At 48.5% G+C, this 119,928-nt stretch overlaps 1 protein-coding gene across 2 annotated transcripts; it reads left to right on the forward strand.

The window, feature by feature from the left end:
* Positions 1-777: 777 nt before the first annotated feature.
* Positions 778-76,338, forward strand: LOC101937411 (BTB/POZ domain-containing protein KCTD16-like). 2 transcript variants are annotated; one of them, XM_024111706.3, is made up of 5 exons: positions 778-2,901; positions 22,480-22,536; positions 48,350-48,475; positions 66,795-66,896; positions 72,716-76,338. In XM_024111706.3, exons 1-5 carry the CDS (start codon positions 2,856-2,858, stop codon positions 73,231-73,233), a joined length of 849 nt encoding a protein of 282 aa, XP_023967474.2. In that variant the 5' UTR covers positions 778-2,855; the 3' UTR covers positions 73,234-76,338. The 2 variants fall into 2 exon arrangements, with proteins under 2 accessions (XP_023967474.2, XP_065412460.1); XM_065556388.1 differs by lacking the exon at positions 778-2,901 and adding an exon at positions 20,691-22,208.
* The last annotated feature ends 43,590 nt before the right edge of the window (positions 76,339-119,928 follow it).

Below are 119,928 nucleotides of genomic sequence, written 5' to 3' on the forward strand. Positions count from 1 at the left end.
CCGGGGAGCTCACAAGCCACCCAGACAAAGGAAGGGTTAGTGTCCCCTTGTGCCGGTGTAGAACTGAGGCCCAGAGAGATTAAATCACGGGAAGGCTGAAGCAGAGCCAGGATTCATAGAGGTGGATATAAGGCAGAAGGGACCAGTAGATCATGCAGCGGGACCTCTTCTATAGTTGAGGAGGCCACCACCACAACCCAGCACCGGCCCCTGAAATCAAACCACAGAAAGGAGACCAGCCCCAGGAGACCAGACTGTTCTGTGCCACAGGCAGAGCAAAGGAGGGACTGAGAGATACCAGTGCCTGAGACCCCTGCAAGGCATGGAAAAAATGAAGTGAGAGAGACCCAAATAATCCTGGCAAGTTACTCACACCCCACACTGCAGAGGAAGGTGAAAACTCCCAAAGTTACTGCCAATCTGCCCTGGGGGGAAACTCCTTCTGGGCCCCCCACATGGCATGTGAGCAAGAACGAGGCAACCAAGCACCTGAGACAATAGTAGGTGCAATGCAGAGGCCTGGCCTGCCTCGTCCAATATCCCATCTCCAGCTGTAGTTATCCCTGGTGCTTCAAATTAAGGAGATTTTTCCAAAAGACCCTCTCAGAATACATTGGGGGTGGGCAAAATCCCTTCCTGACCCCCTGCAGGTGGCTGGCTGAAGCCCTGAAGCATGAACTTTAGGAACATAACACTTAAATGGGAAGTAAGCCCACCATCACAAGCAGCCCCCTCATACAATTGACTCCGTGTTCTGGGTCTCAGTCCAAAGGCGTCCTTCATGATGAAGGGACCTAGCATGGGTGGAGGGGCATAGGGACTCTAAGATACATGCCCTGGTCCATAACAGAGTCTATCACTCTAGATACTTCTGCGGCTCTCATTAGGGTAGTGTCTGGGCACCTCACAGTCAGTCCTGGACGTTCTCACAACTGCCTGATGAGGGAGGGAAGGATGGTCCTATTTACAGATGTGGGAACTGAAGCCCATAGTCAATTCAATGACCCGGCCAAGGTCACGTGTGACATTTGTGGCTGAGATGGGAATTGAACCCAGCTTCCCTGCATCCTAGCCCAATGGATGGGCCTCGTTATAATGCAGAGGGCTGGAGTCAAGCCTGCCAGGGAGTGGATGGCAGCACTGGCAGCTTCAGCAGAAGTTTGTGCCATGTGACAGCTCCTCTCTGCTCTGCTGAGGGACCACCCAGCCTAGCTTCTACCCTTCAGCTTCCCCCTCCAGGCAGCTGTAGGCCTTGGTTCCTATGCTGGTTATGCTGGGACAGCGCTGGGCGCCTGTGGCTGATTTATTCCTTTGCAAAGTCGGTTCATTCCTCCTCCTTGCCAGGTATTTGTCTGCGTCTGTTCCAAGGTAAACCTTGGGAACTGGCGGTCTGTTCTGCATCAACAAAACTTGGCCACGGCGGGGTCAGAGAGAGTTCAGCTGCAGCCTGACTTGCTTTCCCAACCGTATTTCCCAGACAATGTTGCGCACCAGGAAATAAATCTACACGAGCAGAGTTATTGCCAGCAGCAGGGCCGGGGAGCTCTGGGTCCAGTCCAGAGCAATACTGCGCCCTCTGCAAAACAGCCTCTCTGTCTCTGCCCCCAGCACAGTGACATTCTCGTGGGAGGAGACATTCTTATCAATGGTGGCACTGAACCTGGTCTGAGATTGGAGGGAGGGACTTATCCATTTATCAGAAGGATTTAAAGGGCTCAGACAGCCACTAAGATAACATCTGTACCCTGTGTTTTAACCTTTGGAAAACACAATGAGCCCTGTTGTCTCTGGCTTCTGCGTTCCAGACAGCAATCATGAAATTGCAGGTTGTCATTCTTGTTGGCCAGGAAGGTTTATTTTGAGAGAAGCCAAGTGTTCCAAGAAGGCACAATCCAAGAAAGCTGCTTTTCCTAGCAGGTTTCAGTGCTAGCTGAGCCCTTTGTAATCTGATGGCCTGAGTGCAAAGGTTGTCACAGATGGAATGGATTTTGTGGGTCTGCATATAATCCCCAGGAGACTGGTCACACATTGCAATGCTGACTGCTGACCTCCATGCCATTGGGAGTCTCTGTTTAGAGACAGAGTCCTGCGGGGTGGGTGGTTGCAGGTGAGGACTAAGGGGTATCAGCAGAGCCTGGTAGTGGAAAAGCAGAGGGCTGCACATCAGGACAAGGTGTACTGGCAGAGCTTTGGGGGCCCAGCACAGGAGAGCAGGGAGGAGATGCTGCAGAAGCGGCCCTAGCCATTTTGCTGGCCAGGGCAGAAAATGTTTCTCCCATCCCACCCATCCCAAGTGGCCAAGGAGCAGGGGAGCCAAGTGGCACAGCAGGTTGGCACCCAGGGTGACCACCCTGCTTGCCTGTCCCCTAGAACGAGCCCCCGGGTGCTGTGACTGAGGACTGAGCAGTGCCAGGTTTACAATGGCACCAGTGGCTCCATGGAGCTGAGCCCATGCTCAGAAGGGGCCCTGGCCTGCTCTGCTTGCACTGTGCCCCAAGACTCTGCTGGCTCCCCCCGCCCACCACTTGCTCCTCTCAGCCTGCCCACCAGCTGGCCGAGGGCTCCTCTCAACCCCCTGGCCGGACCCCAATGCACCTCCACCTCCGCCTCTGGGCAGTCTCTACTTCCCACCACCTGTGGGGCCCCACCTGTCTCCCCGGAGCTGTGCCACCTGGGATTGGTGCAGAAGCCTGGCCAGTCTCAGCCAGGTGTGTGGGTGGGGCAACAATGTGGAGGGCTTGGCTGGACCCCTCTAGGCAAGTGCGTCTTGAGGGACCCCAGCCAGGGCATGTCCTGGCCTGGCTGATCACGCCACTCCCGAGGGACTGGAGCGATTCCTGACCCTGGGACCAGCCATGGCTGCGCGGCCGGCTCAGCCCGGCAGACACAGTCACCTCCCAGGTGAGTGCGGCTGGGAAGCAGGGCTTAGGAGAGTATGGGGCGGGGGGTGCTGGGCTGTGAGGGGGCAGGGAAGATCAGTGTGTGTTGGGGCACTAGGGAGTGGGGGTTCTGTGTGGGGTGCTGGGCAGTTGTGGTGAGGCTTTGGGTAGGGGTGGTGGTGTGTAGGGTACTGTGCATTTGTGGGTGGGTCTGGGGGGACACTGGGAATAGTGGGTCCAGGGGGCCTTTGGGTGTTGGGCAGGGGAGGCTGTGTGGTGTGGCATGGACCTGCCCCCAAGGGGAAGGGGCATGCTGGCAGCACAGGGCCGGGCAGGCCACTGTGTGTCTGGCAACTGCCAGTTTGTAAATAGTGCCCTCGCACTGGGTGGAGCGATGCTTCCCTTGCTATGCCATGCCCTGTTGCTTCTGGCTGGCCCCTCGGTCCGGGGACTGACCTGCCTGCACCATGCTCCATTGCCTACATGGGGGCCCACAAATATGTTTGGCGCCAGGCCCACAAAAGGTTAATCTGGCCCTAGGACTGAGGGGTATGGGCAGAGCTGTATTGGAAGCCTGGTAGTGGAGTAGTAGTGCGGGCTGACCTCAGGATGAGGAGCATTGTGGAACACCAGGCAATGTTGTAGGTTAGTACTGAAGTGCATTGGCAGAGCTGTCTGAGGTCCTAGGAGCGAAATGATAGATGTTGGAGGATGCAGATAAGACCTGAGGTGCATTCACAGTTCTGCCAACCCTGAGTGTTCAAAATCGCAAGTCAGCTCCCCCAAAATACAAGATTGGCTTAAAAATCATGAGTTTTCAAAAGATATATTGGGTATGTTTTCTTTGCCTTCCGATTCTGAGCTTTGAAATTTACTGGGGTCATATTTTCATGCCTTTCTCTGAAACCTTGAGAGCTAGAAACTTCCTTATTTTTCAGAAGGAAAGCTGAGATTCCCTATCTATTCCCATGACTCCAGCAGCTGGGGATTTAAACACCAATTATTGCAAGATTCACAATAAAATCATGAGAGCTGGGGTTGTATGTGGCTGCTGATACTGGCTTCTCAGGGTATGCTGAAAGCCGGGACTATCATGAATTGGCAGAGCTGTGTGGGGGAGGCAGCTTGCATCCTTTGGCCCTGGCCCCTGCTGCTTGTCTGCATCACCTCGCTGGTTTGTGGCTCAGATCTAGATAAGGAGGTTAAAGGACAGAAGTGCCTGCCAAAGTGATGTTTCAGTTTCTGGAATCCACTCATCATGTGTGAGAATGGGAGTAACAAAGGAGAGCTGTTGGTCGGGACCCAATCTGGGAGGTGGAAGGTTTTGCTCTGGATCAGTGCTAGATAAATGTATATTTTTGGAAGGGAAATGTCAAAGGGAAGTGAGTTCTGATGGCAGCTAGACACGAATCAGAAAAGGGGAAGAGGACAAGGTTACGTCAGTGGTGAAAGGATACAGCGATCAGAGGGGCTGGGTGCTCAGAAGTTTCTCTATCCTGCTCAGTCTACCTCTTATGAAAAGCTCCGCTGTTTCTTTCTCACCCCTGTAATTCCTGTTGCTCCTAACACAACAGCCTTTTGTCCTATGCCCTGTACGACTCCCCGTCTTGTCTGATCAGTCCATGAGGGGGCTTAGCTTGGAAATCCTAGGAGAGAACGCTCAACCAAACCACACCTGCAACTGCGCACAGATGGAGAAATCTGAAGGCAGATCTGATTTGATAACTCTTCTGTGGGCCTCAGAAGGATACAGTGGTGTTAAATTGCACACAGCTGGTGATGGATATCTATGTAGGGTCTGTTTAACTGGACAAGAATTGTGCCCCCTTAAAACAGGCAGGGGTTAAACAGGGACCACCCCCTCCTGCTTGGTTAACTTTGCTTCATCTCTTTCCCTTGGGGTGGCACTTATATCTCAGCAGGAGGGAGTTAGTTTGCAGAGCTCCAAGGTGCGCCAGGCCCTGGAACTGGGGAGCCCTGCTGGTGTCCGTATTGATATTGCCAGCATTACTGAATAAATGGTGCTGCACGGCCCACGGCCCCCTCTTTCTGCAATGCATCACGCCAGGGTTTTTTTTGCTTAGGGTGATGTTTTCCATTCATCTTTCCTCTTTGTCAGACAGTCTGCGGTTTTCATGGCAGTGGGTCGGGAGGGAGGGAGGAAAGGGGAGAGAGAACTGCTGAAGTTGGCAGGGAGCCCTCCTGTTCTGCGGCGCTATGTGAAAAATGCCCTTTTGGCTCAGCAAGGCCTGGCTGGGCCTTTCCTGTCTCCGAGGAAACGGACGTGGCTGACTGTGGGTGCTCCGTCCCTAAGCGGGGGAGGGGGGGGACAATAGGAATCGTAGTAGTTACCTCCCTTTCTAAAGCACTTTCAGATCTGCTGCTGAAAAGCACAATATGAGAGCTAGGTTTTATTACAGAGTCCTTTCCAAAATGTCCCAAGGAAAAGCTTTCATATGGAGGCAACTTTCCCCCTCCATTTGTATTTCCAGTGCTGCTAACTCTCATGACTTAATGATGAGACTGGTACTATCTGTTGTATTTCTGAAAGTCCCAGCTCCTGGAGTCATGTGAATTCATGCAAAACTTAGCTTTCTTTTTGTTTTGTTTTTCTAATGTATGTTTCTAACCCTCGTGGTCCTGGATAAAAGCTTAGAAATGTGACTCCAGTGTGACCTAAAAGGTAAAAAAAAAAAAAAAATGACAAGCAATTAAATAAAAGGAACCCAAATGGGGTGTGTATTTAAATCTCAAGATTCTTAAGCCAGTCCTGTGACTTTTGAATTCTTGGGGTTGGCAATACTTTATTTTTAAAAACTTACGCTTATTTAGCTCTGGATTTGCCATCCTGAGCTTTCCCCTTTTTATTCCCAGAACGGAGCCCAGGGAGCGTGCAATGTATAGGAATTGGGAAGTATCCCTTTAAATAGTTTGGGAGCCCTTTAGTGGGCCTCACTGTGTGTTCTATTGCAGAAGTCTCCAGAGCCAAACAGAGCAACAGTGTGCATATGGGGCTAGGCCATGTGTGTTTGTCTGCTGCTAAACACAGGCTGTTTAGGGCATGGGGTTCTCCAGAGCTTGGAGCCCACCAGGCGTGTAGATCAACAGCCCTTCCCAGGCTGCTTCAGCCAGGCGAGGCAATAAGGCTCCCTGAGTGATGAGCTAACCCAGTGGTGAGTGTGTTACAGGTCCCCCTCTGTGCTGATCCACAGAGGATATGAGTTGTTGCAGTGCCAGTTCTGGCACTAATTCACACTGTAGCAGTTCATGTGGTGGTGCCCACTCCAATCCCACAGTGCCAGCCCAAAGGGTGGCAGCAGCGGCTGTATGAATCAATCGGAGGGCGAGAGAGAACCTCAAAGTTATTTTGTGTCCAGCAGCCTCCTTAAAGAATTCCTTTTATATTCATTGCAGCCAATCCCCATCCCATGTGCACCATGAGGGACACTGCAACACCATCAGGGTAGCAGGGCCTGGAGAGTCTATGGGGCAAGTGGGGGCGGGAGGGCAGGAGAAGGGCCTAAAGAATTCTCTGCACCTCCTTCGACTGCCCCATGTCTGTCTCTTGCTAGTTTGGTGTCACTAGCCCTTCCTGTAACTAACTGATGCTGATCAGTGCAAACCGTCTCAGTTTCCTGTAACGTGCCTGTGACAGGTCCCCCCGGGGTGCAACCTGGAACTGGGGTACCACTGAGCCCTCTGACCCACCAGCCTGGGCTCCTTCTCACACGTGCTGCTGTGACAAGTTGCAAAGCCCTCCAACCTTGCACTTTCACCAGCATTCACACAGGTAGGGACACACCCAGCTGCAGTCACATGAAGGCTTTCTAACTGCCAGCCTCCCAGCCTAGGACCCCAGAGCAGTACTGTCCTGCCTGGTGAAAATTTGGCCAGTATATGGGTTTAACACCTGGTCCTCCTCTCCCTCAATGTGAAGAGGACCATGTACACTTGTGGTAACCAAGCTGAGATTTTCCCCAGGGACCATAGGCAAAGGCACACTGTTTTGGATTAAAACATAAAATAAATTTATTAACTAGAAAGGGATAGATTTTAAGTAATAGCAAACAGCGCAAAGTAGATTACCTTTTAAAAAACAAAACCACAAACTGAGTTTAACATACTAGATAGGCAGGATATGAATTAGCAAATTCTCACCCTGAGTGATAAACAGGCTGGCAGATTCTTAAGGCACAAGCTGCCTTGGCTTTGCAGCTTGGATTTCTCAGATTTTCATACACAGGCTAGAAATCTCTTTGGCCTGGGACCATCACTTTCCCCCAGTTCAGTCTTTGTTCCTCAGGTGTCTCCAGGTGTGTTGTTGTAGGGAGAATGAGGTACCCACATGATGTCATTTTCCCCCTTTTATATCTTCTTCCCACTTGCTGGAAAGCTCTTTTGCTGTGACCTGGGTCAAACAGTTCCCATTGTGTAGTGCTATCTCTGAAAGGTTTCTGTTGTACACAGTTCCTGGGGTAATCCTTGTGCTTGTCTGCATTTCCTCAATAAGCCACTAACATTGTTTGGCCTTTTTACTGTTGTATCTGAAAGGCTGCTTGTGGGTGTTTTTCAGCCTCATAACATGTTTCAATAACACATACATAGCCAAACTTCATAACTTCACATACAATGAAAGCACATACAATCCAACCAGATATTAATGTCTAGCAGATCAAGACTTTTAAAATGATACCTCACAAGGCATACTTTGTACAAAACATATCCTAATTACATGACAGTAGTGAATATTGGGGTGCCAGGGTGTCACAGTGCCCACCCGTGTTTGCTTGCCCACAATGAGGTTTTACACATTCCACGTAGCCTGACTGGTGCAGGAGATTCCCAATGAGGTGTGGGGCTATCCCTGCCTAGGACTTCAGTCCTACCCCAGCATAGCAATCAGAAGTTGCTCCCACCCAGCACCAGGTGGGAAGGTCAGTCAGGGCCTCCGTCCAGCACTCAGGAAGTCGCTACTCCGAAAAGAGGCCATGGATGGAGGCTCTCGAGGAAGCAGCAGGCACAGATTCTAAATGGGGAAAACAGATTCGTAAACTGTCTACCTCTCCTGGTGTGGAGCAGGATGACCCTGACCCAGCACAATAAAGGGCCAGGGAGCAGGACAAGGGAGGGGCAGGATGGTACGGGAGTTTGCAAGGCGCCCCCAGCTAAGCATCTCCCTGCTTCTCTCCATGCTGATGGGTTATGTGGCACAGGGGTGTGGAGCCAGGGGGCAGAGCTGTGTGGGGAGCTGCTGTCTGGCGCGTTCTCCTCTCAGGGCTGTGGAACTAATAACTCCTGCTGCCCTGAGCAGCAGTAACTCCCGCTTGCTTGGCTGTGGGAAACAAAGAGGTGTGTGCTGGGGAGGATTGCTTAGCAAGCTCTCAGTGAGCAGCAGCACAGCACCTCTGCTGGGCAGTGCAGAGGCTGAGGGAGGACCTTGCAGACAGCCACCATGGCCTTCCCTGTGTGTCCCCACCCATCTCAGTCCAGTGCCTCAAAGCCTGGTCTCTGCACAGCTGTTAGTGCAGAGGGACAGTGGTTCCCCATGTGGCCTATTTGGAGCACACAGGGGAACAGGATGCCCTGCCTGGGCACAGAGGCTGAATTACCTCCCTAAGGCAGAGTCCCGCCAGGGCATGGCTCATGTTCACTGGCAGGGCAACTTGTGCTGTATGTGTCTCCTGAGTCCGTCAGCTTGGCACCTTATCCAGCACACAGAGTTAACTCCCCTTAAAAAGTGATTCAGTTCCTTCCTCCCCACAAATAACCTCAGTCTGGCTCCAGGCAGCTCCAGGATGGGAGCAGGCTCCAGCCTGCTGCCTGGGGAAGGTGTTTCTTGTAGCTTGATGTGCTATTCCCCGGGTGGTTCCACAAGGCCTGGGCTCCCTGCCAGTCTGCTGACAGCCAAATTGAATTACACCGGGTAGGATGTAAAGCAGGGCTAAATTTATACATTAAATGCTGAAGTTACACAAAGGCCCTGTCGGAAAGGTTCAGCTCCCCAGGGCAAGTCATGCAGAAGGATCTGCAGCATCCCTCCTCCCTGCCCCTGAAGGCTTGGAGTCTTCCCTATATGATACTTAAAACTGAAAGCCAGCCGGGCCTGTGGTTTGGAGCTATTCAGACACCTGCCGCATCATTTTGCAGGGATATTTTAAAAACTGAGGTCAGGAACTAACCACACCAGGCCCCACCCAGTTTGAGTGCATGAGCCACCCCCATGACTGTTTTGGATGCTCCCTAGCACAATATGTGGAATTGCTGATCTTATTGAACAGGAGGCATTTGTTAAACAAAACAACCTCGGCTACAGACTCAGGGCATGTCTCCACTGCAGCAGCTGTGCTGGTATAGCCCAGGCGCTTCCCACCTTGTCAGCAGGAGGTTTTTCCATTAATGTAGTTAATCTATCTCGCTGAGAGGCAGTAACTAGGTTGATCTAATTGTGAAGTGCAGACCAGGCATTATAGAAGTTTCCACATCATTTGGGTCCCCCCTTTGTCTCTCTTGTTGACCAGAGACCATGCCATGCATGGAATGCTACACTGAACAGGGAGACAGCTAGGACTAGATCTGCAAAGGGGAGTTAGGCTGAGCCTTTGAAGGTCTAACTTTAGGCACACTGCTGCCTAGTGGAATCCACAGCCCCGAGGTATTGTGCCAGAGAGAGGGTAAGAGTGACTTTCTAGTTAGTGGTTCGGGCATCCCCTTGGGCTGTGGCAAAGTCAGGTTTGAGTCCCCGCTCCCATATATTTAAGTAATTTTTACAAAGCGGAACAGCTTCACCAGGAGATTGAGAGTAACCCACTCTGGACTGTCCCTACAGCTTAGTGGTGAAGGCACTTAGCTAGGAGATCTGGGATCAGATCCCTGCTCCACATGAGGCAGAGTGTGGATTTGAACCAAGTCTTGCACCTGGCATGTGAGTGCGCTACTCACCATCCTACTGGATACAAGGGAAGACTCACCATCACCTCCGCTGTCTCAGCTCTTGCCATGTTCCACCCTCACAGCGTGTGCTCTGCCAGCGACACCCTTTCTCTGTCCTTGCCTCAGCACTGCTCCTCACCACGGCTTTCTCACCACCCAGTCCTCAGTCCAGTCCCCTTTAAAGCCTGGCTTCTTTGTGGTGCCCACTGGAAGTGAATTAATAGTGCTACAAAAAGTAATGCCAAGCTCCTCCCTCCTCAGGGTCTTGCACTGTGTCCTGCCTTTTTAGACTCCTTGGGGCTGGGCCAGGCCTGCGTTGTATTTTGTCAAGCCCTGGTCTGCATATAATAATTCTTACTCCTGCTCACATGGAAAGTCAGCCCTTGTGCTGGGCTTCTGTGAGAACAAGTCAAGGTAAAACTGCATTCAGTCTTAGGACAACCTTTCCTGCAGACATGGTTGCAGGCTGAGAGCAGATCTGGACTGATCAGGGGTTCTGCCCCATGCTGTATTTTTTTCAAGGCTGTTTTTAATTTTCTCTGTCTATTTTTCTTTGGAGCAGCATATAGATTCCAAAGACTGGGGCAAATTCTGCTGTAAGATAGACAGAGGATCTGCCTGTCCCCATGTCCCTCTATCTGTCCAACATCATCTATCCAGAATTTGGGCCTTTGAGTCAAAGGAACAAATTCAGCAATGGCACTAGAGAGTGCGATTACAACTCCTCTCAAATGAAGGTGTGCCAGTCTACACCTGGGTTGAATTTGAGCCACACTAAAAAACATAAAGTACCTCTGGGAAGTGAAGCTTTGCTTCAAGGGAAGGCGAAGGGTCAGTCCTGTGTAGGGTATTTGTAGGGGACAAACACATAGAGGCAGAAAAGTGACCCAGTGGGGTATTGGGAGCAATGGGAAAAGCCCTCCATCCTGACCTTCAGCAGCTCCCTGACCCACCAGCTGGAATGTTATAGTGGATTAGGCTGAGATCACCATGCTCATTTCACATGTGATCTAGTCCTAATATTAAATCAGGTCTGCACAAGTGAAAGGTTGACAGCAATATCCCTCCCGGCACTATTCCAGACATCAGTCCCAGGCTGTTATTTCATCACAGGTTGGGCCATGGACATGAACCCGTCAGCCTGCCCCTCTTCCACCTTCCAGAGGCTTGGGAAATCCAGCAGAGCCATGTTTGGATGATTAATATAATTTTATATCTGATTTGATACAAAATCCTGGGACGCTTTTAAAAAATAGAATAAAATCAAAACGGAGCCATTATTTAAATAATCCGTGGCTGAGAGCTCGGTGGCGGGGGATAGACGATTTAAAGGGATTGGACTCCTGCGCTGAAGCCTGCCGGACTGCAATTTTCTGATTAATTCTTCCACAAATAATGGGCAAAACATCCTGCCCCTGATCCTGCTGTCCCTGATGCTGGCTCCATGTGGGTGGAACGCCACTGACTGCAGTGGAGTTGCTGCCCATCTACACCAGGGTGGAGGAGAATCAGACCCTTGGGGTTTAACCAAATTGAGATTATCCTTCCATTGTAATTAAGGAGAAGCATATACTCAGCAGACAGAGTTCAGGCTGATGGGACAGCTCTTTAATTCCCAAGGGCTTTTGGCCAGGGGAGAGTTTCCCTTGAAGCTTCCCGCCACATCAAAGGCTTCTATGCCAGGTTTTCCTATTCTCTGGCTAAGCGGTGCTAGGCGTGGCCCCTTCCAGCCAGTAGGGGGCATTAGAGAGTGACGTGAGCATTGTCAGCACTTTCCCTGCCTGCTCATGCACGGAGTATGTTGTGTTGCCACCAAACTTGTGATCAGCCTGTGACTTTCGGAAAATGTATATCAAATGCAAATTTTCTGCCTTTCATAAACAGCTCTTAGAGCATGAGGAGCACAAGAACAAACTTACTGGTGAGCAGTGGCAGATTAGCCACTGGGCCAATGGGGGTCCGTGCCCAGGCGCCCCAGCCAATTGAGGGGCCCTGGAAAAATGGGCACCTCCATGCACTGACCCCATTTCCCCACTTGCTCTGGCCCAGGGACCAACAAAATCGTAATCCCGCCACTGCTGGTGAGGACTGTGTGCAATAGAAACTGTTGCTCTGTTTCACCCCATCATTCCCTTGCAAGTATTGGAAATAGGCTCTTTATTACATCCCCACCACCCTGTCTGTTCTGTGTACCTAGTACAACAAAATTCATGGCCATCTACAACTTCCCATTTGTCACCATTCTGCATACCACAGTCACTAAGAACATCACAGCAACAATGTGTGTGTGTGGGAGGGGGGGGACACTGATCTTCCTGCTCCAAAACACACATGCCTACCTTCTGAGCTAAAGGAGAATCTCCATTCACACTCATTATAGGCCCTAGGACACACAGTCAAATGCTTGATCCTCCAGCAGGGAATGGGATTGGTCAGTTCCATTCTTGTGGAAAGTCCCACTGAGTCCTTGGAGGGATGTCCATAAACCCTCATCAAATAAAATAGGCTTTTTAAAAATCGATCTTGCAGTGAATGTTTGATAGTGAAATTCTGCTATGTGAAGTCATCAATCTGTGTGAGAAATTCCTACTGAAGAGGTGGGGATAATAATAATTTAATCACTGCTCAGATGACATAACACACACTCTCGCAATGTATCTCCCGCTTCTTCCTCCACCCCCCAGACTGCTCATGATCTAATTAATGCTCCTCTTTGATAAGATGAACTCACCACTGAACATCCCTTGTAATTAAATTACATGTGAGTTATGTTAAAGGTGAACTGAAAAGCTTTCCAGCAAAATGAATAAACAAATAGAGATTAAGAGTCGCAGCCTATCCAGAAATGATACACAGGGAGGGAGACCTAAAACTGCAAATAATGACATTAGCAAACAAAATAGGAAGGAACATAGGATTTGTGAAACAGGAACAGACAAATGGCCCGTCTAGTCTAGTATCCTGTCTCTGACAGTGGCCAATACCAGATGCTTTGGAGAAAGATGCGAGAAAGCCCTACAAAATAACTGACAATTTTGCAATAAGGGGCCTGTGGGGAGAGTTCTATCTACTCCCAGGCAGTTAGTGATTGGCTAGTGTCCCAAAGCACCCTTAGAAAATGTTATCCTATCTAATGTAATTCTAGGTATTGGGCCAGATGCTCAGCTGGTGTGAATCAGTGAAGCTCCATGGAGCTAGACGGAATTACACAAGTGGCAGAGCTGGCCCTCTCTTAGTACTAGTTATACAAATGTCTACTCTTTTGTTGAATTCTACTGGGCTTGCTGCCTTGTGTCAGTGAGTTCCACAGGTTAACTGTGCCTTGTATATGGGATTTCCTTTAGCCATTTGAAATGTGTTGCCTTTCAGTTTCACTGAATATCCCCTTGCTTGTGTATTAAGAAAGAAGGTAAATAGGAGCCCCCACATTTTTTAACTACTGCGGAAAAGTTAGATGAGGCTGTCCAGGCCTCTTTAAGAGGAAGCAGGCCCAGCCCAACTGTGCCTAGTTGATTTTCTGCAATGGGGACTGAAGAGAAGACACCTGGCCTACCTAAAGGGTCAGGCAGTGGTTGGGAAAGAGAGGTGGGAAGGGGCGGCTGGGATTTGGGGGAAGATCTTGAGAGACAGTGATCTAGCTGTTGGAGTTTTCCCAGGGAGCAGTAGTGGAGAGCTGCTGGGGGAAGAGAGCTGGGAAAGCTCCAGGCCAGGAGGGCAGTGCGGGGAAGTTTGCCCACTGGTTTCTCTGAGCCCAGAAAGAAGGAAGGTTTGAGGGAATAGTCATGAGCTGGGGGCAGAACCCAGGAGGGACTAAGAGCTTAAGCCCCGGGTGGGTGGGCCTTGGTTATTTTGCATCTTCATTAAGCCAGCGTGGGTGGATGATGTTTATTCTGTGCTTTTTGTTTGGGCTATGAGGTCAGCTGGGGGCCACCAGAGAGTAACCTGCAAACCTGCCCGCTCTGATTGAAGAGGGAGTCTGAAGAAGAGCCTGGTTTTGATATTATGGTGATGGGCAACACCTGGTGACTTTGGGAGCATTTATGATAATAAATTAGCTGGCAGCAATGGCATTATTGACCTAAAAATTCGAGGGACCATGCTGAGGCTGGGATGCCTGCGAGGTCACCTCTAGTCATGAGGGGCACTGCAATTTTAAAATCAAGATGGGATGTTTTGGTAAAAGATCTGCTCTAGGAATTATTGTGGGGAAGTTCTCTGGCTGCACAGGAGGTCAGACTAGTTGATTATAATGGTCCCCTCTGGCCTTGAAATCTACGAATATATAAAGAGATAGGTATTATTAGATGTCTTTTAACTCTCTCTTTAATTATTGTTTCAATTAACGTACTAGACACAGTATAAGGCTTAGTGATTTCCCAGATCACCCCTAGCAAAGAGATACATGACACTTTTTGCTCTCAAGTACTCTCCGTATAGAGCCTAATTTTCATTGCATATTTTTGTTAGCAGTTCAGCCTCTTCTTTGGGACTCATCTCAGAAGGGACTTACAGTGACCTTCAACCCCTCCCAAAGCTGAAGTTATCTGTCCCAGCTCTGACTAGCCCTGAACTGCATGGGCCAGTTCACCGCAGAAACAACGTATACTCCAAATGCATAGCTTTGTATGTAATCAAAGGATCAAAGACCTTCTCAGCTGCAGTGTGGCAGCCATGATGGGCCTAGTGAGAAAGGTGGAAGAACCCGATGGAGTATTTGGTGATATTGGACTTTTGAAAGGAGATCCAGTATAAATAACCTTAAGAATCAATGCGGAACCAGACTGTGTATGTACATCTCTCAGGATTCCTGTCCCATTACTTCATAGAGTGGAAACTGAGTTAAAGAAAATGAAGTGGATTGGCATAATTGAGAAAATCTCTGAGACAGCAGCATGGTGGGCCTCAATGGTACCAGTTATAAAGAAAAATGGAAAAATATGAATCTCTGTGGATCTTAAGATTTAATGAAGCAGTCGCAAGATAAAAATATATCCTCCCAACAATGGATGACTTCCTCCCCAAAGTAGGAGGAGCTACAGTATTCTCCAAGCTGGATGCTCTGAGCAGATTCTGGAAAAAATTCCTTTAGCCAAAGTAAGTGCTAAACTGACTATATTTATCACACTCTTTGGGAGATTTTGCTTTCAAAGATCATCTTTTGGGATTCCCAGTGCTCCTGAAAGTTTCCAAAGAAAGATGGCAAATCTGCTAACAAACACAAATGGAGTTGTAGGTTTTCATGGATGATATCGATCTTTGATGGATATTGATCTTTGGAACACAACAAAACCCTCAGCGAAGTCCTAAGCCTAATCAGTCGGTCTGGACTGAAGCGAAACAAGGAAAAATGCATTTTCCGTCTACCCCAAATTGAGTTTCTGAGACAGACAATAAACAAAGATGGAATCCATTCTAGCTCTGAGAAAGTAAAAGCAATTAGAGAATTGAATGCACCAACTAATGTACCAGAACTGAGACATATACTAGGGATGGTAAATTACCTTAGTTGATATCTACAAGGCCTTTCTACAGTGACAAAACCACTGAATGAACTGTTAAAGTCCAACACATAGTCACACACACAGACACAGAAAAACAACATGCACAGATTGAAAAGGAGTGCCCGGTGAGCATATAGGCGTCTGAGAACTTTTATAGATATCTTTGTGAACTGGATTCATTTACACGGATAAAAGACCATAAACTGCTTGTAACCTTCATCAACAGAAAAGACTTGGATCCAACACCACTGAGATACCAACGTCTATTGCAAAGGTTAATGCAATTTAACCCAATTGCTCAGTATGTTCCTGGGAAAAAATCAGTTAGAAGCTGTCGCTCTGTCATGGAGCACAGCATCGCACTCAACTTCCCATGAGCCTGAAGATGATGTAAAGGCATATGTGGATGCTGTGGACACATACAGAAAAAAGACTGCTCCAGCTACAAAAAGCAACCTCAACAGACACGGAACTTCAGGAGGTTCTAAGTTACATTGGCCCAAGTATCTAAAGGACACTAAGGAAGTGACAAGAGACTACTTTGCAGTGCATGGACAATTAAGCAAGTCAAATGGACTCGTGATTAAAGTCATTACATCATAATTCCGAATGAAATGAGAGAAGAAACCCTAAACCACAACCATGAAGGGCATCAAGGAGTAACTAAATGCTGTGAAAAGCAACAGAGAGTCCTGTGGCACCTTTAAGACTAACAGATGTATTGGAGCATAAACTTTCGTGGGTGAATACCCACTTTGTCAGACGCATGTAATGGAAATTTCCAGAGGCAGGTATAAATATGCAGGCAAGAATCAATGGGTCAACCAGTCAGTGTGGTGGCCGGACATCAGCAAGGTCATAAAGTATCTGCATGTGAATATTGCAGAACTAACAGACCAACACAACATAAAGTACCTTTAATAACAACACCTCTACCAGGCAGACCTTGGACGAGACTAGCTGCACATTTGATGCGAATTCAGAGGACATCATTATCTGGTGGTTGTGGACTATTTTTCCAGGTATATAGAAATAGTGATCTTGAAAGATGTCACTTGTGCAGTGTTACTGAAAAGCTGAAGTGCATTTTTGCTTACTTTGGTATTCCAAAACAACTGTTAATGGTCAATGGACCACAATTCACTGCATCAGAATTTAAGTCCTTCCAAATGAAATATGATTTTGATTTTATTACTAGCAGCCTACATTACCCACAAGCGAATGGAGAGGCTGAGAGAGCTCTATGGACACCCAAGAAAATCCTACAGCAAGAAGATCAATTCCTTGCTCTTCTGAGTTACAGATCAACACCAATAGCAGCTAGGATATAGTCCAGCACAACTCCTGAGGAGGAGACAACTCAGAACTACTGATCCAACTTTGGAAAAGAACCTATTTCCAAGTGGCCAGACATGAAGAGAGTAGCCAAAATGGATAAAAGGGCTAAAAAAAGCTTATGAAAATTTTTGCAACAGATGTCAATCAGAGAATTAACCGGTCTCAAACCTGGTCATCGTATTCACGTCAAATTGGCTAGAGAAAATGGATGGACAACTCCAGCGGTCATAAAGAAAAATAATTTTATGCCCAGATCATATGTGATTGAGACCGACAATGAAGAGCTCAACAGAAACTGTCGACATCTACAGTTTGTTCCTCAGAAAGAACAATCAACCGAGCAAATTCCAGAGTTGGTGAATGAAGAACAAGAAGACTCAAGAATTCCAACCCAACTACAGCCAGTTGATACAACTAATGGAGAGCCAGATGACCAAGTTGTTATACGTTCGGGTCGTGTAATTAGAAAATCAGTACGATTCAGAGACACTTGGCAGACTGATCTGTACTGAACTTCAAAGACCCTGTGATAGTGTAACTATTGTAAATGGCAGGAATGTAGAACTTAAAGGGGCAGTGTAATGGAATGTTAAACTGTAATATACTGATGGCACTGTGTGTAAAATACCTGCTTTAAACAAACCTCAGCCATGCCTGGCAGAGCCTTGAAGGATCTTACGATGAATACATCAGGTGGTGTAAGCAAGCTCTGTTGCCAGTACAGATCTGGTACAGGAACAGGACCCTTTCTTCTGGGGCGGAATTCTGCAATTCACCCACTCTCAGACCAGGACCTGGGTCACAGCCCCCTGGATACCAACCGTGACTAATTCACCAGGTCCATGTGGGTTTCCCTTTGGGAGTTTGTGACAGCAGCTGATTAAAATGATTCAAAACCAACTACTTCCGAACAAAGCAGCATTTATTCTTTCATCCAACGGTACAAAGCATGCAGGGCCAAAGTATAAAACAAAAAGTCCTACGTGCATATTTGCTTATTTAACCTTAACCTCTGTGTCCATAGCTCAGGCAGGCCTGGATTGTTATTTTCCATCTCTGAATTGGGCACACTGCTGCCTGCAGCCTGATCCCTCTCTAGGAGTATGGTTTCCCAGGCTGTCAGCTTTTTCACTGCCGCGTCCTCTGTAGCCTCTCCTAGTTCACCCAAACCCTTTCCCTCTTGTATGCGCTTTTATCCTAGGCTTAGCACTGGGACAGGTAACCCATCCTAACCCGGATGGAGCCATATTGGTAGTTTCTCCCTTCACTGCTATCTGAACTCCTCTGAAGCTTTGTTTAGTCTGCAGAAGAGAAGAATGAGGGGGGATCTGATAGCTGCTTTCAACTACCTGAAGGGGGGTTTCAAAAAGGATGGATCTAGACTGTTCTCAGTGGTAGCAGATGACAGAACAAGGAGTAATGGTCTCAAGTTGCAGTTGGGGTGGTTTAGGTTGGATATTAGGAAAAACTTTTTCACTAGGAGGGTGGTGAAGCACTGGAATGGGTTACCTAGGGAGGTGGTGGAATCTCCTTCCTTAGAGGTTTTTAAGGTCAGGATTGACAAAGCCCTGGCTGGGATGATTTCGTTGGGAATTGGTCCTGCTTTGAGCAGGGGATTGGACTAGATGACCTTCTGAGGTCCCTTCCAACCCTGATATTCTATGATTCTATGATTTGTCCTTGAGGATGTCACTGTACTTCCTTTTTTGCCTCTTTCTATAACAACCCGTTCTTGTCCCCCCCTTGATTTAATTCTATGCATTCAGATAGGCAGGGAAACTGAGTCACGCAGACTATTCATAAAAAAATAGACATTGTCCCACTTTGTCACGACCATGTCGTGCACTTGTGGGACCCAGACTTCAGTGGAGACTCCATCAACCTCAGTGAAGATGCACTGACAGAAAACTGTTAAAACCTAGCAGAGAATGAGGCCCGTGGACTCTTCCAACACATATGGCCGGATCCTTGGCTGGTGTAGTTTGAAGGAGACCCACTCAGTTCAGTGGTGTCAAGTATCAGGGGGTAGCCATGCCACCACTTTAGCCATGGCACTTTAAGGTGCCACCAGACTCCTTGTTGTTTCAGTTCAGTGGAGACATGCTGGTTTACCCCAGCTGGGAATCTGGTCCATGCTATCTAAATAGTTGTGAGAACATGGATTATGTTTCAGAGGTTTTGTTTGAAACATGGATTAGTGACCAGATGGGTTGTAGCAGCCAGAGCCCGTTGTATAAATACATATGAAGGGAGGGCTTTGAAAGGACTAATATTTAGCTTTTCGGCTAAGACAGATTGGCTGCTCTGGGAATATCTATGTAGGGAAGTTTGTCCAACATTATATTTGAAGGAAATTATTGCTAGTGCCAGGCACTAAATTAACAGCCCTGGAGACAGAGTTCATCCAACAAAAGGATAGTGCCAGTAGCAGGCCAGGCTTCCCTCAGAGTGTCCTTGCCAATGTCCTCAGCCCTGCCCTGGAGGCTCTGAGAGGAGGTCAACTTCTGGGGCCTAATCACCTCTCAGCCTCTCTGCTGACACCGGCACAAGGGGCCCAGCTGTGCCAACAGCTTTTGTGGCACTGATACTAGTTCACTAGACAAGGTGCAGGAAACACGCTGCAGCTTCGGTGCGGTCTCATTTGGTAGAGGGGCACACCTGTAATTGGTCAATTCAATCTGGAGTTCAGGAGTGCTCCTAAATTTGTTGTTGATGCTGAGCGCTCTCATAGCCTTACACACAGAGGTGGCTATCTACCGCCTCCAGTTGGCTAGGAGACTCTCCTCCTGGTGAATGATGGTCTGGCCTTGGTTACACACATCTCTCGAGTGGATTGCAGCAACGCTCTCTACCTGGGCATGAAGCTACGAGCCTTTAGGGACCTTCATCTAGTTGAGAATGCTGCAGTGCACCTCAGCCACGCTGGCTAATGCAGGCCCATCAGCCGTGTCCTCAGTGCTCTACACTGGCTTCCCAGAGAATGCTGGGTCAAGGCCTCAATCCTTATCTTTAAGGCACTTTGTGGCCTGAACCAAACTTGGTTCGCTGCTTCTTCAGGGTAAGCCCCTGGGAGGCCACGAGACTCTTTGTTTACTGTAGTGTCCACAGGTACGGCCGCTTGCAGATTAGCCTGCACTGCTTCACGTAGCCCCCATTGGCTGGGAACGGCAAACTGCGACCACTGGGAGCTGCGAGCAGCTCTACCTGTGGACACGCGGGTAAACAAAGTGTCTTGCGGCCCACCAGGGGCTTACCCTGAACAAGCCATGAACCAAGTTTGGGAACCCCTGGCCTAGGGTACCTAGAAGATTGCTTGCAGCTCTGGGATGAGGATTGCGGTCGATGGCTCCCCACCTCAGGTGCAATAGAACTCTACCACAAGGGTAAAGTTCACCTGTGCAGGAGATGGAGCTTTCCCAAGGCCCGTCTGACACCTTGGAATGAACTCCTCCAGGAACTAAGGGCTACCACAAATCTTACCACCTTCAGTTCCAGGGGCAAGGTATGCATCTTTGACCTGCCTAGGCTAACAAACACAGAACAGAGTGGATATTTAAAACACAAATCGAGAAAAACACCTTTCAAAACAAACCATTCCACTGAACACACAATTCTTCCCCCTGGGGTGAGGATGTGAGAGAATGAACCACTCATGAGTGGGGTTAGCAACATCACTTAATGTATGACCAGAAGGCACTGAGATACAGCAGTGATGGTGGCAAGATAAGAGCTTCTATAGAATAGAAATGTTCTGAGTCCCCACAGCCCTTTCTGTGGGCCATTATATGGCAGGGGTACTGGAACAATTTGTATAGTGGGGGTGCTGTGAGCCATTGAACCAAACAGTAAATTCTGTATATAATGGAAACCACTGGAGCACCCCTAGCTCCAGCCCCTATGTCAGATGGTGACTTCAGACACCACCAACCCAAGCCAGATCTGAACAGGTGAAAGGCCCCCAATTTCCTCACCAGTCTTCGAAGGTATCTAGTCCCCCTGTTCACCAAGGGCACTTTGTGGATGAATTCTCCTGGTGATACATGGTGCTGCTGCTGGCGAAGTTACTCTTCAACTGTCATTATATCATGACAGATATAATTGGTTGGGGTTTTTTCAGTGAGTCCCTCACCCATCATGGATTGGAGTCACCTGTCAGGTCTCATTACCACTTGTGAGTGTTAAACTCGGAATGAGAGAGAACCGGGGTCTGCAGAGGAGGTCATAGGTCATTCTGGCTCTGTCTGGTTCTTGAGTGAGGTGAGCCCAAGCAAAACCCTACAGACAAACATTCAAAGCTGGACTCAAACAGGGTGGTCTAGTTCTATCTCCACGGCTAGACAAATTTCACCCCCTCCTGAACCATACCAAAGTGTCTCAGTTACAGACATGACATCATGGGAACAAACTCTAATTGGCTGATCATACAGCCAAATGTATTTGTTATAAACAATTCCGCCAGCTCTGCCTCACAGATAACATGTTTACAGTAACAGCAGGTAGCTGGAGCTTGCCATGTTTCTCCATCCCTAACAGTGGAAAAAAAATCCTCTCCTAATGCTCTTAGAACTACAGGAGACTAAGACTGCTGTGCAAAGGGCCATTCATGTGGATACACTGAAACAGTAGCACCTTCTCTGGGCTCTCCCTGTTAGAAGTGCTGCTTGTGAAGGAGGTAACTGCAGGAGTAGATGAGTCAGAAGAAAATGGTATTGTGCCATGAATCAAGTGGTAGGCTTTGTAATTTAGATGCCTGAGCTACTCACAGATATGTACTCAATGGGCTTACTGGGCCTCAAGCTGTCACTGAGTCTAGTTGGTCCTGGTGATGTATTTAAGCTATGGAACCATTGCTTTTGTTTTCTCTGTACTGCACCGTTAAATTTCTAAGACCTTTGCTTGTGTGCATGGCTGTAGCCATTTTATCTTGGGAGTGGCTGCAGACGGTTAGAGGGGAGACACAGACAGTATGTGCATGCTCTCTCTCTCTCTCTCTCATGGAGACTTTGCTTTTGTTCTTTCTTGTTGTCCTCTTCCTTAACCTATAATGAAAGCCATTTCAGATGGGAAGTGAAGGGTTTCTCTGGGTGTATGGGAAGAACATAACAGGGTTGGTGAAGCTGTGGCACAAGGGAACAGTCAAGGGAACCCATGTGACACTGCTTTCCCAGGAGAATTGAGCCTTGCAAAAGAACTTACCTTTGGCTCGTGCATAAAGGCATTTCCCTGTAGGGCAATAACACTTTTAGTCAATACGAACTATAACCTTCCTCATTACCGTCCTCCTTCTCAGTTCATTTGCATACTGCAATCCCATTGGTTACAATTAAGTCAGCTACAAATTAAGTTAGATCTGTGGCACACAGTCAAGCAAAGTCATTATCTAAAGACACCAACTAAAAGTCCATTAACTCAAGCCTTGAAAATCAGTATTTGGAAGGGGTCCATGGACATCACTTTAACTACAGTGCTGAGATAGGTCTGAGCTGCAGAATTCCAATCTGTATCCATGGGGGTCCTTGGTTTGTGCTTCCCTACTGAAACGGCCTGAATACTCCTGGAGGTGAGCATATTCCAGAGAGATTATCAGAGATGTTTCAAAAGAAGGCCATGGTTCTTGAAACATAAAACATGGCTGACTCTGCTGCAAGTTCATGGGAAAATATTGTCTCTGAAAATGATTTTTAATGGGATGGGATCATTGTGGAATTGTTGGGGTTTTACCTAATCTGAGCCAAATTTGGGAGCCTGTACAAAGAGATGTTACAACCAGAGCTGTAGAGTGATGCTGGTGGCAACTCAGAGCAACACATTCTTTTTGCTTCTTCCTCTAGGTCCTGGAGCCCGAGGACAAGGCTCCAGGCAGGTTTCTGGACACTTCAGCTTCCCAGGTAAGGTGCAACATAAAGGACTGGTATTGTTCTGGGGGGAAGATATTGGAGGGGGGTGAAGGGTTAGCTATGGTATGGAGAGGGCTTGGGATGTAGATTTGGGTTTTTGTTGTTAATTTCATGTAGATGAAAGGCTATGGCTGGAGACCAAGTTCCTCTGGGTCTCTACATGGCAGGTACAGTGTGAGTGGCAGCAGTGTAAGCTTCCCTAGCCGTGTTCCTCATTGTCATATTCTGATGAGGGGGCTGGAAAAAGAGGGTCAGGTTCCAAGCAGGACCTAGTTTGGTGTGACACCTGGACCTGGAGCTCAGGAATGCAAGCTCCTGGACAAACATAGGCCTCTGAGCATGGAACCCTGGCCTCTCAGTATGAGGAATAAAGATCTCTCTCCTGCAACTCTACCTGCCACATCCCTTATTGCTAACTAAGCAAACCTGGACTGCACTTGGCAAGACCTTCTCTGGGAGTATGAGAGGGATTCTCCATCTCACTCACTGAGGATCATTCATTCCTTGGCCTCTTTGCTTAGACTGTCAACAAGAGAGTAACTTGGTTGCAGTTGTGCTGGTGATGTTTGTTCAGCTGTCCTCTGTGGCCTGGGTGTGAGAGTGTAATCCTGGCTCCATTGAAGTCAAGGAGAGTCTTACCATGGACTCCAGAGAGGTCAGAATTTCACCCAGAGAGTTTATGGGCATGCAGGGGTGTGTGGACGTGAGGGCAGGGATTCCTGATGCTTCTATCACCTGCTAGACAGTCTGAGGTGTCTCCTCCAGTCGGGACAAGTGGGGTTGGTAGTTCTGATGTGTAGAAACATAAGCCATGGGCTACGCCAGGGATGGGCAAACTATGGCCAACGGGCCGAATTGGGCCCACGAGCCGATTTAAGCCAGCCCGCAAGCCACACGATGTAGCTCGGCCCTGCTCTGGCGCTCCTGCCGGGGTGCTAGGTCGGGGGCCGCACCAGCGGCTCGGCCCCACTCCGTTGCTCTGGCTGGGGCTCTGGGTTGGGGGCCGCACCAGCAGCTCGGCCCCGCTCCGGCTGGGGCACTGGGGTCAGGACTGCACCAAGCGACTCAGCCCTGTTCCGGCACTCCACCATGCAGCTCGGCCCCACTCCAGCCAGGGCACTGGATCAGGACTGCACCATGCAGCTCAGCCCCGCTCCGGCGCTCCAGCTGGGGCACAGGGTCGGGGCCGCACCACACTTGAGGTAAGTGCTGCTTGGCACCTTGCACCCCTGAGCCTCTCCCCACGCCCCAGCTCCAGCCCTGATCCCCCTCCTGCTCCCCAAACCCCTTGATCCCAGCCCAGAGCACCCTCCTGCACCCGAAACCTCTCATCCCTAGCCCCACCCCAGAGCCCGCACCCCCAGCCAGAACCTGCACTCCTTCCCCCAGCCCATCTCCAGCCCTGATCCCCCTCTCACCCTCCAAACCCCTCGGTCCCAGCCCAGAGCACCTTCTTGCACTCCAAACTCCTCATCCCCAGCCCTACCCCAGAGCCCACACCCCTCCGGCACCCCAACCCCAATTTTGTGAATATTCATGGCCCGCCATACAATTTCTATTTCCCGATGTAGCCCTCAGGCCAAAAAGTTTGCCCACTCCCTGGGCTAGACTGAGACCATCTCACTTGTTCTACCTGTAAAACGGACTGGGTATGAGCTCCACTCTCCAGATAGGAAAGTTGAAAGATTTAACCAGAGATGGGTCAGAGCTGCAAAACTGCTATGTGGCTCCAGTCATTGAACTCACTTCCCCACTAAAGTTTGGAAGTTGGGTTTTGTCTCAGCCCTGAAGCTTGTCTGAGTCTGAGAGGGACTCAGGGTACAGGCAGGTGGCACTGGGGTGACAGGCTGACATGGTACACTGGAGACTGTTTTGATTGCTTCTTGATTAGCATAGTTAGGAAAGGAAGGTTAGCTACCGTATGGTAGCATGCAAGAGCTCTTGCCTCTCAGATGGGTACTCTAGCGATGCTCAGAGTACTGTATGTTATGGATAGGTGGTAGATTTCCCCAGTAGGAATTGCCAACATCTCTGCTAAGGAGGGTCCCAGGTGCTCTGTGATCTCCAGGAAGGGTGGGGATCTCAGTCACATGGGGGTGCCCCGATTAGTCTCATTTCAGCACTCCCAGGCGAAGTGAACACAGCCAAAGGATTTTGATTGCAGGGATTTTACCTGCATTTGAGCCTGGAAGAGAATGCAATGCAGATTTGTCCTCTCTGGGTCTGGGTTTGTGGTGAACACAGCATCCTGGAGCCATGAGGATGACGACTGTGTCATGGCAAGAGGGGTCTCGGTCAGACCAGTTACTGTGCTGGAGATGTCTTGAAAAATTTCCATGACTCCAAAACTTAGGTGGGGCTTGCTGGCTGCTAGCCAGGCCAGCTAGAGAATTAGAGACAGCTGAAGAGCAGCATTCTTGCTTGGTCTTTAAAAGATGAGAGGGGAACACAAAGAGCATATGCATGATTATATCTATGACTGGAAGCACTGGCTAATGGCCTGGAATCTGTTTTGAATTAGCTTGTCTCCCACTTGGCAGCATCCCAGCACCCTGGCATGACTCGCCCCCCAAGGCTGGGCTCAGGCAGTGCTTGGCTCCCGTTACAAAGAGCAGTCTCTGTCAAGCCCTTCACTGCAAGATCTCTACCACTTCAGGAGTGACCAACCCCAAGTTCCCAGGCACTCACAGCAGATGCTGGGTTCCAAGAACTGAAAAAAGATGGAAAAAAGATACATCCATTGTCTGGAAGGGAGGCTGTCCGGCGCTGGACCTGATGTGGTCAGGCTTTACCTGGTCCAAAATCTACTGTCAATCTGCAGTCCAGGTTTCAGACGCTGAATAAGAATGGGGAGAAAGACAGAGAAAATGAGTGGGAGGATAGTCTGATGGTGAAGGCCGTGCCCTAGGACTCAGGATATCTGCCTTCAATTCTTGGCTATGCTACAGCTGTTCCACGTGACCTTGGGCAAGTCCTTTCATCTCTCAGAACCCAGTGCCCAAATGGGATAATAATGCTTCCTTTATGTGTTTCGACTGAGCTAGGGCCTGTCTCCTCCTCTGTACAGTGTTAGCACAATGGGGCCCTGATCTCGATTTGGGGCCTCGAGGCACTGCTGAAATAAAAATGAAGTGTTCTATTTGTCCAGACGGAGCAAATATTTAAGAGCCAGATCCTCAGCTGGTGTAAACTGACAGAGCTCTGGTGACTCCAGTGATTTCAACAGAGTGCTGCCAATTTACACCAGTGGAGAATCTGGACCTTGAATCTTTAATGAAGAAGAGGCCAGCTGAAAACGTGGCTCATTGTAATAGAACATCTGAAGAGGGGGATGGCCTGTACTAAACAATACCCGAGCACAAGGGAGAACTAGTTATAAAGTGTCGCCCATGCACCATCCAGGCCCTGCAGCAAAAGGTACATTTTTCTAACTACCTCTTTGAAAATGAGACAAGAAGCACCAGTCAACTCAGAGGGGGTGCAGAGGAGACAACTAGAGAAGCACAGTCCAGTGGACGGGGAATGATATTACAAATAAAAAAAGCTGGGTTCTGTCCCTGACTCCGGCCTGCTGTATGATAAATGGCCCCTCCTTGCCTCAGTTACCCCTTCTGCAAAGTGGGGATCATATTACTGACCTGCCTTTGTTGAGTGCTGTAAGATATATGTAGGAAAGGGCCATTATGAGAGCTAAGTATAATTATCTTGCTTACACTGCTTTACCGGACTTGCTCCTCATTTACACTGGTACCGGTCAGACCAGAATTGGGTCCATTGAAATTTTAAGTAAGCACAATTGTTTGGTACCCAGGGACACAGCATCTGGGAGTCCTACCTAAACACAAACATATTGGTTACAAATTGTTAGCATCCTTGTTTCCCATTACAGATCCCTGGCCAAACCCACACACTGAGCCCTGGATCTCATCAAACCCACTGGCATTTGATGGGCCCTCCACTGAAAATGCTGTCAGGGAGGTCTAATTCCCACAGCTAGCAGCAGGAGTGACCCAGCAGCTCTTAACATCCTGAGCACAGGAGGCAAAAGGGCAGCCCATGAATTATGAAGACACTAACTAGCATTTTACAGTTCCAAGGCCATCACTCCCAATCAAGTAGTAAATTGGATTTGATCTACAGTCCACATGTAGGTTGCACACAAGGCATTGATTAAAGAGGGAAAGCTGGGCTGCAGAGCCTCTGCGAGGCTCCCTAATGGCGCTGAAATCGCTGTCATTAATGCACAAAATTGCTTACGTGTCTATAGCACCTTTCATCCCAAGACACGAGCGAGCAGGGGTGGTCTTGTGGTTGAGGTCCCTTGCCTGGGACACAGGAGATGTGGCTTGAATTCCTAACTCTACCATGACTCGCTCTGTGACATGGGCAAGCTGCAGTGGCCCAGATCCTGAAACCACTGGTAGTTAGGTGCCTGAATACCATTGAGGACCTGAGCCTAGGAGCTGGATTTTCCAGAAGATCTCCATACCCAGAAAGTCCCCTTTAGAACAATGAGTAAATCAGCACAGCTGCATTAACAGAGGTGTCCTCTGTGCACCAGTGAGTTTCGCTCCACTGTGTATGTTAGAATTGTGCTCAGGTGTACATTACAGTGACTGCAGATTTGCGCACACAGCCATGGTAACTCTGAGCAAGCTAAGGTGTAGGGAGTAACACAGAAAGTGCAGCATACCCTGGGTGGCAAGAGAAACACGTGGAGAGCACTGGGACTTCAGTGGAGCAAAGGGAGGGCAGTTCCAACAAAGCAAGGCAGATGGTATGCCAGTCTCCTCCATAGATGTGGGAACTAGGGGAACTGCAGCACCCCCAGTTTTTGTGCAGGGTCCCAGCCCTGCACCCTGGGGTCCACTACGGCCCCACATATGGAGTCCTGGCTGCCACCGGACCCACGCCCAGGGCTCCGCTCTCGGGATCTGAGCTGTCAGAGTGCCTCCGTTTCCTACCACCATATTAGCAAGGAACCCGTGAAAGTTACAACATGTGTCACAGTTCAGTCTCTTGCATATTTTGTTTCCCCTCAGAGTTAGCAAGATATGCTATTCTGGTCAGGTAAGAAATACTATGAGAATAGTAGCTTCTCTTGCAAGGCAAATCTGAACAAATCTGAACAAATCTGGCCAGTGAGCTCCCCACTTCCAAACTTTCTCCTACCCCCCTGCAATGCAGGCTGGGGCATTCAGGCTGACTAATTGGATGGCACAAAGAATGTGCCAAGAACTGCCCTGTGCAATGTGGTGGTAGGGAACTTGGGGGGGGGGGGGGGGGGGGCACTAGTGCATAAAGGTTTCCTGTTAAATTCAGAGACAGTGGAACCTACAAGATGACTTATACAGGGTTTAGACGAGGGGCCTCGATTATTCTCTCTCTATTTGTTGTGCTTTAAGAGCTTTCTTTTCAACATATATGGAAAGTGGAAGTGTCTTACAGCTATAAACCTGCTCCCCATAACATGCAAGTTGTCTGGTGATTTTGGAAAAAGGACTTTTCCTCTCAAAAGCTGAAGCGGCAGCTCAGTCCTGGACCTGCATGCGGGGACTTGGCTGCCACCGGAACCGTGCCCAGGGCTCTGTTCCTGGCCCCGCGCGCGGGGTCCCAGCTGCAAGACCCGCACCTGGGGCACTGCTCCCGCCCTCAGCTGTGGTCTCAGCCTCAGCCCCCTTACCGCTGTCTGCATCCCCCCTGCTCCCAGATCCAGCTCTGGGGAGACGGGGCACAGACAGGGGTAAAGGGGGTGTGAGGTAAAAAGTTTGGGGTCCACTGGCTTTCAGCAGCCCCACTATAAAAATTGTTCCAGCACCAGCATCTCCTCTGAACCTGGCCTTGCAAAAGGAGGAACATTTTCCAGAGGTGAAACCTGTACGAGGAGCCGGTTTGGAGTTGCCCATCAAGCCATTTCCTCCAGGTTGATTTCTAATGGCAATTAAGCCCAACTTTCTCTCTCTCTCTCCGTTTATATGGCCCTTTGTCATCCAGATATCTGATCGCCTCCCAGCCATTAGCAACTTTACCCACACAGTCCCCTCAGGGAAGTGGGCAAGCATGAGCCTCATTTTACAGATAGGAAACTGAGGCCGGGATCTATTAAGTAGAGCTGATCAAAGAAGGTTCAGCAAAGCAGTATTCTGTGGGAATTCTGACAATGCTGAAATAGCTCATTAAGATTATTATATATCATGTACTACAAAATAAAAGACACCGACCCGAAAAGGAAATTTGGGGGGGATTTTCAGAGAATTAAGAAGTGTTTGGTTTTTGTTCCAATCCAAAACTCAGAATCCTTTGACAACCGGAACTTCCACCCTCCACTCAGCTCTGATATGAAGAGAATTCCCTGAGGTCACACAGGGAATCTGGAGCAGAGCAAGAAACTGAACTCAGATTTCCTGCCTCCCATTCCGGTGTCTTAGCTACAAGACCACCCATGTCACAACCGTGGTAGCCTCTCCCATGAATGCATTTGGTCAGGGAAGCAAGTTCAGCCAGCTGGATTTGGGAGGAGGGTCACTGCGTTTCGTCCTCTTCCGTGTTGGTCAAGATCCAGTATCACAATGTGACACCGGAATCACAGTGGACTTGTACTATCGCAATGTTCCTTCACGGTCATTGTCACGTTAGGACGGCATGTCCCAGCTTCAGTCATTTGGTAGGATCATCTAAACATCCCCTGGCACGGCTGGGATGGCAGGACGCAGTCAACTGACCTTATCGACTAAATTCTGCTGTGGCTCTCAGACAGGGCTGCCTCTCAATCCCAGTTACCTGCAGCAGACACTGAATTATTAACCTGACATCTCTGCTGAAATTGGGGGGAGGGAGGAAGAGAGAGGGAGCTGTAGGAAAGATCTCCTGTAAGGCCGTGTCTCCTCCCTCTTCCCCAAAGTGTGCAAAACCTCTATTACAGATTCAGTAATAGCAAGGCCCCTGCCTAGCACTCAGTAGGTCAGTACAGCCTCGGCAGGGACCTCTCCTTTCCTTCCCTCTCCAATCCTATTAGTATTAGAGAGTGGATAGAGCTATAACAGGAAAAAAGCCTATCTCGGAGCAGCACAGCTGACGGCTTGCCTTTTAAATCTTTAATAAGCATTAGCTTTAGCAGCAGCTCCGATATGCTGAGGAATGGCATAGGAGTGGAAGCCTAACTGGTGTGCCTCGCTGTTTAGCTGCTGAGAATGGATCGGGGCCAGGTTGCTGGATGTGTGAACAGTAGATGGGAAAGCTCAGTTACTCTCACAGGTGTTTAGGGGGGCTGAGCACAGTATTTCTGCATGGCCGGCAGCTACAATTCCATTTAAACCCTTCCCTTCACGTATCAGCCATGATCTGAATTCATGGGCCGCGTTTCCCTTCCAGAGCTGACATCACTGCTGTTGCTTTCCGCTGCGCCCCTTGCATGCCTTCTGAGATCATTGCCATCCACCCAGGAAACATAATGACATGACCTCAGGGCAATAAAAAGAGGAACCGATTTGCAAAGCTGTTGTTTGGAGATTAATTTTCTAGGGGGTAACCACCCCATTCAATTCCCGTAAGAGTTAGCTGGGGTGCAGTGATATTACCTAGCCATTTAATGTTTCATTCTATTCTGGATTTGGGACCTCAAACAGTTTAGTTTGCATGCTTGAAATTTATAATGACCCTTTTCATTTGAAACGGAGATTGAGGAACAGATGGTGGCTATGCAAACATTACCAGCCTGCATGGGTGATCAGTGACGTGGGAGGCATAAGAGCCATGTTTATGGCTTAGGGAGGAGTTCGTAGACAGAGCAAATTAGATTAATTAAAATAGACTCTAAAAGCGTTGCTCTTTGCACCCAGTGTCACTGGCAATAGCTGCTGAGCAAACTTGTACTCTGCTGCCCTCTAATGGATGGATTATTTTATTCCTGCCCATGTCTATACTGGCTCCTACAGGTTGAGCTGGTTGTGGGCACGGCTTAGTCGTCTGCACGCCATACTTGTGATATCCATGCTTCTTACATCTAGAAGTCCTAACTGACTCAGTCCTTTGCCTTTTGGAGACAGAGCATTCAGTCCCATCCCATCCGTTCTGTTTGCATTTGTGTCTAGCTGGTGCAGATGAGTGTGGAGGATTCCTTGATGTGTCTCCTAAGAGATTTCTGACATTCTTGACCAAACCCATCCCTTCCTCTCCTAGAGCAGGGCTGGCTGCAGTTCAAGGCATGTTCTTAAAGCGCTTTTCCATAAAAGGGGCAAGATTCTAATATAGGGCCATTTCCCAAGAACATGCAACTCCCATTGACTTCCATTAGAGAGGGCAAGTGCTCGGGACTGCTCATAGCTGCTAATTAGCTGCTATGTTAGCTCACCAAGTGGAAGTCTGTTGGACTGGAACTCAAGATCATCATGAGTCCTATTCTCGATGGACCATATACAGGTGGCATTGAGTGACAGTGAAGTCTATGTGTGGATGTGGCCGTAGGTCATTACAGGATGAGGGTCAGCAGCTGGTTTGAACTCTTGTGGACCCCAGGTATCTGTACTGAGGATGAGCAGTATGCATGTGTGTGTGTGTGTAGGGGGGTGGTGTATGCGCTAGAGCCCTCAGATGGCTGGAATATTTCAGGATCACTCATGTGGTCAAGAGTTCCCTCTATTGGCTGAGTTAAAGGGACCACTTACTTCCTTCAGATGTTTTGGAGCCAAAGATCATGATCATTGTCCTCCCACTGAGGCTGCATGTGTACGGGTCAACTGATGGCTTTTGGAATCTGTATATAGGCAGCCGTGGATTGCTCACACAGCATGCCTCTCTGTGGGGGAAACAGGTCAGATGTGGGGGGGAGTGGTGGTTCAGTTCCAAGCTCCACCCACAAAATTTGCTCTTCCCAAAGTGCGCATCACCAGAGTGAAACACCCACTCACAGTAGATTGTGCAGATGTTCTAAACATGATTGTGCTGCTCCCTGAGCTCCAATGAGTTCTTGAGCTTGGCTCCCCTCAGTAGGGTTTGAATATGCCCATGGGCTTGGCTAGGTGCTTGCGGGGGGGGAATTAGTGGCAGCATCCTCCAGTCATCACCGAAATGAGCCGTCACTTGCATTCATTGTGCTGATCGGTGACCTCCATCTCATGAGCAGTGACACAGTTAACAGTGCTGACATCTGCGCTGTCGTCACTGGGCACACGGGTTAACACTAGAGGGGATTGGAAATCAGAATTTTTCAACCATCTCTAATCACAGCTCAAGTGACTCCTTTAGTCCGAAGAGCAATGTAATGCTTTTGGTGCTGAATAGTCCAGATTCCATCCCTGCCGACACCCAGGATGTCCTTATCTATGCAGCCCTTATTCCTTCCGCTTAGCCCTTGCTTGGGCAAATCTTCTGTTTAGAGCAGATCAAAGGTTTGTTGTCAAGACCTTTCTTATGATGGATTTTTGTTCAAAAGGAAATTTTTTCTGGAAATTTTCACTTTGGCCAGAATTTTCTATTTTTCATTTTAAAAAATGGAAACCAAAACTGGGAAATGTTTAGTTCAAATTTTCATTTTGGTGTAAAATTTGTCATTTTTCACCCTTGATTTTCAGTACTGTGTTCCACTGTGTACTACATTAACTTGCGTCGGAGTAGAAAGGTTATTTTACCTCTGTATTTGGCACTTGTGTGACCGCTGCTGGAATCCCGTGTCCAGTTCTGATGCCCACAAGTCAAGGGGGGTGTTGATAAATTAGAGAGGTGTCAGAGAAGAGCCACAAGTATGATTAAAGGATTAGAAAACATGTCTTATAGTGATAGACGCAAGGAGCGCCATCTATTTAGCTTAACAAAGAGAAGGTTAAGGGGGGACTTGATCATAGTCTAGACTCTATAGGTACCAACATGGGGAGCAAATATTTAATAATGGGCTCTTCAGTCTTGCAGAGAAAGGTATAACATGATCCAAAGGCTGGAAGTTGAAGCTAGATAAATTCAGGCTGGAAATAAGGCATATATTTTTAACAGTGAGAGTAGTTAATCATTGGAACAATTCACCAAGAGTCGTGGTGGATTCTCCATCAGTGACAAGTTTTACATCAAGATGGGATGTTTTTCTAAAAGCTCTGCCCTAGGAATTACTGTGGGGCAGTTCTCTGGCCTGTGTTATACAGGAGGTCACACTAGATGATCACAATGCTCCTTCTGGCCTTAAAATCTGTGAATCATGCACTAGGGAGATTCTAGTGTGCAGCACATTGGTACACGTTAGAATTCACACCCCTCCAATGAGCATTGCCGCACCATGTAGACCAGCTCTTAATGACCTGTCCAAGGTCTTCTCTGGCAAAGCCAACAACTCCGATCTCCTGAGTTACAGTCTGACTTCTTAACCATCAGATCATTTTTCCATCTGTCTGCCCACTAACTCACTAGGCTGCTGACTCTGGGTGGGGAAGTGGGGAGCACTTTGGGTGAAAGAGAGATGTTGTGGAAAACTACATCCCATTCTGTCCTACAATGCGTACGCAGCACGGATCACTTCTCCCCATGGCAACTTATTGAGTACTGGCTGTGCAGAATGCTCTCTTCAACACCACTTCACCTCATCAGCAAACAGCCAGAGCCTGAGACTCCAGATTTCTTCAGTAATTGAGTCTTAATTTGCTGTTGACAGAAGTATTTTTTTTTTTTGGCCAATTATCTGGAAAGGGGAAGTGAAGGGAGCTCCGAAGAGACCTGATGAATGGTGTTGGCACTCACAGGACATTTCTGCTGCAGACGATGGGGTGGGGAGGTGTCATTCAGAGCCCAAGCTGTGTACATTGAGCAGCGAAGTGATCTGTTTCACACCTGATGGCTTATATTCCAAGCATATCATTTCCTTTGCTACCCTCATAGCCCAGGTCTTGTGAACATGCCCCACACCAAAAAAGGGCTATATAACCCTCTGTGTTACAAAGAAGCAGGCATAGGAGGGCTGCCCATAGGGGTTCTTTTCAGAAAGCTGGGTTGATAATTTTAAGCAGCGTTCCCTTAATTACATTACTTGAGCCGGTACTGTGCAGGCCTCTGAAAGGTTTCAATATCCTTTTTTGATAGTGGTGGGGAGATAGTTCAGCTGTTGATGGTGTATTGAGTGGAGCTGGTTGGAAATTTTCCAATTAAATGTTTTTCTATCAGAAAATGCCATTTTGTGGAAATCAAAACTTTCTGCGGGAACATGTTGATTTTGGTAAAACATCATTTAGGAAAACAAATCAAAACCAAGCATGTCAGTGAGGTCATTTCAACCTCATCAGGAGGGGAATGCTTTTATTATTTTGTTTGTTTGTTTCAAAACTGCATTGGGGTTCAAAGTTTATTTCATATTATAAATATATTTAATTCAAGATAAAATCAACAAAACCAAATCCAGAATGGATCGTTTCCATTTTATCAAAACAAAAAGTTTTGGTAGACACAAAATAATTTTTTTGTGTGGGAAATTATGGAATTTGGGGTTTTCATTTTGATTTGGAACAAAAATAAAGGTCAATGAGCCCGGAATTTCCCACAAAATGGAAATTCTGGTTCCTGCCTGGCTCAGTCTCACAGGTTTGAATAGATATCCAGAGACTATGGACAAAGAAGGTTGGCAAGCTGTCTAATGTTGGGTATGATAGCAAACCAATGCCATCAAAATGTATCTCATGGGGGAAGAGTGATTTCGGAATTGGGGTAGCCAGGAGGTAGCTCCCCCTTGTAAAGAGGTCACATTCTACAAGCAAGGGAAAGATGGAGAACAGGACTATAGAGCGTTGCCCCCAAAATTCAGGAAAAGTGTGACAGACCTGACTCATGCTCCATCAGCAGATCAGTAGCATCATGGGAGGGGAGTGGATTCCCCAGGGAAGCTTAGGCAGGAATGGGGAGGAACTCCAGCCAGGAGAGATCAAAGGGGTGGAAAGGTCCAGCGGCTCCCATAGACCTCACATCTCCCGCTCTGCAGGCAGCGGGCACCAATGGCCCAGAGAGAGTCTCCTTTCCCGAGGGGAGTTTGTTTGTGGAGTTGTAAGAAGGTGCTGCTTAGCGTTGTTCAGGCCGCTAGTAATCTTCTGAGTGCTCCACAGCTGACAATGGCATCAATTGTCTCTCCAGTTCTGTCAGCCCCCTTGAGGACAGGCTGTCTAGAGCCTGACAGTGACATATCACACCTGCAATGACTTTGCCAACTGACAGCTGCAGCAGTGCCCCCGGGGAATGTATCCCCTTTAGACCTTGATGGGGGGGGCGGGGCATCGGCAGTGAAGGGGGATGTCCCTCTGCAGGGCTGGTGCAAGGATATTTTGCGCCCTAGGTGAAACTTCCACCTTGCGCCTCCCCCCCCCTCGCCCCAGAGCTTCGCTTATTATAAACTTTCAAAAATGAATACTGCATAATGTGGCATTGTTCATTAGAATTAATACATGTTCGGCTTGAAAATTTATTAATTTCATTATTTAGTCTACATATTTAATGAAAATAAATGGCCTTGGGTCCCCTGCACATGGCTAGAGCCCCTCCTGCCCCCCGCCTCCCATGGATCTGGAAAGGGCTGTTTTGGGAATCAGAGCACAGAGCCGGGAGTTGGGATCTGGCTTCTGTTCTCCACCCTGGTACCAACTCACTGGATGACTTCAGGCAAGTTACTTCCCCGTTTTGGACTTTCCATCAATAACAATACAAACAATCAGGAGAATGATGAGGGGCAGTTGGCCCAATTCTGGGAGTGGGGAGGATATGGCCCTTATGTGGTCACTCAACTTCTACCTAGTAATGTTACTGGTGCATCTGGTGTCATTCAGTAGGAGAACAAAAATCTCTTGGGTGCTGCAGCCTGCCCAGGGTTCAGCTGCACTTAACCTGAGTTGCTGGCACACTTGCAGTGGTTGTGCACCACACAACTGGTCACCCATGTTACATAAAAATCTGGCTCTGACAGTGTCGTAATTAGACTTAACAGTTACTGCCGCATTTCCTAGAGCTGTTGTCCCAGGCTGGCTGCAGACTCAGGCAGACAGAACTGTGTCGGCTAGACACCCATCTCCTTTGGAAGATTTTCCTTGTAGTCATAAGGGCTAGAGACAGCCGTGTTTCTTCACTGAAAACTTACAGTGTGCTGCCCCTGAATCCCAGATGAATGCTTTTTGTGGGCAGGTGCAGAGCTCAGGGCTTGAAGGCCTCTGGTCTAATGGTCTGAGCCAGCGCAGAATTAGGAGCCTTGATCTCCTGTGTTCAAAGCAGGACTCCGACAATGATTCCCTGGGTGACCTTGGGCAAGTCACATCCCTGTTCTCTGCCTCAGTTTTCCAAAAAATGGTGCTCTATTTACCTGCTCCACAGGGCTGCAGGGATGGGTGGAGATGAAGCCTTGGAAGGTGGCACGTGCTGAGGCTGGTTACACTTTTGCAGCTTTTTAGCCCTGTATCCTCTGGCACGGCCATGATCCACCCCCGCAGGTGGACCGGTGGCCACGGTCTCCTCTTCCTTTCTCCCACCCCCGCCCCTCCTTCCACCGCTGCATTGCTGTCAGTACGGCCAGCTGCAGGTGGGCTGATGTCACCTGCTCTGATCTGCAGCCAGCAGCCCTTTGGCAGCAGCCGCTGCTGTGGCAGGGGGTCCGGGACTGTCAGAGTCGGAGGGAGCAGGCTAGGGAGCGATGCGGCAGCCTAGGGAGCGATGCAGCAGCCTGGGGGCTGGGGAAGAGGCGACTCCGGGCTGGCAGGGGGGCGCGGGCAGGCAGTGATGTGGGGCCTGGCAGCGGGGCTGCGGTTGCAAAGGACGCCCACAGAGGTAGGTGCTAACGTGGCTGTGAGAGGCCCGTCCCCCCGCCGGGAGCAATAGTGTAAAAAAAAATTTGGGGCACTGCTTTTTGGTGCCCCCAAATCTTGGCGCCCTAGGCGGCCACCTAGTTTGCCTAGTGGGTACACCAGCCCTGTCCCTGTGCCCAATCCACTCCAGCATGTCTTTGTGCTCCCAACACTTTTCCCTCAGATGTCAGCTTTATCATATTCACATCCCCTTGTTTTTCTGGAGGGCTCTTTTCTGCTGCAGGGCAGCCCTCCCTAAAGCATCCTCTCTCATCCTCCCCAGTGCATTCTGGGTAATCCCTCTGCCAGCTTTGAAGTTCTAGATAGCGGTATTTGGTATTTATCACTCTCTGTTAAGGTTCCCCTGACCTCACCGTGAACCAGCTGGACGAGGCAATGGGACATTCATGGGCTCTACTTTGATGTGGGGAAAGAAGCCTCTCTAAAATGTAACTTTTCCAGAGGAAATAATATTCTCTTCTGCCCATGACATAGTTCTGATAGGGCCAAGAATGACACCCTTTATGCTGTCTGTGGGCTATGGCTGTGGTCAGTGATTTCCTAAACAGAATAATCTCTGCCTGTGCTCTAATCCAGTGGCTCTCAACCCTATTTGATAGGGCCCCCCTTCTTTGTGTCTGTAGTCATTTACGCTCCCCCCCAAGTATAGATACCGCCACCCAGCTCTGAAGGCAGAGCAGAGAGCAGCAGCTGCTAGCCGGGTGCCCAGCTCTGAAGGCAGAGCAGAGAGCAGCAGCTGCTAGCCAGGTGCCCAGCTCTAAAGGCAGCGCCACTACCAGCAGCAGCACAGAAGTAAAGGTGGCAATGTGAAAAGTGATATTCATCAATATCACTTTTCACAACAGACTTAGCGCCCCATTGCCACTCTTACTTCTGCACTGCTGCTGCTGGGGGAGGGAGGAGAGCCTGAGCCTGGGCAGCCTCCCAGCAAGGGAATGAGGGCGTGGGGGGGAAGGAAAGCCCAGGTGGCGGGGCTTCAGCTGTCCCCTTCAGCCCTGCCTCCCGGGTGTGCACGGCCCTTCTATACGAGCCCCAGCCACCCTGGGCTGACAGCCAGAGGTCTTCAAAAAAAAGAAAAAAGCAAACAGCTCACGCCTCCCTTGACAGATTCCCGTGCCCAGGGCCGGCTCTAGGTTTTTTGCTGCCCCAAGCAAAAAAAAAATTGGCTGCCCCCCCTCCCTCCCCCATTGCACCCTCCTGCCGCCCCAGCCCTGGGTCACTGGTAACTCGCTCCCAGGGCGGGTCATTCAGCAGGAATTTTGGATGTGCACAGAACACAATCAGGATTGGTTCCCATATGGTTACAGAACTACATTAAAGTGGAACAATTTTCAACTTGTGTGATAAAAGGATATCTGGATGCATATTATAAGACTGTCCTCCATAAATGAGGAAAAGTTGAGGTGCCTTTATTATTCTTTTGTTCCATTCTTTGTTTCTATGGGGAATTTGCCAATGCAATAACACTGTCTTCCTTTTAAACAAATAAAACAAAAATTAAAATAATAATAATAATAAAAAAAAAGCAATGGCTGTTGAAAATAGCAATTCCAGTCCTAATAACCACTGGGAAGCATTTCTTGCTCAATTTATTCTACTTTTTCTACAGCAAGTTACAGTGGATCAGTATATTTGATTTGGGAGAAATGAAGTAACAGCTGCCCAAATTGAGCTTGAGCACTCCTGAATTTTGAGGGTGTTCAAATCTGGAAGGCAGGTGCTGGATTCCCTTTCTGAATATTAGCTAAATATGGAAAAGAAAAGTCAATTTCTGCTTCCATGGCTCAGAAGTGTAAATCCTCCTACATGCCTGGTACTGTATCTAAAACTGCTCAGTCTAGTAGAGCCTCCCCTCCCTTACTTTTCATTTTAAATTCTAGTGGGATCCACGTACCTGCCTTGCTAGGCTGGGGCGGCAGGAGATGCGGGTGGGGGGAGAGCCCAGGGCTGGGGCAGCAGGAGGTGCGGGTGGGGGCCAGAGCTGGGGCGGCAGGGGGTGCGGGTGGGGGCCAGGGCTGGGGTGGCAGGAGATTTGGGTGGGAGGAGAGCCCAGGGCTGGGGCGGTGTATCACCACAAAGTGCTCTCGCTCCCGTTTCGCTACTTTGGGTGTACTGAGCATGCTCAGTCGAACTGAGCATGCCCAGTAACCTTCGTTGTAGCCACTGCCCTCTCTCTGCCCTTACTTCTGCTAACGATTTGCTGCCTCCTCTTTGGGGGTGTTTAAAAGGATTAAGGGGGGCAAATCGCAGCGGGGGGCTGTCAGGGTCTGAGCAGGGGGCAGAATTTTACTGGCCTGGGGGGTTCAAGCTACTGTAGCTAGCAGCAGAAGAGGGGCTGAAGGGCAAAAATCGGTGGTGGGGGGTGAGAGCCGGGGTTAAGCCGGGGGGGGGGGGAGACACTGCCAGACCCCGTGCGGGTACAAAACCCCCGTTTAGGGAGGGGGGGGGAACAGTGACCCCGTGGCATGAGCCACACACTGTGCTCGCTAATCTAGGGGTGTGGGGGGGGCAGAGGCTGTTTTTGTTGTTCTCTAGGGTTACCATTCGTCCGGATTCCCCCGGACATGTCCGGCTTTTTCAGGTTAAAAATAGCGTCCGGGGGGAATTTGTCAATGTCCGGACTTCCCCTCCCCCCCCCCCCCCCCCATGCAGAGCGTGCGCGCGCGCGGCTAACAGGGCAGCCGGTGCTCCAAAAGCCAGAGCCAGAGCTGCACTTCCCCGCTCCTCCCTCCTGAAACTTGACACCACTCCCCTCCTCCCCCGCCCGCCCGCCCTGCACTCACAGATCACCGGCCGTTCGCCTGGAGCTCAGAGCATGCTTCCCCCCCGCTGTGTTTACTGCAGCACAGTAAGGGGGCCGGGGGCCAGAGAAGCGGCAGGGAGGTTCGGGGGGTGGTGGTAATCAAGAGACAGGGAGCAGGGGGGAGGGTTGGATGGGTCAGGAGTTCGGGGGGGGGCTGTCTGGGGGTTGGGGGTGTAAGGTTTTGGCTAGTCAGGGTACAGGTGGGGGGGGTCTCAGGGGACAGTTAGGGGACAAGGAGCGGGGGGGGGTGTTTGGGAGTTCTGGGTGGGGCTGTCTGGGGGTTGGGGGTGTAAGGTTTTGGGCAGTCAGGGTACAGGTGGGGGGGTCTCAGGAGGGGGCAGTTAGGGGACAAGGAACAGGGAGGCTTAGGTAGGGGCTGGGGTTCTGGAGGGCAGTTAGGAGCAGGGGTCCCAGGAGGGGGCAGTCAGGGGACAAGGAGCGGGGGGGGGGGGGTCCGGGAGTTCGGGGCAGACTTTCTGGGGGAGAGTGGATAAGGTTTTGGGCAGTCAGGGTACAGGTAGGAGGTAGGGTCCTGGGGGGCAGTTGGGGGGGTCTTAGGAAGGGGCAGTTAGGGGATAAGGAGCAGGGAGGCTTAGGTAGGAGGTGGGGTTCTGGAGGGCAGTTAGGAGCAGGGGTCCCAGGAGGGGGCAGTCAGGGGACAGGGAGCAGAGGGGTTTAGATGGGTCAGGAGTTCTGGGGGGGGCTGTCAGGGGGTGGGGGTGTGGATAAGGGTTGGGGCAGTCAGGGGACAGGTAGGGGGTAGGGTCCTAGGGCGCCAGTTAGGATGTGGGGAAGGTCTCAGGAGGGGGCAGTCAGGGGACAAGAGGCAGGGAGGCTTAGGGAGGGGGTGGAGTCCTGGGGGGCAGTCAGGGGACAAGGAGTGGGGGGGAGGGTTGGGGGTTCTGAGGGGGCAGGAAGTGGGAGGGAGTGGAAGGGGCAGGGGCGGGGCTAGGACAGGATGGGGGCGGGGCTAGGACAGGGGCGGGGCTAGGGCGGGGCTCCTCCCGTCCTCTTTTTTGATTGTTGAAATATGGTAACCCTATTGTTCTCACAGGGACGCTGCATGTCAGTCTCGGAGCAGGGGGCGGGTTCCTGGGACTGGGGTCTTAAAGGCACAGGCCTCCAATTCCTAGCCTGTCAAAGCTTAATCAACGCAGCTCCTCTCTATCCTATACAAGTGTTGCAGGGCCAGGGCCGCCCAGACGGGGGGGCCAAGTGGGGCAATTTTCCGCAGGGGCCCCCACGAATATGTCGGAGGCTGCCCCCGCCTCCGTCTTCCCCCGGTGTCTCAGCGTGCCGCGTCCGGGAGCGGCCCTGGCGCACTGCAGCGCCGTGGCTCCAACGCTGTCCGGGGCCGCTCCTGGTCGCAGCACGCTGAGGCTCCAGGAGTGGGGGTAAGCGCCATGGTAAGGGGTGGGGCACCCCCCCGACCCCATCCTAACCATCACCATCACCCAGCAACAGCCCATTATGGAATTGCAAATGTATACATACCATTAAAGCATTTAATGTTTTAAATAATGTATTTAGTGTATTTTCAAATTATTACAAATTAATTTTTGAATGTATGTCACTGGTTATTTTTTACATTTCCAAATACATGTTACTATAGTATTGCAACTGTTTTTATGGAAGGGGCCCCCAAAATTGCTTTGACCCAGGCCCCCTGAATCCTCTGGGCAGCCCTGTACATAGCTACGTTACTGATCCAGCCAGGAGACTGAATGCGGTGAAATATTGTACAGACACCCCCGCCCTCCAACTCTGCCTCTCACATTTTGAATATGTAAAAGTGTCTTCTATCAGTTTCTATGCCTATATGAAATCACTGCAGTTCATTTCTCTTATATAACGTGCTGAGTTGCTAACTCCCTCCCAGAGCCCACATGTCTGCACCCCCTCCTGTACCCCAATCCCATGCCCCAGGTCAGAGCCTGCACCCCTCACTCAAACTACCTATAGCCTGCAACCCTCCTGCACCCCAACTCCATCCCAGAGCCTGCACCCCAAAAAGGGATGGATTAACTTTTTGTGGGCCTGGTGCTAAACATATTTGTGGTCCCCCAGGGGGGAAATGGGGACATGGGGCATGGGGGGCAGAGTCCTCAGAGCGACGGGCTGGCCGGGGGCAATGGGAGATGGGTCATGGCACGGCAGGAACAATCCTGCTCCACCCAGCCCAGTACAATGGCACTGTTTACAAAGCGGGAGCTGCCAGACGCACACTGGCCAGCCCGGCCCTGTGCTCCCATCATGCTTCTTCCCCTTTGGGGCGGGCCCATGACCCCAAGGGTGATACCAGAGTGGCCCCTTTGGTCGATCTGCTTCCTCCTGGCTAATGTGACAAATTGATCTATTGTACGATTGAGGCGCGCTGTTTCACGTATTTGTGTGTGAGTCCGTGAAAAGGGAGGTAAGCTTTGGGGGTACGGAGCATGCCCCTGAGCCCAAGGTGAGACCAGAGTGGCCCCTTTCATCGATCTGCTTCCTCCTGGCTAGCATGCCCCTGAGCCGAAGGTCATACCAGAGTGGCCCCTTTCATTTTTTCCACTGGCTTCCGCCTTCCTTATTTCCAATGACTTGTCTGCTCATGCACCTATCACTGGTCCATGGGGTTGCGAATCAGGAGGGATGGGGTTTGTGGTCAAAAACACTCACGGTCTGCTTCCTCCTGGCTAATGTGCCAAATTGATCTATTGGTCAATTGAGGCGCACTGTTTCATGTTTTTGTGTGTGAATACGTGAAAAGACCCCCACAAACCCCCAGGCCCAGTGCCCTCCCACAGACCACTCCGAACCCCCCTCCAGATCCTCTCACTGCCCAGTGCCCCCTAGCTGTAGACCCCCCACAGCCCTCCGACAACTGCACAGTGCCCTGCCCCTCCCCGCCCAGAGCCCCCCCACAGATTCCCTCACTGCCCAGTGCCCCCCACCGCCCCACTGCCACAACTGCACAGTGCCCCACCCAGACCCCTGCACACTTCCCAGTGCCCCAACACACACAGATCTCATAGACTCATAGACTCTAAGGTCAGAAGGGACCATTATGATCATCTAGTCTGACCTCCCGCATGATGCAGGCCACAAAAGCTGACCCACCCACTCCTGGAATAATTCTCTCCCTTGACTCAGCTGTTGAAGTCCCCAAATCATGATTTAAAGACTTCAAATCGCTGAGAATCCTCCAGCAAGCGACCCCTGCCCCATGCTGCGGAGGAAGGCGAAAAATCTCCCCACCCCCCACTGCACAGCACCCCCCCAGACCCACTAGAGACCTACTCTCCCACACCCTAACCCCCAGCCACAATACCCGGCCCTGATGGGAGGTGACTGTGTCTGCCAGGCTGAGCCGGCAGCGCAGCCAGAGCTTGTCCTGGGGCAGGATAACTCCGGCCCTTGGGGGTCCAATCAGCCAGGCTGGAGCAGGAGCAGGGCCTACCCGGGCCAGGCTCCCTCAGGACCCACATGCCTGGCAGGACCCAGCTGAGCCTCCCACACTGTCCCCCTCCCCCAGCCGTCCTCTGGGACTGGCTGAGACTGGCCCAGCCTCTGCACCAATCCCAGGTGGCTCTTTCCCTGGGGAGGCAGGTGGGACCCCACAGGTCCCAGGCAGTGGAGACAGCTCAGAGCTGGAGCAGTGCTGGGGAGTGGGGCATATCCCTGGGACATGACTCCTGAGATCCCACCCACAGCCATTGGCCCCGTGGCCAGCAGCCCTGCCGAGCCCACATGGTGGCCCCCAGCTGCTGGGTGATGAGCCCCCTACAGCAGCGGCATAGCCAGGTTCTAACATCAGGGATTTCTTGTATTATGTATAGTGAGTGTATTATATAAAAAACAGGTAGTAGGGTTTACAATGTTCTAACAAGAGATTATGCTATTATCATTATCCAGTCAACTTGCACACCACTATTTTGAATTAGTGATAATTCACAGAGAGAGAAAGAAGAAAGCTGAATTTAGAGAATAATTATTAAACAGATTCTTGGTTATTCACTCCAATCCATAGCACACAGCACCATAAACCCAGTAGAATCTGGCCAAGAGAATATTCACCTCAAATTGTCATCTGCTACACTCCCCACCCCCCCTCCGGCCCATTCCCAGTAACCACTATTCAGCAGGTCCGCCCAGAGGGGGGGGGCAAGTGGGGCAATTTACCCCAGGCCCGGAGTTTGTCGGAGACTCCCCACACTTCCGTCTTCCCCCATCCCATCCCCCGGCGTCCTGGATGTGGCACGCTGAGGCTCCAGTAGAGGGGGTAAGCGGCATGGTAAGGGAGGGGCCGGACAACCCCCTGACCCCATCCCCCCACAGCCATGACCCCCAGCTCCAAGCCCAGCCCCTCTGAGCCGGACACCCCCCTGACCCCATCTCCCCACATCCCTGAGCCCAGCCCCTGTGAGCCGGGCGCCCCCCAACCCAGAGCCCAGCTCCCCCCCGGAGCCCTGGGCAAGCAGCACCTCCCCCAGGCAGCGACAGCCCATTTGCACCAACCATCACCATCACCCAGCGAGAGCCCATTATGTAACTGCAAATGTCTACATCCCATTAAAGCATTTAATGTTTTCAAATGTTGGAATCAGTGTATTTTCAAATTATTACAAATTAATTTTTGAATGTATTTCACTGGTTATTTTTTACATTTCCAAATACATGTTACTAGAGTATTGCAACTTTTTTTTATGGAAGGGGCCCCAAAAATTGCTTTGTATATGATGCAAATTGGAAGAGTAAAGTCAAAAAAATCCCTTTTCACGGATTCACACACAAAAAAGTGAAACAGCATGCCTCAATCATGCAATAGATCAATTTGGCACATTAGCCAGGAGGAAGCAGACCGGGAGTGTTTTCCACCACAACCCCATCCCTCCCGTTTTGCAACCATCCCCCAGAGGAAGCAGAGTGTGAGTGTTTTCCACCACAAACCCCATCCCTCCCGTTTCGCAACCATCCCCCCAGAGGAAGCAGACCGGGAGTGTTTTCCACCACAACCCCATCCCTCCCGTTTCGCAACCATCCCCCAGAGGAAGCAGACCGGGAGTGTTTTCCACCACAACCCCATCCCTCCCGTTTCACAACCATCCCCCCAGAGGAAGCAGATTGGGAGTGTTTTCCACCACAACCCCATCCCTCCCGTTTTGCAACCATCCCCCAGAGGAAGCAGACCGGGAGTGTTTTCGACCACAAACCCCATCCCTCCCGTTTTGCAACCATCCCTGGACCAGTGACAGGTGCATGAGCGCCCAGTCATTGGAACTAAGCAAGGAGAAGCCAGTGGAAAAAATGAAAAGGGTCTCACCTTGGGCTCAGGGGCATGCTCCGTTCCCCCAAACCTTACCTCCCTTTTCACGGATTCACACACAAAAAAGTGAAACAGTATGCCTCAATCATGCAATAGATCAATTTGGCACATTAGCCAGGAGGAAGCAGACCGGGAGTGTTTTCCACCACAACCCCATCTCTCCCGTTTTGCAACCATCCCCCAGAGGAAGCAGACCGGGAGTGTTTTCCACCACAACCCCATCCCTCCCGTTTTGCAACCATCCCTGGACCAGTGACAGGTGCATGAGCAGCCCAGTTCTTGGAACTAAGCAAGGAGAAGCCAGTGGAAAAAATGAAAAGGGGCCACTGTGGTCTCACCTTGGGCTCAGGGGCACGCTCTATACCTACAAACCCTACCTCCCCTTTCACGAATGCAATGAAAGCGGCCACTCCGGTCAGGAAGCAGATCGGGATCGTTTTTGACCACATACCCCATCCCCTCCTGATTCGCAACCCCATGGACAGGCGGTAGCAATTTAACAAACAGTTTACCAAACTGCTACGCTGCGTGGCAGAAACCGCTCCCAGTAGCAAAAGGGGAGGGCAGCACTTTGTGCTGATACAGCGGCAGGAGGTGCAGGTGGGGGCCAGAGCTGGGGCAGCAGGGGGTGTGGGCGGGGGAGAGTCCAGCACTGGGGCAACACAGGGGTGCGGGGGGAGCCCAGGGCCGGGGTGGGGGGCGGCAAAAAACCTAGAGGTGGCTCTGTCCCTACCATTTACAACAAGCTGCATCATGAGGTTTCAGTTTCACACTCCTTTCCCCTCCCTTTCCTGTTAATTGCGGCCAAGGGAATGCTAGGAAATGTAGTTCTTTCCCTGCTCCAGGGCTGGCTCTATAGGCAGGGAGCTAACCAAGGAACTACAGCTCCCAGGGCTCCCTGTTGGTTCTCGGCTCCCATGCTGGAGTCTTGCGCCCCTGCAAATTTGCCGCCCCAAGCAGCTGCTTGCTTTGCTGGTGCCTAGAGCCGGCCCTGCCCGTGCCTCCCTTGGGAGGCCTGCCCCATCATTTGAGAACCGCTGCTCTAGTCACAAAGGCCCAGCTTGTGCCACCTTAACTCACATGGGACCAGATTTGACCTCAGTTAAACTGGTGTAAATCAAGAGCGACTTCACTGCAGTTAGAAGAACAGGAGTACTTGTGGCACCTTAGAGACTAACAAATTTATTAGAGCATAAGCTTTCGTGGACTACAGCCCACTTCGTACGAGTTTTTTCATGAGGTTGATGGATTTCCACTCCATACGGCTAAATGCAGTGCCTTGCATAATGACAGGTTTCAGAGTAGCAGCCGTGTTAGTCTGTATCCGCAAAAAGAAGAACAGGAGTACTTGTGGCACCTTAGAGACTAACAAATTTATTAGAGCATAAGCTTTCGTGGACTCTGAAACCGTTCACTGCAGTTGTTCTTGATTGTCCCCAGTGTAACTGGTCAGGATCTGGGCCGTAGAGTAGTACCTTATTGCTCAAGTAGTCATATTGGGCCTGATTCTCCTCTGTTTTTACACTGGCATCATGCCAATGATTCCAGTAGAGTTATTCATGATTTACCTCCATGTGAGAAGATAATCAGGGCTACAGATGTCAACGAGTTACCCAGGTGTGAGGTGCTACTCAAGGCAAATAAGGGTGCCGCTCGCTGGCCCCAAAGGAAAAGGCTATAGGACCCAGTTCCCCACTATCTTGCCCTTTGTGATGCGCTGTGCAAAGTGAGTGCATTTGTGGGAACATTTTACACTCTCTCTTAGCACAAAGGGCCTGGCATTGGGCTCACGTGGCTGGAAAAGTGAAAAGCCACATTTTAAGTATATATAAAGATTAAGGTGCTTTTCTTGGCTAGATGTTAGCCAGAGAGGAAAAGAATTCTCTTTTGGCCAACAAACTTAACGCCACGGTGTTGAAAGTGAGAGACCGGAGACATTAGCACCCTTTGTTGTCTAATTTGTAAATAGTCATGTTGGTCTGTTGTTCGCGCCCAATATTGTAAAGCTTGACCCTTGGGGTCGTATGTGTAACTTGTTAACCCTGGAAATGTAAGGGGAAGAAGAAAAGGGAAAGATAAGGAGCAAACTGGTATTTGCAGTGCATTGCCTCACTTGTTTAGCGTGCTGAGCAATAATGTAAGAGAGCTGACAAAGACCTTAAACCTAAAACAAGATCAAAATGGGAAATTAAAACAGCAAGTGGGCAACTGGAATAGCCCTCTTGCCTACAGTGTGCAAGAAACTAAGGGAAGACTAGGAGATTGTCAGGAGAGATGCAGCCAGCAAGAGGGAGGAAAATTAGGCTAGCAAAGACAAGCTAAATAGCTTAGAAAATGAGTTGCCCAAAACCAGTGCAGAAAAAAATAACAATTGCTGAGTAATTTGCATGTGTGTGTGTGTGTGTGTGTGTGTGTGTGTGTGTGTGTGAGAGAGAGAGAGAGAGAGAGAATATGCAAAGATGAGCATGTAGGAGAAAAAATGTGTGCATATGTCTGTCTGTCTGTCTGTCCATCACCCCTCTTAATTGATACCAAGCCGCACCCTCCACACCACATACCCCGCCTCTATACCAGAGTAGCCCAGAGGTGGAACTCAGTAGTCCATTCTCCAGTGAGAGTGTGTCAGTGTCACACCCCTGGGAGCGCATGCTGCTGGGGAGCAGCCCTCAAAGGGTGAAATAATCTCACATAAAGCACAAAGCGATCAATGGAAATAAAACAGCCTGGACTTGGTTCAGCCCTAAGATCCAGAGGGGGCATTTACTGTTACTGTTGGTTTACGTATCTTGTTACAAATACCACAGTGTGGAAAATGAACTGTCTGAATGGTTTTACTGGTCCTGTATGGGTAGGGGAGTGGTTAGAGTTTGGCCATTATGTTATATCGATCCTGTTAAAAAGGAAGTATCTATTTAGCTACCTCTTTACAGTATGCAAGGTGGTTTCTAGAAGGGAGAGAAGTGGGTGGAGTGGAGAAAGACTGATTTGCTACTTGTATTCTATGATACACAATTGCACAGAGCTTCTCTGCTTGTGCCAGTATATTTTGGGGCCAGACCAAATCTTGAGACTGGAGATAGGAAGGGAGAGAGAGCAGACAAATAGGGCTGGTTGGAAAATTTTTGTAGAAAGAATTTTCTGTCAGAAAATGCCCATTTCAACAAAACTGAAATGTTTTGTGAAATTGCATCAATTCTGATGAAATTTCATTTAAAAAAACCCAGAAAATAGTTTGAACATGTCCCATTTTGAAATTTTCTGATGAAAAATTTAGATTTTTCATTTTGAAATTACTTTTTATTTGGACATTTACTTTATTTGATGTGTTTTAGAGGGTTGGAATCAAAAAGTGTTTTGAATTTATTGAAATGAAATGTTTGGATTGACTCAAAGTGACTTTTTTTTCATTCTTTCATTTTATGAAAAAATTCAAAATTTTGGCTCTTTGTCCCAAATCGGGATAAAAGGATTTTGAAATCTTGACATTTTTCACAGGATGGGAGAGTCTGTTTCTGGACCAGCTCTATGGACAAAGGAAGAGCGGGAAACAGAAAGAAAGAGACAGATCTCTTTAAACTGAAAGAAAATTGTAATGCTCTCCCTGACTGTAGAGTGTATGCTGGGAAATCCTGTGGTGTGATCTTTATGTACTGCCCAGCGGAAGGTACCTTCATGTGGGGAAGATGCAGATTAACAGGCTTGGAATGTATTGGAGGAGAAGCAGCATCTGATGTTGTCTGTATCCAGATGGGCAGCATGACCTTTAGAATGAGAGAGGTTTCATAAGATGGTCCCTGCACTCCTGCTATATATGGCCCTTGCCGTCTCTTCAAGTTTTCTGGTCAGGAATCTCACCTTAATCACTGTCTTTGGGTTGGGGCTTTTTAGGTAGCTCCTGCCTCAGCATGGCTGCTCCCCCACCTGCAGAACTCGAGCAGAGCCTTAACGACCATCTCTCCTCTTCTTTTGAGCCCACGCTGGACCTCAAGGCAGACAAAGCTACATTACTTCCAGGTGAGAACATTTGCTAGTTGGGTCCCACATGCCATGCGGGGTGGGCAAATGGGGTCAAATGCAGGCTCTTTGCAGCATCTCAGGGTCTCGTTGCCACAAGCAGAACAATTAATTCACTTGGCATCACATTGGCCGCCTTGCTTAGCAGCACCACTGACACAGACCTGGGTTTTATACATCATGCAATTAGCAGGTAGGAATATGATTATTCCTGTTGTGACAGTACTTAAAAGCCTTAACCAGAGTCAGGGCTCTGCTGTGCTAGATGCTGTACAAATCTATAGCTCTTGCCTCCAAGCTCAAAGCCTATTGAGCTGAGGCGGAGAGAGGAAGTAGAACTGTTTCCATTTTATAGGTGAGGAGCTGCAGCACGGAGCGATTAAAGGGCAAGTTTTTAAAGGGATTTAGGTGCCTAAATTCCCAGCCCTAAGTCACAGGGGGTCTGGTGCGCTGGGAATTGAACCCAGCTGTTGTAAGTTCTAGTCCAAACTCTTAACCAAGAGATCATCCTTCTGTCCCATGATGGTCTAAGATTCCAGAGGACTCTTACTGAGCTAAGAGTGTCACTTCATCAGGTCCAAATCCCAACATTGTTACTCAGCAAAACTCCCATGGACCTTCTAGTGAGAGCTTTGCTCGAATAAAGGATGACTAAGAGGTGAGTCAGTCAGACTCTGTGGTCTTTTTCCTCTATCACCCCACAGGCGGTAACAGCGAGAAAGCCACAAAGCCCTTCTGGCTCCAGCACTCCAATGAGAGGAAAACTTTTACCATAAAAGGTTCCCTTTCCCACTGCCAACAGCATGGATTCATGTACAATACACTCTGTTAAGCCTTTCACTAGTGCTGGCTGATGCACCCTTTGAGTGATGGTGGATTTTAGCTGTGGTATATGAAGCACTTATGTTGCACTTCAGGGAAGATGTAACTGACCAAAGTTCAGCTCGGGAGTTGTAGTTTTCCAGTCCATGTCTGACGTGTTGTACAGCACTCAAGTGATTAATAGAACATCTTCGATGTCCCTTGGCTCCAGAGTTTTCCAAACAGCATAAAAAAAATTTTTAGGGAGGCTCTGGACACATCAATAGCTGAGGAGTTGTCTACACAGGGGACTTAGTAAGAAATAAGCTAGGCTGTGTATTTAAACACACTAACTACTCTGCACTAACTCCCTATGTGGACACTCCTGCTGCTCACTAAAAGCACCCTCTGGTGGTTTAGCTTAATGCACTTCTAAAGTGCATAGTAAGTGTCCACCTGGGGAGGTAATGAAGCGTAGCTAATGCATACTAGCTACTCCGGGCTACTTCCCCATGTAGACAAACCCTGAAAGAACCCTGATCCAGATTCTCAGCTGATGTAAATTGGCATAAAAGCTGTTGCCTTCAATGGAGCTACCCTGATTTATACCACTTGATGTCCTACCCCTGTGCCCAGTAGGTCAGGTCAGTTACGTGACCTAGTTTAGTTGCCCACAGATATCATATAGTGACCACACTTATTTCCTGTTCTATGTGTAGGGGAGCTATGAGGTCTCTCACATGGTCATTACATATTAACTAATGCTAAATACTGATCTTGTAATGGCAACCACTGTATTTTAAAATTGATAACTGTAGATGGAGAATAACATCTGGATTCTAAGGGTGAAAGCCTGACTCCATTGTAGTCAATGGAAGAACTTCTATGTACTATATATGGACCAGGATTTCACTCTAAATATCTAATTCTATATCTAATATCTGTATGTATATAATTGTTGTAATATAGCTCTCTCTAGAATATATCTAGATCTCCATCTAGATTCTCTCCCTCTAATCTCCTTCTCTCTATCTATTGAAATATATCTATATCTATTCGTAGATATTTAAAATATATCAATACCCCTCTATATGTTTAAATTTAATCATACTATTCCTGATTTAAAATGGCAAATCTGAAACCAAGTTTAGATTTTTGTAAAAACCAAGCATTTAAAAACTATAAGAACAACCCAAATACTTGTATTTTAGCTCATTCCAATGTAAGAAGTTTATCTTTTTAAAAAACAAACATTACTGTCTACTGTTTGCACTCTCCATTTTGCAGCATTGTGCTAGTACAGCACTTGAAAGTGAAATTGACTTGAAACTGGCTATAATAAAACATGAAACTGACCAGTCTTATTTTCAGTATTCAGACTGAGAGAGAAGGGGGAGGGGGAAGAGGCAGGCAGCAAAACTGGATAAAGGTAAATGAGTTAAAAAAAATCTTTTTAAGAAATCTAAGGCATTATTTGTAACAGAAAGAAGGATTTTTTAGAAAAATGTGTGATTTTTAACCTGTCAGTTAAAATAGACAGTATTTATATAGAACCTACACCAAACCAACATGTATTTCTATTAAGTAGTTCCATGCCTGGCAGCCTCCAGTATAATTTTCTCTATTAGAAGCTGAATCTTTTCTTTATGATTGTGGTTCAGGCCCTATTCAGTTTCCTCTGAGTGTGATGACGTGTGATCTTCTCTTTTCACACTTATGAACACATCTGATACCATCTGGACAGAAACAACAATCCCACTTAAACCTGTGGTCCTCTTTCCAGAACTCCTGTGTCCATCACTGCTCAGGGTGAGGCGATTCCCCCGTCCTGATGACTCGCTACCACTATAGAATTTTTGGTGTATTGTTTTGTTTCATGGAAGGATTCTGGGCCTGTTATAATGGGGATGTGAGGGAGAAACAGAGACACGACCCAAATATAATTGGCAGAGGTGAGATATGAACTCACAAGAGACATATGGAAAAACTGGAGACAGAGGGGTCTAGCTTATGTCTCACCTGTTTCTTTTGGGGAGTGAGCAATAAAATGGAGCTAAATGAAGAATTCTCTATTCCCTACAAGGTGTGGTGTGTGAATCCATTTCTGTCTTTACCGATTGGCTGAACACCTCACAATCTCTTTACTCTCATGACATCTCTGGGCGGTAAGGAAGTACCACTATCCGCATTTTACACCTGGAGAACCGAGGCACAGAGAGATCCAGTGACTTTATTAGAAGTTTGTGGCAGAGGAGGAGCCCGAAGCCTAATCCCCAGAGTCCCATGATGTATTCTAACCACTGGCCCATCCTTCCTCTCTTGGTAGATCTTTGTAGGTTTCTGTCTCAGTTGGTGGCATTCTTCACTGAGCCACTAACACGGTGTTGAGTGGCAATGGGTGTCTGGAGAGGTCTTTGAGATGACACTTACAACAAATGTCATAACCACTTGGAACTCAGTAGAAGTAGAGGTGTTAGATTTGATGGCCTGGACAAATCATAGATTGGGTGCTTATGGTGTTCCTACCTATGCTTCCTTTGTAGATTCATCAGGAAAAGGGTCTTTTCTGTTTCCTCCTCAAACACCTCTTCGGTGCTGCTGCTCACTTTTACAGAGTTGTTGTGGCTAAACACTAGTTGCTGAAGTTATCATTGGCTTGACTCTACCAATCTCCGCAGCACTGAGCCCCATGCATAGTTGATATACCAGGTCTCACAATGTTGTGTAATCCTTTGGGCCATTGTTGAGATCTGACCTATGGAGTATGGGTCGTTTGCATATGCAGTTATGACAGTTGCATGCATGATCACATGTGAGAAGTGCAGGGATTTTTTTATAGATATACCTTAATAATCCTAAATACGTAGGGACAGATCCAGTTCCCACTAAAGTCAATTGGGAGTCCCTTTGGCTGATTTTCATATGTGCCAGATTGGGCTCCGACAGAACATTGCAAGTATAAGGGCCACTATCTTGCGCAAAGCTAGGGATGGCACTGCGGACCTCTAGAGCTAAGAGCGTGAGTGCCAATAGCTTGATCCAGGCTCTGTAACAGAATCACACCCTCTTTGGATCAAACAAACAGACCATGGGTTATGTATTGAAGAAGCTTGTCCCAAGCATCTGAGGCCTGCAGGAATTTGAACCCAGACAAGCCGCCACTGGCTGTAACCCAAGAACCTACAGGCCTCAAGCCTGTGTGACAATTAGCTTAGCATAACTAAGGCCGAGCTTGACATGAATAGTTTGTAATAAGGAGCTAACTGATAAAAAGACCCTAAGTCACAACCTTAGTATGATAGTAACCAAAAGTATTACAAGTTGGGAAAAGGTGACATATGGAACCACGAGAATATACTTTTGGAAATGTAGGGCAAATTTAAAGGATGTTGAGCTTATTCAAAACTTACATGTACTAGTCTCATGTTTCATACTAGATATACCATAGCAACTAATTGACATAAATGCTAATGAGTATGTCATAAATGACCAAGTGACCTATTGAAGCAAGGGACCCCAATGTTACTGAGGAGTGGAATTACGTTTCAGGAAAGGAGGTTGAACCCATCATTAAATATGTATAAGGCCTGGTGGGTGTCAGCCTAACCCCGTGTGAAAGGTGGTACCCAGCCTGGGGGCAGTGGGACCCATCGGAACACATTGGCCTGATGATCACATTGGGATCACTGCATCTACTTCAGGGTTCCCACAAGGGATGATGTGAGTAACACAGCGCAAGTATTGGACATGCTGTATTGGCGGTCTCCTTTGCTGTATTACGGTGTTTGCAATTCTATTTTGCTAATCATAGAATATTAGGGTTGGAAGAGACCTCAGGAGGTCATCTAGGCCAATCTCCTGCTCAAAGCAGGACCAACACCAACTAAACCATCCCAGCCAGGGCTTTGTCAATCCAGGCCTTAAAAACTTCTAAGGATGGAGATTCCACCATATCCCTAGGTAACCCATTCCAGTGCTTCACCACCCTCCTAGTGAAATTGTGTTCCCTAATATCCAATCTAGACCTCCCCCACTGCAACTTGAGACCATTGCTTCTTGTTCTGTCATTTGCCACCATTGAGAACAGCCAAGCTCCATCCTCTTTGGAACCCCCCTTCAGGTAGTTGAAGACTGCTATCAAATCCCCCCTCACTCTTCTCTTCTGCAGACTAAATAACCCCAGTTCCCTCAGCCTCTCCTCGTAAGTCATGTGCCCCAGCCCCCTAATAATTTTTGTTGCCCTCCGCTGGACTCTCTCTAATTTGTCCACAACCTTTCTGTAGTGGGGGAACCAAAACTGGACACAATACTCCAGGTGTGGCCTCACCAGTGCCGAATAGAGGGGAATAATCACTTCCCTCGATCTGCTGGCAATGCTCCTACTAATACAGTTGATAACATTACTATTAGAGACCACACAGAGGACTGCTTCTTGTGTGCTCCTCAAGGGCCTCATGCTAATGACAACCTCACCACTGCAGCCGATTTGGAGGCAGAATCCTCATAGACTCATAGACTCATAGACTTTAAGGTCAGAAGGGACCATTATGATCATCTGGTCTGACCCCCTGCACGCTGCAGGCCATAAAACCGTCCCCGCCCCTTCCCTGGACTCTGCTGCTGAAGTCCCCAATCCTGTTATTAGTGACCTCAATCAGCAGAGACCCTCCTGCTAGAGATCCCTGCCCCATGCTGCGGAGGAAGGCGAAAAACCTCCAGAGGCTCAGCCAATCTGCCCTGGAGGAAAATTCCTTCCCGACCCCAAATATGGCGATCAGTAAGACCCCGAGCATATAGGCAAGAGTCTCCATCCTGACCCCTTTTAGCCATTATGCTATTTACCTAGCATTGCTTGGTTTTCCTTGACAACTATGTTTTACCATTAAACCATTCCCTCCATAAACTTATCTAACTTAATCTTAAAGCCAGACAAATCCCTCGCCCCCACCGTTTCCCTCGGAAGGCCGTTCCAATATTTCACCCCTCTAACGGTCAGAAACCTTCGTCTAATTTCAAGCCTGAACTTCCCCACGGCCAGTTTATATCCATTCGTTCTCGTATCCACGTTAGTACTAAGCTGGAATAATTCATCTCCCTCCCTTGTATTAATCCCTCTAATATATTTAAAGATAGCAATCATATCCCCCCTCAGCCTTCGCTTTGTCAGACTAAACAACCCAAGCTCCTCTAGTCTCCTTTCATACGACAGGTTTTCCATTCCTCTGATCATCCTAGTGGCCCTTCTCTGCACCCGTTCCAGTTTAAGTTCATCTTTTTTAAACATGGGAGACCAGAACTGCACACAGTACTCCAAATGAGGTCTCACCAGCGCCTTGTACAACGGAAGCAGGACCTCCTTATCCCTACTAGATATACCTCGCCTAATGCATCCCAAGACAGCATTGGCTTTTTTCACCGCCACGTCACACTGTCGACTCATAGTCATCCTGCGGTCTACAAGGACCCCTAGGTCCTTCTCCTCTTCCGTTACTTCTAACCAATGCGTCCCCATCTTGTAACTAAAATTGTTATTGGTCATCCCCAAATGCATCACCTTACACTTTTCACTATTAAATTTCATCCTATTTCTGACACTCCAATTCACAAGCTCATTCAAGTCTCCCTGCAGGATATCCCTATCCTCTTCCGAATTTACAACGCCTCCCAGCTTCGTATCATCCGCAAACTTTACCAGCCTACTCCTGCAATCGGTTCCGAGGTCAGTTATAAATAGATTAAATAAAATGGGTCCCATAACCGAACCTTGGGGAACTCCACTGGTAACCTCACTCCAACCTGACAGTTCACCCTTCAATACGACCCGCTGCATTCTCCCCATTAACCAATTCCTTATCCATCTCTGGATTTTCATATCGATCCCCATGTTTTTCAGTTTAACCAATAATTCCTCATGGGGTACAGTATCAAACGCTTTACTGAAATCCAGGTATATTAGGTCCACCGCATTTCCCTTATCTAATAAATCCGTTACTTTCTCAAAGAAGGAGATCAGATTCGTTTGGCACGATCTGCCCTTCGTAAAACCATGTTGTAAATTATCGCAATTGCCACTACCCTCCAGGTCCTCAACTAGTTTCTCCTTCAAAATTTTCTCTAACACCTTGCACACTACAGATGTTAAACTAACAGGCCTGTAGTTACCCGGATCACTTTTTTTCCCTTTTTTGAAAATAGGAACCACATTAGCTATTCTCCAGTCTAACGGGACCACCCCCGAGTTTACAGATTCATTAAATATTATCGCTAACGGGCCTGCTATTTCCCGCGCCAATTCCTTCAATATTCTCGGATGAAGATCGTCCGGTCCTCCTGACTTAGCCCCATTAAGGCGTTCAAGTTTTGTTTCTACCTCGGATACGGTAATCCCCCATCCCGAACGCCCCTCTTTAAAGGTGCTAGTATCCCTAATCCCTTCATTGGCCTCATTAAACACCGACGCAAAATATTCATTGAGATATTGCGCCATGCCTAGATTGTCTTTAATCTCCTCTCCGGCAATAGTCTTCAGCGGTCCCACTTCTTCTTTCTTTGCTTTCTTCCTGTTTATGTGGCTGTAAAACCTCTTACTATTGCTTTTAATTCCCCTCGCTAGGTCCAATTCTACCCAGCCTTTGGCCTTTCTCACTCTATCTCTACATTCTCTGACTTCACTTTGGTACATTTCCTTACTGATCCCTCCCCTCTTCCACTCTTTGTACGCTTTCTGTTTTTTCCTAATCGCCCCTTTGAGTCGGTCGCTCATCCAGCTCGGTCTAAATCTCTTGCTTGGTAATCTTTTTCCCTTTTTGGGAATACAGGCCTCCGACAGCTCATGCATCTTTAACTTAAAGTAATCCCAGGCTTCTTCTGCCTTTAAATCCATTAATACGTTTGCCCAATCCACTTCCCTTACCAGTCCCCTTAATTTGTTAAAATTGGCCTTTTTAAAATTATAAACCCTAGTCTTTGACTTAATTCTGTTACTCCTTCCCTGTATTTTAAACCGAATTAGCTCATGATCACTGGAGCCCAAATTGTCCCCTACTACCACTTCCTCAACGAGGTCCTCACTACTTACCAGAATCAAATCTAAAATGGCCTCCCCCCTCGTCGGTTCAGCTACCACTTGATGGAGGAATTGATCAGCAAGCACATCTAGGAACATCTGAGCCCTATTATTGCTACTAGCGTTTGTTCCCCAATCTATATCCGGGAAGTTAAAGTCCCCCATAATTACACAGTTTCTATTAGTAATTACTTCTCTAAGCACTTTAAATAGTTCCTTATCCATATCCTGGGTCGATCCCGGCGGTCTATAGCACACTCCAAGCACTATCCCCGGAGAGGCTCTAGAAGTCCTATTACCCATTGTGAGTATTGCCCAGACGGACTCTGTGTTGTCTAATCCATCCACTATTATTTCTTTACAGTTTATTTCACTATTGACATACAATGCCACCCCCCCACCTTTACCTCTGTTCCGGTCTTTCCTAAACAGCGCATACCCCTCCATACCTGTGTTCCAGTCGTGACTGTCATTCCACCACGTTTCCGTTATTCCTACGATATCTGGTTTCAGCTCTTGGACCAGGAGCTCCAATTCCTCCATTTTATTACCTAGGCTTCTGACATTGGTGTATAGACACCCTAATGTATGTCGTTTAGCCCGTCTCCCATTAGTAGCACTATATGTTGCGGGCCTCCTAGTGTCCGTCCCTCCTGTCCTTCCTATGTCCAATCTCATCTCCCCAGCTATGTCTCCTCTCATTTTACTCACCTTCTCCATACTGGAATCTGGCGTGGAGATTAACTGTGCATCTCCCAACCGTCTCCCCAAACTTGCTAGTTTAAAGCTCTTTTGATAAGATGAGCCAGCCTCCCTCCCAGAAGTCTATTTCCTTCCCTACTCAGGTGAAGCCCATCCCGCGAGAACAGGTGTCTGTCCCCGAAAGCCTCCCAGTGTCCATACATCCCAAAGCCCTCCTTATAGCACCACTCCCTTAGCCAACTATTTATTCTCACAATCCTATCAGCCCTTTGCTGCCCTTCCCTCGGAACGGGCAGAATCCCACTAAAGATAATCTGAGCCTCTATTTCCTTGAGCGTCTTCCCCAGCCTGGCATAATCTCCCTTGATCCTCTCTAACGAGAACCTAGCCGTATCATTCGTTCCTACATGAAGGATTATCAGGGGGTTCTTACCTGCTCCTTGTAGGATCCTTTTCAACCGCAGGTCCACATCGCGTATCCTTGCGCCTGGTAGACAGCACACCCTTCTGTCCTCCGGGTCTGCCCTGGTCACAGGCCTATCCAATCTCCTCAGTAAAGAGTCTCCAATTACATACACCTGCCGTTGCCTGGCAACAGTGCGATCTAGTAATCTAGTCTCTGATCCCTCTAGTCCTGACCTGTGCCTATTCCTATATTCCCTTATGCCTTCCTGAATCCTCACGGGGCCCAGAATTGGTGCTGTCTCCATCAACTCCTCCCCCCTCTCTCTTGGACTAGCAGCTCTTCTCTTCTTCCTCACCCTTCCACCTTCCGTCACCACCTGCTGCCCCTCCACCTCGCTATCCAAACACTCGAACCTATTCCTGAGTTCTATTCCCCCCTCACTGGCCCTTCTTTTCCTTGGCCTGCTTCTCACAGTCACATGCTTCCACCTCCCATGTTCTCTCCCTTCCATTCCCCTCTCACCGTCCTCTACCTCTGCCTCTACCTCCACCATGGGGCGTTCTCCTTCAGTCCCCCCTTGCCTGTCCTCCATCAGCTGCTCAAACCCCCGCCTAAACTCCACCAGGGTCTCTACCTGCATCTCCAGCCCCTTAATCTTTTCCTCCAGTAACACTATCAGGCGACACTTCATACACACATACCTGTGTTCCAGCTCCCCTGCTAGGACCATATACATACCACAGCTTCCACATGCGGCCATCTGCATTCTGTCTGCTGCTGCTGCTTGGCTCATGGCTGCTGCAATCTCTGCCCACTGCACCTGTGGACTCAGAGCACACACCGCGCCCTCCTGCCTCCCCCCTTACCTCCCCCTGCAAACTCCCTCTCAAACTCCCCTGTTAGCCGCCCTGTTTGCTGCCTCCGGTGCCGCTGCTCGCAGCTGTGCCGCTGCCTGGCCTCTCAGATTAATGCATGATAGATGAGGTTAAATCTTTCTTTATAATTGGGGCTGCAGCAGGGATTTCTAGAGCTGAAAGGCTGAACTCTCTACAGGTTGAACTACAGAGACATGCCCATAGCTGGGACACCTGTGCCGGACTGATATCCTCTGTGGATCGGTGTGACCGGGGTCCCAGTGGGGGCCAGCTGTGGTCACTCAATTAGGGTGAACTGCAAAGAACAGGGAAGACAAACCCCAAAAAGCTGGTGGATATTCCAATACTTAGATTTACCAAACCAGCATAAAACAGCTTCTTTATTACCTTACTGGTTACTCAGAAATCCAAACAACACAGTTCCCTTAATGTGATCCAGCCTCAGGCCTCCATCCAGATACCCACGTCAAATATGATGAAAATTGCTGTAAATCTTATTTCATCATATAAAAGAAAAGGTTCTATCAATCCCAAAGGATTGGACACATCACCTCCCAGGTTATTGAATATTCCAGATCTTACCCAAATACATGCTACAGTCAATTCTTATTAACTAAATTAAACTTTATTAAAAAACAAAAGAGAGAGTATGGTTAAAAGATCAATATACATACAGACATGAGTTCAATTCATTGAGGTGCAGATTCATAGCAGAGATGGTGAGATTTGTAGTTGCAAAGAGTTCCTTTAGAAATAGTTCATAGGTTATAGTTCAATGTCCAAATATCACATTCAGGATGTACCAGCATAACTGGGACCTCTTGCGACTCAAACTTCCCCTGATGACGCCTAAGCAGATTTGAGATGACAAAATCAGGACCCAAGGATCTTTTATACAATTTCATGTCTTTTGATAAGTTGGAGTTCAACAGGTAATTAGCATGACTTTGAAGGAGGTCCCTCACTGGTACTTAGCTGTAGAATTAACATAAGGCCATTTGCTTGTTCCTCCACCATTCACAGATTATTTGCTATACATTTCAAAGAGAGATGAATACTGAGATATCCCGCATTTACAATTCATTTAAATGCTAGGATGTTCTTTTGACCTCTGAATTATCAGAATACAGCATAGACAGGGGCTGTTGATTACATTGTCCACCCTACTCATACATATGTAAATACACAAAAACACAAACATTATCTCCCCACATGTCTTTTGAGAGTTACTTATTTTGCAGGATGTTTAACCCTTTCCAGCCATGCATCACAATCGGGCACAGAGGGACTGTATAACACACTGAGCAGGGGATTACACAAGCATTATGAACAGACTCAATCAATGGCACCGTCGTTCTTTACAGAGCATGGCGTATACACCAATGAGTTCATTGATGGCTGCTGAGTCGGATGCGTGAGTGACAATCCCATCCACAGTAGGGCACACCCATGCACTAGCAATGCTATTAATCCAAGCAGCAGATTCTTTCCTCCTCTAATGCCAGTCATCGCAAAGCTTGATCCAGTCTACCTCACTCCATCTACAAGCTGGCTCTGCCAGCCACAGTGGCATTCCGCACTCCTTTAATCATCCAGAGATTCCAAAGGATACTAAGTCCTCTTTACAAGCATCCTGAATTCTGCGCAGTGGTCTGCCTTTCGTTCTAGGCCTTTGCAAGCTTCAGAGTACAGCACACTCTTTGGGATCCTGTAATCCAGCATTCACATGACCTGTCCAAGCCGCCTGAGTCTTTTCTTACTAATGTTCCCATGAATGACATGCCAGCATGATTTAACACATCCGTATTTGTCATCCTGTTTTGCCATCTTATTCGAAGAACTTTATGCAAACATCTGATATGAAAGATCTTTAGTCTTTTAGTACATTTGCCATAAATCATCCACGTTTCTTAGCCATATAGAAGAGTGGGCAAAACACATGTCTCATAAAGACGGCTTTTCACTTTAATTGACAATTTGTTATTCTTCCAGGCTCTGTCTTGCAATTCAGCTAGTGAGCTCAGTATCAAGATCTCTATTGCTGGTAACATTAGAGTCAACATAGCAAAACTGCTCAACAACATCCATCTAAGGTGCTGTCTGGAGCAGGTTCTGAACAGCCTTGGTGCATTAACAGACTATGCAAAGACTAAACCAGGATCAGAGAGGCCTCATTAGCAAGGATGTTTCCATCTAATTCTTCCCCCACTATAATTCCTCCCCTTCCCCATCCCAGGTATTTTGAAGGCGCTCAGACCTAGCCATGGAAGCAACCATTGAGCCACGTGTCCTCCCTCCGCTTCTAGAACTCAAAGTCCTGAGGGGTGAGTCCAGTGGGGAGGCCAGCAGCCCAGGTCCCAGATAGCTAATTAAAATGCGCCTGCTCTCCCCCTCAGCTTCTCTTTGATTTTCATTTCACCTGACGCTGCACAGCCCCAGCCTCTCGCTTTGCCATTCCCAAGCACTGAGTCCACGTTGCATCCCCCTGACAGCAAAGGACAAGCTGAGTGGCAGAGGGAAGTCAGAACTATGATTTAAACTCAACAAGGTTAGTTCTTTCAAAGGCTCAGGCTTCTCTCTCCACCCCACCCCCCACTTTGGTGCAGCAGCTGCAGGAATTGATCATGAAAAGCTGCATTAGGAAAAAGGGGACTCAGAGCAGTCCGGGAGTTCCTGACTTTCAGCTCTGGAGGCCTGTTCGGAGCCTGTCTTGGGTCACAGGTGAAACGAGTTTTGTCTGAAGCTGGTCTCTGTTTGTGTATATCACAAACACCCACATGGTGTAGCATCTCATCTCAAGATTAGCAGCCTCTGCTCCTCAGGGTATGTCTACACTTCATGCAAAACTGGGGTTCTGACACAGGTTTGAGCCCAAGCCCTCCTGATCACAGTCTGACTCAGGTCAGCAAGCACTCAGGACCCTGCTAGAGGGGTGGGTTAGAGCCCAAGTCCTGCTGGGACTCGGGTCCAAGCCCTGTCGTTTTGGAGTGTGGATGGAGTTCAAGCCACAGTCCTGAGTCAGAAGGTTTGGGTAGCGTAGCATGGACGCATTAGCACAGCTGTGAGACCTGGGTCCAGCAATTGAAAGCCTGGATTTACCATGCAGCATGGATTCTCAAGCATAGGGTTGGAAACACCAAGTCCACAAACCCAGGTCCCACAAACTTGGTTTACAATGCAGTGTAAGACATTCCATGTGAGGGTAGGGTCTACACTGTGATAAAAATCATGCTGCACTGAGTCTCAGAGCCCGGGTTAGCTGATTTGGGCTCGAGCTGCGGGGCTATAAAATTGCAGTATGGAGGTCTGGAGCCCGGTCTCTGATCCTCTCCCCTTGCGGGGTCTCAAAGCCCAGCTCCAGCCCTAATCCAAACATGTACACTGCAATTTTATAGCCCCATGAGCCTGAGTCAGCTGACCCGGGCCAGCCACAGTCATGCTGCAGGTCTTTCATTTGCAATGTAGACCCAACCTGAGGGACCCAGGGACTGGACTAGCAAGGGCTGTTGCAGGTCAGGACTCATTGACATTGGCAGAACTGTTGGGGAGGAACCAGGTACTGGAATAGCAAGGGGACTGTAAGTCAGGAGGGAGGCGCATTGACAGAGCTGTGTGAGTGCCTGGGATCGGAACAGCACTGGGTGCTGCAAGTCAGGAGTGAGGTGCATTGGCACAGCTGCAAACTTGAGTAGTAATTGCTAGCTGTAAACTGGTTCAAAACTACAGGCTCTCTGTTGTTTGATTAACCTGGTGCAGGCACTCTGGTGGCACAGATGGGTTGCCATGGCAGTTAATCCAGCTGCAGTGTTGACTACATTGCAGATTTAAGAAACAGCCTTCGCTGGCGCAGCCAGCCTTAGTGAGCAGGGAGCTGCTCAGAGGCTGTGGGACAGAGATGCACATTTACATAAAGTCTTGCTCATCTCTGATAGTGTATCAGAGACCAAAGCCATGCAGAAGCAGTAGCACAGGTTGAATTTCCCATATGCAGTCTGGACAAGTGCAGGAGTTGAGATTCGTGTGACACAATCATTCTGCATCAGCCCCATTTGTCACCTGGAATAAACATTTGGGCTGTGACCAGAGTAGCCTCTCAGATTACTCTGAAACCTCAGATTACATTAACAACCTTGAGTTCACTGGCAATCAGCTCACATGAGGTAAAACCCCTCTGTCGATGTAGCCTGAGTGATCCTGGTGGAAAGCTTTGCCAGTGACACGCGGTGGTGGTAACCATCGCAAGGTCAACGCATAGCATCGTCCATCACAGCACACCTACTGCTGCTCTCACTCTCCATTCAGGCTCCCTCCTGACTGTGGGCACGGGAGTCCCTCTAGCCATGAGCCTGTGACTAGAGCCCTGGCCTGGGCCGCCTTCAGAGAATGGTTTTGGTTGAGATGAAGGAGAGGACACCCTTGGAGAGCATGGTTGAGATGGAGATCCCTGGCCTGGTCTCCTTTGGCTGAGATGAAGGATAAGACACCTTGGCCCCCGATTTGTGGGAAGTTTTGCTCTCTCTGAGCTAAAGGAGGGAAAGGGGGCAGCAATGTAAACAAACCATGCTTGGAGGCTGGCAGAGTCCCTGAGCCTCCAACAGCGTAAAGGTCCCCAGGCTGGTTATGAAGGTGGAACCTGAATTAGCTGCTTCTTCCCCATCCCACAAAGACTCCTGGGTCTCTTTATGGTCGTTTTTTCGGGAGCTGCATTATTGCTCCTGCTAACACAGTGCTGCGTTCAGTGTCCTCTTTGCTTTTCTGACATCTCTGAAGGCCTTGCTCTGGCATAACCAACCCTGAGAGATGTGCCTGTCATGACACGGCATCACCACATGGTGGCAGCCCCCTTAGCGTTTCCGGACACTGCCAATGCCCTCTAAACACGGGAGAGTCAAACCAGTTTCCTCACCCCTTGGCAATGAGCAGAGGTCACTGCCCACCAGGGCTGGGTCTCCACTCGGGGGCAATTAAAGCAGGATGCTTCATTTTAGGCAGCCCTTGACTTGGAGAGGATCCAGATGCATCAGGGAGTCAGAATCTGCAGGAAAGCCTAGGGCTGATTTCAGCCAGCTGGGGTGGAATGGAGTTGGCTCAGCTACCTTGCTTGGGAGGAAGATCGTGGACTCTGGAGTGGAGGAAAGACAGAGATCCACCTGGGGGACCTGCCTCGGCCTGCCATGGGGCTGGCTTCGCTACACTCTACTCATTGCTGTGCATTGCTCAGCTTAATTCCTAGGTGCTGGGACCCTGCAGAGAGAGCAGCGAGGCCATTGCTGGCCTCCTCCCAATAGGAACATTCCCCCACCTTCCTCTTCTATTCCAAAATGTTTGCGGAGTGCACTGACAGCCCGAGGACATGTCAGAGACTTTGTGTTCCTTCCTGGATCTTGGATGCTGTGAAAGACCTGGAGCTGGAGGCATCAGACAAAGGAGTGCACTGAATATTCTAACGATGCCAGGGAGGCCCGGGGCTCCCAGCCCATGTTAAATTAATCTTGGGAGTAAATGCTGACTGACGAGATCCAAGGGCTGTGACAGACCCAGACCAGTGGGGTACAGGAGTCTGGTAGAGGGCAAATATACTGGTCACTGGATGAGTAGTTTTCTGTTCCCTGAGTGACCAGAGCAGGGGCTGCCCTAGAGTAATCAGGAACCTGCTAGAACCAGTTAAGGCAGGTAGGCTAATTAGGACACCTGGAGCCAATTAAGAAGAAGCTTCTAGAATCAATTAAGGCAGGCTAATCAGGGCACCTGGGTTTTAAAAAGGAGGTCACTTCAGTTTGTGGTGGGAGTGTGAGGAGCTGGGAGCAAGAGGCGCAAGGAGCTGAGAGGGAGAGGGTGAGGGTGTGCTGCTGGAGGACTGAGGAGCACAAGTGTTATCAGACACCAGGAGGAAGGTCCTGTGGTAAGAATAAGGAAGGTGTTTGGAGGAGGCCATGGGGAAGTAGCCCAGGGAGTTGTAGCTGTCATGCAGCTGTTACAGGAAGCACTATAGACAGCTGCAGTCCACAGGGCCCTGGGCTGGAACCTGGAGTAGAGGGCAGGCCTGGGTTCCCCCCAAACTTCCCAATTGACCGGGACTGTGGGTTCTCCCAGAGGGGAAGGTCTCTGGGCTGTTCTCCAACCCACATGGTGAATCTCTGAGGCAAGAAAATCCGCCAATAAGCGCAGGACCCACCAAGATAGAGGAGGAACTTTGTCACAGGGCATACTCGTGCATGGCTCCCGCTCCAAATTCTGAACATAACAGAAGCAGGGAGCACATTAATAGCACCCAGCAGGATTCTGACAAACAGAATGGCACAGAAGAACTACTTGGTAAATAGTATCAGAGGGGTAGCCGTGTTAGTCTGAATCTGTAAAAAGCAACAGAGGGTCCTGTGGCACCTTTGAGACTAACAGAAGTACTGGGAGCATAAGCTTTCGTGGGTAAGAACCTCACTTCTTCAGATGCAAGTGCATCTGAAGAAGTGAGGTTCTTACCCACGAAAGCTTATGCTCCCAGTACTTCTGTTAGTCTCAAAGGTGCCACAGGACCCTCTGTTGCTTTTTTACTTGGTAAATGTCACTTCCGCGCTCTACTTTACTCACTGAAATGGACAGACGAGCAAGGCAAGAAACAAAGGCTTAAGAAAAATGAGGGATGAAAAATTCAGGCCAAACACCTGGGACTTTTTCCTGATGGAGCAGCTGGCCCAGGAGGTGTGTCTAGGGAGCATGTTAGCTAGTGATATTTATTGTTTGTACTGCAATAATGGCTTGAGCTCCCAGCTGAGATCAAGGCCCCGTGGTGCCGGGTGCTGCACAAACACATAGTAAGAGACGACCTCTGCCCCAAAGAACTTACAGTCTACATAGCCAAGACAGACACAGAGCGAGGACATGACTTGCTCAAGGTCACCCAGCAGGTCAGGGGCCCAGATAGGTCGTCGAAGGAATAAGAGCTGAGATGGAACCTGTCCCAAAATCAGGACAGGGGGTTGATCTCAGGATTTAGTCCAGGCTAAACTCTGTGTTCCAGGACTCACTGAAATGCAGAAGGGATCTGAACTCTCATCCTTCACTGCAAGCACCAAGCTCTAACTGATAGGGTTAAGGAGTTGATTATCCCACAATTGCCCACTTCTGGGTTTTTAGCACCTTTCATGGAAGCATCTGGCCACTGATGGAGACAGAATACTGGGCTGGATGGGCCACGGGTTCGACATGTCTGGCAATTCCTATGTTCTGTGATAGAAAGAGTCTGTAAAGCACAGCGACACCACCCTTGATGGCTCAAATGATCTCCCCTGGTCTGCATAGCTAGGAGTCCATTTCCTTTAGAATCAGTTCTGGACAGAACAGCCTCTGTGCCCCATGGCCTTACTGGATGTTAGAGGAAACACACGTGGACCGTGTTTGCAGGGGAGGCGGGCATGCGGACAGCAGTGGCTGGGGACAGCAAAGACCTGCTGAGAGCTGCACTGCTAGCAGAGTGCATATAATTACAGCCATTAGCATAAGGGCCCTGCTGGATGGTCTAAGCGAGGACATGCCCTCAGTAAAGGGATAAAAACAGGCTAAGCTGATATCTATGTGCTATTACTGAGCTAAGGCATTTCCAAGGGTCAGTGATTAGCATCTGCCTGCTTCTGCAAAGCCACTCAGGCACCCAGAGATGGCGTCATTCCCCTCACGCTGAGGACGTCCTTACGCGCATCCTGTGCTGTGCAAGCCGAGAGGCAGCTCCTCTGTGGAGCGTAAATCACCCAGGTCAGTGGAGTGGTGTTGATTTACACCAGCTGAGGATCTAGCCCTGAGCATGCGCGTGTGTATGTGCATATACAGTTATGTAGAGGAGGCTTGTGCAGCAGGGCTGGTTACTGCACTGTGGTGTTTGCTGCAGTATGTTGCAGAGCGCCTTCCCAGTCATTTTAACACTGAGATGCACCCTCTGATCAGGAAATATAGCTCTGGTGAGGGCTTTTCAAAAGCATCTTTGGGATTTAGGAACACAGGTCCTATTGAAAGTTAATGGGACTTGTTCTCCTAACTCCTTTAGGTGCTTTAGAAGATCTTCCCTCACTGCACAGCAGAGCAACAGCATTCACCAGGATCAGTGTATGTTCGTCTCATTCCAAACGCATCCCCTGTGGAGACATGCTCCTTAACCTCCTAATTTCCCTCTGGGCTTTCTAGAAGTAGGGTTGTTCTGCATCCAGTCCGATCCAAAAGGACAAAGCAAAGCCGGAGACAGAGAGAGCTACAGGAGCAATGGTCAGTATTGCAAAGAGTTCAGTTTGCCTGCTATTGATGCCTCTGACTCAGGATTGAGGTGCGTTGGCAGAGCTGTGTGTGGGCCCAGAGCTGGCCTGCATTATACCTCGCTTTGCTCAGGGATACCCTGCACTTTAATGACCCTCCCATCTTTTACATGCACAATCACCTGTTCTGATTGCTGATGTTCTGTTTGTTGTGGATTGTTCTCCCCAGGCTCTGGAGTCAGTGACATACCCCCAGATGGGCATGGATGTGAGGAGGAGCTCGGCACAGGAGCAGGCGGTTCCAGACACGATGGGGTTTGCAAACCTGAAGGCTGGTATCTAATGTGCCTTTGTTTGCAGCTCACCCACCCCACAACACGCAGGCAGTGTTGCCTAGTGGATAGAGCATGGAACTGGGACTCTAGGTTCTAGTCCTGGCTTAGCCACGGCCCTGCTGGGTCACCTTGAGCAAGTCATGGCCTTGCTCTGAGCCTCAGTTTTCCCATATTTAAAATGGGGATAATGATACTGACCTTTGTAAATTGCTTTGAGATCCGTCGGTGTTATTCAAAAAATTCCACTTTGGGGAACAAAAATTCCCTCCATGTGACTCAACTGATCTAAAATTGGCAATGCAGAATGACAACAGAAATGGAAAAACAAACAAAAATATTTAACAGGCGTCTTTTTTTCCCCCTTAAAAACTTCTACTGAAAATATTTGGAATAAGGGATTTGAAAAAGAAAAAAAAGTTTTTGCAAAAAATTCTCATTTTGAGAAATGGCCAAATTTCCACCAAAAAAAAAAGGGGGGGGGGGTGTTGTTTGAAAGTTATAAACCAGCTGAGGTTGTTTGCACTTCAGCTATAACTCAGAATCAGATTAGGGAATCGTGATCTATATCAGTGGTTTTCAACCTTTTTTCATTTGCAGACCCCTCAAAAATTTTGAATGGAGATTCAGACTCCTTTGGAAATCTTATACATAGTCTGCAGCCCCAGGTTGAAAAACGCTGGTCTAGATGAAATTACTATATATGGATGTATAACTCATTGAAAAATACCATACTCGAAGAGTAGTTATCAATGGTTTGATAGGAGGACATATCTAGTGGGGTCCCACAGGAGTCAGTCCTAGGTCAAGTACTAGTCAATAATTTCATTAATGACTTAGATAATGGGGTGGAAAGTACACTTATAAAATTTGAGGATGATACCAAGCTTGGAGCGGTTGCAAGCGCTTTGGAGGACAGGATTAGAATTGATACCAACCTAGACAGACTGGAGAATTGGTTTGAAATCAACAAGATGAAATTCGGTAAAGATAAGTGTGAAGTACTGTACTTAGAAGGGAAACTCAATACACAACTACAAAATGGGGAATAGCTGGGTAGGTGGTAGTACAGAAGAAAAAGATGTGGGGGTTATAGTGGATCACAAATTGAATAGGAGTCCACAACATGATGCTGTTGCAAAAAAGCCCATGTAATTCTGGCATGTATTAACAGGAGTGTCGTGTGTAGGACATGGGAGGTATTTATCCCACTCTACTTGGCACTGGTGGGGCCTCAGCTGGAGTACTATGTCCAGTGTTGGGCACTGCACTTTAAGAAAGATGTGGACAAATTGGAGAGAGTCACAATAAAACAATAAAAATGACACTGGTTAGAAAATGTGACCTCTGAGGAAAGATTGAAAGACATCTTTAGTCTAGAGAATAAAAGAAGATGGGGGGAGGGGGGGTGATCACAGTCTTCAAATATGTTAAGGGCTGTTATAAAGATGACAGTGATCAATTGTTCTCCATGTCTACTGATGGTAGGACAGGAAGTGATTGATTTAGTTTGAAGCAAGGGGAAGACAGGTTAGATATTAAGAAAAAGTTTCTAACATAAGCATTGGAACAGGTGACCCAGGGAGATTGTGGAATCCCCATCATTGGAGGCTTTTAAGAACAGGGGTAGACAAACACCTGTCGGGGATGGTCTAGATAATACTTAATCCCACCGTAGAGTGAGGGGATGGGCTAGCACTAGATGATTTCTTGAAGTCCCTTCCAGCTCTATATTGCTACTATAATAATTATATGTGGTTAGAGAGAGACGTCGCCCTGCATACAATGTTCAGCTCACTGGTAAGAGGTCGCAATAATTCCCTGTTTTATTTGAGATGATCACATGGTAGCAGCTTCTCATGGACTAGATGCATGCTGGGAAAATGTTTCCTTATGCAAAATGAGTTACCCATGGGGTTTTTTCTACCCATAAGAGAACCTCAGGGATGGCACTGCCATGATAACCTGCAGTCTGCAGCCGTTAGATGCATTTAGGGAATTAGCCATGTAATCTCTTTGCATTGCTGGGCACAGGGATCAGTAAAAGACCCACTCCCTTGGGTTCTGCTGTGGCTGCATATGCTGCTTTTTACTAACTGAGGGCAAGGGGACAGGGCTGACCTTGCTAAATGGTTTAGTATCAGTTTCCATTAAAGTTCCTTTGCATGATTTGTTCCTGTGGCTAGAAATTGAAACATAATGGCTGTTTCCAATACAGAGTCACTGTTTGTTTTCCACTAATGCTAGCAAACAGAGATGCACCGTGACTGTTTCAGACCAATGCAGCAGCTAGAGATGTAGGAAGCTGTGCAACTTATTTTTCATTTTCCAGTTTCCATTCATCTTGGTTTCATGATTGATTCACCCCAAAGCTCAATTCCTGAAATCCTTTGAAACCAGTGAGATTTGCATAATTTCTATCCCAACCCATAGATCAGCCCCCAAGGTTTGGCCAAAGTTTAGCCCTAGGCTGCCTGAAAGATTCACGAACACAGCCCAATGTGTAACAAAAAGCCTGTTTCAAAGCAAGAGCTGAGCTCTGCGCATCATGCTGAATATTGTTACCACTTTTCGACCCGAGCAGCTAGTCGAAGTTTGGGGCCCTGGGGACATTCCAGTTGGAAATAGAAGTTGATGGCAGCTGCTATTTTCTTTGATGCAGTCTTGTTTGTTTACAAAGAGTGTACAAAGTCCTGTGTCTCTGAATGCAGAAGGAACCAAGAACAAAGGAGCTTGGCTTACAGCCCCCAGGCCTTGTTAGTCAACACCAAACCCAAAGCTCTCGCTCTAGCTTTTTCCAGAGTCACACTGTGCTTACAGGGTCTTGCTTGGCTTTATTAACTCGCCTCAGTCCCTCTCTCTCTGTTCTTGCCTGATCTCAGTTTCTGTGCGATCTCTTTTCCCCCACACACCCCTACCCAAAAGTATACTCAGACAAAGGCTCCTGGGTGGGTTCACCCACATCTTTTGTCTTAAGTGGGGGTTTATGCTTACAGTTATGTTAATTGAAGGGTAAGTACTCCCCTATCCATCTCAATGGCGTTTTAACTCAACCCATAACAAGTTTCACTCAGATCCTAACAACGGCAGTGTTCAGTGTCCCAAATCCTTTGAAACTAGTGAGCTTTACAACATTTCCACCATAACCCATAGATCAGCCTCCAGGTTTGCCCAATATTTAGCTCCAGGCTTGCTGAATGATTAGAATATCAGGGTTGGAAGGGACCTCAGGAGGTCATCTAGTCCAACCCCCTGCTCAAAGCAGGACCTAATCCCAACTAAATCATCCCAGCCAGGGCTTTGTCAAGCCTGACCTTAAAAACCTCTAAGGAAGGAGATTCCACCACCTCTCTAGGTAACCCATTCCAGTGCTTCACCACCCTCCTAGTGAAAAAGTTTTTCCTAATATCCAACCTAAACCTCCCCCACTGCAACTTGAGACCATTACTCCTTGTTCTGTCATCTGGTACCACTGAACAGTCTAGATCCATCCTCTTTGGAACCCCCTTTCAGGTAGTTGAAAGCAGCTATCAAATCCCCCCTCTTCTGCAGACTAAACAATCCCAGTTCCCTCAGCCTCTCCTCATAACTCATGTGCTCCAGCCCCTTAATCATTTTTGTTGCCCTCCGATGGACTCTTTCCAATTTTTCCACATCCTCCTTGTAGTGTGGGGCCCAAAACTGGACACAGTACTCCAGGTGAGGCCTCACCAATGTCGAATAGAGGGGAATGATCACGTCCCTCGATCTGCTGGCAATGCCCCTACTTATACAGCCCAAAATGCCGTTAGCTTCTTGGCAACAAGGGCACACTGTTGACTCATATCCAGCTTCTCGTCCACTGTAACACCTAGGTCCTTTTCTGCAGAACTGCTGCCTAGCCACTCGGTCCCTAGTCTGTAACAGTAAATGGGATTCTTCCATCCTAAGTGCAGGACTCTGCACTTGTCCTTGTTGAACCTCATCAGGTTTCTTTTGGCCCAATCCTCTAATTTGTCTAGGTCCCTCTGTATCCTATCCCTACCCTCCAGCGTATCTACCACTCCTCCCAGTTTAGTGTAATCTGCAAACTTGCTGAGAGTGCAGTCCACGCCATCCTCCAGATCATTAATGAAGATATTGAACAAAACTGGCCCCAGGACCGACCCTTGGGGCACGCCGCTTGAAACCGGCTGCCAACTAGACATGGAGCCGTTGATCACTACCCGTTGAGCCCGACAATCTAGCCAACTTTCTAGCCACCTTATAGTCCATTCATCCAGACCATACTTCTTTAACTTGCTGGCAAGAATACTGTGGGAGACCGTATCAAAAGCTTTGCTAAAGTCAAGGAATAACACATCCACTGCTTTCCCCTCATCCACAGAGCCAGTTATCTCCTCATAGAAGGCAATTAGGTTAGTCAGGCATGACTTGCCCTTGGTGAATCCATGCTGACTGTTCCTGATCACTTTCCTCTCCTCTAAGTGCTTCAGAATTGATTCCTTGAGGACCTGCTCCATGATTTTTCCAGGGATTGAGGTGAGGGATTGTAGTTCCCCAGATCCTCCTCCTTCCCTTTTTTAAAGATGGGCACTACATTAGCCTTTTTCCAGTCATCCGGGACCTCCTCCAATCGCCATGAGTTTTCAAAGATAATGGCCAATGGCTCTGCAATCACCTCCGCCAACTCCTTTAGCACCCTCGGATGCAGCGCATCCGGCCCCATGGACTTGTGCTCATCCAGTTTTTCTAAATAGTCCCGAACCACTTCTTTCTCCACAGAGGGCTGGCCACCTCCTCCCCATACTGTGCTGCCCAGTGCAGCAGTCTGGGAGCTGACCTTGTTCGTGAAGACAGGCAAAAAAGTCATTGAGTACATTAGCTTTTTCCACATCCTCTGTCACTAGGTTGCCTCCCTCATTCAGTAAGGGGCCCACACTTTCCTTGACTTTCTTCTTGTTGCTAACATACCTGAAGAAACTCTTCTTGTTACTCTTAACATCTCTTGCTAGCTGCAACTCCAAGTGTGATTTGGCCTTCCTGATTTCACTCCTGCGTGCCTGAGCAATATTTTTATACTCCTCCCTGGTCATTTGTCCAATCTTCCACTTCTTGTAAGCTTTTTTTTTGCTTTTAAGATCAGCAAGGATTTCACTGTTTAGCCAAGTTGGTCGCCTGCCATATTTACTATTCTTTCTACACAAGAAACCAAATTCCTGTTTCAAAGCAAGAACTGAGCCCAGCTCTACACAACATGCTGAATATGTCCCGTCTTGTGGGGTTTGACCAGGGGGTATAGAAAATGAAAAACAGCTAAGCACTTGTATGGGGCTCTATTACCAACTGAATCTCCTCTCCCAGCAAGGATTGTGGGTGAAACCCTGTCCCCACTGAGGTAAATGAGAGTTGTCAGTTGGGTCTGGATTTCATGCTAGGGCCCCTATTTGGTTGTGTTTGGACTACAGCAGGGTTCCCTAGCTGTGATCCACGGAGCACGAGGGGCATGTGGATTGGTTTCTTTCTGTGTGCAGTTGAGAGAAATGGCGGAGGTGGGATGAACTGAGAAGCCAAAGGAAATGGTTAAAAAAAGGATAAAACACCGTACATTGAAAACAGCTAGCCATACGTCAGCACGTTCCTTGCGCTCTCTTTCCCTCGGAGCAGTAGCTGAAGGAATTTCAGCAAAGAGCTGAACTCTGCGCTGGCTTCTGGGGCTTCAACTGAGCTCAGTGTGGTTGTGTGGCATGTCGGGGCACCAAATTTGCCCCATAATGTTGAATGTGCCCTTATGGGAGCCACCTATCCCTAACGTCGGTCTCTGATTTTTCCCCTCCAGTGCCAGCAGCAGACAGTGCCCCAGCGGTGACAGAAGAACCAAACCCAACCGTGGAGGCACACAAGGACTCGGCTGGCATGGACAGCAGCTACGACTTTTCGACCTCCAGCTTGGACAGCCGTTGTGAACCTGACCTGGTTCCGGTCACTGGAGACTCTCTCCCTGACAAAGGTCCCCAGTCGGAGGATGGTGACCCCGGCTCCACAGCTTCCTTGCCCTGGCCAGAGTTGCCAGATGAATGTCCGCCTCGGCCTAACACCCTGGATTTCTCCAACTCTCTCAAATTCCTGGAGGAGGTGAAGCAGATGGGGCAGAGGAGGAACAGTGACCACTTGAACATCCAGGAGAATGGGGTGGAGAGCTGCCCTGAGGCACCTCCCGTCAGTGAGGAGAGGAGGGCTCTGGAGTCGGAGCTGGGGAAGTGCATCGAAGACTTCAGGAAGATCAAGATCCCCGTCTCCTTCCCCAACAAGAAGCGGCAGTGGCAAAGTGAACTACTGAAAAAATACCACGTCTGAGGGGAGGGGCTGGGACTGACGCCTCCCACCACCCAGGACTGACTGGCTTCCACAGCCACAAGAGGCACCTTCCCCTGCATCCTGTCCATGATGGGCCAGCCTGCCAGGTGCTGGGTGTCCTTGGCCCCCATTGATGGCCAGGAGCAGCTCAGCATCTTGTAGGCCAAGAGGGACTTGTGAGAGCCTCTTACTTTAAACCAGTTATTTGGCGACACTGGGACTAACTGATTTGCATCCTGTCTGATCTCGTTGACTTTACCTAGGTCACTCAGGGGTAATCGACAACAGGGTTTGGTCCATGTATTCAAAACTAAGAGCAGTGGTTTCTTGGTCAATGCATCATTCCAGGAATTGGTGCTCCACAGGCAGAGATTATAAGGCTACAGCTTGCTTGTTCCCAGGGGAGTCAAGGGTGAAATGTGCATGAAAGGAGCTGTACAAATCCTAGAAGTGAAAATATTTGAAGGAGTCAGGATGGGAAGGAGGAAACTGATGTTGGTTCAGGTTGTCTGTAGGGACAAACCTACACCCAAGCAATATGGACATTCCTGCCTTTATGACAGCATGACTGTGATTGGAGCTCCCGGGGTTAATAAATGTAAACAATGATGAAACCTAATTCCAGTCCCTTCCCAGCTCTTTTTTTTCAAAATGATTGGGTATTAGAGCCAAGCTATTCAAAGCTGAACAGGGCATTTAGACACATAGTTCCTGTTGAAGCGAATGGCAACTGTGTATCTAAATCCCCTAGATTCAGCTGGACTGTTCAAAAATTTTCCATCTAAAATTATTTTCAACAGAAAATTGCATTATTGACTAAACAAATGGTTTTGCAAAAAGCCTCTGCTTTCCATGGAGTTTATTTATATGTTTTCGGTCAAAGAACTAAATGCTTGAAAACTGAAAAGATTTTGCTTTTTTGGCTAAAAACTGAAATTCTTTGATTTGGAAATTCCACTTGGTGCTTCATGGGAGTTGTAGTTGGGGTTGCGAGCAGCGGCACCGGAGGCAGCAAACAGGGCGGCTAACAGGGGAGTTTGAGAGGGAGTTTGCAGGGGGAGGTAAGGGGGGAGGCAGGAGAGCGCGGTGTGTGCTCTGAGTCCACAGGTGCGGTGGGCAGAGATTGCAGCAGCCATGAGCCAAGCAGCAGCAGCAGACAGAATGCAGATGGCCGCATGTGGAAGCTGTGGTATGTATATGGTCCTAGCAGGGGAGCTGGAACACAGGTATGTGTGTATGAAGTGTCGCCTGATAGTGTTACTGGAGGAAAAGATTAAGGGGCTGGAGATGCAGGTAGAGACCCTGGTGGAGTTTAGGCGGGGGTTTGAGCAGCTGATGGAGGACAGGCATGGGGGGACTGAAGGAGAATGCCCTATGGTGGAGGTAGAGGCAGAGGTAGAGGACGGTGAGAGGGGAATGGAAGGGAGAGAACATGGGAGGTGGAAGCATGTGACTGTGAGAAGCAGGCCAAGGAAAAGAAGGGCCAGTGAGGGGGGAATAGAACTCAGGAATAGGTTCGAGTGTTTGGATAGCGAGGTGGAGGGGCAGCAGGTGGCGACTGAAGGTGGAAGGGTGAGGAAGAAGAGAAGAGCTGCTAGTCCAAGAGAGAGGGGGGAGGAGTTGATGGAGACAGCACCAATTCTGGGCCCCGTGAGGATTCAGGAAGGCATAAGGGAAGATAGGAATAGGCACAGGTCAGGACTAGAGGGATCGGAGACTAGATTACTAGATCGCACTGTTGCCAGGCAACGGCAGGTGTATGTAATTGGAGACTCTTTACTGAGGAGATTGGATAGGCATGTGACCAGGGCAGACCCGGAGAACAGAAGGGTGTGCTGTCTACCGGGCGCAAGGATACGCGATGTGGACCTGCGGTTGAAAAGGATCCTACAAGGAGCAGGTAAGAACCCCCTGATAATCCTTCATGTAGGAACGAATGATACGGCTAGGTTCTCGTTAGAGAGGATCAAGGGAGATTATGCCAGGCTGGGGAAGACGCTCAAGGAAATAGAGGCTCAGATTATCTTTAGTGGGATTCTGCCCGTTCCGAGGGAAGGGCAGCAAAGGGCTGATAGGATTGTGAGAATAAATAGTTGGCTAAGGGAGTGGTGCTATAAGGAGGGCTTTGGGATGTATGGTCACTGGGAGGCTTTCGGGGACAGACACCTGTTCTCGCGGGATGGGCTTCACCTGAGTAGGGAAGGAAATAGACTTCTGGGAGGGAGGCTGGCTCATCTTATCAAAAGAGCTTTAAACTAGCAAGTTTGGGGAGACGGTTGGGAGATGCACAGTTAATCTCCACGCCAGATTCCAGTATGGAGAAGGTGAGTAAAATGAGAGGAGACATAGCTGGGGAGATGAGATTGGACATAGGAAGGACAGGAGGGACGGACACTAGGAGGCCCGCAACATATAGTGCTACTAATGGGAGACGGGCTAAACGACATACATTAGGGTGTCTATACACCAATGCCAGAAGCCTAGGTAATAAAATGGAGGAATTGGAGCTCCTGGTCCAAGAGCTGAAACCAGATATCGTAGGAATAACGGAAACGTGGTGGAATGACAGTCACGACTGGAACACAGGTATGGAGGGGTATGCGCTGTTTAGGAAAGACCGGAACAGAGGTAAAGGTGGGGGGGTGGCATTGTATGTCAATAGTGAAATAAGCGGTAAAGAAATAATAGTTGATGGATTAGATAACACAGAGTCCGTCTGGGCAATACTCACACTGGGTAATAGGACTTCTAGAGCCTCTCCGGGGATAGTGCTTGGAGTGTGCTATAGACCGCCGGGATCGACCCAGGATATGGATAAGGAACTATTTAATGTGCTTAGGGAAGTAATTACTAATAGAAACTGTGTAATTATGGGGGACTTTAACTTCCCGGATATAGATTGGGGAACAAACGCTAGTAGCAATAATAGGGCTCAGATGTTCCTAGATGTGCTTGCTGATCAATTCCTCCATCAAGTGGTAGCTGAACCGACGAGGGGGGAGGCCATTTTAGATTTGATTCTGGTAAGTAGTGAGGACCTCGTTGAGGAAGTGGTAGTAGGGGACAATTTGGGCTCCAGTGATCATGAGCTAATTCGGTTTAAAATACAGGGAAGGAGTAACAGAATTAAGTCAAAGACTAGGGTTTATAATTTTAAAAAGGCCAATTTTAACAAATTAAGGGGACTGGTAAGGGAAGTGGATTGGGCAAACGTATTAATGGATTTAAAGGCAGAAGAAGCCTGGGATTACTTTAAGTTAAAGATGCATGAGCTGTCGGAGGCCTGTATTCCCAAAAAGGGAAAAAGATTACCAAGCAAGAGATTTAGACCGAGCTGGATGAGCGACCGACTCAAAGGGGCGATTAGGAAAAAACAGAAAGCGTACAAAGAGTGGAAGAGGGGAGGGATCAGTAAGGAAATGTACCAAAGTGAAGTCAGAGAATGTAGAGATAGAGTGAGAAAGGCCAAAGGCCGTGTAGAATTGGACCTAGCGAGGGGAATTAAAAGCAATAGTAAGAGGTTTTACAGCCACATAAACAGGAAGAAAGCAAAGAAAGATGAAGTGGGACCGCTGAAGACTATTGCCGGAGAGGAGATTAAAGACAATCTAGGCATGGCGCAATATCTCAATGAATATTTTGCGTCGGTGTTTAATGAGGCCAATGAAGGGATTAGGGATACTAGCACCATTACAGAGGGGCGTTCGGGATGGGGGATTACCGTATCCGAGGTAGAAACAAAACTTGAACGCCTTAATGGGGCTAAGTCGGGAGGACCGGACGATCTTCATCCGAGAATATTGAAGGAATTGGCGCGGGAAATAGCAGGCCCGTTAGCGATAATATTTAATGAATCTGTAAACTCGGGGGTGGTCCCGTTAGACTGGAGAATAGCTAATGTGGTTCCTATTTTCAAAAAAGGGAAAAAAAGTGATCCGGGTAACTACAGGCCTGTTAGTTTAACATCTGTAGTGTGCAAGGTGTTAGAGAAAATTTTGAAGGAGAAACTAGTTGAGGACCTGGAGGGTAGTGGCAATTGCGATAATTTACAACATGGTTTTACGAAGGGCAGATCGTGCCAAACGAATCTGATCTCCTTCTTTGAGAAAGTAACGGATTTATTAGATAAGGGAAATGCGGTGGACCTAATATACCTGGATTTCAGTAAAGCGTTTGATACTGTACCCCATGAGGAATTATTGGTTAAACTGAAAAACATGGGGATCGATATGAAAATCCAGAGATGGATAAGGAATTGGTTAATGGGGAGAATGCAGCGGGTCGTATTGAAGGGTGAACTGTCAGGTTGGAGGGAGGTTACCAGTGGAGTTCCCCAAGGTTCGGTTTTGGGACCCATTTTATTTAATCTATTTATAACTGACCTCGGAACCGATTGCAGGAGTAGGCTGGTAAAGTTTGCGGATGATACGAAGGTGGGAGGCGTTGTAAATTCGGAAGAGGATAGGGACATCCTGCAGGGAGACTTGAATGAGCTTGTGAATTGGAGTGTCAGAAATAGGATGAAATTTAATAGTGAAAAGTGTAAGGTGATGCATTTGGGGATGACCAATAACAATTTTAGTTACAAGATGGGGACGCATTGGTTAGAAGTAACGGAAGAGGAGAAGGACCTAGGGGTCCTTGTAGACCGCAGGATGACTATGAGTCGACAGTGTGACGTGGCGGTGAAAAAAGCCAATGCTGTCTTGGGATGCATTAGGCGAGGTATATCTAGTAGGGATAAGGAGGTCCTGCTTCCGTTGTACAAGGCGCTGGTGAGACCTCATTTGGAGTACTGTGTGCAGTTCTGGTCTCCCATGTTTAAAAAAGATGAACTTAAACTGGAACGGGTGCAGAGAAGGGCCACTAGGATGATCAGAGGAATGGAAAACCTGTCGTATGAAAGGAGACTAGAGGAGCTTGGGTTGTTTAGTCTGACAAAGCGAAGGCTGAGGGGGGATATGATTGCTATCTTTAAATATATTAGAGGGATTAATACAAGGGAGGGAGATGAATTATTCCAGCTTAGTACTAACGTGGATACGAGAACGAATGGATATAAACTGGCCGTGGGGAAGTTCAGGCTTGAAATTAGACGAAGGTTTCTGACCGTTAGAGGGGTGAAATATTGGAACGGCCTTCCGAGGGAAACGGTGGGGGCGAGGGATTTGTCTGGCTTTAAGATTAAGTTAGATAAGTTTATGGAGGGAATGGTTTAATGGTAAAACATAGTTGTCAAGGAAAACCAAGCAATGGTAGGTAAATAATAATGGCTAAAAGGGGTCAGGATGGAGACTCTTGCCTATATGCTCGGGGTCTTACTGATCGCCATATTTGGGGTCGGGAAGGAATTTTCCTCCAGGGCAGATTGGCTGAGCCTCTGGAGGTTTTTCGCCTTCCTCCGCAGCATGGGGCAGGGATCTCTAGCAGGAGGGTCTCTGCCGATTGAGGTCACTAATAACAGGATTGGGGACTTCAGCAGCAGAGTCCAGGGAAGGGGCGGGGACGGTTTTATGGCCTGCAGCGTGCAGGGGGTCAGACCAGATGATCATAATGGTCCCTTCTGACCTTAAAGTCTATGAATCTATGAATCTATGTTCTTGTTCCCTGCTATGGGCTGGGCTCCCTTGCCAGACTACTTCTCCCATGATACACCATGGCCATAGAAATCCCACAATATACCACTTCCTTTCACCAGGAGGGAAGACCATGGTGCATCATTGCAGGTGTAGTCCAACAAAGGCCCCAGCCTATAGAGGAGCATGAAGCACCTGGACTACAACTCCCATGAGACACCATAGCATCAATCCAAACTGAAATATTTCAGATTTAGACCTAAATATTTTGGTTTTGAATTTTTTGATAAGTTTAAATTTTCCATGCCTAAAAAAACCCAAAGTTCTGACCAGTTCTAGATTCGGCTTTGAGAACCTCAGATCTATAAATAAGACGAGAGTGAATGGAAAACTAAAATTGGCCCCCAAATGGTATGTGTATCTGGTACAAATCCACACCGCACAAAGAGCTCATCATATTACAGCGTATTTTCATTGGGTTGCATTGGAGCATTTAACGCTGTGACATTGCCCAGGTAAATCATGACTTCCTGTGTGGTTGAAGCTGTGGCTTACATCACTGTGACTTCCCAACATGCCACAAACATGCAGGTATACAGTATAACCACATGGCCTTTCAGCAACGATCAAGTGCAGTACCAGTGAAGTACCAGATACACCCTTGAGTGATGAGAAGGCGGGCAGGCTACATTCTGCACTGATTCCATTTCATCATAAGAATGCCATACTGGGTCAGACCAAAGAGCCGTCTAACCCAGTATCCTGTCTTCTCACAGTGACCAATGCCAGGTGCCCCAGAGGGAATGATCAGAACAGATAATCATCAAGTGATCCATTCCCTGTCACCCATTCCCAGCTTCTGGCAAACAGAGGTTAGGGACACTATCCCTGCCCATCCTGGCTAATAGGCATGGATGGACCTATCCTCCATGAATTTATCTAGTTCCTTTTTGAACCCTGTTATAGTCTTAGCCTTCACAACATCCTCTGGCAAAGAGTTCCACAGGTTGACTGTGCATTGTGTGAAGAAATACTTCCTTTGGTTTGTTTTAAGCCTGCTGCCTATTATTTCAGTTGGTGACCCCTAGTTCTTGTGTTATGAGAAGGAGTAAATAACACTTCCTTATTTACTTTCTTCAAACCAGTCATGATTTTATAGACCTCGATCATATCCCCCCTTAGTCGTCTCTTTTCCAAGCTGAAAAGTCCCAGTCTTATTAATTTCTCCTCATATGGAAGCTGTTCCATACCCCTCATAATTTGTGTTGCCCTTTTCTGAAGCTTTTCCAATTCCAATATATCCTTTTTTTTTTTTTGATGGGGCGACCAGATTTGCACGCAATATTCAAGATGTGGGTGTACCATGGATTTATACAGAGGCAATAATGATTCCCAACATTCTGTTTGCTTTTTTGACTGACATTGTACGTTGAGTGGATGTTTTCAGAGAAATAGCCACATTGACTCCAAAATCTCTTTCTTGAGTGGTAACAGCTAATTTAGACCCCATCATTTTATATGTATACTTGGGATTATATTTTACAATGTGCATTACTTTACATTTATCAGCATTGAATTTCATCTGCTATTTTGTTGCTCAGTCACCCAGTTTTGTGAGATCCCTTTGTACCTCTTCACAGTCTGCCTGGGACTTAACTATCTTGAATAGTTTTGTATCATCTGCAAATTTTGCCACCTCACTGTTTACCCCTTTTTCCATTTATGAATATGTTGAACAGCACAGGTCCCAGTTCAGACCCCTGGGGGACACCACTATTTACTTCTCTCCATTCTAAAAACTCTTTTCCCTGTGTTACTATGTAGAGGTCCCATCTGGACCATGGGACTGTGGGGATGCTGTCACACCATCTGGAGTGGCTCACAGCTGTGAGTGCCAAGCTCCGCTCAGACTATCAGAAAACAGGCACCCAAGCTGGTGGTATGTTCTATAATTAGATTTCACCAAGCCAGCAACACACATGAACTGGATCACTATACCAGTCTTACCATGGAGTCACAGACAGTCTCCTTTGGCTTTCCAGCCTGTCTTGCCACCCAGACAAACTGCATTTGATGATAAAAGGTCATATAAACCAAAAATTACACCACATCAGGTTCCTCCTCATCTCAAAGGATCAGTCACTTACCCCAGATCAATTTGGTACTCTGGATCTCACACCAAATCAACGCTGGCAGCCAATTCTTAGTAAACTAAAAATTTATTAGCCAAGAAAATAAATGAGGGTTATTGAGAGGTTAAAGCAGGTAAAATATATTAACAGGTGAGTCAAAGTTTGTAAATCAAAAATGGTAGCAGAGATGTAGTAATCTGCTAGTTTCCCCAAAGTCTTTCAGGGTTATCCAGAATAACTCTGGGGATCTCCGTCTTCTTGTCCAGCTATTCCACTCTGTTAGAATCCAAACAGTCCTTTGGATCAGTATTTATAGTTTCTGTTCACAGAAGAAAATAATTTTTTTTTGTGTGGAAAAATTGGAAAGAGTCCAGCAGAGGGCAACAAAAATGATTAGGGGGCTGGAGCACATGAGTTATGAGGAGAGGCTGAGGGAACTGGGATTGTTTAGTCTGCAGAAGAGAAGAATGAGGTGGGATTTGATAGCTGCTTTCAACTACCTGAAAGGGAGTTCCAAAGAGGATGGATCTAGACTGTTCCCAGTGGTACCAGATGACAGAACAAGGAGTAATGGTCTCAAGTTGCAGTGGGGGAGGTTTAGATTGGATATTAGGAAAAACTTTTTCACTAGGAGGGTGGTGAAGCACTGGAATGGGTTACCTAGGGAGGTGGTGGAATCTCCTTCCTTAGCGGTTTTTAAGGTCAGGCTTGACAAAGCCCTGGCTGGAATGATTTAGTTGGGATTAGGTCCTGCTTTGAGCAGGGGGTTGGACTAGATGACCTCCTGAGGTCTCTTCCAACCCTGATATTCTATGATTCTAAGACAATCTGACAGTCTTCACACATGTGGGCCGGTGAATTGTCAAACACAAGGGCCCTTGCTTTGAAGTTAGCCCTCTTCTTCCTTTATGTTTCCAAGGCTCTAATCACATTTGATGGGTAAATTAATAGACACAATGTAAAAGGTAATAGCAAACAACAATCCTTCATTAGTTTTCGTGAAGTTTACACATCACACACATTCTCATTGTAACACTAGCACACACTTTTGATCTAGGGTTAACTAGTTACAGGAGTATACATAATGTAATGTGACCGCAATCAACAGGTTATAGATAACTGAAGAGAATACCCTTAACATTTCCTTTGAACTAAACTAACACACGATTGAATTGGCCAGACACTATACTATCTCTTGACACTCCTTTGATTTCTATTAGCATATGAGTGAATTAGCCTGCAGCCCTATGCTGAGCTGGCACCTGGGTACACAGCATCACAGATGCTACTTCAGCTGAAGAACTTTTATAGCCAGAAATATACCCTCAGTAGATCATGAAAGTGAGACCCCTTTTTCCTCCAAGAATATGAGGTGTCTGAGGAAACATGGTGATCTCCACAGGATTTCAGACGGGTGGGTTGGGGTTGGGAACTGGGGTGTTAGACAGTCTCTGGTTATAATCTGAGAAGAGCCAAGAATAACACCAGGTATAAACTATCAAACACATTCCAGCCTCTTGGCAATGACTTGAGAGTGTTTCTCATTTTAATGTAGAAGTTTCAGCATTCCGTCTAGGAGAGTTTTATCATCTAATTTCCCTGATGCACATCTAAGTTCTTATAGGATCAAGAGAAGACCTGTGTAGCATCTCCTGTCTGGTATACCAACAGGCTGGCATTGTCTGCCTGCAGTACAATGGTACTATCACAAAGCATTGCATAGGGACCCAGGGGCAATCTAAGAAAAATGCTGATGAGAGACTGAAAGAAAGGAAGTGGATCGGAGGGGGGATTGTGATAATGGGAGCAGCTGCACTGGAACTCCATGCAGCTGGAGGCAGCTTTGCCTCTTGCCTTGTAACTCAGCAAAGTTATTTGATGAACAGCTACAACTCAGTGCTGTCAGCCTTTGCGATAGTTATTGTTCAAGCCCCAGCTCATGGAGTCACATGATTAGTTGAGACTGTTTTCGTTGACTTTATCAAAGTATGTTTCTAGGCCTGATGGTTATGGAGAAGAGCTTAGAAATCTGGTTCAGGTTCATCCTAAAGATGCAGAAACCAGAAGGTAAAGGGAAAAAAATGTTCATTTAAAAAAAAATCTCAGGATTTTGAAGCCAATCTCGGGATTTTTCATGGCCTGATTCAGGATTTACACATTCTTGGGGCCGACAATACTGATGACCTTACACCTTGCCATGAATTTAATTGCTTACATATTTAAAATCCCTTTTGATCAAGTGAGGGTCATAGCATATATAAGGGAGGGTGGTGTATTTGCAGGGTCTGTGTCATGTCTGAAACTTTTTTGGGGAGGGGGGTTATCTGACAAATAAAGCAGAGTGTGGGGGAGGTAGAAAATAAATACCCACTTCTCCCCATGGGAGAGGTCTCTGAAGTAACACACATCTCATCTGTGCCCCCTTGCAGTCATGCTGCCTTGCATGCTTCCCACATGGAAAGCACAGTTTTGCTCCCTCCCCCCTCCCACCCCCAACAGCTTGTGCTTGCAACTCCTTGTGGGGAAGCGGTGGGGAGATCACAGCAAGCCAGGAAGGAATTGCCCCAAATTTTGCCAGCAGTTCCAGCCTCATTCCAAACAATTTACCCAGGCTGCACTCTTCAGTCTAAAGGATCAAGCATGTCCACCCCAGAGCTGCTCCCTGGCCTGGCTGACATGCACAGAGAAATAGTGGTTCCCTTTTTATAGGATTACCATACGTCCGGTTTTTCCCGGATATGTCCGGCTTTTTGGCACTCAAACCGCCGTCTGGGGGGAATTGCCAAAAAGCCGAACATGTCCGGGAAAATGCCGGCCAGGCACTTCCCCTCCCGCGGCGGCTCTGCTCCTCCCCTGACTCTTCGGCTCTGTTTAAGAGCCGAGCTGCCTGAGCGCTATGGGCTTCAGGCAGCCCCCTTGCCTCCGGACCCCAGCCGCCGGCCGGGCACTTCACCTCCCGGGCTCCGGTGGCGCAGGGTCCGGAGGCATGGGGGCTGCCCGAAGCCGGTAGCGCTGGGGCAGCTCGGCTCTTAAACAGAGCCGAAGAGTCAGGGGAGGAGCAGAGCCTCCGGCCGCGGCGGCTCTGCTCCTCCCCGACTCTTCGGCTCTGTTTAAGAGCCGAGCGCTACGGGCTTTGGGCAGCCCCCATACCTCCGGACCCTGCCCCGCCGGAGCCCGGGAGGGGAAGTGCCCGGCTGGGGGCGCAGGGTCCGGAGGCAAGGGGGCTGCCCAAAGCCCAAGCGCTACCGGCTTCATGGTTTGCCGGGCAGCCTCCAGACCCTGTGCCCCTGGCTGGGCGCTTCCCCTCCCGGGCCCCAGCTGCGCTGGGGAAGCGCCGGCCGGGGGCGCAGGGTCTGGGGGCTGCCTGGCAAATTGTGAAGCCGGTAGCGCTCAGGCAGCCCTTTCCACGTGGCTGGGAGTGGGAGGGAGGAGGGGGCGGAGTTAGGGTGGGGTTGGGGCGGAGAAGGGGTGGGGTTGGGTGGGGCTGGGTGGGAAATGGGTGGGGCCAGGACCCCGTGGAGGGTCCTCTTTTTTTATTTGTTAAGTATGGTAACCCTACTTTTTAAATTTTAAAAAAACAACCCAACTCTTGGCTTTGCTGAGGCATTGTTGGGAGTGAGGAATTTCTTGGCTTGTCAGGAAACTGTGGCGGGGGTGTGTGTTTAGCTGCATTCTTCTTCCTTTTATAAGCAGCCGCCTTGGGTGGGAGGAGCGTGTTTACAAGAACCCAGGCGGGCAGAGGAATGCAGGATGAGCCTGTGGCTATGGGCTCATTGTAGTGAAGCTGGAAGACAGCAAAAGCCTCAGTGCAGGGGAAATCATGCCACCCTGAATCCCAGTGCAGGCTGTTCAGCTGCAGGGAGGAGCCAGACCCAGGCACAAGAGCATAGGAATTGCCAGAGGGGATCAGACCAAGTGCATCTAGTTCAGCCCCCTGTCTCCAAAAATGGACAGCACCAGCTGCTACAGAGGAAGCTGCAGGAAACCCCCCTAGTGGATAATTATGGTATAATCTTCCTATGGGGTGAAGTGGCTTCCTCACCCCAGTTGGGTGATGTCCTGAAACAGGCGGGTTTAAATACCTTATAATTTACTTCTGTCCCATTTATTGTAATGGGATGTTCTCATTATCCATGTACCTGCTTAAGCCTTTTAAAAGTCCTACTTAGCACTTTGATTCAATGATATCAAGTGGCAGGGAGTTCCCCAGGTCACTTATGCATGTGTAAAAAAAAATCCCTTGTCTCAAATTTGAAATGTGTTGCCTTTCAGTGCTGTTGAATGCCCCTTGCTCTTGCATGCTGAATAAGGGTGGCTAGACATGTCAGGCTGAGCACAACTTCTTGTGAAACTTTCCCCAGTGATGCTCAGATCTTTATCTTGAATGATTTCTGTTCATTTAGGTAAAATCACAGAATGAAGGCAATGTAGGGCTGGTCATCAAGTCCAGCCCCCTGTGCTGAGGCAGGACCAAGTAAACCTAGACCAGCCCTGATAGGTGTTTGTCCAACCTGTTCTTAAAAAGCTCCAGTGATAGGGTTTTCCACAACCTCCCTTGGAAGCCTGTTCCAGAGCTTAACTGCCCTTAGGGCTAGAAAGTTTTTCCTAATACGTAAATCTCCCTTTCTGCAGATTAAACCCATTGCTTCTTGTCCTACCTTCAGTGGACATAGAGAACAATTGATCACCATCCTCAACAGTCCTTAACATGTTTGAAAACTATTATCAGCTCCCCTCCCCCCCTCCCCCCGAGTCTCTTTTCTTGAGACTAAACATGCCCAGTTTTTTTAACCTTTCCTCATAGGTCAGGTTTGCTAAACTTTTGATCATTTTTGTTGCTCTCCTCTGGACTATCTTCAATTTGTTCACATCTTTCCTAAAGTGCGGCATCCAGACCTGGCTGCAGTACTCCAGCTGAGGCCTCGCTAGTGCCGAGTAGAGCAGGACATTTACCTCCCGTGTCTTACACTTGACATTCCTGTTAATACTCCCCAGAGTGATATTCACCTTTTTTGCAGCTGCATCACACTGTTGACTCATGTTCAGTCTGTGATCTGTTATAACCCCAAGATCCTTTTCAGCAGATTACCACTTAGCCACTTATTTTGTAGTGGTGCATTTGATTTTTCCTTCTTAAATGTATTATTTTGCACTTGTCTCTATTGAATGTAATTGTATTGATTTCAGACCAGTTCTCTAATTTGTCAAGATCTGTTTTTCACTAAGTGTTTCAGTTAGCATAGATGATATTCTTTGGGAGTGGAGGCTCTGGAGCGGAGATCATGGCATCCTGTTACAATGCACTGACTCCAATCACATCATCCTCCCATGCTGAGAGCTTAACCCCAACCTGAAATGCTCCAGAAGCAATAGAGGGCTTCCATGACCACTTTGCAATCTGTCCCCCCAAAAGCATTACTCCTGCTCCCACACCACAGAGCTGCTTTCCCCCTGCAGGAGATCCCAAGTTACCAATGTACCAGGCTGTAGCATTTGCAGCAAGGGAGATTTTACAAGGCCGCCTTTGAAAAGTCAAAAGCAGCTTCTTTCATTGCAACTTTCCAACAGGAGGCCAAGCAGGGCAGAGGTGTGTGGGGCAGACTATTAGGGACCTTGGCCCCCCCCCATCAATGACAGTTTCCCCACACATAACAGCAAGACAAGACTCATCTGCCTTATCCTACTGTAGTGGAGCATGACAGCTGAGCAATAATTCAGAACATAGTTAAACACAACTTGCTTTTAGCTCCAGATCTTGCAAAGCACTTAAGTATGTGGGTAACATTGATCATGTGAGTATCCCTATTGAAGTCAATGGAATTACACACAAGAGAAAGTATGGGACTACTCAAGCGCATGCTAAAGTGCTTTGCAGGATAAGGGCCTTTCTGAACAATGACATTGTGGAATACACAAATGACATTATGGAAATATTTTATATATTTAAAAGCTTATTGGCATATAAACAATTAACAGCATCAGTGCTTAGCCCATAACTTCATAGTGTAATGCTTCCTCCCTTTTCTTATATCCAGGAGTTTCCTTGCATCTTTTGTCCTGTTGCATAAGACCATTGGGAAAGAACTGAGGAAGCTGATGCATTATTAAACTCATCATGATCACCTCTTCCCTGTGAAAACTGCCACTCATTGATCTGCATTTGGAAGCGATGTGACATTTTTCAAGACAACAAAATGAGACCAAAAGTCTAGCAAGGCAGGGCAATTAACAGCTTTCTGCATTTTGCTTTTCTTACAAATTCCAGCCAGGTAAAAGCTGAAGGAGCGGGGGAAAGGGAGGGTAATACAGGAGATACTGAAAATAGCTAAAATGCAATGTAATATATAAGCAAGAGTAAGGAACAATTAATTATTAATGGCATCATTAAACTCTTGGGCAAAACAACTAGAGCTAGCAAGCAATTCCTTCAGAGGAGGCACCAGACATCAAGCTATGAAAGGCCAATTTGCATTTTTTCTCAACTGATTTACATTTTTCAACTGGGCGCATCAATTTTGAGCAAAAATGGATTTGCACTTTCTGGAAAAATATGCAGCAAATTGCTATGAAAGCTAAACAAGCCACTGGTCATTTAGCCACAGCATTTAGAGCGTGTACCTTGTCCTTTACCCTGTCCTTGGCCAATTGTCTTCTGAAGATCTGGGCTGAGAGTAAATTCATCCTTGTGTAGAGGGACAGCACAAAGCCTGGCATCTAGAAAGACTCATTTAAACCCACTGTGGTTATGTCTCAGATGTGATTGCAGCCCAGGTAGACATACGCACACTAACTCTACCCATGCTAGCATTGCTAAAATATAGCCATGTAGACGGGGTGGCACAGGCTTCAGTGCAGGCTGTACAAGTATCACGGAGACTGGGTATGTACTAGCCTTGCTAGCCCATGCTCCCTGCTAGTTTTGGCCATGCTAACATGGGTTAAGTTAGCATAGGTCTATCTACCTGTGATTCAATCACCCCTTGGACTGCAGTGTAGACAGACCCTTAAACTCTTGATAGAGAGTATAACCCACACAACTCCTGGGTGTGGTGTTCTGTCCCATCTAGTGGCACAGAGACCACCTTGCGAGTGAGAGAGATTAATGAGTTTGCTCTACAGCCTTAACTAATAGCCGGTTGGCTTTTAGCTCATGCGGTAGAGCAGGCCTGCACAACATGCGGCCCAGGGGCCACATGTGGCCCGTGTGGGCTCATTGTGCGGCCCGCGGGGGTTGAGTAGATGGGCTCACTGTGCGGCCCGCGGGCGGAGGGGGGGGTGAGTAGACAAGTGGCGGGTGAGGGAGGGGGGCTGAGTAGGTGAGTGAGTGGGCAGTGGCAGGGAATGAGTAGGCGAGCCGGGAGGGTGGAGGGCTGAGGAGGCGAGTGGGCGGGCAGTGGCGGGGGGTGAGTAGGTGAGCCGGGGCAAGGGAGCTGAGGAGGCGAGTGGTGAGTCGGTTGCTGACCTGTTCTACTGATCTGGCCTTGCTTCCATCCCCTCTCCCAGGGCCGGCTCCAGACACCAGCAAAACAAGCAGGTGCTTGGGGCGGCACATTTCTAGGGGCGGCATTCTGGTGCCGGCCATCATAGGTGCCGACTCCGGGGCATGGGAAAAAAGTGCCCTCGCTGCCCCAGCTCGCCTCCGCTCCGCCTCCGCCTGCTCCCCTGAGCACGCCGCCACCGCTCTGCTTCTTCTCCCTCCCTACCAGGCTTGCTGCGCGCGAAACAGCTGTTTTGCGTAGCAAGGCTGGGAGGGAGGAGAAGCCAAGCGGCGGGGCGCTCAGGGGAGGCGGCGGAGGTGAGCTGGAGCAGGGAGTGGTTCCTCTACCCCCCCTGTTACTTCCTGCACCCCCCCACCTTAGCTCACCTCCGCTCCACCTACTCCCCTGAATGCGCCGCTGCTCCGCTTCTCCCCCCTCCCTCCCAGGCTTGCCACGTGCGAAACCGCTATTTCGCTCAGCAAGGCTGGGAGGGAGGAGAAGCTGAGCGGCGGGCGCTCAGGGGAGGCGGTGGTGGTGGAGCGGAGGTGAGCTGGAGTGGGGCGCGGTTCCTCTAACCCCCCCATTACTTCCTGCGCCCCCCCACCCTAGCTCATCTCTGCTCCGCCTGCTCCCCTGAACGCGCTGCTGCTCCGCATCTCTGCTCTCCCTCACCTGAGAGGAACGGGGGAGAAGCGGAGCGGCGGCATGCCCGGGGGAGCAGGCGGAGTGGAGGTGAGCTAGGGCGGGACGTCATGGGGGGCCCGTAGGAAGCAATGGGGGCGAGAAATGCGGCACGCCAGGGGAGGAGGCGGTGCTGGGGATTTGGGGAAGGGGTTCGGAAGGGATGGAGTTGGGGTGGGGCTGGGGGCACGAAAAAGAAAGGGGAGGCGGCCAAAAATTTTTTTGCTTGGGGTGGCAAAAATCCTAGAGCTGGCCCTGCCCTCTCCAAGCGTTGCAGCTGTCCAGAGGTGCCTGCCTTCCACGCCTTCCTCATTCACACCTCATTCATTCAACAGGGCAATCGATTACAAAGTGGGGGGAAGATCTTATTCTACTTCTAGCAAAAAGACATTTTTCTTTTACCTTAATTATACTACCTTAGGGGCCGCTATAACATATTACCGAGCTTCAATACTGCTGTTTCGGGGGGGCGGCGCTGGGGAAGAGGGTTTAATTCCGTGGAGCAGATGGTGCGCGCGCGCGGGGGGGGTTGTGTTTCGGGGGGGCTGGGTGGCGCTGGGGGGGGGTTGGTGGCGCTTGGGGGGTTTCGGCCCTCAGTTGTTTTCTTTGGAGTAATATGGCCCTTGCCGCTTTACGAGTTGTGCAGGCCTGCGGTAGAGGCTCATACACTAAGCTCCAGAGATCCCAGGTTCGATCCCACCCAACGATGACCAGGGTCTGTCGGTATTACAAGTGGGGGCTCATCTGGGATTTCAACTGGGAAGTCTCTGAAGCTCAGGACGTGCTTTCTCAACTAGGGGAAGTATGTAACCCACACACCTCCTGAGTGTGGTGTTCTGCCCCATCTAATGGCACTGAGACCACTTAGAGAGAGAGATTAATGAGTTTGCTCTACAGGCTTAGTTAACAGCCAGTTGGCTTTTGGCTCATGCATTAAGCTCCAGAGGTCCCAGGTTCGATCCCGCCCGCTGATGAGCATACAGAGACTCATGAGCCTACTGTAGGTTGGCTCACAGAGGTGGGTGTTTAGCGCAGGCAGCAGAGGTTTGAAACCAGAGGTGCTAAGTTCATTCCCCCTTGCCGGTGACCAGGTGCAGTGTTACAGCAAGGTAGCTAGTTTGTTTTGAAGTCTACGCTTTTGGGTGAGATTCTGCATGGCATATTTTGGTGGTGCAGCACCTGGAGCAGTGCTAAGGTGGCTTCAAGTGACCTTTGCATCCTTCTGATTCTGCTCTGCTCTGTAGCCACTGCATAGAGAGATCCCAAGAGACATCTTAAATTATGGCAGCCTGTTCCTAGCACTTCCAGGATCTCTGCAGCACCACATGCTGTGGACCCATCCTCCCACCTCTGATGCCAGAACTGTTCCACTGTTCCTCCACTGGCTGGGAACATCCTCCCCTGTCTGGATCCAGTGCTTTTAAAGCCCCTTTATCCTGTTCTGGCCCTTTTACCCAGTGTAAAGGGGCTGGAGTGCGAGGGAGGATCTAACCCATAATTCTGATAATGATTTGGGGGCACAAGAAGTCTGAACAATATAAATATAGAGAAAGATTGAGATAAACATCAGCTCACTTTTAACTCCAATCTATTGAAATCCCCTGGGCTCTAGCACAGCACATGGTGAGATCTAACTGTAACCCATGGCAAACAACTACAGATCCAAACAGCCTCTGGGTTCTTGTCCTGAGCTAACTGCGGCTGATATTTCATCTCCTCCTCTGGAGTGTGATGAACAGAAGTGGCTTGGCCACATCTTATTTGAGAAGGGGAAATGCAAAAGCTCATTAGCATTTCTGCTCCTCCCTTAGGACTTGATCCAGCATGGCACTTAGGCCTGGCTCCGCAAAGGTATTTCAGTTCCTCACTCCCCTGGAAATTGACATGAATTAGGTGGCTACATGCCTTTGCAGATCGGGGCCTTAAGCAGGTGCTTTGCTTTCACCGCGTTGAAGTCCCTTGATGTGGAAGTGCTTTGCCAAAGCGGGACAATCTTGAGGGCAAATAAACTCTGTGGAAGAAATAAGTTTTTAGGAGGGAGTGGAAGGAAGAGGGGTTGAGGTGTGAGAACCCCAGGCAGGCGTAGGAGATTCAGCTGAGAATGCAACTCCCTCTCCTGCTTTTAGGCTCCTATTTTAGTCAATGGCAAGACTCCCATCGCATCACTGGGCAGGATCCATCCCTTCCAGAACAGAATTTTCCAAAGTACTCTGCAGGCTGAGTTCATGGGAGAAGCGGCGCCCTGTAGAAAACCTGCTGTGCGTGTGACTGTGCTGAGCGCTTGTCAATCTGGCTTGGTGCTTGTCAGAAAACCTGCCCCAAGAACCCCGCTTGCAGAGCAGTGCATCCTCACTCCCAGGTGCCAGTCTGGAAATCACACCTGGGAACCCCCCTGGCTGTTTGAGGCTGGCAGCCTTTTCTTTCCTCCTCCTCCTCTCAATGGCCCAAAAGACCAAATCAAGAGCTGTTTGCTGGGCTTGCATATGCTATGGGGAGCTGTGACAAAGACTAGCATGTGGAGGGGCTTGTTAACAAGCAAGTGCCATCTAGATCTCTCATATCATGCAGTGCTCCTTACCAAGTGTGCTGATGGTCTCCAGTCTGCAACCCAGATCTTTGCCTGTTCCTTTGGCTGCTCACCAAACTGTGTGTGTAGAGGAGCCCAGCACTGGAACAGCAGAGGAGCTGCAGGTCAGGAAGCATCAAGGTACATTGACAGAGCTCTGTGGGTGTGGCCGGCCAGCCTAGGACTGGGGTAGCACCAGGGCTGGGGATCAGCATTCAGGTTCATTGGCAGAGCTGTGTGTTTGTGGGGGGAGCCTAGGACTGGAGTAGCGGGGGAGAGAGGGGGCAAGTCAGGATCAAGGTGCAGTGACCAAGCTGTTTGCATGTATGGAGAGCCTAAGACAAGCCTAGCAGGAGGGCTGTGGGTCGGGGCTGAGGCACATCAGCAGAATGATGTGCTGCTGCCTTGATCAGTCAGCACCTGCTTACCCCACTGCCGGCTCTCGCCAGCCCTACCCGCCCCTTGCATTCGTTGAGCATCACATTCTCCAAGCCATGTGTTTAAAGAGTCACTCTGGGCCAAACAATTCGTAGCTGGGCTGCTGAGCCCTTCTGAGAGGAACACAGTGAGCCCAGGGAAAGAATTCAAGCCCTTGCCACAGTGAAGGGAAAGACAGCTGCTCCAAACCTTTCCTTTCTGGCCTGGGGACCTACAAGGGCAGAAGCCACTTGTCTCTGGCCAAGAAGCTCCTCTTTGCAATGCTGATACCACCTCCTTGGATGGTATTTCTGGGGTAGGGAGGGGGAGGGGGTGAAGAGGCAGAGGCCAGTGACTGAGATCAGTCCATTGCACTGAACAAGAAGCTCCCAAGAGGATCTGTCTGTGCCCCTCCCTCCACCTCCATCCTCTGTATGTTCCTCCCTACTCCTCCTCTCTGCCTCCCCTAATTAGTTTGATTTCAGTACCTAGACAGAAATAACCCAGCAGGGGCTGATCTGCTTGGGTACCTCCAAGGGGGGAGTCCTGTTGGAAAAGTAGAGTATCTCCCTCCCCACTTCCTTCCCCTTACATTTATCCTCCCACCTCTGTATCCCAAGTTGTGGTCACGGTCTTCCAGCTATCGAAGGCAGGATCGGACTTCTTTCAAAGCCCATCTGCACGGCACTCCTCACAATGAGTCACGGAGCTACCCTGCGTGCTCCCCTCTGTCAGGACAATGGGGCGTCTTGCAGCCAGGCCTCCCCCTAGGTTCTCTAGTGGCCTGATGTCCGAGCTTGGTCTAAGGTGCCCCGGGGACCTCCGAGCAGGTGGCGTCAAGGAGGAGGAGTGGGCAAACTGGGCTGGCTAGAATTAGAACCAGCCTGAACTTGCCCCCACTCTCAGAGGTTTGGGGGAACTTGGTGACAAGATAAGTAATGGATCACTGCGACGAGATCGGAGAGGGAGCTGGTTACACTAAGGGAAGGGATCCTGCAGCATTTTCAGTCTCCTGCATCACTGATTTTTTTCTGTGCCCCTCATTTGGCATCTTTGTCACACATTGCACCCCATGTGTGGATCTGGGCGGGTGGAGACCTATGCCAATTAGTGCCATCTGGCCAGTAGCAGTGGGCTGAGATGGCTGGCTGACGGCCTGGGCCAACGAGCAGGCAGCAGGTAGATGAGACCTTTGATCACTGCGGCTGGGGTTGTCAAAAGAGTCTAAGGGTGTTAGGTGTCTGTGACTTCCACAGGCTTTGCATCAGGTACACTGACTGTCACTGGGAAGTGGGTCTCTACAAAGCCAGGCTCGGCACTGTGAGCTAGACACAAAAGGCTTTGTATCCTGTCATGAATTCCCAGAGCCGTCCATTTCCCTGCAAGATTTAAGGCCTGATCCAAAGCCCATAGAAGTCAATGGAAAGACTCACATGGGCTTTGAACTAGCATCTCATTGCTTTATCCATAATTCATTGGGCCCCAGAGCCCATGGGAATTAAGCGCCTAAATACCTTTGAGGATCTGGAACTCCAGGAGCTTGGCCCCAGATCTGACCTCTGGCAGTGTTCAGTGGTGCTCCGATCCAGAGCTTTGGGCAGGTCCATCTCTAATCACAAGGCTTCTGTGATTGCAGTGTCCAACTCATCGCTTTAAATAAGTCAAATCCCCTGGCTGTAAAAGGAGTGGCAATGCCATGCTGCCCCCAGGGTGCTCAGCGGGATGGTGAGCATTCCTCCTGTTCCATCTGGTAGCATTTAAACAGCGGATTGGCAATTAAAAGCATATTCAAATATAGGCCACAGTGTCTGCAGGGAAATATGATTTATTTATGTTGGTGGGGAGGGGACCCATTCTGCATCTTTACAGTCTGGTGCTAGGCCTCCCCGGAGAGCGGCCCTTAAAGGGACGTCAACGTATATGCTGCTTTGATGCAGGGGGAGGCAGGAGACTTTGAAGCATGTCTGTTCTTGGGAGTATTTTGGCTGCAGCTTTGGATAAGAGATCTGACCACCTACCCAGGAGCAGGGGGTCACATCCTCCACCCAGCATCCCCTGGAGCACTGGGGATGATCACTGATTTGCCCACTGGGGGCAAACCAGCTGTATTCACCAGCCCCCTTCTCCTTGTCCTGAGCTGGAGACAGGGAGAAGAGGACAGAGCACTCATGTCATCCAAGGGGATTCAGGTTTCTTGGGGGCAGGGACAGTGGTGTTGAGCTTTTCTGTGGGTTGGTGCAGAGGATGTTTAGAGAAAGGCTGGCAGCCCGAGAGCTTTCTCCTATGGTGTCCCCTTCCCAGGTACAGATCTGGCCTCATTCAGGAGTCCGGGCCCATCTGGCTTTAGATTTCCTAGGATGAAGCATAGGTGCAGCCAGGAGAAAACAAACTTCCCCATGGAAATTGCTCCCCATTAATTATCCCAGGCCAGGGAGCAGAATGACAAGCCCAGAATGTGCCAGGCAGGATTCAGATTCCCTCTGGGGTTTGGATGCTGGATGTTGAAACAGGGATGTATCCTGAGGGCTGGGGATGCCCAGGGTCTGCCAGAGGCCAGATACCCAGAGGAACCAGCCTGGGGGCCCAGTGCTCAGTACTAGAGCAAGAAAAGACGCAAGGAATAGAGCCAAGAGGATGGGCTGAGGAGATGCCCCCAAAAGGCAGAAGAGTCTTTTTGTCTGTTGGGACTTGTTAGCTGGGCTTTTGCTAAGTTTGTGTGAGACTTGGCCGGAGGGCCAAGCCACATCTCCAGCACTGAACACAGGCAGAGAGCTGAGGAGACCAACTACGGAGAAGGAAACTGAGGCAGAGAATGCTGGCATAACCCATGCCTGCTTGGAGTGGCACTCTGTCCCTCTCTAGTGAGCAGAAGAGGACACTAGGGGCTGACCACAGCTGATGACAGCCATCTCTTTGTCGCTGGCATTGTGATCCTAACTCATGCTCTGTCTCCCCTACTGATTTGTGACACCCATAGACAGGTCCATTTGTAAGGGCTATGCATGTTATTAGAAACTATGCCCCTACCACATGGTACATCAATCAATGACTATTTGATCTTGTAATATAAGGCTTCTCACTACTTTTACCCTGAGTGTCATGATATTTGGCCCTTTTCTCCAAGCCCCAACTGCTGGAGTCATGTTATTTATTGAAAATCTCATGTTCCATTGTTTAAAAAAAGTTACTAGCCTTCATAGTTGCACACAAAATATAATCCTAGTGTGACCTAAAGGTTGAAAAATCAGCAGACAAAAGAACCCCTAATGTGTTATTAAAAATAAACCTCATGATTTTTAAGATAATCTCGTGATGGGGTTGGGGGGCTTATTCATGATTTTTGAGCATTTGGGGTTTGTGACCCTATGCATTGCTTGACTGTGTCACCATTGCGACCTTGCTGGAGAACACAAGGTGTGGAAAACCTCCACACCCTTCCAGAGTTCAGCCAAGCTCTCATTCCCCTCCATTGCATCCTACGCAAATGATGGCTTTCATCTCCCATTCCCTAGAGACCACACTTTCCTCCACCCAATGTCTCTTCTTGCTGCCCATTGGTTTTATAAGGGCATTTAACCCATTCCTCCTAGCAGTAGTTCAGTTCCTAAATGAAGGAATGATGAGGCCAGAGGCTGGGTGGTAAGTTGCAAATTGTCTCTGAGAGACTCAGAAGGCTCTTACAGCTATTAGCAGGCTAGTTAATTATTAGTAGTATTATGAGAGTGCCTAGGTATGGACCAGGCCCCCACTGTGCTAGGCGGTGTACACACACAACAAAAAGATGGTCCTGTGGCACCTTTAAGACCCACAGGACCCTCTGTTGCTTTTTACAGATTCAGACTAACACGGCTACCCCTCTGATACTTAACAAAAAGATGGTCCCTTCCCCACAGATCTTACAAGCTTAATTCCTATCATGAAGGTGTCATAACTATAAAGGGAAGGGTAACAGCCCTCCTGTGTACCATACTATAAAATCCCTCCTGGCCAGAGACTCCAAAATCCTTTTACCTGTAAAGGGTTAAGAAGCTCAGGTAACCTGGCTGACACCTGACCCAAAGGACCAATAAGGGGACAAGATACTTTCAAATCTTGGTGTGGGGAAGGCTTTTGTTTGTGCTCTTTGTTTTGGGGGTTGTTCACTCTTGGGACTGAGAGGGACCAGGCATCAATCCAGGCTCTCCAAATCTTTCTGAACAAGTCTCTCATATTTCAAACTTGTAAGTAAATAGCCAGGCAAGGCGTGTTAGTTTTTATCTTTGTTTTCTCAACTTGTAAATGTACCTTTTTGCTAGAGTGTTTATCTCTGTTTGCTGTAACTTTGAACCTAAGGCTAGAGGGGGTTCCTCTGGGCTCTTTAAGTTTGATTACCCTGTAAAGTTAGTTTCCCTCCTGATTTTACAGAGATGATTTTTACCTTTTTCTTTAATTAAAAGCCTTCTTTTTAAGAACCTGATTGATTTTTCCTTGTTTTTAGATCCAAGGGGGTTGGATCTTGATCCACCAGGAGTTGGTGGGAGAAAGGAGGGGGATGGTTTATGTTTCCTTGTTTTAAGATCCAAGGGGTTTGGATCTGTATTCACCAGGAAATTGGTGAAGAGTCTCTCAAGGCTACCCAGGGAAGGGAATTAGCATTTTGGGAGTGGTGGCAGCGGACCAGATCTAAGCTGGTAGTTAAGCTTAGAAGTTTTCATGCAGGCCCCCACATTTGTACCCTAAAGTTCAAAGTGGGGAAGCAGCCTTGACAGAAGGAAATGTTGCTCCTGGTTTTTCATTCATCATCATCACCATGGCAAATGCCAAAGGGACTTAGCGTCCTCCCTCAGGTGGATCTCTAGCTAAGTCCCTAAGGGGGTCTGGCTGATTATTTCGTTTGTGTCCATCACTGGTGATCTTACTGCACCACCGAAGCATTTTGGAGACCAGGTGATTGCTGGCCATGTAACGGCATTCCTTGGAAAAAATGTTGCGTAATTCATTGGTCTTCCATCCATGTCTGTACCAAGAAAACCACCAAAACCAAAGTAGTGTTGCTGAAGGCGGTTGCTGGGTTCAGCTATGAATATCCGCATTGCTGATCTTGTCTTTTCACTAAATTCTAGGAACAGACAGACACTAAAACCTGAAATATGTATGCTCATTCCACATCCATTATACAGCTATGGGACAGCTAGACATAACTGGCCAAATTACTCGTTCTTTCGAATCTGTGTACTGGGGAAACACTTTCAGGCTTTGTCCTCCTCTCTGTAAAGTGATCGTTTGTTGTGGGTTTATTGGAGCAGTCCCTCTTTTCCTATAATGTCTCAGTATCCCAGGAATTCCTTTTGGGACATGTGAAATGTCCCAGTTTATCATTTTGTCAATCCAAATTTGGGCGTTTTGTAATGTATGTTCAAGGTTGTATGGCTACACCGAGTAGAACTTGTTCTGCATTTCCCAGGAGCAAGCAGCCCAGCGGATCAAGTGTTCAGAGTGATGAACAGGGAGTGCAAACTGTCAGAGTTGGGTTTTTTTGCTCAGAGTGGATGTTAATGACAATGTTAAGGGTGGGAGGGATAGCTCAGTGGTTTGAGCATTGGCTTGCTACCCCCACGGTTGTGAGTTCAATCCTTGAGGGGGCCATTTAGGGATCTGGAGCAAAACATTGGTCTTGCTAGTGAAGGTAGGGGACTGGACTCCATGACCTTTCAAGGTCCCTTCCAGCTCTATGAGAGAGGTATATCTCCATATTTTTAAAAAAAATGTTTCATGATAAACTCCTTAAGTTCCACGGGGGAAATCCCCACAGCTGAGAGAAGAATATGTGTCACTGCGGAGAAAGAATCTGGCAGTGGTGACAACAAGACTTTTTAAACATATGCTTGTATCTTTTGAATGAGTTTTCCATGTCCCTAAAAATATGTTGCTTAGTGGTTAGAGCACTGGACTCTGGAGACCTGGCCTCTTACTCTGCCAATGGCCTGTTGTGTGATCTTGGGCAAGTCTTCAGAAATCCTAACACTTGGGCTTGTCAGAAAGATAATGTGTGGAATACAGTAAATGTAAAGGGGTATAGGAGAAAAGAAGATTTGAGCTATATCTGTGAAGACCAAGCATTGGAGGAACATGGTGAATGTGCCTCAGTTTCCCTAGCTGTAAAACTGGGATGGTGAAAAGCACTTTGAGACCTACTGATGAAAAGGGCTGCATGAGAGTTGGGTGTTACTGAAATGATCATGATCTCCCCTCTGATTTCTGCCTAGAGTCTGGGCAAATGAGGCCTATCAGGATCCTTAAAAGGATGGTGGGAGATAAATTAAGCAGCACCAGACATTCCCTGGACTGGATGAATGTTATAACCGCTGAGCTGAACAAACAATGCTTCCACCAGTCAGACGCTAGCTGTTCCCTGAGCCGATCTGAGTGCCACAGGGCAATAATGGTATAACTAGCAACAGTCCCGCTCCGGCACCAATGTCCAGCAGATACCACAACTACGTCAGTTGCATGGGGCAAGAGGAATAGAGGCCACTGGCACAGAACAGTGTCCTGCTGTGGAAATAAACATCTGTCTCTCCTCAGTGTTTATTTTCCATGAACGCCTCCTTTTTGAGTGGGTACTTGCATAGCAGCAGACAACCATTAATTACCCTGCCACACTGACATGGCTTAATTGAATGCCATTATCCCTTAATTAATTAAATGCCAATTAATTATTGAGACCATTGTATGACATGTAACAAATGCCATGAGCTACTTCAGACTGAATAATTGAACATCCAGTACACGCGTTCCTAATAACAATGCGCAGCAATCGTCTGCCAATTAGGCGAAATTCTCATCCTTGGAGAAGCGATCCAAACATGGGAGATGATGCGTGTGGCCTGGGAAATTACGGGTACAGCTAATTGGGAGCCAAGCTCTCTTACCTCCCTTATGCTCTAGGTTTCTTACTTCCCACTGTTTCATTCTCCAGAGTTCTCCTCTTTCATGGAGTTACCCCCTGTATGAATTTGGCCCCATGCGTATAAAGAAATAGCCTCTTCTGACAGCTCTTGAGAATGAATGGGCCGGCACCACAGATGCTCTCCGTATCTGCCATGTTGGACCCACAGGGTATCCGATCATGGGCGATTCTTCCCCCTCCTTCCTGGATGCAGTCAGGATAGCTAGGAGGTACTCACCCTATACAGTGTGTGTGCTTACCCCTACTGACCTGTAGAGGGCTCCAAAGAACAGGGCAGCTGCTCCCTTACCCGAGTTGGTGGGAAGAACCAGCCAGTGCAACTGATTGCCCAGCCGGGAACAGTAAGCTGCACATCACATGGGAGTGGAGCAGCTGGCATGCTGACTGTGTGCCCATGCTGCATCTCCAAAGTACCTCTCCCTGTGGCGATGCAGGCGCTCTCCATCCCAGTGGGGGTGGGGGTATGCCTAAGCGGTTACTAGCTAACTCTGTGAGTGATGGCACCACCTAGGGTCTGGGGGATGCACTGGGCTCCCCAAAAGGAGCTCTCCATTGCCTGTGCATTGGCAGCTGAGAGAGCAGGGCTCTCATTCCAGCTCTCTGTGTGTGCATGAGATTTACAGTGATGCTCTGTTGTCTGCAGCCGGAGGCAGCTAGGGATGCCTGGGGGCTTCTTGCAATGGTTCCCACTAGGTTGGGCTACACAATCTGGGCCCAGTTGCAGGTGCTGAACCTTTCTGAGAAACGTGGCCCTGCATCTCTCCATTAGCCCCCATCACACGCCCTGCCCAAAGCTAGAAACCCAAGTTAGACCAGACGCCTCTTTTCTGTGGGTGTACAGTGCCTGGCACTAGGGCTCCTCAGTGCTACGGTAATACAAGTCATTAATAATAATGATGAAGATGTTATTTATTTGTAATGCTGTAGGACGTGAGAACACCCCTCCCCCCAGACTAGGACCGCCTCATCCCAGGTGCTGCACAGACCAAATGTAACCCGCACACCCCACTCGCTTGGGAGAGCAAGTTCTCTACTGCTCGGTGCCCTCTTCTCTGCCCAGCCATGAAGGAGTTAAACCTTCTCGCTCCTCTGAACAATCTACCAGCCAAGCGTGAATAATAGCCTTTCTCAAAGTAGCATTTAATGGCCGTAAGGGGGGATTTTAAATGGATTATATGTTTATTTTAAACTAGCAGCACAACTAGAAGTGGATACAAAAGGAAGGCGGGCGGGCGGGGGGAAGGCGGGAGACCTATGTTAATGCAAAAGGAAGAGGCTGAAATAATTAGCCTTCCAGCCAGAGCCTCCTGTATAAATATCTCTATTTTTAAAGGTTATGGTGAGCTGCTCCTAATCTCCCCGTCCATCAGCCCCCCTCCCACTCCTGCTCCATCTAGGAAGGATATCTCCGCTGCGGTACTGCTTATGAACTCGCTCTCCTCCTCTTTCCCCAGGCATCCATAAGCTGTTCCAGTGAAAGATGTTGCAGGCAAGGAGATCTGCCCATCTTAATCAAGAGCTGGTCGGGGAGGGGGAGCTATTTCTTACTCTTTGCATTTTAACCTTCTCAGAGAATTTTCCAGGGGATTGAATCCAGCCTGCAGCAGCAAAGGGCTTGCAAAAGAGGGAAATGCAGGAGCCAGAGGCTAGTCTGCGTGAGCCCCTCGCAGGGGCAATGAGGCCTGGACCATGCTGCCTTCTCCTCCAGCTTGTTCCCTTTTAAAAAATGTCTGAATGAACCTGATTGCTCTGGAAAAGGGAGTGTCCAAGGCTGAGGTTTTCCAAGGTGCCTAAGGGATTTAGGAACAAAGCTCCTCTTCCCCCCCTTTCAGTGGGAGCTATGTGTTTAAATCAGCCAACCAGCTTTGTAAATCTCAGCCGGAGAGAGCACAGATTGCAGCTGGGTCTGGTGCTCGAACGAGCTTCCCCCACACAGTTCTGCTAACATCCCCCAGGTGTGACCTGCCACAGCACCCCATGCTCTTCACGGCCACAGCGTAGTCCTGACCTGCACCCTCAACCTTCCCTGCTATTCCACACCTGAGCTCCCCCCATGAATCTATGATCTGCAGCCACTCTCTTGTTCTCGGTCTGGGCTCCCTCCTTACCTCTTTGCCAATGTCCCTCAGTCCTGACTTGCAGTCCCGTCCCATGCCACTCCTGGGCTCTCCCCACAGAGTCCTGCCAATGCCTTTCAGTCCTGATCTGTACCTCCCCTACCTCCGCTTATCATCTTGTTTAAATAGGTACTCATGTAACACCAACAGACCCCGGTCGTCGGTGGGCAGGATCAAATCTGGGACCTTAGGAGCTGAGCCTCTACTGCATGAACTAAAAGCCGCACGGCCTTTAGCTAAGGCTGTTGAAGATTCATTAATCTCAAAATGGTCTCGGTGCCACTAGAGGGGACAGAGCACCACACCCAGGAGGTGTGTGGGTTACACTCACGCTCTTTGCTTAATCTCTTCCAGTGTATTAAAGATTGAATAGTCATTTTTTCTGGTCTGGCCAACTGTCCGTGAAGTCCCTCACGCATTGGGAACATAGATCGGGCTCATTCATAGCAGAGATGAAAGTCATTACCAAAAACATGAGGGCATTCTACAGAAATAGCCTCAAATGCTGCCATCTCACTACTGTAAGCCACTATTGTATGGTGTATTCCTGCAGAATACTGCAGTACGGTTTTTAGAAGGGGGACACTACGGCACCAGTATCGTAAAGCCCATTTGTTTAAAGTAAAGAATGCGCTTAAGTGTTCTGCTGAATATGGACAGATTTATGCAAATTAAGCATGTGTTTTAAGTGCTTTGTTGAGTCAAAGACTAAATCAGCAAGCCTCTCTGTTTTATCTCCCCTCCCAACTACCACATCACACTCACTAATTATACATTATCCACCTGCAATGCATGACACAGGTCACTCAGTTCTAAGCAGACATATTTCAGGGAGATGCATTAAATGTTTAGGGATCAGGGCCAGGCAGAACAGTTCATTATCGTTGCAAAAATGGAGTATCTGATCAAAATAGCTCATTGTACAGCAGGCAAAGAAAAGAGAAAGCTGCACTCCCTGCTTGGCTGAATGGCAGACATTGATTTAATTGATATAATGATGTTCTGTTAAAGGAACACTACAGCTGGATTTATTTCAGAGAAATGCATTGTTTCCCCTATGCAATTAAAATGGATCTAGCTGTATTTTAAGCACTGGGAGAAGTAAAACTGGAAAGGGGGGAACTTCACATGAAATTTAAATAAGTCTGAAAACCAAGAAGATCCTCATGTTAAGAGGAGAAACAGATTTCTCTCAGTGAGGGGTTGAAAATGGGCAGTTTGAGAGGAAGCACTGACTGGCAAAGATATGCCCTGATCTGATATAACCAGGTTTCTGCTGCTTGTGCAAACCTAGCTAACAGCTAGAATAAACTTAAGGCCTTTTGTTTTCAGTTTTTAACTGATGTTTACCAAAAAATTCCTGGGTTTTGCAAAACTCAATTGGGTTTTGAGTGATTTTTTTTTCACCCAAATTTTGGACCACTCAAGTACATGAAAATACTGATTATATTAAGAAAATCCAATACATTACATTAGGTAGCTATGTTTTTGTTAATAATGATAAGTGTAAATGCAAGGCTGTCTGTGAAAGTAGAAAGGCAACATAGTGGAAGAGACACACACATGTATATGTATATGTCCTCTTAATGTGCTGTTCATGAAATAAACCACAGCATTCAACTGCTTTTACTTTCAATACTCTTACTTTTCTCTATTTGTTCCTTTTTATCTGTCCTTCCATCCCTCAATATTAACCCCGATATTTACCCAGAACATTAATGTTGTTTGCACCAATTTTTACCCCCCCCCCCCTTTTTTTAATTGTTGTATTAAACATACTGATGAACTCCTGGGAAATGTTAAACAAAATCAAAACTGAAAATGAAGGCCCTCAAATAGAATTTACAAAGAGTAGGGGAGAGGAGTGTCATCGTGGTGTTGTTAGAGCATGTGTGCTGGGCTGTGAAAGCTGTTGAGGGGACTCAGGTACCCGATTCCCATCCATTTTAAGGGTCAGTTTTAACTGAACTGGATGATGGGGCAATCTTGAGTCTGTTTCCTAAATCCCAGGCTCTTCATAAGTGCCAAGTTTGTCAGGGTGGCCTAAACAGGCTAGTTAGCTCTTAAATAAATTGGTGTCCTTTCACCATATCTTTTTCAAATATCAGGGGAGTACCAGAACCTCAGTGTTGGGACAGGACCAGAGACATTTAGGGGATCCTGTATTTATTATCTGTAAATATTTGCAGGAAGTTTATGTGAACAAATAGTTTAAGATCTATTTACTTTACCTGTGTGCTTGGTCACCTAAGTTACATGGTACTGTTAATGCTCTTTGACTGGAGCTTGGCTTGTTTAGCTTACCCAAACAATGACTAAGAGGGGAGTAGAAATACAGCTGGGGGGGGGGGGGGGGTAAACACCAGCAAGGGAGAAGAGCTATTGAAGCCAAGGGACAGAACAAATGGGGATAAACGGGCCACAAGTCAATTTAGGCTGGGACGTTAGAAGGTTTCTAACCATCAGAGGAGGGAAGCTCTGGAAGAGCTTCCAATGGGAGCAGTGGGGGCAAGAAACCGAACTGACTTCACGATGGAACTTGATAAATGTATGAAACGGATTACATGTAACCCTTCTGTCAGGTGGAGCCAGCAACAACAAGGGCCAAGTTCTGTATCTAGGGGTTCCCTTTCAAAAATACAACACAAAACTGATGGTCCTGATGACATCTTGGTGAGTGGCCAGCGGGACAGCTGGCGGAGAGGTGCGGCCAGCAGGGTGGCTGATGAAGAGGTGCAGCAAGTGGCCAGAAGGGAAGTTGGTGGAGAGGGCCCCGCAAAGAGGCATGGCAATCGGCCGTTGGGATGACGAGCGAGTCCCCGAGCAGTAGAGCATGTAAGGTGCCTCCTTACAGCCTCTCCCCCCCCCCCCCCCACACAAGGTGGGAGGTGAACTCTGTGGATGAACCTCTGAACTCTGGGACTGCACTAACCAAGAACAGAAACTGAGTTGGGTGCAGAGAAGGGACGGGCACGTTAAAGGGACTTTTGAGTTTCTGGACTTAAGAAGCTGAGGGGAAAAGGACACTGCCCAACTTACTTGGGGGTGGGTCTTTTGATCATGGTTTATGTTTATGAACCCTAGTTGCGGGGTTTTCCCAAATTAATGCTGAGTTCCTTCCCTCCTTACATTAAAAGTTTTTGCTACACTCAGACTCCGTGCGTGCGAGAGGGAAAATATTGCCTCTTAGAGGCACACAGGGGGTGGTGTGTAATTGTCCCAGGTCACTGGGTGGGGGCTCGAGCCGGTTTTGTGTTGTATTGTTGAAAAGGAACCCCTAGATACTGAACCCGGCCCTTGCTGCTGCTAGCTCCACCTGGCAGAATGGATACATTTTTGAAAGCCAACTGGCTGTTAGCTAAGGCTGTAGAGCAAACTCATTAATCTCTCGCTCTCTAAGTGGTCTCGGTGCCACTAGATGGGACAGAACACCACAACCAAGAGGTATGTGGGTTACATACATGATGGGGTTGCCTGAACAAGCAGGGTGATCATGTGGGGGATCACTGGTCCCCAAGCAGTCCTCAGACTGCAGCCACCACCTGGCAGCTTGCTGGTACCAGTAGGGAGTGTGGGCTGGAGGAACCTAGCTCACCATAGGCATCAACCACTGAGTTCCCAATTGGAGGAGACATCCAGCCTCTTTGATTGGTTCAGACTCACTATTTAGGCCAGAAAGAGGCTCAAGAAGTTGTCTGAGTCTCTGGGTGCCTACTATATTGGACCCTGCCTTCTCACCTGACTTCTGAGCTCTGCCTTGTTCCAGATCCCTGCTTCTATGTCAAACCATTGGCTACTGACTTCAGCTTTGACCCTTGGTTTGACTCCTGGCTCTGGCCCCTAGGCATGACCACCACTGTATCTGACTGCCTATATCTCAGTCTATGACAGCTGGGCTCAACGAACCAGGAGGTCCCTTCCATTTCCATATCATATTGATGAGTGAATCTTGAAAACAGAATAGCAAAGGGCAATGAGTAACTGGGGGGCAGCATGAGGTAGTGGCTGGGGTGCTGCCCTGGGACTCTGGAGACCTGTGTTCTAGTCCCTGCTCTGCTACTGATCTGCTGGGCAAATTGCTTTTCTTCTTTGTGCCACGGAAAGTCTCAGAGTGTTTGTAACAGTGCCAAGCATGGTGGGGCCCTGAATCTTGCTTTGGGGCTTCTAGGCATTAGCCTAATACTGGTCACCAATAATACAGGAGGTGCTACCAGTATGACAAATAATCAGTTGGGCTAAAATTCATGATTATCCCAAATAAAAACTGGCAGTGGTGGACCAATGAATCAATTGACCCCGCAGGTAACAGTGGTCCAAACTCACCAAAGCTATTGCCAAAAGTATTTGTGAATCTCTTTTGGTAGTGTTGGGCCATCTCTAGTTTTGACCTAAGTTCTGTGCTGGATGTCTGGGACTTCACGCAAACCTATTGTTATTCTGGGATGTAATTACAGTCATCAACCACCTCAACACTTCTATGATCATGCCAGTCTCCGTACTGCATTCATAGATCCGGATCCTGACAGGGGGTCCTTCCCACAAACAGGCAGTTGTGACGTTGCAGTCTATATGGTTTTATAAAAATATGCTAATGAGTGACTATGATGTAACTGGAATATGCTTCATGCAAAAGGTCTCTTGTAAGGTATTATTACAAAGCTTATACTCTACTGAGTGTGATCATCCTATTTGTATAAATGTATCAGTCTTGTATCTGAAACTAGAAATATGAAGTATAACTCTGAGGTCCTATTGTAATTATGCAAAGTGTGGGCCATTAATGGTGGTTTGGAATCTTGATGACTCCCATTAACCAGGATAATTGTCTGCAGATGGCTGTGTTTTACCTGTAAGTCTTCCTGTATAGGTGTGTGCTGGCAAGTGGGCAATGAAGTCTTGCAGTGACATGTGATCATGTCACCTGAACTGGAATCCATCTTTAACCTGGTGTCTTTCCATTGAGAAGGAGGGGGTGGGAACCCAGAGAGGGACAAAGGATTCCCGCCTTATGCAAAAGATATATAAAGGGGTGGAACAGAACAAAGGGGGAGAGGAGCCATCATGAAGAATCCCCTAGCTACCACCTAAGCTGGAACAAGAGCTGTACCAGGGGAAAGAATTGTGCCAAGGCCTGGAAGGTGTCCAGTCTGAGGAAAAAACTTACTGAAGCATTTCTGAGGGTGAGATTATCTGTATTCAGTTTGATTAGACATAGATTTGCACGTTTTATTTTATTTTGCTTGGTGACTTACTTTGTTCTGTCTATTACTACTTGGAACCACTTAAATCCTACTTTCTGTATTTAATAAAATCACTTTTTACTTATTAATTAACCCAGAGTATGTATTAATACCTGGGGGAGCAAACAACTGTGCATATCTCTCTATCAAGCTTTATACAGGGTAAAACGGATTTATTTGGGTTTAGACCACATTGGGAGTTGGGCATCTGAGTGTTAAAGACAGGAACACTTCTGTTAGCTGCTTTCAGGTAAACCTGCAGCTTTGGGGCAAGTAATTCAGACCCTGGGTCTTTGTTGGAGCAGATGGGAGTGTCTGGCTCAGCAAGACAGGGTGCTGGGGTCCCGAGCTGGCAGGGAAGGCAGGGGTAGAAGTAGTCTTGGCACATCAGGTGGCAGCTCCCAAGGGGGGTTCTGTGATCCAACCCGTCATAGTATCATGATGTTACATCACGCCAGTGAACACTGTGCTACAGGGCAAACATTGCAGCTTGGTGTAACACAAAGCTTTGTTTCACAGATGTAGCAAGGGGACAGCAGCAGCATGGTCTAGTGGTTAGTGTGCCTCCGCTCCCACCCTGTGTCTGTCTTATCTATTGACATTGGAAGCTCTTTGAGGCAAGCACTGTCTCTTACTGTGTGTTTGTACAGCACCTAGCATCCTGGGGACCTGAGCTTGGTCGGGTCTTCTTAGCGCTATTGTAATACAAGTAATAATCCCTCATTCTCCTATAGCACTTGTCACCTGTAGATTTCAATGTGCTTTACAGGGGAGGGCAGGATCTTATCCCCATTTCACAGAGGGAGGGAAGGGTTTTGCCCAACATCAAACAGCTGAGCCAGGAATAGAACCCTGTTTCCCTTAGGACCAGGCCCATGCTCCAGCCACTAGACCAGGCCGTTCTTATGTGACAATTTTGTTTGATGAATCAGGTTTGGGCAATAAAATGGAGTTCCCTGTTGCGCTGATATCAGTGCTGAGATATGAATAGCGCTGATATTACCCAAGCAGTACTCCAGGGCTTTGCCATTGGGCCAGCCTGCTGGGTCATTCCTCAGTCTTACTACTGAACACGCTGGTAACTCAGTGGAGTTAAAACAAAGCCTTTGGGATTCCCTCCCTCTCCTGGCGTTCCCAGTGGTGTGACGATGCAGAAACACAGCACTGCTGTCCTGGAGGCTTACGGTATCCACGAACATGCCCTGAATCTCCTGGGAACACATCTAGTTAGGATCAGGGCCGGCGCAACCCATTAGGCGACCTAGGCGGTTGCCTAGGCACTACAATTTGGGGGGCGGCGACCGCGGCGGTATTTCTGCGGCGGGACCTTCTGCTGCTTCTGTGGGGGGTGGCATTTCAGGGCTGGACCTTCCGCCGCGTAGGGTGGCAGAAAAGCTGGCGGCGCTCCTGGTTAGGATCCCCTTTCATCCGGATCTATCCGTTGTGGGTCCATGCCTGCTATGTTTATTGTGTTCTCTCCGATTGCTACACTCATGCCCAATGCTGATGCTGCAGTATAGTAGGTGGTTGTCACTGCCTGGGTACCATCCTCTAACAGAATCATTGATCCAAGCTCTAGTCTGCATGTCTAAGCATCCACAGGTATGTCTGCAATGTAGCTGGGACCATGCCTTCTGGCTTGGGAACACACCAGCTCCACATGAGCTAGCAGCTGCAGTGTAGACACAGCCAACCAGGTGGACCCCACAGAGCCCACATCTCAAACAAAAATAAGAAATAACTCCCCAGTCCTGGCCAACATCCCTGCTCTTAATACAAAGGCCTGATCCAAAGCCTATTGAAATCGACGGCAGTTCATGCACTAGCTTCAGCAGGCTCTGTGTCTGCCCCGAAAGCAGCCAGTGACCTCCCAGACAGTGTGTGAGCTAGCGGTGACCCCACACTTATTTGCCTGAGTGGCTGCTGCAAGCTAACTCCCTTGCCTCGTAAAGCGTTTGTTGCTTGCTATAAGACAGAGTTGAACATTTGGGTGGATTAGCCACGATCCTCAATGAATGAATGAGTCTTGTTTAGATGAGAATTCCCACCACAAGAGTGGAAGCAGTACCTATTTCTGTCAGGAGAAAAAAGACAAGGGAGAAAATGTGTTGACTGCAAATGATAACCCTTTTTCTTCCCATCAGCTGATGATAAATCTCTTTCAACTGGCTTTATGCGAAAAACCAGACATTTGGCCCTGACTGATCTGCACACGGAATATAAAATATCAGGTGCTCACTGTGCCATTCTGCTCCATCTGGGTACTGGAGAGTTGGCAACTGTATCACAACCACGGGGTTCATTTACATTCAGAAGATACCACCTTGCTTTGCATGCATAGGTTGTGAGTTAGCTCCCCAAAACTGGGACTCAGCGCCACATTAGCAGTGGCCACCAAGTCAGCCAGCCAGGCAGCCAAGCCATGGAGTTAACCAAGAGGTCTCAAAAAGGCTTAAGAAGGAGGCACGATGGTGCCAACAACACATCGAACGCCAGGTAGCTTGTCCTCCTTGGGAAACCCAGCCATAGTCTTCTTTCTGCCTCTCCGGTCATGATATCTGATCCAGTTCCATGGGAATCAGTCCAATTGTGGAGCTGGAGCTGGTCCCTATGCCACGCTCCCCACCCTGGTGCCTGAGTCCCCCTGCGTATATTGTATGCTTGTGTGTTCGCTGTAGCTTCATCTCTGATGGTAACTCCTCCATCACTGTGATCCTGCCCTGGCTTTCAGCTCTGCAGAGCCATCGCATGTGACAATGACCCCACACCCCAATCCTGCAAGGTGCTGAATGCCTCTCTGAGAAAACACCCAGCCTTAAGGGACAAACCCACGCTCCTGGGTGCTGGGGAGATCCACTCAGGGGTAGGAAATCCTTCAGCCCTAACAATCCCCTCCTTGGGGAGAAGGAGTGCCCGGTTCAGCCCCACCTTGGCCCTCCACTCCTTTTGCCTGCTAGGTTTGGGCAGCTCCCTGACCCACCTCTGCATTCCACCAGCTTTGTGCCACCCGGTAACCTTCTGCAAACCAGTGCTGTTCCACAGCAGCCAGTAAATTAGCTTTGCAGACCCCTGGACACACAGAGCTAATATCCCTGGCATGCTGAGGAGGCCAGAACCTGGGCCCCAGTGTTTTGGACCATTGCCATAAAGCACTGTAGGGCTGCGCAGTGGTGCACTTAGAAAAGGTCGAGTCAGTGGGAACTGAGGGTAGACGCACCTGAAAGGACTGGGCCCCAAACAGGAGGGCACGTAAAAAACCAGCAGAGGAAAAGGGGTGAGCACAGAATGGAGTGTTCATTCCTTTCCCAGGTACAAAGCTTCCTGTGTCTTTTGTTTCTGCAGACAGCCTTTCCAATGTCGGTAGCACATGGTAATAAACAGAGAGGCCCTAGCAGGTGCATGAGGGTGTGAGGACAGAGGTAAATACGACTTCTAGAATGATGGATGCATCTCATAAGAGGAAGCGTCAAGAGGTATGTTCATCTCCGTCTCCCGCCTCCTGCTTGGCAAGAACGAAACAATTTAGCTCCCATTATATTAACACCCAGAGGGAATTTGCCTACATAAGGAAAATGTATTACGGCCTGTAACTAACCCGCCATTACTTACAGGCAGAGCTGATCTTAACGCTGCAGGAAAATTAAGCTTCTCTTCTGTTTGTTTAATGCTCTTTCCATACTCACTTGTTATGGATAAACAGCTTTGATCTCTCGGAGGCCCACCTCAGCAGCACGGTGTTTTTATCTGCTTCCCCAGCATGTTTTATTCCAGTTTCTCTTTATATATAATCTGTATATACCTATACCCTGCATGACATGACTCAGCAGCAGGGAATTTTAACATGGAGGTGCTCACTGTGGCTTTCAAGCGCAACATCAGTGCATCATCCCAAATGTTGCCCACAGGAGGGCTAAAATGCCAACTTCCCAGTTTGCCAGGAGCCTGAGGGCCACAGCTAACGTGCATAAAACAGACAGTTGCAACCACCATCAAGCATAATATGGACAGGCTGCCTGCAGATGTCATACTGCTAGGTCATTGTGATATTGCATTAAAGCCCAAGTTCCTGGAGTCAAGTGATTACATAAAAATTTCAGCGTTCATGTTTTTTAAAAGTAACTTTTTAGCTCTTTTGGTTGCAGAGAAAAGCTTGAAAATGTGACCCGAGGGTGACCTAAAGGCTCAGAAATGAGAACGCAAATCTTGTGGTTTTTGAGCTTTGACTCGTGATTTTGAAAGTTTGGAACTGGCAATAATGTAGCTAGTAAAGGATTCTGGACATGATCCTTTGTTACTCATTTATGCTGCTGGAGGTGCACAACAGCTGCAAACAGTGCACATCTGGTGTAAATTAGAGCAGCCTAGCCACCTGTCTAATTTATGCTGGGGGCTAGCCCCAGCCTGGACTTCAATTATGGGGAACGCCCAAGTGGGTTAAAACCACCTTTGACCCACTCCAGTCTCCTTTCCTGTGTCAATCATAGAGCAGCCAGAAGAGACAATCAAGCCCAGTGTTCTTTGATTAACACATTTTACCTACTGGAAAGTTCCATTCCATGTGCTATGATAAGTCGCTATGTGCATTAATAATAACACTAATTAAATGTATTAGGGTTGGAAGGAGAAGAACTCGTATGTCAGGGAAAGAGCACTTAAGATTGCCCACATAACCTTATCTCTGCCCTTACTGTGTATGCATAATAATGAATTCATTCATTTCTTACATGATCATATATTATTTTTTCCCTTTTTGAGTGTGTTGAATAGATCTTACTCAGAGAATGAAGCAAATGGTCAATTTTTCTTTTCATCCTCAGTATTTACTGTGTGATCATGTCTTAGGGCTTGTCTCCACTTACCAGGGGATCAATGCACGGCAATTGAGCCACCGGGGATTGATTTAGTCTTGGACCCACTAAATCAACCGCCGATCACTCTCCCCTCAACTCCGGTACTCCACCAGAACAAAAATGTAAGGTAAGTCGACGGGAGAGTTTCTCCCATCAACCCAGCACAGTGTAGACACTGCAATAAGTTGACCTAAGGTACGTCAACTCCAGCTACGTTATTCACGTTATCATCCAATCTCGGCAAAATCCAGGTCTCTGTACTGTGCCAGACATGATCAATGAGGCAGGAGCCCTGGACTCATTCCATTAACACCTTTCTATGTCATATGGAAGAAGGCAGGACTCATCGTGACTTATCATAGCAAAACCAGTACCTGAGAACATTCCAACACACCAAAAACTACACTCTGCATTCACTGGAGAGCCAGCAAGCAGAACACAGAGCACTGGGTGATACGTTCATGACAACCTGTGTTATTGTTGAGCAGATGGGCTGCTGTGCTTTGTACCCTTTGGAACTTTTTTAGGCTGTTTGGCTTCATTCCCAGATATAATAAATGGCAACAGCTGTGCCTGGAGGACTCAAATGGGTAGACCCCTATGGCCAGATCTTTAGTTGATAGATTGGGCTTCAGGCTTCTGGTCGGGCTCAGGAGGAAGTAGGTGTTTTCACAGCCGTGGTGTGGTGATTTGGGGAATCTATGTACAATTTATGAATTCTGTGTCAGCTGATGAATTCTCTATGTATCATTATAAAGCTGCAAGCTCCATTTTGAACGTGCCACTGGTTTGCCTTCTCTGGTGCCTTGCACAGCCTTCCATGTTGGACTGAAATTCCAAGGGGTGGTGACACAGGGCTGACCCTGTTAACCTGAATGAGTGCCCATTCAAATGGAGCAGCCTTGGACCATGAGTTGGCTGCTGCCCAGGGCACACCAGTTTTTCAAGTCTGAACTCCATGGGGAGGTAAAGTAACTAAGCAATGGATCACCTGATGAGGCTGATCAGAGAGTCATCTGACAAAGGAGGAATGTTATAAAAGAGAAGGTCTCATCAGCCACTTTGGAGAGAAAGAGAAGAAGAGGAGACCAGAGACTCCATGTTCTGGATAAGAAGCCAAGTGCAGGACAGCAGGGGAGAGAGGAAGGATCCAGGGCACCCCAGAGGACTTTGCCCAAGCCCAAAGAACTCTCCAGTGAGGAAACTGAGGCAAGTGAATGTGTGCAGGTTCATTTATTATTTTGCTTAGGTCTGTGCATCTTCCATGCTATCTAAGTAAAGAGTAATTGTATTTAGAATACTGCATGGTCTGTCTGTGCATCTGTTTGCTTCACTATCATGTGCCTCTGGTGCAGTGGTTGGCAACCTGCAGCCCGTGGGCCGCATGTGGCCCATTAAGGTAAGCTGATTGCAGACCGCGAGACATTTTGCTGACGTTGACCGTCCACAGGCATGGCCCCCCGCAGCTCCCAGTAGCCGTCGTTCGCTGTTCGCAGACAATGGGAGCTGTGGGAAGTGAAAGGCCTCAGGGACATGCTGGCTGCTGCTTCCCACAGCTACCATTGGCTGGGAATGATGAACTGCAGGCACTGGGAGCTGCGGGGGGCCGTGCCTGTGGATGGTCAACATCAGCAAAATGTCTCACAGTCTGCAATCAGCTTACTCTGATGGGCCACATGTGGCCCACGGGCCGCAAGTTGCCCACCACTGCTCTGGAGAGTTAAACTCTTAACCCAAAACATCCACAAGGTTGGAGCTCCAGGAAAGGGTATGCTTAAGATGCTTAAGCTGCGGGGAAGTCTGGGGGGTTTAGCACTGATCATGGGGGCCTAAAGCAGCCCGTGCCCATGAAATGTGCCAGAGAGGCCAAAAGGAGAGCTGGTGTTGGAGTCTACCCACACCAAAGGAAGCTTAAATCACATGGGTCTTATGACTTGGAACCCAACACAGCAGCCTGGGAAGCGTCCATCTGAGGAGGTTTATCAAGAGCTGTGTTTTCCACACAGGTGTCTCAGAGTCTGTCTACACTGCAATGTAAGCCCAGGGTTAATAGAACTTGAGTAGGAGACCCTGGTTTTGTTAACCTAGAGCTGGAGTGTCTACACTCATTTGTAATTCCAAGTTAAGAATTGTTGAACCCTGTGTCCTCCCAAACTGGGGCTCCAGAGTCTATACTGCATTATGTAGGCCTGAATCCAACTACTCATATTACAGACTTCCTAGCACCCTCCCAAAATGTGGCTGCTCTAGCCCTTTGGTCATGGTGCAGTGTGGGAAAACTGGACTGTCCACCAAACTGAACTGTCTAGAGAACAAAGAAAGTTGGCCTGTGGGCTTGTGGGATATTTTTGGCAGACTCCCAGAGCATGAGTCCAATCGGACGGCATCTACACTGCAAAGCCACAGGGCTCAATGCCTAGATCCCAGTTGACTCAAGCTCGGACCCTCTATCCCTATGGGATCTTGAGACCCTGGGTCTGAGCCCTGGTTAGCATGATTTGTGTGTGGAGGGAAGGAGGGTTAGGCTTGAACCTGAGTTTGAACCCTGGGCTTACATTGCACTGTAGACATACCCTAAAAGTACTGAGAGGTTTAAAAAGTCTCTGTAACTAATGAGGTTTCATGGATGTAACTGAGGGCAAATTTTGACCCCAGTCATGTTAGTTTTTCTGGCTAATGCCATGTAATTTCACAGGAATTACATGTTAGCAATAGACCACGGGCAAATTACAATGTGTAGGCGCAATGTAACTCACTTGCAGTTTAGAAGACAGAAATAGCTATGTACAGTAGTTGCTGTGTAATTAAACAGATCTTCCTGTGTAGATAACCTGCTGTGAGATGGTTTTTACCGTGTAATTAGATGGTCATCAGAAGAGCTGGCTGAAAAATTTCCATGGGAAAATGCAGTTTGGTCGAAATCAAAATATTTCATAAGGAGCTGATCTATTCAAGGAGCTGACTGAGGAGATATCTGAGCTATCAAGGATTATCTTTGAAAACTCATGGAAGACGGGAGAGAGTCCAGAGGACTGGAAGAGGGCAAATATAGTGCCAATCTATAAAAAGGGGAGTAAGGACAACCTGGGGAATTATAGACCAGTCAGCTTAATTTAATTCCCCGAAAGATAAAGAAGCAAATAATCAAGCAATCAATTTTTAAACACCTAGAAGATAATCAGGTGCTAAGTAACGGTCAGCATGGATTTCTCAAGAACAAATCGTGTCAAACCAACCTAACATCTTTCTTTGAAAGGGAAACAAGCCTTGTGGATGGGGGAAGCAGTAGATATGGTATATTTTGGCGTTAGTAAGGCTTTTGATACTGTCTTGCATGACCATCTCATAGACAAACTAGGGGAATATAGCCTGGATCAGTGGTTCTCAAAGCCGGTCCGCCGCTTGTTCAGGGAAAGGCCCTGGCGAGCCGGGCTGGTTTGTTTACCTGCCGCATAGGGTGACCAGATCACCCAAGACAAATATCGGGACGCGGGGGGGGGGGGGGGGGGGGGGGGTGACGCGGGGCGGGGGGCGGGGCCAAAAAAAAAAAACACCCTTCCTCCGCAAGTGCTGGAGGGAGGCCCAGGAGACTCAGGGGAAGCGCGGGGCCGGGGTGAGTAACAGTCCGGCCTGGCCGTAGGGCGAGGAGGGGGCGGCCCGCGGGGCCAGGCGGTGGCTGTTCTCACCCCCGGCCAGCGGGACTCGGGAGCAGCCGCTGCTGCAGCTCCCACTGCCGCGGGGGAGGAAGCGGCCATGGCGCTCGGCGGCTGCGGCTCTGGCGCCCCCGAACCCCCCGAGCCGGGGCCTGCTGCGGGGACCCAGCAGCGCGTACGCTGGGCCCAGCCCCTGGCCAGGTGCGTCTGGGCTGCTGCCCAGCTGGTGCTATCCCGCGGCGGCCCCGGAGTGGGGGCAGCAGGCCCCAGCCCCCCCGTCCCGCAGGGGAACGAACGGGGCTGGGCTGCCGATGCCTCCGCCCCGGGGCCGCCGCGGGATAGCACCAGCTGGGCAGCCCAGACGCGCCTAGCCAGGGGATGGGCCCAGCGTACGCGCTGCTGGGTCCCTGCAGCAGGCCCCGGCTCGGGGGGTTCGGGGGCGCCAGAGCCGCAGCCGCCGAGCGCCATGGCCGCTTCCTGCCCCCGCGGCAGTGGGAGCTGCAGCAGCGGCTGCTCCCGAGTCCCGCTGCCCGGGGGGGGAGAGCAGCAGCCGCCGCCTGGCCCCGCGGGCCGCCCCCCTCCTCGCCCTACGGCCAGGCCGGACTGTTACTCACCCCGGCCCCGCGCTTCCTCTGAGTCTCCCGGGCCTCCCTCCAGCGCTTGCGGAGGGAGGGGGAATGGTGAGCCCGGGGAAGAGGCGGGGATTCGGGGAGGGAGCCAATCGGGGGAGGAGGGGGCGGAGTCGGGGCGGGGGGGGGGGGGGCGCGAGCACTTCCGGGCTCTAGGCTCGGGGCATTTCCTTGTTTGTCCAGTGTCCCGACCGCACGTCGGTCGGGACGCGGGACAAACAAGGAAATATCGGGACAGTCCCGATAAAATCGGGACGTCTGGTCACCCTACTGCCGCATCCGCAGGTTCAGCTGATTGCGGCTCCCACTGGCCATGGTTCACCGCTCCAGGCCAATGGGGGTGGCGGGAAGCGGCGCGGGCCGAGAGATGTGCTGGCCGCCCTTCCCGCAGCCCCCATTGGCCTGGAGCGGCGAACCACGGCCGGTGGGAGCCGAGATCAGCCGAACCTGTGGACGCGGCAGGTAAACAAACCAGCCCAGCCCGCCAGTGGCTTTCTCTGAACAAGTGGCAGACCGGCTTTGAGAACCACTGGCCTAGATGGAACTACTATAATGTGGATGTATAACTGGTTGGAAAACCATTCCCAGAGAGTAGTTATCAGTGGTTCATAGTCAAGCTGGAAGGACATATTGAGTGGGGTCCCTCAGGGATCAATTCTGGGTCCAGTTCTGTTCAATATCTTCATCAATTAATTAGATAATGGCATAGAGAGTACACTTATAAAGTTTGCAGATGATAGCAAGCTGAGAAGGGTTGCAATTGCTTTGGAGGATAAGTTTAAAATTAAAAATGCTCTGGACAAACTGGACAAATGGTCTGAAGTAAATACGATGAAATTCAATAAGGACAAATGCAAAGCACTCCACTTTGGAAGGAACAATCAGTTGCATACATACAACCTGGGAAATGACTGCCTAGGTAGGAATACTCCAGAAAGATGACTGGGGGAGGGATAGCTCAGTGGTTTGAGCACTGGCCTGCTAAACCCAGGGTTGTGAGTTCAATCCTTGAGGGGGCCACTTAGGGGGCTGGGGCAAAATCTGGTCCTGGTAGTGAAGGCAGGGGGCTGGACTCAATGACCTTTCAAGGTCCGTTCTAGGAGATAAGATATCTTCATTTATTTATAAAGGGATCTGGGGGTTCTAGCGGATCACAAGCTAAATATGAGTCAACAGTGTCACTATTTCAAAACAGCAAACATCGTTCTGAGATGTATTGCCAGGAATGTTGTAACAAGAGATGCTTGTTGCGCTGATAATGTCTCAACTGGAGTATTGTGTGCAGTTCTGGGTGCCACATTTCAGGAAAGATGTGGACAAATTGGAGAAAGTCCTGAGAGGAGCAACAAAAATGATTAAAAGTCTAGAAAACATGACCTATGAGGGAAGATTGAAAAAAAATTGGGTTTGTTTAGTCTGGAGAAGAGAAGACTGAGGGGGGGGACATGATAACAGTTTTCAAGTACATAAAAGAGGAGGGAGAAGAATTGTTCTTCTTAACCTCTGAGGATAGGACAAGAAGCAATAGGCTTAAATTGCAGCAAGGGTGGTTTAGGTTGGACATTAGAAAAAACTTCCTATGTGTCAGAGTGGTTAAGCACTGGAAGAAATTACCTAGGGAGGTTGTGGAATCTCCATCATTGGGGATTTTTAAGAGCAGGTTGGACAAACACCTGTCAGGGATGATCTAGATAATACTTAGTCCTGCCTTGAGTGCAGGGGACTGGACTAGATGACCTCTCAAGGTCCCTTCCAGTTCTATGATTCTATGATTTCAGGACAAAGTGGAGAAAGTCCAGAGGAAGCAACAAAAATGATTAAAGGTCTAGAAAACATGACCTATGAGGGAAGATTGAAAAAAATTTGTTTGTTTAGTCTGGAAAAGAGAAGACTGAGAGGGGACATGATATCAGTTTTCAAGTACGTAGAAGGTTGTTACAAGAAGGAGGGTGAAAATTGTTCTCAACTTCTGAGGATAGCACAAGAAGCAACGGGCTTAAATTGCAGTAAGGGAGGTTTAGGTCAGGGCCGGCTCTACCATTTTTGCCACTGCAAGCAAAAAAAAAAAAGCCGCTCAGATTGTGCTGCCCCAAGAATGGATGGAATGCCGCCCCTTAGCATGTGCCACCCCAGTCACGTGCTTCCTCCGCTGGAGCCTGGAGCCAGCCCAGGTTCAGGTTAGACATTAGGAAAAACATTCTAACTGTCATGGTAGTTAAGCACTGGAACAAATTGCTTACGGAGGTTGTAGAATCTCTGTCATTGGAAGTTTTTAAGAACAGGTTAGACAAACATCTGTCAGGAATGGTCTAGAGATAATGCTTAGTTCTGCCTTGAGTGGAGGGGACTGGACTAGATAACCTATTAGGTCTCATCCAGTCCTATGATTCTAAGATATCAACTTGCATCTGAAGAAGTGAGGTTCTTACCCACGAAAGCTTATGCTCCCAGTACTTCTGTTAGTCTCAAAGGTGCCACAGGACCCTCTGTTGCATTTTACAGATTCAGACTAACACGGCTACCCCTCTGATACTATGATATCAACAACATTTTCAACAGGAGAAAGTCTAAATGAATCCTTTTGACTTTTTCAGTTTGTTTCAATAATGTCAATCATTTTGATAAGGAAAAAATGCTTTGTTTTGATTTTATTGTCATTTAATTTCATTTAGACTTTGGTATCACATTGACATTATCTAAATGTTTTTACCTTATTGGAATGAAGCAATGCGATGGTTCCGAACTGAATTGTTTTGGAATTTCTGTTCCATGGTAAATTTCAACTTTTTGTTCCAATTCAGAACAGAGACAAATGTCAAAATGTCAGGATTTCTCCTGGAGAATGGAAATTCCATTTTCTGATCACGGTAGTCATCAGTTCTGGGTAATTTTATATGCACTGCAGTGCAGCAATCTGCCTGTAATAGGTAGAAAGCTCTACTTGTCAACCTACTGACTACACCAGCAGACAGGTGGGAGATGCGGTGGGTGAATAATCAAAGTTTTGTCATCGTAGAGTGACGTAGAAGAGGCCAGGGAGTTACTTGGCTAACTAGGCACTGGCTCACACTGGCTCTTTGATTAATTCTACCAATAGCTCTCTGTCTTCCTTTGGATGTGGTCGTTATTCTTTATAGTCCTATGGTGCCCAGGTATTTCAGCAATGGGGACTTTAAAATGCAGAGAGCAAGAATGATATTTTGCATTTCTCTAGTACCTTATATCAAACTATCTTCATGCACTCTACAAACACCGGGCCTGACTCACCCCATGCCTTACTCCAATTCCATCCTGACGTGACTGAATTAATTTAGATGGAATCCCCCCAATGTAAAACTTGACCCTACAAAGCCCTGAGCGACTTGTTGAAGTCCATGGGAATTGTCAGCCCCCCAGCACCAGGAGATCCTTAGCACCTTGCAAGACTGAACTTGAAAAGCCTTGGATTACTATGGGAGGGGTAAGGGTGGTGGAGTTCATACTTTTGCCACAGCCTTGCTGGTTAGCTGCTCGGGAACTGGAGAAGGTTAGCTAGCATGCAGCTGCCAGCTTTCTTACCGTCTTGTCTGACCCTCCTGAGGTGGACTTTCAGTTTCCTTTGTTTCTTTGGGGGATTTGCTGTGCTTTTCTGGAGACATTTTCCTAATGCTGGCAGCATATCCCCAAGATCTCTGACTGCAACAGGGGATAAATAGATCCCTAAGAAGGCAAAATCCACCTCAAGGAAAGTTAAGTCAATGGGATGTTTGTAGGAGAAATCTAATCTGGTGAAGCAGAACCGCATTCTCCAGAGGGGAGGAGAGGGGAGGGCAGAGAGAAAAGAGGAACAGAGGTGTTGATTGGATAGGCAATGATGTGACATTCCTCTCTGATTGGTGATGAGAAGTGGCCTGGGCATGGTGCCAGGGCTTTCCCAGACCTAATCCTTCCCAGCTGTTCCAGCATCAGGAAGGGTAGAACTGCAGGAGGTGAAAAGGAGGGCTCATGTCTCCACCGCTGCAGCTGCTGCTGTGAGACAAACGCCACAAAAACCACAGCAAAAAAATGAAACCAGGGAGATATTCAGGGAAATTCCACTGTCTCTTGGGAGAGCCAAGAACAGCCCACGCTCCCACCGAGCACAAATGCTGGCAGGCTTGTGCAACTGGAGAAAAGGTCACTGGCCAACGGGGCCTTAATTGCACCTCAGCGCTGTCCCCAAATGACACCCACCCCATGTCCCTCCACCCTCACATGCCTTGGAGCAAAGAAATTCCACGTAGGGTGTGTCCAATGGAGGTGTGATTGCAGCGTGGGTAGGCATAGCTATGGCAGCTTTCATCTAGCTAGTGCAGGTAACAATAGTGGCAAGACTTGGCAGCATGGGCTTAAGCACAGGTATTGCTAGCCAAGTGTGCCTGTGTCTGA

This window comes from Chrysemys picta, chromosome 9 (genome assembly GCF_011386835.1).
Source record: "Chrysemys picta bellii isolate R12L10 chromosome 9, ASM1138683v2, whole genome shotgun sequence".
NCBI classification, from domain to species: Eukaryota; Metazoa; Chordata; order Testudines; family Emydidae; genus Chrysemys; species Chrysemys picta.

Excerpts from the sequence above, each read along its gene's own strand:
- LOC101937411 (XM_024111706.3), top strand. The coding sequence starts at position 2,856 with ATGGCTGCGCGGCCGGCTCAGCCCGGCAGACACAGTCACCTCCCAG. Across the intron at positions 22,537-48,349 it reads TGGACACTTCAGCTTCCCAG|GTAGCTCCTGCCTCAGCATG; the intron begins GTAAGGTGCAAC and ends GGGGCTTTTTAG. Across the intron at positions 66,897-72,715 it reads TGGGGTTTGCAAACCTGAAG|TGCCAGCAGCAGACAGTGCC; the intron begins GCTGGTATCTAA and ends TTTCCCCTCCAG.